The sequence below is a fragment of the Pseudorca crassidens genome, chromosome 4 (assembly GCF_039906515.1).
Source record: "Pseudorca crassidens isolate mPseCra1 chromosome 4, mPseCra1.hap1, whole genome shotgun sequence".
NCBI classification, from domain to species: Eukaryota; Metazoa; Chordata; class Mammalia; order Artiodactyla; family Delphinidae; genus Pseudorca; species Pseudorca crassidens.
In genome coordinates, this window is record NC_090299.1 from 19,068,087 (window position 1) to 19,189,982 (window position 121,896).

A 121,896-nucleotide genomic window follows, 5' to 3' on the forward strand; every position below is an offset into this window, starting at 1 on the left:
ATTCCATCCAAAAACAACAGAATACACATTTTTCTCAAGTGCTCATGGAACATTCTCCAGGATAGATCATATCTTGGGTCACAAATCAAGCCTTGGTAAATTTAAGAAAATTGAAATTGTAACAAGTATCTTTTCTGACCACAACGCTATGAGACTAGATATCAATTACAGGAAAAGATCTGTAAAAAACACAAACACATGGAGGCTAAACAATACACTACTTAATAATGAAGTGATCACTGAAGACATCAAAGAGGAAATACAAAAATACCTAGAAAGAAATGACAATTGAGACATGACAACCCAAAACCTATGGGATGCAGCAAAAGCAGTTCTAAGAAGGAAGTTTATAGCAATACAATCCTACCTTAAGAAACAGGAAACATCTCAAATAAACAACCTAACCTTGCACCTAAAGCAATTAGAGAAAGAAGAACAAAAAAACCTCAAAGTTAGCAGAAGGAAAGAAATCATAAAAATCAGATGAGAAATAAATGAAAAAGAAATGAAGGAAACGATAGCAAAGAACAATAAAACTAAAAGCTGCTTCCTTGAGAAGATAAACAAAATAGATAAACTATTAGCCAGACTCATCAATAAAAAAAGGGAGAAGACTCAAATCAATAGAATTAGAAATGAAAAAGGAGAAGTAACAAGTGACACTGCAGAAATACAAAAGATCATGAGAGATTACTACAAGCAACTCTATGCCAATAAAATGGACAACCTGGAAGAAATGGACAAATTCTTAGAAATGCACAACTGCCAAGACTGCATCAGGAAGAAATAGAAAATACGAACAGACCAATCACAAGCACTTAAATTGAAACTGTGATTAAAAATCTTCCAACAAACAAAAGCCCAGGACCAGATGGCTTCACAGGCGAATTCTATCAAACATTTAGAGAAGAGCTAACACCTATCCTTCTCTTCCAAAATATAGCAGAGGGAGGAACACTCCCAAACTCATTTTATGAGGCCCCATCACCCTTATACCAAAACCAGACAAGGATGTCACAAAGAAAGAAAACTACAGGCCAATATTACTGATGAACATAGATGCAAAAATCCTCAACAAAATACTAGCAAACAGAATCCAACAGCCCATTAAAAGGATCATACACCATGATCAAGTGGGGTTTATTCCAGGAATGCAAGGATTCTTCAAATCAATCAACGTGATACACCATATTAACAAACTGAAGGAGAAAAACCATATGATCATCTCAATAGATGCAGAGAAAGCTTTTCACAAAATTCAATACCCATTTATGATAAAAATCCTGCAGAAAGTAGGCATAGAGGGAACTTTCCTCAACATAATAAAGGCCATATATGACAAACCCACAGCCAACATCGTACTCAATGGTGAAAAACTGAAAACATTTCCACTACAATAAGGAACAAGACAAGGTTGCCCACTCTCACCATTCTTATTCAACATAGTTTTGGAAGTTTTAGCCACAGCAATCAGAGAAGAAAAGGAAATAAAACAAATCCAAATCAGAAAAGAAGAAGTAAAGCTGTCACTGTTTGCAGATGGCATGATACTATACATAGAGAATCCTAAAGATGCTACCAGAAAACTACTAGAGCTAATCAATGAATTTGGTAAAGTAGCAGGATACAAAATTAATGCACAGAAATCTCTGGCATTCCTATACACTAATGATGAAAAATCTGAAAGTGAAATCAAGAAATCACTCCCATTTCCCATTGCAACAAAAAGAATAAAATATCTAGGAATAAACCTATCTAAAGAGACAAAAGACCTGTATGCAGAAAATTATAAGACACTGATGAAAGAAATTAAAGATGATACAAATAGATGGAGAGATATAGCATGTTCTTGGATTGGAAGAATCAACATTGTGAAAATGTCTCTACTACCCAAAGCAATCTACAGATTCAATGCAATCCCTATCAAACTACCAATGGCATTTTCACAGAACTAGAACAAAAAATTTCACAACTTGTATGGAAACACAAAAGACCCCGAATAGCCAAAGCAATCTTGAGAACGAAAAATGGAGCTGGAGGAATCAGGTTCTCTGCCTTGAGAGTATACTACAAAGCTACAGTAATCAAGATAGTATGGTACTGGCACAAAAACAGAAAGATAGATCAATGGAAGAGGATAGAAAGCCCAGAGATAAACCAACACACATATGGTCACCTTATCTTTGATAAAGGAGGCAGGAATGTACAGTGGAGAAAGGACAGCCTCTTCAATAAGTGGTGCTGGGAAAACTGGACAGGTACATGTAAAAGTATAAGATTAGATCACTCCATGACACCATACACAAAGATAAGCTCAAAATGGATTAAAGAGCTAAATGTAAGGCCAGAAACTATCAAACTCTTAGAGGAAAATATAGGCAGAACACTCTATGACATAAATCACAGCAAGATCCTTTTTGACCCACCTCCTAGAGAAATGGAAATAAAAACAAAAATAACTAAATGGGACCTAATGAAACTTCAAAGCTTTTGCACAGAAAAGGACACCATAAACAAGACCAAAAGACAACCCTCAGAATGGGAGAAAATATTTGCAAATGAAGCAACTGACAAAGGATTAATCTCCAAAATTTATAAGCAGCTCATGCAGCTCAATAACAAAAAAACAAACAACCCAATCCAAAAATGGGCAGAATATCTAAATAGACATTTCTCCGAAGAAGATATACAGACTGCCAACACACACATGAAAGAATGCTCAACATCATTAATCATTAGAGAAATGCAAATCAAAACTACAATGAGATATCATCTCACACAGGTCAGAATGGCCATCATCAAAAAATCTAGAAACATTAAGTGCTGGAGAGGGTGTGGAGAAAAGGGGACACTCTTTCACTGCTGGTGCGAATGTGAATTGGTACAGCCACTATGGAGAACAGTATGGAGGTTCCTTAAAAAAGTACAAATAAAACTACCATATGACCCATCAATCCCACTACTGGGCATATACCCTGAGAAAACCATAATTCAAAAAGAGTCATGTACCAAAATGTTCATTGCAGCTCTATTTACAATAGCCCTGAGATGGAAGCAACCTAAGTATCCATCATCGGATGAATGGATAAAGAAGATGTGGCACATATATACAATGGAATATTACTCAGCCATAAAAAGAAACGAAATTGAGCTATTTGTAATGAGGTGGATGGACCCAGAGTCTGTCATACAGAGTGAAGTAAGTCAGAAAGAGAAAGACAAATACCGTATGCTAACACATATATATGGAATTTAAGAAAAAAAAATGTCATGAAGAACCTAGGGGTAAGACAGGAATAAAGACACGGACCTACTAGAGAATGGACTTGAGGATATGGGGAGGGGGAAGGGTAAGCTGGGACAAAGTGAGAGAGTGGCATGGACATATATACACTACCAAACGTAAAACAGACAGCTAGTGGGAAGCAGCCGCATAGCACAGGGAGATCAGCTCGGTGCTTTGTGACCACCTAGAGGGGTGGGATAGGGAGGGTGGGAGGGAGGGAGATGCAAGAGGGAAGAGATATGGGAACATACGTATATGTATAACTGATTCACTTTGTTATAATGCAGAAACTAACACACCATGTAAAGCAATTATACTCCAATAAAGCTGTAAAAAAAAAAAAGCAAAATAACAAACAAACAAAAAAACCCAGTATGATATTGGTATAAAGACAGACATATAAATCAATGGAACAGAATAGAAAGACAAGAAATAAACTCATGCAAATATAATTACTTTTCAGTAAAGGTGCCAATAATACACAATGGAGAAGAATAATCTTGTGAACAAATTATGTACAGAAAACTGAATATCCACATGCAAAAGAATGCGATTGGACCCTTATATTAAACCACATTCAAACAACAACTCAAAATGGATTAAAGACTTAAATGTAAGATCTGAAACTGTAAAACTCCTAGAAGAAAACATAGAGGAAAAGCTTCTTGACACTGATCTTGGCAATGGTTTTTGGATATGACACCAATCGCACAGTCAACAAAAGCAAAAATTGACAAGTGGGACTACACCAAAACTAAAAAGCTTTTGTAGAGCAAAGAACAATCAGCAGAATGAAAGGCAACCTACAGAATGAGAGAAAATACCTGCAAACCATACACCTGATAAGGAGTTAATATCCAAAATATATAAGGAACTCCTACAACTCAATAATAATAAAACAAAACAACGCAATTAAAACACAAGCAAAGGGCTTCCCTGGTGGCGCCGTGGTTGAGAGTCCGCCTGCCGATGCAGGGGACACGGGTTCGTGCCCCGGTCCGGGAAGATCCCACATGCTGCGGAGCGGCTCGGCCCGTGAGCCATGGCCGCTGAGCCTACGCGTCCGGAACCTGTGCTCCGCAACGGGAGAGGCCACAGCAGTGAGAGGCCCGCGTACCGGAAGAAAAAAAAAACAAAAAAACCACAAGCAAAATACTTGAACAGACATTTCTTCAGAGAAGACCATACAAATGGCCAACATATAGATGAAAAGAATCTCAACTAATTATTAAGGAATTGCAAATCAAAATCACAATTAGGTAACATCTCACACCTCTTAGGATGGTTATTATTTTTTTAAAAAGATAATAAATGATGGTTAGAATGTGGAGAAACTGAAACCCTTGTGCACCATTGGTGACAATGTAAAATGGTGTACTTGCTATGGAAAACAGTATGGTGGTTCATCAAAAAATTAAAAATAAACTATCATATGATCCAGCAATTCCACTTCTGGGCACATGCAAAAGAGGTGAAATCAGGATACTGAAGAAATATCTGCATACTCATGTTCACTGCAGCATTATTCACAATAACCAAGATATGGAAAAAATCTAAATATCCATCAACAAATGAATGGATAAAGAAAATGTGGCATATATATATATATATATATATATATATATATATATATATATATATAAAATGGCGTGTTATTCAACCTTAAAAAAGAAGGAAATCCTGCCATATGCAATAACATGGATGAATCTCGAGAACATTATGCTAAGTGAAATAACCCAGTTACAGAGGGATAAATATTGTACTACTCCACTTCTATGAGGCATCTAAAATAGTTAAACTCATAGGAACAGAGTAGAATGGTGGCTGTCAGGGGCTGGAGGGAGGGGGAAATGGGAAGTTGTTCAATGAATATGAAGTTTAATTTGTGTAGGATGGGTAAGCTCTAGAGATCTGCCGTGTAACATAGTGCATACTGTTAACAGTAATACACTGTGTGCTTAAAAATTTGTTAACAGGGTAGATCACGTGTTAAGTGTTATTACAGCAAAACGGGGGGTATAACATATATGTTTATTACCTTGATTGTGGTGATGCTTTCATGGGTATTCCTGTATCCAAACTCATCACACTGTATACACTAAATATGTGCGGGTTTTTTGCATATCAATTATGCCCCAATAAAGTTGTAAAAATATAAGTTAGTAATTCCTGACAGCATTTGTATTCTTCGAAACTGGGTTCAGATATGGTTGAACTATCTCTTTGACATGGTCAACTATAAAATGTAAAATAAATTTTCCAATTTAATAACGTGTTTGCTCATGAAATAATGCCCCTAGTTATGGAAGGTTTTTGCAGACAGAATTAAAATATGATGGCTATTTCTATGAATGTTAACTCATGGAATATCTAAGTCTCTCTTATATGACATGGGTTTGTGGTTTCATCTTTGTTTTTCCATCTTAGATCTCATACTGACTTAAGATTGGGGAGAGTCGCTTTTTTCTTAGAAAGTGAATCTTTCTGAGGATGAACAACTTGAGTAGGTGGAAATGGGTTTACTCCCAAGCTCACTAATGCCGATTTCCCCCCAACCCCAGGCTCTCCTGCTATCTACCTGGAGAAATAGAAGAAATATCATGTTGGATAATTTAGATTGAATAATAAAGTAAATTTTGAGAAAGTGGGAGGTTAACCAATTTCCACTAACTTAATTTAGTAAACTTAATGTCTTACCTACTCTGTGTAGTTACTGACTTATTTACAACTTGGCTAGAAATTTTAAGCCCAGTATATATGGCCAAACAACACTGAAATCCAGTAGAATGGTTAGGAGATGGGTATTTGAAGGAATGTAAAAGATTTTAGAATTTCTTGCTAAAATGCTACAAAGACTGCAGACATTCATGGGTGAAAGTATATAAAAAATTGGTTTGCCTCTGTTTTGATGAAATGGAGACAACATTTCAACCTGGAAACACACTATTACAAAGAAGTGGGAAAGTAGTAAATGAGATTTCTCTCTGAAGCTATCATTCTTGTGTGTTACTGAAAGCACAAACTTTAGTCTATGTAAATTGAGCAATTTGAAAACAGGTCTCTTGGCAATGTTAATACAATCTTCGATTAATAAACATTATTCCCCTTTATCCATGAATCCAGTCTTATCAATCCACTCTGGAATTAGTGTTTTAGGAAATTATCAATAAAAATATTTTCAATATTAAATTTTAAACTTCATGAATTCAAGAAAGAACAGGTATGAAAAAACAAACCCAAGGAGAAAGCTCACAACTGAAATGACTATTTGAGAAGTTTTCCTTTGACTATTATCTGCTCAGCAGGGCAGAAACAAGAGTCTCTCACTCAGCTCTCTGATTTAAGACAACAGCTCTTTTAGTTCTTTTTGGCCAGAAAATTAGCAAGAGGTAGATTAATAGAAAGTACAAAGTTAGGGAATAGACTGTATGTCATACGAAATGGTTATGGTAATTGTGAAATAAAACCTTTATCTACCCCAGTATAAATACACATCACATTTTTTTCTCCAAATATATGGCATAATCACAAAGAGAAAACCATAAAAGCATGCCGTTTTCACCATAAAGAGTAGCATCAGGATGGAAGCGTTCCATGGAAAGCCCAACTTTTCATCATTTCAGATTATAGGTAAATATCAAAAGAAAAACATGGAACACACAGTTGACTATACATAGCGTAAATCAACAAAGGAGGATCTTTGCTTTTATAAGTATTTGACTCTCTCAAAACTCTGTTCAGAGGACAGATTCTTCTGCTCCCTTAGAATTCAGTCACTCATTTATTTGAGACGCAGTAACTCTTTCCATCCAGAATACTACAAAATACCCACTGAAAGGTGTTTTTGGCCTTCATGAGGAAAAAAAGTGAATAATTTCCTTGCTTACCCGTGATAAAATAGTTGTGTCAGCACTTCAGTAATCCACATTTCTCCCCCACTCCAACGTTCCCTACCAAACTTTCAACACTCTTGCTGATTCCACATTATACGATAGCACTGCTTCATTCTGAATCTCTCAGTAACAAATAGCACATGGTAAATTTACATACAAACCTGATGCTGTACCTCATGCTCACAAATTGGCAAATAAAATTCAGATTTTATTTAATTAATCAAGGTATTTCTCAAGGAAATGATATGCTGTCTTCCTAAGCTATGTTCAGGCTCCCCATAGAGTGTTTCTGCAAAATTTTGATATGAGAAAAAAAGTCATTTTTTTTTGGCTTTGCTCCTCCAATTTCTCCTCCGTAATACTACTAGAGGAATCTTTATAAAATGGAAACATAAAATCTATCAATATCTTTCCAATGTACTCAGGAAAAATCCTACTTCCTCAGAATGGCTTACTATAAATATTTATTGAGTGACATCTATGTGTGAGATACTGTTACAGGCCCTAGGGGTAGTTAGTAATAGGCAAAACAACCAAACAAAAATCCCTGCCTTCACAGAGTTTATATTATAGTGGAAGGACACAGACTATATTTAATGAATAAATAAGAAAATAATGCAGTGTTTTGGAAGGTGATAATAAGCTGTAGAAGGGGAAAAAACAGGGAAGGGAGATAGCTAGTTCCTGGGAGGTCAGAATTAATAACATGAACAGAAAAGGTCTTTCTGAGAGGAAGATATATGAGAAAAGAATTGAAGAAGATGAGGGAAGTCAAGAGGATACTGGGGTAGAGAGCATTTCAAGCAGAGGAAACAGCAAACAATGGCCCTGAAGCTGTCGCAGGCTGTTTTGTTCAGGGAATAGAAAGGAGAACAGTGGGACTTGAGGGAAGAGAGAAGAGTGGAAGATGACATTACTGAGGTCAGATGAGGGGGCCTTGTAAGCCAATTAATAACTTTGCCTTTTACTTTCGGTGAGCTGAGAAGCCTCTTGAAGGTTCTGGTCAGCCTGATGTAATCTGATTTAGATTTTAGAAAGATCATGTTGTCTCCCGTGTGAAAAGAGGCTTACAGTATAAGGGGCAAGAACTGGAAGAAGAGGCATCAATTAGGAAAATTACTGAAATATTCAAACAAAAGATAATAATGGCTTAGACTAGAGTGGCTGAGATAGCTGTGGTTTCAGTGGTGGATCAAGGATGAATTCTGAGGAAGAACCAACAAGATTTTTTGACAGACTGAATATGGGAAAACAAAGATGAAAGAAAACAAAGATGATTGCATAGTTTTTTGTTGCTGTTTCGAGCAGTTCATGCTGTATGGAATTCCCATTATCTAGTGAGAGGGAAAGCCACGGAATCACCTTTTCTGGAACTATTGTCACATTTCTATAGTATTGGTTGGTACAGTTATTCATCCTAAAATACATTTTTCAAGCATTCAAATATACTGATGTGTTGGAGGATGCCATTTTCATTTACTACTCAAAGAGAAAGCATTACCACTTCTACAATATTTGGGACTTAATTAGGTTATGATAATTGGCAATAGGAGTAGTGATTGAGTGCCATGTGTTATCTTTTACCATTTAACAATAAAGACAATTTAAAACTTTAACCCATTTCATTTTTCTTAATTGTAATAATATAGTTGTTTTACATTACATTGGTTATATATGTAATTCTTAGAGATAAATATAGTTTCATTTGAAGACACTACTTCAGTTTAGCCACAAACCAAAAACATACTGCATGTTTCAACCACAATTATGAAGCTAGCAAAAAAATTTTAACAGCTTTGAACTATAATTTACATACCATAAGTGTACATTTCATTGGTTTTCATTATATTGACAAAGCTGTGCAACCATCACCACTATCTAATTTTAGAACATTTTCATCACCCCCCCCACAAAAGAAGCCCCATAACCCCTTAGCAGTCACTCCCCATTCTCCCTTATTCCAGCCTCTAGAAACTACTAATCTACTTTCCGACATGATGGGTTTGCTTTTTCTGGACATTTCATATCAATAGAATCATACAATATTTGGCGTTTTGTGGTCAGTTGCTTGAAATAAGCATAATGTTTTCAAGGCTCATCTATGTTGTAGACTGTATCAGTACTTCAGTATTTATTGCCAAATAATGTTCCACTGTGTGGGTACACCACATTTTATTTATCCATTCGTCAGCTGATCGGCATTTAGGTTGCTTCCACTTTTTGGTTATTTTGATTAATGCTGCTATGAACATTTGTGTACAAGTTTTTATGTAGATATATTTCCATTTTTCTTGAGCATATACCTAGGAGTGGAATTGTTGGGTCGTATGGTACTCTAATATTTTGAGGAGCTGCCAAACTGTTTTCCAAAGCAGCTGGACCATTATTTTACATTCCCACCAGCAATGCATCATGGTTCCAATTTCTTCACATCCTTGCAAACACATTGTCTTTTTTCAGTTATACTAATTGGTATGAAGAGGCATCTCACTGTGGTTTTGGTTTGCTTTTCCCTAATGATTAATGATATTCAGTATATTTTCATGGGCTTTTTTGGCCATGTATACATCTTTTTTGAAGAAATTTCAAATCATTTGGCCACTTTTAAATTGGGTTATTTGTCCCTTTATTGTTGAGTTGCAAGAGTTCTTTATACACTCTGGATATAAATCACTTATAAATATATGATTTGCAAATATTTTTTCCCATTCTGTGGATTGTCTTTTCACTTTCTTTATGGTGTTCTTTGAAGCACAGAAGTTTTAAATTTCGATGAAGTATAATTTATTATTTTCTTTTGTTGATTTTACTCTTAGTGACATAGCTAAGAAACCACTGTTTAATTCAAAGTCTAGAATATTTACCCCTAAGTTTTATTCTATGAGTCTTGTAATTTGAGCTCTAAAATTTAGTTTTATGATACATTTTGAGTTAATGTTTGTATATGGTATGAAGCTGGGGTACAACTTCATCCTTTCACATGTAGAAATCCAGTTGTCCCAGCACCAGCTGTTGAAAAGACTATTATTCTTCCTCCATTGAACTGTCTTGGCACCCTTGTCAAAAATCAATTGACTATAAGCAAGAGTATATTCTGGAACTCTCAATTCTAGTCCATTGATCTCTATGTCTATTCTTATGCCAGTAGAAGCTAGCATATATGTTATACTTGGCAAGTAACAACCTACTGGTCCCCTTGCATTTACTGTATTACATTGGAGCATCCCTATATATGTCTGTTTTTCTACTAAAATATAAAATTCTGTAGGCTAGGGATAGCAACCTATTTTTTTACTCTCATAGCCCATGAGATGATGTTCGATAATGTACCTTAAATATTTTGCAGTCAAAAAAAAAACCCCAATAGGATTGTCTAATAAGAACAAGGCCTAATGTACTCATACAGTGCTGTCAGGGGCATATAATGAGAAACCCAAAATAACAGTGACTTAAACAAGATATATTTATTTCTCTCTCACATAAAATAATTCAGCAACTAGGCAATCAGAGTTGATTTGGTAGCTCCATGAAAATATTGGTATCCTAGCTCAGCTCTAACATCCCTAGAGTGTGGTTCCCTATCTTTAGGTCCAGAAGAGTCGCTAGAGTGCCGCCATTATATCTGCATGGCCACACCTCATTGCAAAGGAAAACTAGGGAATGTGGTCTTTACTGGGGAGCGGTACTGTAACCAGCTAAAACTCAGGATTCTTATTCTAAGCAAGAAGGAAGAATAGATATTAGGAGGAAATTAGCATTCTCTACAACAGAAATAACAGGATAACTTTTTAAAATCCGTTTGTGCCTGAAGAAATAAGGTATTTAGGAAGCTCCAAAGTAATTCAGTGTCTCATAGCCGACCCTGTAGGAATGGACTGAGATGCGCCTGGGATGGATGTTGCTTGTTCTTCCTTTTTTCAGGCTCTGATGCTCTAGCCATCTGGGACCCTCATGTGGTCCTACCCTCACCATTGTGGTGTGGCACTTGAATTTATATTCCCTAGGAAATAGTATCATACAATCTAAATTTAAATCATCCCTAAATGCCTAGTCAAATTAAATTTCTTAGTGCTCCATTTCCCCCCAAACGTATTCTAGTGTAGAGAACAATATCTTGAAATCTAGGGGATACTAGGATTTCATTACATTTATTCTTCTAAGTAGTATATGAGCACGTCAAAAGAACTTTCAGTGATATTTCAACCACACAAAAGTATTTCTAATAGTTGGGAGTTTAACCACCACAGCCAGCATAGCCAACCACAGAGGGAACGCTGTATTAAAAGAGTGTATTATCTTGGATTACATAGTCTACCTGTGAGGTATAATACAATTATTTTTTCTCTTCTGTATATTCTACACAGAAAACATAAGTTACCTTTTGCCTCACCTCAAGAATATTCTTTGTACTTTTATGCCACCTCTTACCATGTTCATAGGTAATTCTATGTCAAACAATGATTCTTCACTTATAGAAGAAGTAAAATTCTTAGGCATTATTATGTTACTACTTGCTATATTCAAAACACTTCATCATTACTCTGGTCCATGAAGCAGCCAACCTGCTGCTACTCTTTCTTTTAGGAACTGTACCTGCATCTTACCTGAGCAAGTATTCACCGCTGAGAATTCTTCATGGTTTTGCTTCCCCCCAAACATACCCAAACTCAGAATAATAAAAATTTAAGGATGCCCCTTATACCCACATCTAGGGTGCCTTCCAGATGGTCCATGGGTTGCACCAAGGGTTTACTCCCTCCCCTTAGGAAAGAAGGGATGCTAGAAATAACTAGGTTTTTGGTATACTCCATGTTTTAATATTAGCTCAATGGTTTTGTAAGAACTGCCCTATACTGCTGACTCACAATATGAGATATCTATAAAAAGTGAGAGAGAGGAGGGGGGAATCTCAATTTCTCCAGGTTAATTTGCACAGGAAAAGTGTTATTAATATAAATATTCTCAATGACTGTGCCTTCAGTATAGTTAGAAGCTTCCTCATATTTGTGAGCAAGGGCTAACATAATGATTGTCAACAAACAAGATTTTCCTCCTAGGTTAAAATAACCTCGACTATTGGTGATAATTATGCCTCACAATTTATGAATCAGATTAAAACACCCCAGAGATTTGCCAGTGCCTGTAAGTTCCATAATACATTCTTACCCCATGGATAAAGTTTGCCTGAATTCTTAATAGGAAATAAATACAGATATATGTCTATATGTATACATACATACAAGTACACACACACACACACACACACACACACACACACACACACACACAGAGAAGTCTATGTGGGTTAATCTATAAACAACATTTGGCTTAAGAGGTGAAATGAATTCTACCAGAATCCTAATATCATTTGGTGAGTAGCCCAGAATTATTTGCCTAATATTGTCAAAGATAGAGAATTAAGAATAAATTACATATTCATAAATTTTAGAAAGTTAAATGGGGACTTCCCTGGTGGCAGAGTGGTTAAGGATCCTCCTGCCAATGCAGGGGACACGGGTTCGATCCCTGGTCTGGGAAGATGCCGCAGAGCAACTAAGCCCGTGAGCCACAACTACTGAGCCTGCAACCTAGAGCCTGCGAGCCACAACTCCTGAAGCCCCCGTGGCAAGAGTCCGTGCTCCGCAACAAGAGAAGACACGGCAATGAGAAGCCCGCGCACCACAATGAAGAGCAGCCCCCGCTTGCTGCAACTAGAGAAAGCCTGCGCGCAACGACAAAGACCCAAGGCAGCCAAAAATAAATAAATAATAAAATAAATAAATTTAAAAAATAAAAAATTATATGAGGCAAGCTTGACTCTAAAATCAGCCACCTAAGTAACTACTTCTAGAATCTCTACCAGTATAAAAAGCCAAGTAACCATGAGGTGGTGTGAAAGCTTTCCTTTTGTTCCCTGTAACAGAAGATACAGATGCATCTTATTTACAGAGGCTGGCTCCTCCTTCCATTCTCTATGATTTGCATGAGTGAGGCCTGATACAGTGTTGATTTGTTTGACTCCCTCCTCTTCTCTAGCATTACTGTCTTCTATAATAATTTTTAAAATTTGATCTGCAGACATGTGAAGACATGCTCTCATTTGCTTTTGCTAAAATATCAAATTTGTTTCTATCTTAAACATTTGTAATGGAAATCTTTCCTAAAAATATTACATATACTCTGACTTCCTAAACAAAGCAGATTTTAACAAGGCAAAACATAATTTCAACATTTTTTGAAGAGGCAGGTTATCACTGTGAATATCAGTCATTATATTCTGCTATCATACAGGGTTATTGGGGTGCATGGGGGCTACTGGATCACATACTAAGGTTTCAGAAGGCTGTGCTTTTCTTTGGTCCCCATATTTCCTTCATTTTTAATACTTGTTTTCTGTATTTATAGTTACCTCCTATGCCTCATCCTTTTAAACTGTCAGCGATCATTTCTTCTGTGGGCAGCCTGATTCCCACAATTGTTTCTAATCTAACCTGCTCTTGAAAACAAAAAAGCTGGCTAGAACTGGGCCTAAAGAAAGCATGAGCATGGAGCACAAATGTTAAAAACTTGGCATACAGGCCGTGACTCCACATTCCAGAGCCCACTGCAGACTAAATATCCCTGCGCACTTCTCCACTGAGAACAAATTATTCTCAGTACAGCACTCCAAGCAGACACTGTTAATAATTCAGCACATCAGACGACTTTTGAAAATTAACTTTCAGAGTTTTGGTTGTTTTAGAGGAATGAGGCTGCTTTTCAACTCAGATCAGGATAGGTCAATTTTGATGATGAAGGTAGCAGAATATTTCACCCCAAAATACACCCTTTTGGCCGTAAGAATTATTTTTAATTGATTATTTTGAGAAACTACAGACACAGGAGCATCTCTGAAAACAGAGTAGAAGTTACCCTTTTGTAAGAGAGATCTACAATTATAAAGGAAATTTACTTTAGAGAGGGGTCTGTACCAGGAAGAAAGCTCTTACCAAAGATAACTTTTTTTTGACTGTTCGTTTATCTGTTTTTATTTTTTTTAACCCACTTTATTTCCAAATATAACTTTCTAACTTGAGAGACTTATCTGCATGGCAGGGCAACCTTTGCTTACCAAACATTTCCTCTTTTCACCTTCCCAAGAAACGCCTTCCCCCCTTTGAAGCCCCAGACCCCTATCCGGTTCCTTGGCTCAGGATGGTATCTAAGCCTCAATCATCTGGCTGCCTTCTGAGGCTCAGATCTTTATAGTGCTCCTGTAGGTACATACGTATGTACTTACAATTGCTTATTTTTCTCCTATTAATCTGTCTTTTATTACAGGGTGGGGGGTGTCTCAGCAGAGCACCTAGAAGGATAAAGGAAAAATGTTCCTCCTCTACAATGGACAGAGATCTCTTTAGACGGGACTGATATATTATGGAATAATATCTATGTTATACTTTACCTCTAGTAACCCTACAGAATGATGAAAAAGTATTTGGTTAATTAGATTTTACCTGAGTTTAATCTGGGCTTTGCTGGAACGGTAAAAATTTCTACCTCTTTCTTTTTCAACCTTCATATTAGGCAGATTGATAAACCTGGATGATATCAAAACAGTTTGCAAAGCAAATGCCATCATTTAAAGAAATATCTTACTAGAAAAGGGAGAGGGTGTAGCATACCAGAAACAGGTCATGGGACTACTCATTCATTCAAAGTTATCAGATTAGTGTTGTGTGCTTTCATTTATGATATTTTGTCATTCACTCAAGAGTCCACTTAGGTCCATATTGTCATTTTAGAAATGAAAAAACAGGCTCAGAGAGGATAAGAAATTTGTTCAAGGTCACACAGCCAGTGAGTGATAAAGACGACTGGCACTCAGGTCCACCTGATTCCCAATTCCAAATATGGAACTGAATGTATTAGTATAACCTCCAACTGGCATACATTTCACCATTCCCGCTCCTTTCTCCCTCTTGATCCACCCTTATTTGATAATATGGAAACTATGTAATTGGTACAGAAATATAGGCTTATACCACTGATAAGGAGTGGTAAATTGTTAAGAACTTTCTGAATAAGTATCAAAAGCCTTAAAATATTCATACACTTTGACACAGTAATTCCCATTCTAGGATTTTATCCTAAAAGGAAAATCAGAAATTTGCACAAATATTTACGTACAAAAGAGCTTAGTGAATTACAGCACTATTCATAATTGTGAATGTTTGTAATTAATGTAAATTCCAATAATAAAATAGTCACACAACAGAATAAAAATGTTTTAGAATACTTAATATGCGAGATATTTATAACACATGATTAAGAGAAATAAGCATGTAAAACCATACCACAGAAAAAAGATTAGATGGACATAAATACCAGTATGTGATAACAATAGTTATATCTACCTGGTAAGATTACAGTTGATTTTTAATTTTTTTCAGTTTCCTTTTATTTTCCAAATTTTCTATAATGAATATGTATTATTTTGTAATTAGATCATGTTACAATTTTTAAACAAAAAATCAGGCTATAATCTTTAAAAAATATATTAGTTAGTGTTAAAAACAATACAACAGGCCCAAAATGGAATCGTTTATGCTAAGTCCCACATCACTAAACCAAGACTTAATTACAGTTTTGGCTCTCCCAGATATTCCCATCAGGAATTGCCTAATCAGCATAAATTAGGTAATCTGCCTGATAGACCCCTGCAATCCCCTAAAGGAAAGCAACCTTGCAGTAACTAATCCACTTTTTTGCCTAGTATAACTTCCTTGCTCTCATTCCCTTCTGGCTATTTTCATTTTGTACAGCTCCCCAGAGTTCCCTTCTATCTGCTAGATTGGATGCTGCCTGATTCGAATTGACTTTTGCTCAAACTCTCAAAATTTTTAGTATGCCTAAGTTTATCTTTCAACATTAGGAATGATGGAACAATATACTGTCAATGATACATCCAAAGCTTCTGTAGAAGAGGAAAGAACCAATAGTTAACAGAGAACTTAAATGTAAATGATTTTATTTTTACAATGATTTTAATGAAGGCATTTATCTCCACAGAGGAGAAAGCTAATATTCATTTGTAAGTTGCAAGGTTTAATCTTAATGTACAAAGAAAATAAAGGTCTTCATGAAATACATGCAGCCAGAAAATTTCTTTCCTTAACTATTTTACTGTGAAATGAGATAAATGGATGTGAAAGTCCTTTATGAACTTGAAGTGCTTTACAAATCTATTACTATTACCATCAGAAGACTGTCATGTTCTACCTCTAGTAACTGCTGTGTGACTTGTCATAGGGGTCATATATTTACACAAAAAATTATTTCCAAAGGTTGTGAAGATACCCCCAATTCTCATCACATTTAAGTAATAAGCTGTCTCCTGGTTGACAAATGCAGACAATTGCCTTGTGTGATACCCCCATGTCAGCCTTAGAACACTGCACTCCTAAAAGGACAATGCAGCTTAAATCCACATTGAATACAATCATTTTCTTACTTTAGATATGGGAGAAGTGTCAGGAAACATCAAATGTTCCAGTGCTTTTAAAAGACCCCAGAAAGAGATTAAAAAACATGAGCAAACCCCAGCTTCCATAGCTACTGTATGGATTCAGCTGCTCTAAATTCTTAGAAATCCTAAAGTTGCTCAGACAAGGTGTTGGTTAAGTGAAGGTGGATGGTGGATGATGCCTCACTTGATTCATCAGCTATCACTGAGAGAATGAGTGAGATGGAAAATGGGCACAATTCATCTTTTTCTATGTAGCATAATGGGCCTAGAATTTGGCATCACTATTTAGCACAGGAAATACATAAGATTAGAGACAAGGAAGCCTTGGGTTTTTGCTCTAACTTCACCACTAATTTAAGAATGGGATCTTGGGTAAGTCACTTAAACCTCTAAAAACATCAAATTTCTTATCAGCAAAATGTGACTCAATTAGATAATGAATTTGAAAACACTTTGCAAAATTAAAAGTACCAAGGAAATAATTCTTCCATTCCAAAAGGTTATGAACATCATTAAAATTTACCACACAGAAGAAGGGCACACACAAACGAGACTTAACTGTGATGAACAGACAGATTTACAGAAGCGGTATCACATTAAGGCGGACCACAGGTCTAATAAGGACAAACAATGGGCACCAACCTATGCCTGAGGAAATCTGGATTTTCACAGGAAACACAGAGCTCCTAGTGAAATGTTCTCTAGGTGGTATGGAGATGATCCAACAATATGTCCTAACTTCAAAAGGAGAGAACGGTATCTTGAAAAACCAAGAGGCCTTCAGAGAGACCGACAAGAGATGCATTAATACAGGCATCAAGCTCCAGATCAAATTAAAGTTTTACAGAGCTGTGAAACAGGCTCAGAAAGAAGAAATTCTTGCAGGAGGTGGAGTCCCTGAAAGTTAGCTTTGATGGATGGATGATTAGGCAACTGACTGACCAACCTCCCTGGGAGGCAGCTTTAGCAACTTGGGCTATTCCTGAGTCTAACAGGCAGACTCACAAACAATGCTAAGCAACTAAAAGAGCTTCTAATTGAACAGTAAAGTTTATTTTCAAAGGGGAAGCAGGGGGTGTGACACATGCGGTAGTTAGCAGTCTACTACTGACTCTATAACCACTATAGCCGAAGAAGTCCGCTGATGTGTCAGACGTGTTAAAAAGTGAAAGTTTGCCACAGCATACGATTGCCGTAGCTTTCTTCCCAAGCATTTCAAGAAAGAAGTTATAAGGCCAACTTCCATAATGATGCCTGTTACACAATAAGGACAAGCCAGGGGCCTAGGAATTCAATTTTCCACAGGGTCCCGTCAATGTAGCCATATACTGACCCACTCTCTCATGGAAATAGCCGGAGAAATATAAATATCAAGACTATGAGCACATCACAGGCCTCACTGGAAAAGCCCCACACAGAAAAATGTGTGGGTGTGAATTTTTCCATCCTGGAAGGGTAAAGGCCTGAGCTGATGATGCTGGGATGAGACACTGAAGTCTTTAGAGAAGTGAAACAAGTGTAATAAAGTTGACACACAGATTACCAAATAGCCTTTCCCTTATAACTGATGCTAAATTTGTGGTTTTGATTTGAAAGGTACAGAGAGACATTCTGCATTTTATTAGGGAAAAAAAAAAAAGGAAAAGGTCATCATCATTGGTCTCTAATCTTTTCTAAAAGAAAAAATTATTGTCTCTAACCTGGCTTTTTCTTTACTTTTTTTCCGTTGAGGAACTGTAACTCTTATTTTTAAATTTTAGGAAGATGTTTTATATTCTTCTGAATATTGCCTAATGCATAGATAAAAAGTACTGAAACATTTCTCTCTTTTTTTTTTTTTTTGCGGTACGCAGGCCTCTCACTGCTGTGGCCTCTCCCGTTGCGGAGCACAGGCTCTGGATGCGCAGGCTCAGCGGCCATGGCTCACTGGCCCAGCCGCTCCGCGGCATGTGGGATCTTCCCGGACCAGGGCACGAACCCGTGTCCCCTGCATCGGCAGGCGGACTCTCAACCACTGCGCCACCAGGGAAGCCCTCTCTGTTCTTTTTATATACAATTAAGTGTTCCTTAGAATGTGTAACCTGGACTTCCCTGGCAGTCCAGTGGTTAAGACTCTGTGCTTCCACCGCAGGGGACACGGGTTCAATCCCTGGTCAGGGAATTAAGATCCCGCATGCCTCTCAATGTGACCAAAAGAAAAAAAAAAAAGTAAATTATGCTCAAAGAATGTGTAACCTTTCCTGCCTATCCACCCTCATCTTAATCCTAAATTTACATATCTACATTTTAACCATGTTGTCAAAATTCGGTTTAAAGTCATGTTTCTTCTTCAAAATTCTTCATATTCACTTTTCTTGAGGCAGCAATCACCTATTACCTGGGATTACACCTGTCTGTGTATGACTGCTCTATTACACATCAGGTTGTTTGAGAAAGAACACAAATGGTAAGAGTGTGGGCTTTGGAGTAAGATTATTCTGGTTTCAAATCCTTGTTCTGCCCTAAACTGGTAGTAAAGGCTAAATAACCTAGAACAAATTATTTAACATCTCTGATCTTCAGTTGTCTAATCTACAAAATGGTACCATCACTTCACAGGTAAGGCTTAAACTAGACGGTGCGCCTGCGCATTTCCTTTCTATATGCCTGACAGCATCATAGGTGCTAGATAAATATCTGTTTAAAGAACAGACAAGAAATGAATAAGGTAGTAAGAACGGAGAAGTTACAAGAAATGTCTTTGAAGAAGGATTTCCTCAGTTTAAATTAGCAGTATATATCTGTACCATCATTCAGGCAGTCAGTGCATTACATTGAGGACAAACGAACACAATCCTAAGTATCCTACCTGATATAATGACTACAAAAATACTGATCTGATGTTATTTAATAACTATTATTGTTATACTCATAGTGTCACAGGTGCTTTAGAAGCTAAATCTAAATCTATTAAAGAGTGAAAACATATAAACTAGAAACTTGTGGACTGGTTTATATATGGCACACATAAAGTCTATTATAAAACTGGCATCAATACCCTTGGATGCAAACCCTTTTCTGAGTATTTGTTTGTCACAAGTTTTTTGCAGTACTTAATTTTTTCATAAAGGTGTTCCAAGAATTGTAATGGATACCCCTCCTGGTAACTTCTATTGATTGAGTTCTGGCTTCTGTATTTTAAGAGTCATGTTGGAATAACTGAGCCCAAATACCCCTGCTCTGAGGACTGCTCTCACTCCACAAGACACACACACACACACACACACACACACACACACACACACATGTTCCGTGGCTCACCATGGCCTCCTGGACTGCTTATTACCCTGCCTTTTGCACCCCCAGCCACAATAATTAGGCCAGTATTGGATCACCACGAGCTAGTCACATCATCTTTCTCCTAAAGAGTGAACGAATGGTATCCAGAAATTCCAGTTAGTGAGCTTCCTATAAACAAATAAACTTGGGGATCCCTATTGTTATGCTCATTTTCTGCCTTATATTTAAAGAAATATAAGCAATCTGTTCAACAGAGAGAGAGAAAGAAATGAAATGGACATGAAGAGGGAGAAAGATCTAATAGCTCAGGTGGTCCCTGAGAGACTGAGAGGAAGATAAAGCATCCTTGATTCTGGCAACATTCCAACTCTCACTATATCCCCTTGATGCCCATCAAAAAGAATAAAGGAGCAAAAATAAATCTGTAAAACAAATGACCAAAAACAACCCCCATTAGCATTAGTAGTGTCCTTGTATGCAAACCCTTTTCTGAGCATGTTTGTTAAACAACGTACCACTAAAAAAAAAAAAAAAAAAAAAAAAGTACAACAGACATTAAGAGATTTAAACAGATACAAGAAACATGTTAAAATTAAAACAGCATAAAACAGTGCCTCAAGCTCAGTATTTTATGTATTCTAATTTTAATACCTCTCTAGCTGATTGTATAAGAAGTAATCTAGCATGTTGTATGCATTAGCTCAGTCATCGTGGAGATAAAAAGGTAAAGCCATCCTGAAACAGGAAACCAATATTCTTCCTGTTTAATCAACAAATCTAAAAATTTATTCTTTTCAACTATTTATTCTTGCTCTTGTCCACCACAACATGGTGTTCCACATAGTTTTATGACAAAGAGAAATTTTTCATGAGACTCTTTTGTATCCCCACCCCCTTAAAGAAAGAGGGAGGAAAAACTGTTTCACACAGAAGGCGTTAGTTGTATGAATTAGAACTGCCACCTAAGTGTGGGCTAATGTAACCAAGAGGGATTTCACCTACATCCATTCAGTCAGTTTATGGGGGTTTAAAGAAATTCCAAAGAGTCATCAGAAGAGGAAAAATAAAGGTAATGCTTTTTGCCACACAGGTAGAATCTTTGAAAGTATGTGTAATATGTAAAACATTTTGACACCCCCATCATATTTTTCCAGAATTAACAGTATAAATTCTCTTGTTCAAGAGCTTCCTATCAGCCTCTCTAATCACTACTCACAGTAACCTCAACTCCTGCCACAATGTACAAGATGCAACTCTTGTCTTGCATTGCACTAACTCTTGCACTCGTGGCAAACGGTGCACCTACTTCAAGCTCTACAGAGAACACAAAGAAACAAGTGCAGTCATTGCTGCAGGATTTACATTTGCTTTTGAAGGAAATTAATGTAAGTTTATTCCCTTTCTTACTCAAATTATTACATTTAATTTGTCTAAGTGGAGTTTCTTTTTTTTAATAACAATCTGTTATGCTTTCTCAGAACTATGAGAACCTCAAGCTCTTCAGGATGCTCACATTTAAATTTTACATGCCCAAGAAGGTAAGTACAACTTTCTACATTCATTTACATTTTAATAGAATTGAAAGTAATGTGAAAATTTACAAACTACCTAGATTAACAGCACTTCATCTGAGGAGAAGAATTAGTAACCTCAGCATCTTTTTGAAAAAAACCAAGTTTGCTAATGGGCCTCTGAAAAATGGCTTTGCCAATATTTTCTTTATACGTACTTATGTGTGTTTGGGGGTAGAGGGAATGGGAAGAAAAGAAGAATATTCTCTTTATTGCTCAGACAGTTTTAAAAAAGATTGTGTTGACCTACTGTTTTATTTAAAAATATAAAACTCTAGAGATACTTGATCATATCACTTTACCACTCAAATTAGCAAAACTGATATCAGAGGGCCCACTTTAAAATAAATCCTTTACTGTTTTAGGAAAGAATCTTAAGGATCCATCTTCGAGATGCAGCATAGCAGTAATCCGTAGCACAGATTCTAGGGCAGATTATTTAAACTGAAATCTCAGCTCTGCCATGTCCAATCTTTTGTAACCTTGGGCAAGTTACTCTCTTTGTGATTCAGTTTCTTACTTACTTATGTAAATGATAATTGTATATACTTCATATAGTTTTGTGAGGATTAAGGAGTAAATGTAAAGTACTCAGAACAGTATCTGGCATATGGTAAACACCATATAAGCATTAGCTATTAGAAGTAATAATAAAGACAAAATTCTTCCTGGAGAGTGTAAAGTAAAATTTTGGACTTACACATCTTTCATGTCAATAGACCTAGAGACTTCTGATGCTATATGACTTACATGCCAAGACTAAAAGCTTCATTTGGTCGTTTGGGGATTCAGACAGTTAGCTAAGCATCATCTAAGCTCCTAGAGCTACGCTAGTCATGTAAAATTTCCTAGTCGCCGTAGCAGTCAACAGATAATGGGCAAAATCTGATGCTAAGAAGAGCTTGTCCCTGGGTGAACAGCCCAGAAAAAAAATGGGATTTAAGGGTAATGAATGCAATCACACTGACCCACTTCTTATAAATTTGAGGAAATTATACATCAAACTACCCCTTTAAAAGATAAAAAGGAGATAACTTAGAGATGCTCCTCCAACTTAATCAGAGTCACGTAACTCTTACCTCCAGCAGCGTAAAGACACTAGACTGTTTTTTGAAGGAAAGAGCTCCAATTTGCTCATGCCAAAAACTTAAGCCCTGAACTTGTAGAATTTATAGTAGCAAGTTGAAAGGGCATTAGATGAAAATGTCATAAAATGTATGTGGTGTATTCCTACCTCTCCCTTTAAAAAGTGTTAAAAAGATAACACCAGATTATGTGCATAATTTAGAGGGTGGTAGAATTCTTTGAAATCTAGCAGTTTCTAAATGACAACTGCAAAATCTATTTGAAACTAAAAGTGATGTGATAAACGCCATTCATTTGTTCATTTTACAACCATTCATGTTTGCAAAAGAATTTAGAGAGCTATAAAAACATTTAATTCAAAGGTTGTTATGTTAATGTTATAAAGAAAAAGAACTGAAGTTTAATCCTGGCTCCACCTAGTCATATGGCCTTGGGGAAGACATTGAAATTCTGAGATTTAGTTTCCTTATTTGTAATATGGAGATAACACACTGCATTACCTATCACAAAAGGTGGCTGTGAGACTTGGGCTTCTTCAGGACAAAACACTTTGAAATTATAATGTACCACAGAAGTATGAAATATTATCATTATATACAGAAGTGTGTTGTGTGTGTGTATTTGTATGTGTATATGTCTAAATTAGGAGGCCCATCCAAAAATCCTTCAAATATTGTAAGCTTTTATTTGATTTGGACAAATCATTTTTAAAAATATATCTTAGGGCTTCCCTGGTGGCGCAGTGGTTGAGAGTCCGCCTGCTAATGCAGAGGACACGGGTTCGTGCCCCGGCCCGGGAAGATCCCACATGCCGCGGAGCGGCTGGGCCCGTGAGCCATGGCCGCTGAGCCTGCGCGTCCGGAGCCTGTGCTCCGCAACAGGAGAGGCCACAGCAGTGAGAGGCCCGTGTACCGCAAAAAAAAAAAAAAAAAAAAAATGTATCTTAATGTACTTATTATAGAAAAGTAAAAAATTAAGATGTAGTTATATGTGCCTTGCTATACTGACCCATTACTAAATAACTACAACTAACTAATCCATAAAGTGTTGGAACTGTGACAGATGGCATCCAAGAGCTCCCTCTGTCCCTAACATTCTATGATTCTCAACTCTTAGATTATTAAATATTAGAATCGGAGAATGTGATCCTATACTTCCACATTATGACCACTCTGATTCTAATAATTTCTCTGCAGACTGGAAAAGAATTCAACCTATATTGGTGATTTACATTTGGGTGCAGAAATGTTGACTTTTTTTCAAAGTCAAATTAAGCTGAAATTAATGACTCATTATTTGTTAACTAACAGTTAATGCTAACTATGGGCAGCTGAACTCTCATTTTTCCAGTCTTATAATGTTGGTCCATCTTTATAGCAATGATGAAAACAGAGAATGGTAAAAACTATATACTGCCTCTGTTAATACATTTTGATATTAATTTCTGATTCTGACCTTTAGTCAGGGCAAATTGACCTGATAATTACTTTTATTATTATTCAAGGCTACAGAATTGAAACATCTTCAGTGTCTAGCAGAAGAACTCAAACCTCTGGAGGATGTGCTAAATGTTGCTCAAAGCAAAACCCAGAACTCGATAGATATCAAGGATTTAATGGACAATATCAACAGAATAGTTTTGACACTAAAGGTAAGATATTACCTTACCTTATTTGCTCTCCTGGAAATAAAATAAATGGAAGGGTGTTTTAACATGGTATAACATTTTTGGTGTTTGTGAAGTACTCATGCATTTTAAGTCCACTGTGAACATAACTCATTTTTATATTAGGTGGAGCTGGGAAGTGTAAGCTAGAGGGCTTCCACCTACCATCCATTCAGGGACAAGCCCCCACCGCTGCACTCTGTCACCCCTCACATGAACACAAAATTGGGAGTGGAAGAAGACACTGAATTGAATTTCACAGAAAGCAGACAGGTTTCATTATATATTTTTTAATTCCTTCAGATAATTTTCCAGAATAGCTAATTCTGATTACCTGAAAGACTTTTTAAATGAGATTTTCCTATCATCTGGTGGAAGAACTGAGAGATTTGTCTAAAAAAAAAAAATGGCAACCAGTAAAATGGCCAATGGACCAGATAATTAACTTTTTATTTAGAAGTAATACTCACTTTCAGGACCTCAAGTATTTTTAAATGCATAGGAAGCATGAAACATACAAGGAACTTGGGTGATGTGAGGAATTCATGGCTCTCTTTTCTCATCCATCTGCCAAAGTACAAAATTCATGAATTAATAGATATTCTAAATAAACAGCATAATTTTAATTACAGTAGAACCAACTTTCTAAAAGTATGTAACTCTAGTTGTTTCCAAATAAGAGTCACTTTATTAGTAGACAGTCTCTATTTAATTTAAAAAATACATTGAGATCAATGTCATCTACCCATTGATGGACTCAGTTTACCATCTATGTCAATAATTTTGCTCTAAAATTCTTGACAAACATCAGAAAAACTGATTCTAAATTCTAGATGCAAAATTAATAAAAAATTACATGAAAATCGAAAAAGCAAGATACTTTAAAAAATCTAAGCCCCCAAGAAGTTATAATATTTAAATAACTATATGTAAGAGGGTATATAATACTGCAATAGTTTGTTTAAAGGGAATACTTTATCTCACTTGATTTATGTTTTCAGGATAGGAATTACTTCAAATTTGAAAAAGTCCCCCCTTTCAATCTCACTATATATCAAAATATTTTCTTCTTAGCTTGTCAGCCAGAGGCAGAGTTGAAACAGTTCCTATCAGCAGAGGAGGTTAATTTCTAAAAAGTCAGTCCACAGAATTTCTAATGTTTAGATTTCTAAAAATTGGGAAATTTATCTGCACTGAGGTGGGGTGGGATTCGTTATGAGTATTTTTGAAAACGTTCTTCATACAAATTTCCCCCCAAAGCTTATCCTAACTTACTCTGGGCTGGTTCCATCTTGCTTTGGGGAAAATATGAGGAGATTCACTCAAGCAGACTAATAGGAGATTTAAGGTTTAGAAATGAAGAAAGTATAATGTGCTTATCACTATATACATGTAACCTATATTTAGATACAGATATAATTCGAGAGGAAAGAGGTTTAACAACTTTAATTCTGCATGCAGCACTTAATGAAGTATTTGTCTAAAATTGTTTTAAAATGTTTATTGTACAAAATTCAGGAAAAACATTGTGTTCATTAAGAGTGACAATTAACAAATGAGGAAAATTTCCGTTTTTATGTCACTATCACTGGGTATCATAACATATAACTTTGGCACATCATTTTGATCATTTCAAGAGAATGTGAATGGTTAATATGTTTAACATACTTGAAAATAAAGGCCATAAGTCTATAAGACTTCAACTGAAAATATTATATATAAGGTAAACTACCCTGAACTAAAACAAAATTAAAATGTTTTCTTTTACAGGGATCTGAAACAAGATTCACATGTGAATATGATGATGAGACAGTAACCGCTGTAGAACTTCTGAACAAATGGATTACCTTTTGTCAAAGCATCTACTCAACAATGACTTGATAATTAAGTGCCTCCCATTTTAAATGTATCAGGCTTTCTATTTATTTAAATATTTAAAATGTATATTTATTTTTTGATGTATGCTTTTCTACCTTTTGTAACTATTAGTCTTCAGATGATAAATATGGATCTTTTAAGATTCTTTTTGTAAGCCCTACGGGCTCTAAAAAATTCACTTAATTTATCCTAAAGTATTTATTTTTATGTTGAATTGTTAAAGACAATGTCTATGTAGGTCAGTTAATAAAATTATTTAATAAAAACAAGCCCAGATATTTGTTATTCTGGGAATAGCACAGAGTGAGCACTAAAATATTTCTGAATTACTCATGTAAACTCACAAGACGGTTAAGATGCTTACAAAAGTCACTCTTCCCCTGAAGAGGTATGTGGAATACAGAAATGGGTTTCTTAAAGCTCTTGCTTTCTCCTTTCATAAGTTGATTAGACTCTTAATTCTAATCTGAGACTACCTCATCAAATTATACTATTTTCCTTCTCCAGGTCATGCCTTAAATTTAAATAAGATGCCAAAACAAAAACATTCTTGAAACCCTTTATATGATTGGTGTGTCTTTCTATCCATTCTCCAACATCTTATACCTTGCTCTCTGCCCTCAGGAGGCTCACCTATTTGACCTATATCAAAGCTCTCCCCTGCCCTTTGGCTTTCCATTGGGTCCTGCCACTGGGGAACCCTGGTAGGATGTCTGAGGGACAGAAGAGATTCCCCTGACTTTCCCTATGGAGTAGCCACTGGATGGTTGTGCCTCTCGACCAAAGAACCCAGTTTCTCTCAAGGTGGCTCTCTTGAGATTTTTTCCTTCTGAGTTCTTCTAACCTTTCCCTCCACTCCTCCCTTCCAGCCTAAAGATGGTAGCACTTATACTATTACCAGCTCCAGGGTACTATACTATTCCTTGCAGTTTCCCTGTATGCTGACCATAGCTTGGTAAATTGTCTCTTTATTAGGTTCTCCTTGAATTATTCTGAGTATGCCATCTGTTTTCTGAGTCAGACACAGTAGTTGTACCAGAAATAGTCCTAAGAAATAGATCCTCAAAATAGAATTCTGGGACCAGGTTGTTCATATATTCAGGGAATACAACAAAATAAGGCCATGAGAAATCTATGGGATGTAGCATCCTGATTTTTCAAATTATTATCAGTGGTAGCATAGGATGAAATGCAGTTAGAGAGCAAGATGTGAGATGAAATGACTGTGACATTTAATTGCTACAGCAATAATAGTTATAAAAGTTGTGATTATCACCTGTATTCTTCTGACAGTCTCAGAGAATGAAGGGGAAAAATTAAAGTTATGAACACACAATTAAAGACATTCATGGGCAACCAGAAGTCCTCACTGGCAGCTGTGAAGGAGTTCATCTCTTGTAATCATAGGGTGTATATGGCAGAGAACAAAGCAAAGAGTCTAATGTAAGATCTGCAAAGAGCTAGTGCCACTTAAAAGCTTAAGCCCTCCAGGTCTCCTACAGTAAGGATGGGGAAGGAGTGGGACTCTGAGATATGGGATGTGGATGTTCTGCCAGACACAGAGACTGAGAACCTTAAACATCTGTCTTTCCTGTTGACAGAGGCAACTCCTTTTCTTTAATAGAATCCCTTGTGAGGAAAAACCACTCCTTTACTTAAAAACCTTCCAATGACTCACAAATTGAGGACAATTTTCCTCAGAACACACCTCTACCATCTTTCCTTGCCTCCATGCCTAAAATGGGAGTTAAGATCTCAACATTCTGGGGCAATGAGATACAAAATGTTTAGACCAATGGGGATGAAAAATAAGTCATGTTTGGGCCACTTTAATTGTGATGAATGCAACTCCCTGGGACTCCGAATTTAATGATAACTTGCAAATGGCATTAACAGCTGGTTGAGTAAATGCTGGGACTCTACAGTGGCCTCTTTTAATGATGATGAAATGCCAGAGCTTCTTGGTAGAAGATGGAGTCCAAAGGACCAGGGAACTGGAAATGTTGAAATGGATCCATTAGGTACAGTCTTCTCATCTTGCCCAGGAAGCCTTTAGGAAGTACACTGGTAAGAGGGACACTAGCATCCACCAGAGTTCTGTGGTGGTGTTTTCATTAGGCCAGAAATGACAGACGGTGCTGCAATGGAACTGGTTTCCCGGATCTCATTGGGGAATAACGTAATCCTGGAATGATAAAGGCCAGGTGACAGCACTTAGCCCTCAAAGACAAAATGGAAGCAATCACCACAATAAACCACAGGGCAGAGTGCTAATCAAAGTGTTTTATCCAAAACAGATCTTAAGTGGTGGCTACCTGATTCCAAGATCCCTAAAAATTAGAAGATTCTAATTCTGTTGGGCAGAACTGAATGAAAGTCACCATAATTGGAATTCATGACCTGTTCCAAGTTCCTGGATTTAAGCCACTTCATATACCTGGTATCCTGCCTCAGAAGGGGGATGCAGAATCCCTTTAAGGAAGGATACTGTAATATGGCCACAGATGTATACTGCAAAAATTTCCCCAAGCCATTCTGCAAGAGATATTTACAAAGAGACAATTTGCTGAAGAATGGAAACTATCAAGATATTCTGGGGGCTATTAGATAATGGCCCTGAAGGACCCTATAATTCTGAAACTCCACTGTGAGTCACCAGTTAGAATGGGGACTTAGCCTGATGGAAGATTAGCCCAAGTCCCTCTCAGGAGGGCCCAAAGGGATCACAGACCCTCCTGTAGCACACCCCCATAGTGGCCAAGGAGCTGCACTGTTCAGGACTCCCTTCAACAGAACATATTCTCCAGGGAGCATAGGTGACTGACAGTCTCTAGCTATTGCCATTTGCATTTACATAACATGGGCAATAGAATATGTTAACTGTCTTGTCCCAGGGATATATCAATTTTACTGCTTTCTATCCTAATTAGTCTGGAGAGTACTTGATCATCTTACTATTTCAAAGAGTATCATGTGGGTTGATTACATTGATGCTTTTATGCTAACTGGATTTGTTGAGAAGTAACAAGTAGGAGTAGTGCCTGAGTAAGGCGAATGTGCGTTAGAAGAAGGGTGACAAGTTCAGGGATGTGTCACAAATATGAAGTTTCTAAGGGTCCAGTAGTTTCATGCATGTTAGGAGGTTCCTCTACAGTGGAGGGCAAGATGCTGTGCCTTGAAAGGCCAATTACAAAGAGGTACAAAGCTTGGTGAGCCTCTGGGATTTAAAAGAACGCTACATTTGCTACTCTGACCCGTTTTTGAAGGGTAACTCATAAGGCTGTCAGTTTTCAGTGAGGCCCACAGCAAGAAAGGGCTACCTAGCAGGCCCAGGCCTCAATACAAATTCTTCAGCCACATGAGATTTATGACCCAGCCAACCCAGTGTTATTCAAAGTGTTTGTGATAGAGATGTTAGCAGCCCGTAGAAAGTCCCCAAAAGATAATGACCACACAGTCCTATAGTTTTTAGAAAAGACCACACCCTACACTGCAGATACTCCATTAAAAGCAGCTCTTGGCTTGTTACAAAACCCTGGTAGAGACTAATGTCTGACCATAGGACACCAAAAGATTATGCAACCTGAACTGCCCATCATGAACTAGTTATTAACTGATGTACTGAAACATAATATTGGACAACAGAGCACATTTCACTATAAAATGCAAGTGAGTAGGTATAAACAGGTCCAAGAGGGACAAGTCAACTTTATCAGCAGGCAGTTTAGACTTTCATGGTATGTGGTTTAACCCCGCTCCCTCAGCCTACTCCTTTGGCTTCTTGCAGAGTTCCCTATTATAAGAGAAAATTGAGGGCCTGGTTCACAACTGGATCTGCACCAGATGCTGGTATCAGCCAGAATGGATGATCCCAGAGTAAAAACCCTATGCAGATTTGTACATTTGGTTACCCATTTCATATTGAAGGAGAAATGGACAGAGGTTTGGATCTAGAATAGACTGATTTATGGGAAGTGGCAAATGAGATTGCCAGATGACTGAGGGTATGAGGAAGAAAATGGAAATGGAAAATTGGTGAGAGGGAGGTCTGAAGAAGATGTATGTGAATGGGCAGAGAATCTGAAGATATTAATGTCCCACTGTAAAGAAGGCTCTCATTATTCAGGTGGACAAGATGACCCTTCCTGAGGATGCCAGCCAGCCTCTTTCTTTGGCCAATCCAGTGCTTATTCAATAGGCTCAAGAACAAACTGGCTACGGCAGCAAGTATGGAGATATGCATGAGCCCAACAAAACAGTCTTTCACTCACAAATACTGATCTGGCTACTGCCACTGTTGAGAGCCCAACCTCCCCAAAGCATAAGCCAATGCTGAGCTTTCAATATGGTACCATGTCCCTGAGGAACCAGCTGGGATTGATTATACTGGACCTCTTCCACTGGGGCATGAACAATGTTTTGTCCTCAAAAGGATAGATCCATGTTCTAAACACAGATTTTCCTTCTCTGCCTCAAGTGTTCTGCAGCACCACTGTCATTAGATTTATAGAATGCCTTATCCATCACAACGCTGCCTCCAACCAAAGAATATAGTTTATGGCAAAAGAATCATGAGCATGTGGCAATAGGATCATGAGCATGGATTTCACTTATCTCACTACATGCTCTATCATTCAGAGGCAACTGGCTTGGTAAGACAGTGAAATGGCCTGTTGAAGGTTCAGTTATGAACCTGCTTGGAAACAGTATTATGAGGATCAAGTGCAGAATGCTCTATCTGTGTTAAATCAGCAGCCAAAATATGGTACAGTCTCCCCCAAAGCCAGAGTGCACACGTCTGGGAATCAAGAAGTACAAGTAATGGTAAGCCATCTCATTATTATACTAAATGACTCACTCGAAAATTTTTTTTTACCTCCCATTAATAAAACCTTAGCTTGGTTAATATTAAGGTCCTAGTGCTCAATGAGACACGTGTCTACCAGGAACATTAACTTCTATCAGAAAACTGATTAACTGGGAGCTGAGACTACCTTTTGAGCAACTGGGGGCTTTTCATGCAGCTGAACCAACAGGTACATATTGTACTAGCAGAGTAATTGATTTTGCTGACAAGGGGAAACTGAATTCCTGCTACAGAACAGACGTGACTGCTACACAATAGGTAACACTGTATTTGGAACCCAGGAAACTCAGCATCTTTTAGCTCTCTCTTTCCAATTGTACTGATCAATGGAAAACCGTACCAATCCTCAAAATGCAAGAGCACCAAAGATTCAGATTCCATAGAATTGAGATCTGGAGTCTACCACCAGGCAAAGAATTCCGCCCAGCCAAAGTAATGGCAGAGGATAAAGGGGAACATGCAAAGAGTATTGAAAGAAGGTAGCTATGATTACCAACTTTCATGACTGTGAACTTTCATGACTACCAACTTTCTCGGCTATTGAGCAGAGACCCAGGTAGTTATTTTACTTTTCTTTTTGGGACTTCATATAGTCTCACTTTCTTTATGTGAAAAATACTGGTGGTGTGCCTAATATTTTAAGTTTCAGGAAAGTATCGCTGAACGGACATTACCCCACAATGATACCAAAATTGATGGAATTTCAAGTGTCTCCTTTGCTTGAGATACAAAGTTTTCTCCCAAATGAAGAAAGAGAGTATCTGTTAAGGAACAAAGGAAAGGGGTGAACTGTGCCAGGTATTTCCATTTTCCCCTTGACAAGCTGACATCCTCTCGGCCCTAAGCTGACTTACATACATTAATGTGCTTTCCTCACTTCTGGTTTCTAGTTGAGTTTGGCCAAATCCCTGGTAAGAGTTGGATGAAGGATCACCTCTGGATGGCCTCAGGATGGCTTACCAAAGGTCATACTCCTCTCAATATAGCCCTTTCTTTATGACCCTGACCTTCATTTTTCTAGTAATCTCCTCCTCCCTTCAAGCCTAAGTGTGGTACCAGCTCCCCTGTGTGAGGACAGCAACCAGCGCAGGCAGATATTACAGGTTACATTCCTCATGAGAAAGAATGTGGACAACAGACATCCTGGCTTTTTTGCTGAGGCTATTTTCCAAATTATGGCACAGGGAAATAGAACTCAAGTGGCAGACCTATGAGGAAATAAAAGTAGGAGTTCAGGGTTGTCAAAGTGAATGGGATATGAGAAGCAAAACAGAGGGAACTGTGGAAAAGGACCCCATCCATATATCTACATACAAATTCCCTTCAAGGGCTGATCTGTCACCTGCAAATGCACAGGTTAAGACACCTTCCAACAACCAAAAGAAATGGCAGAGAAAAAGCAGGTATGAGGCAAATGAGCTGTGTGGTGCTGAGGAGACACAGACTGGAGTTTAACCTCTGCCATGGGGGAAGGGTCCAGTAAACACACCAGAATTTAAGATGAGAGAAAAAAAGGGGCAAGGCCCTAGGTAAATGAGCCTTAGAATAAGGCCATCTGAAATAAACCAGCTCTCACAAAGCCTAAAACCAGGATTCAACAGGATGAAACGTATCCACCAGATTCTACTTGCCTTCTCAAGACAACATAATCTGCTTTAAAGATAACATCATCAAATCCACATCCAGAGCCTCTATAATATTTCATCCACATGTAACATCAAAAACTTATGAGGCATGCTAACACACACATACATTCAAAATTATGAGGCCAAAACCAATAAAAATCTTCAACGAAGAATTCAGATATAGTTATAAGTCACAGACTTCAAAATAACTGGTTAATATGTTGAAGAAAATAGGGCATGAGTTCTAAAATACAGATGAAACTACAATGAATTTTGGTAGAAAGCTGAAATATATTTTTAAAAAATCTAATGAACATTCTAGAACTGAGAAATACAGTATCTGAAATTAAGAAATCACTAGATGTGCTTAAAAGCATTACTGAACATAGCAGAAGACTGGAATAGTGATCCAAAGACAGGCCAATAAAAAAAAAACCAAACTGAAGACCAGAGGAAAAAAGGAAGTAGAAACAAAAAGAACGTAAGAAACAAGTGGAACACAGCAAAAAGATCTAACATACAGGTAAATGGAATCATAAAAGGAAAGGGAAAAAAGAGGAATAAGCTATATTTGAAGATATAAAGGCTAATAATTTTCACAAACAATTAAAAGACATTTATCTACAGATTAACGAAGCTCAGTAAAACCCAAGCAGGATAAATACAAAACAACAAAAAACACCCATACAAAACCCTCCAATCCACACCTAGGGAAATCACAGTCAAATTGTTGAAAACCAAAGACAAAAAGCAGCCAGTGGGAAAAAAGGTATTGCCTTCAGCAGAACAATAATAAAATTATTGGCTAATTTTTCAACAACACTTACGGAAGCTGGAAAACAATGGGATGACATACGGGTGATAAAACAAAACACATAATCATCTAGAATTCTTTTCAGAATGTTAGAAATTTAGGTGAAACAGACAGACAAAATTCTGAGAAAACTAGTCAAAAGCAGACCTGAACTATAAGTACTTCTAAAGGAATAACTTCAGGTTCAAGAGAAAAATCCCAGATGGAAGCACACAACTGCAAAAAAAGAAATGAAAAGTACCACACTGGGTAAATAGTAGCTAATTAAGATGACAACATGTCTTGTGGCATTTTAACATATGAATAAGTAAAATATTTGACAGCAAAAGAACTTAGGGCAAAAGATAGTAAGTGGCATTAAAATGTTACATTAAAAACTTGCATTGTTTGGGAAGTGCTAAAAGAATAAAGTTTAAGTAGACTGTAGTAAGTCAAATTTGTGTATTATAATATACAGCAACCTCTAAAAGAATAGTATAACTAAAACGTAATACAGGAGAAAATATAATATTAAAAATACACCTAAAACGATAAGATAAAAAGAATAAAGAGAAGCTATAGGAACAAAGAATGAGACAAACAGAAAACAAATAGCAAGAATAAAGACTTAAACCAAATTCTATCAATAATTTCATTAAATATAAATTAAGAAAAACTCCAATTAAAAAAAGATTGTAAGATACAATAAACGTTAATCCCAATTAATGGATTGGGAGTTTGGGGTTAGCAGATGCAAACTATTAAATATAGAATGGATAAACAATAAGGTCCTACTGTACAGCACAGGGAAGTATATTCAATATCTTGTGATAAACCATAATGGAAAAGAATATAAAAAAGGAATGTAAAAAACAAAGTTGATTCTAATATTTAAATTTAAAAAAATATATAAAAGTAATCATTTTAATAAACATATATCGACTACTTGTTTAAAAAAATACCAACTATACACTGGTGTTTATAAAAAAATACTTTAAAAAGACAAAAAAGGTTAAATGTATAAGGATGAAAAGAAATTACAATGCAAACAGTAATCAAAAACAAACAAAAAATCCCCCAAAATACAGAGGTAGCTTTATTAATTTTAAAAAGGGGACATTAAAGCAAGAGTTATAATCAGAGATAAAGGGAATTTCATAATGATAAAAGAGTTCATTCCACAAGAAGATATAACAGTTCTAAATTTGATTCATCTAATAATTCCATAGCTTCAAAATATATAGAAGACTTCTGCTTCCAGCCTTGACAGTATAACTGGTACCAGACTAACCCTTCTCTTATAAATAACCATTAAAGTGGGGCATTAAAGAACAAGCAGTAGAAAATGTGACACCTAAGGAACTGGCCATAAAAAAAGGTAAGCCCTACACAGAGCAGAGCAACCTCACAGAGCTAAAGAATCAGAGTTTCAAGGTTACTGAAGTAAATGAAATTTGTGGCACAACATACTGGAAATAAGATAGAAGTACAGAGAAGGAGCTACAGAAATATGTAGAGAAAATTCACTCACTCATTCATTCATTCATTATTTTGCTGAATACTAAGCTGTGCCTATTTTAGGGGTGAAGAGTCTACAAGACTAGACAAAGAGCAACTAAACAGGAAAGAAATGTACACTGAAAAACTGTTACCTAAACAATCACTGAAACTATGTATAGGATTAGAAGAAGCTCAAATTCCAACAACCCAGAGTACAGAAACCTTGTTGAAAAGCTTAAAAACCCTAGAAAGTGCCTCAGAAGTTGGACTAATCTAGCCCTAGTGTAAAGGCTACTCTAAACTTGTTCTAATAAAGTTTAAAAGCAAGACTTGAAAGACTCAAGATTATCCACAAATAAATTAATTCCATTCTAGAAAATTCAACACTGTCTAAAATAAGCCAACAAAATGCAGAAACTCAACAATGAAGCATCAATAATATCCAGCAAAAACCAAAACTGACCAGGCATGTGAAAAAGTAGGAAAAGGTGACCTATAACCAAGAGAAAAAATAGCTCAATAGAAACAGAAAAAACATGACAGAGGCAATGGAATTAGCTATTATAAACATGTTTAAGACTTAAAAGACAAGCCAAACACAATGAGGGGACAAATAGGGAATCCAAAAGAGAAATGGAAACTATAAAAATGAAAACTAAAACTGTTAAAAAATAACTATAAAAATGAACCAAAGTCGTAGAACCGAAATTCTATTAACTGAAAAATATATGAAATTAAAAATTCACCAGATGGGATTAACAAGAGATTAGGCACTGAAGATCAATGAACTCAAACATACTATCCTAGAGAAACTACGAAACTAGAGAACAAAGAAAAAAGTAAAACTCAATGATTGTTGGATAATATCAAGTGGTTTAACATATATGTAAATAGGAATACCAGAAAAAGAGGGCAGAAAAAATTTTTAAAGAAATAGTGGTCTAAAATAATGGAAATTGAATCTATAATTTAAAACATTCCCATGGGGGAGAGCTTCAAGATGGCAGAGGAGACGTGGATATCACCTTCCTCCCCACAAATACATCAGAAATACATCTACATGTGGAACAACTCCTGCAGAACACCTACTGAACGCTGGCAGAAGACTTCAGACTTCCCAGAAGTCAAGAAACTCCCCACCTACCTGGGTAGGGCAAAAGAAAAAAGAAAACACAGAGACAAAAGTATAGGGACGGGACCTGCACCAGTGGGAGGGAGCTGTGAAGGAAGAAAAGTTTCCACACACTAGGAAGCCCCTTTGCGGGCGGAGACTGCGGGTGGCGGAGGGGTGGGAGCTCCGTAGCCGTGGAGGACAGCACAGCCACAGGGGTGCGGAGGGAAAAGCGGAGAGATTCCCGCACAGAGGATGGGTGCTGACCAGCACTCACCAGCCCGAGAGGCTTGTCTGCTCACCCATCAGGATGGGTGGGGGCTGAGAGCTAAGGCTCTGGCTTAGGAGGTCAGCTCCTAGGGAGAGGACTGGGGTTAGCCGTGTGAACACAGCCTGAAGGGGGCTAGTGCGCCACAGCTGGCCAGGAGGGAGTCCGGGAAAAAGTCTGGACCTGCCTAAGAGGCAAGGGACCACTGTTTCGGGGTGCATGAGGAGAGGGGATTCAGAGCATCACCTAAAAAGCTCCAGAGACGGGCATGAGCCGTGGCTATCAGCATGGACACCAAAGACGGGCCTGAAATTCTAAGGCTGCTGCTGCAGCCACCAAGAGGCCTGTGTGAAAGGACAAGTCACTATCCACACCTCTCCTCCCGGGAGTCTGTGCAACCCGGCACTGCCAGGGTCCCATGATCTAGAGACAACTTCACCTGGAGAACACACAGCGCAACTCAGGCTGTTGCAACTTCACACTGGCCTCTGCTGCCACAGGCTCACCCCGCTTCCGTACCCCTCCCTCCCCCTAGCCTGAGTGAGCCAGAGCCCGTGAATCAGCTGCTCCTTTAACCCCCTCCTGTCTGAGAGAAGAACAGACGCCCTCAGGCAACCTACACGCAGAGGGTCCAAATCCAAAGCTGAACCCTGGAAGCTGTGCGAACAAAGAAGAGAAAGGGAAATCTCTCCCAGCAGCCTCAGAAGCAGATTAAAGCTCCACAATCAACTTGATGTACCCTGCATCTGTGGAATACCTGAATAGACAACGAATCATCCGAAAATTGAGGCGGTGTACTTTGGCAGCAACGATATATATATATTTTTTCTTTTTCTCTTTGTGTGAGTGTGTACATGTATGCTTCTTTGTGTGATTTTGTCTGTATAGCTTTGCTTTTACCATTTGTCCTAGGGTTCTGTTTTTTTTTTTTTGTATCGTTTTTACCGTTTGTTATCATTGGTGGATTTGCTTTTTGGTTTGGCTGCTCTCTTCTTTCCTTCCTTTTATTAAAATTTAATAATTATTTTTTAATATTTACTTTAGTAACTTTATTTTATATTTCTTTCTTTTTTTTTTCTCTTTTATTCTGAGCCGTGTGGCTGACAGGGTCTTGGTGCTCCAGCCAGGTGTCAGGCCTGTGCCCCTGAGGTGGGAGAGCTGAGTTCAGGACATTGCTCCACCAGAGATCTCCTGGATCCATGTAATATTAAACGGTGAAAGCTCTCCCAGAGATCTCCAACTCAAAGCTAACACCCAGTTCCACTCAACGACCAGCAAGCTACAGTGCTGGAAACCCTATGCCAAACAACTAGCAAGACAGGAACACAACGCCACCCATTAGCAGAGAGGCTGCCTAAAATCATAATAAGTTCACAGACACCCCAAAACACACCACTGGAGGCGATACTGCCCACCAGAAAAACAAGATCCAGCCCCATCCGCCAGAACACAGGCACTAGTCCCCTCCAACAGGAAGCCTACACAACCCACTGAACAAACCTTAGCCACTGGGAGCAGACACCAAAAAAAAGGGAACAAGGAATCTGCAGCCTGTGAAAAGGAGACCCCAAACACAGTAAGTTAAGCAAAATGAGAACACAGAGAGACACAGCAGATGAAGGACCAAGATAAAAACCCACCAGACCTAACAAATGAAGAGGAAACAGGCCGACTACCTGAAAAAGAATTCAGAGTAATGATAGTAAAGATGATCCAAAATCTTGGAAATAGAATGGAGAAAATACAAGAAACATTTAACAAGGACCTAGAAGAACTAAAGAGCAAACAAACAATGATGAAGAACACAATAAATGAAATTTAAAATTCTCTAGAAGGAATCAAGAGCAGAATAACTGAGGCAGAAGAACGAATAAGTGACCTAGAAGACAAAATAGTGGACATAACTACTGCAGAGCAGAATAAAGAAAAAGAATGAAAAGAATTGAGGACAGTCTCAGAGACCTCTGGGACAACATTAAACTCACCAACATTGGAATTAGAGGGCTCCCAGAAGAGAACAGAAAAAGAAGGGACTGAGAAAATATTTGAAGAGATTATAGTTGAAAACTTCCCTAATATGGGAAAGGAAATAGTTAATCAAGTCCAGGAAGCACAGACAATCCCATACAGGACAAATCCAAGGAGAAACATGCCAAGACACATATTATATCAAACTATCAAAAATTAAATACAAAGAAAACATATTAAAAGCAGCAAGGGAAAAACAACAAATAACGTACAAGGGAATCCCCACAAGGTTAACAGCTGACCTTTCAGCAGAAACTCTGCAAACCAGAAGGGAGTGGCAGGACATTAATTAAAGTGATGAAAGGGAAGAACCTACAACCAAGATTACTCTACCCAGCAAGGATCTCATTCAGATTCGACAGAGAAATTAAAACCTTTACAGACAAGCAAAAGCTAAGAGAATTCAGCACCACCAAACCAGTTTTACAACAAAGGCTAAAGGAACTTCTCTAGGCAGGAAACACAAGAGAAAGAAAACACCTACAATAACAAACCCAAAAAAATTAAGAAAATGGGAATAGGAACATACATATTGATAATTACCTTAAACGTGAATGGATTAAATGCTCCAACCAAAAGACACAGAGTGGCTGAATGGATACAAAAACAAGACCCATATATATGCTGTCTACAAGAGACCCACTTCAGAACTAGGGACACATAGAGACTGAAAGTGAGGGGATGGAAAAAGATATTCCATGCAAATGGAAATGAGAACAAAACTGGAGTAGCAATTCTCATATCAGACAAATTGACTTTAAAACAAAGACTATTACAAGAGACAAAGAAGGACACTACATAATGATCAAGAGATCAATCTAAGAAGAAGATATAACAATTGTAAATATTTATGCACCCAACATAGGAGCACCTCAATACATAAGGCAAATACTAACAGTCATAAAAGGGGAAATCGACAGTAACACAATCATAGTTGGGGACTTTAAAATCCCATTTTCACCAATGGACAGATCATCCAAAATGAAAATATTATTAAGGAAACACAAGCTTTAAATGACACACTAAACAACATGGACTTAATTGATATTTATAGGATATTCCATCCAAAAACAAGAGAATACACTTTCTTCTCAAGTGCTCATGGAACATTCTCCAAGACAGATCATATCTTGGGTCACAAATCAAGCCTTGGTAAATTTAAGAAAATTGAAATCATATCAAGTATCTTTTCTGACCACAACGCTATGAGACTAGATATCAATTACAGGAAAAGATCTGTAAAAAATACAAACACATGGAGGCTAAACAATATGGTACTTAAGAACCAAGAAATCCCTGAAGAAATCAAAGAGGAAATCAGAAAATACCTGGAAACAAATGAAAATGAAAACATGATGATCCAAAACCTATGTGATGCAGCAAAAGCACTTCTAAGAGGGAAGTTTAGAGCAATACAATCCTACCTCAAGAAACAGGAAACATCTCAAATAAACAACCTAAACTTACACCTAAAGCAATTAGTGAAACAAGAACAAAAGAACCCCGATGTTAGCAGAAGGAAAGAAATCATAAAGATCAGATCAGAAATAAATGAAAAAGAAATGAAGGAAACAATAGCAAAGATCAATAAAACTAAAAGCTGGTTCTTTGAGAAGATAAACAAAATTGATAAACCATTAGCCAGACTCATCAAGAAAAAAAGGGAGAAGACTCAAATCAATAGAATTAGAGATGAAAAAGGAGAAGTAACAACTGACACTGCGGAAATACAAAGTATCACGAGAGATTACCACAAGCAACTCTATGCCAATAAAATGGACAACCTGGAAGAAATGCACAAATTCTTAGAAAAGCACAATCTTCCAAGATTGAACCAGGAGGAACAGAATAGATAAACAGACCAATCACAAGCACTGAAATTGAGACTGTGATTAAAAATCTTCCAACAAACAAAAGCCCAGGACCAGATGGCTTCACAGGCAAATTCTACCTAACATTTAGAGAAGAGCTAACACCTATCCTTCTCAAACTCTTCCAAAATATAGCAGAGGGAGGAACACTCCCAAACTCATTCTACAAGGCCACCATCACCCTGATACCAAAACCAGACAAAGATGTCACAAAGAAAGAAAACTACAGGCCACTATCACTGATGAACACTGATGCAAAAATCCTCAACAAAATACTAGCAAACAGAATCCAACAGCCCATTAAAAGGATCATATACCATGATCAAGTGGGGTTTATCCCGGGAATACAAGGATTCTTCAGTATATGCAAATCAATCAATGTGATACACCATATTAACAAACTGAAGGATAAAAAACATATGATCATCTCAATAGATGCAGAAAAAGCTTTCAACAAAATTAAACATCGATTTATGATAAAAACCCTCCAGAGAGTAGGCATAGAGGGAACTTACCTCTACATAATAAAGGCTGTATATGACAAACCCACAGCCAAAATCATTCTGAATGGTGAAACACTGAAACCATGTCCTCTAAGATCAGGAACAAGGCAAGGTTGCCCACTCTCACTACTATTATTCAACATAGTTTTGGAAGTTTTAGCCACAGCAATCAGAGAAGAAAAAGAAATAAAAGAATCCAAATCGGAAAAGAAGAAGTAAAACTGTCACTGTTTGCAGATGACATGATACTATACCTAGAGAATCCTAAAAATGCTACCAGAAAACTACTAGAGCTAATCAATGAGTCTGGTAAAGTAGCAGTATACAAAATAAATGCACAGAAATCTCTTGCATTCCTATACATTAATGATGAAAAATCTGAAAGTGAAATTAAGGAAACATTCCCACTTACCACTGCAAGAAAAAGAATAAAATACCTAGGAATAAAGCTACCTAAGGAGACAAAAGACCTGTATGTAGAAAACTATAAGACACTGATGAAAGAAAGTAAAGATGATACAAACAGATGGAGAGATATACCATGTTCTTGGATTGAAAGAATCAACATTGTGAAAATGACTCTACTACCCAAAGCAATCTACAGATTTAATGCAATCCCTATCAAACTACCAATGGAATTTTTCACAGAACTAGAACAAAAAAATTTCCCAATTTGTACGGAAACACAAAAGACCCCAAATAGCCAAAGCAATCTTGAGAAAGAAAAATGGAGCTGGAGGAATCAGGCTCCCAGACTTCAGACTATATTACAAAGCTACAGTAATCAAGACAGTATGGTACTGGCACAAAAACAGAAATATAGATCAATGTAACAGGATAGAAAGCCCAAAGATAAACCCATGCACATATGGTCACCTTATTTTTGATAAAGGAAACAAGAATATACAGTGGAGAAAAGATAGCCTCTTCAATAAGTGGTGCTGGGAAAACTGGACAGCTACATGTAAAAGAATGAAATAAGAACACTCCCTAACAGCACACACAAAAATAAACTCAAAATGGATTACAGACCTAAATGTAAGGCCAGACACCATAAAACTCTTAGAGGAAAACACAGGCAGAACACTCTAGGACATAAATCACAGCAAGATCCTTTTTGACCCACCTCCTAGAGAAATGGAAATAAAAACAAAAATAAACAAATGGGTCCTAATGAAACTTAAAAGCTTTTGCACAGCAAAGGAAACCATAAATAAGACCAAAAGACAACCCTCAGAATGGGAGAAAATATTTGCAAATGAATCAACTGACAAAGGTCTGATCTCCAAAATTTACAAGCAGCTCTTGCAGCTCAATATCAAAAAAACAAACAACCCAATCCAAAAATGGGCAGAAGACCTAAACAGACATTTCTCCAAAGAAGATATACAGATTGCCAACAAACACATGAACGGACGCTCAACATCACTAATCATTAGAGAAATGCAAATCAAATCTACAATGATGTATCACCTCACACCAGTCAGAATGGTCATCATAAAAAATCGACAAGTAATAAATGCTGGAGAGGGTGTGGAGAAAAGGGAACCCTCTTTCACTGTTGGTGGGAATGTAAATTGATACAGCCACTATGGAGAACAACATGGAAGTTCCTTAAAAAACTAAAAACAGAACTACCATATGACCAAGCAATCCCACTACTGGGCATATACCCTGAGAAAACCGTAATTCAAAAAGAATCATGTATCACAATGTTCACTGCAGCTCTATTTACAATAACCAGGACATGGAAACAACCTAAGTGTCCATCGACAGATGAATGGATAAAGAATATGTGGCACATATATACAATGGAATATTACTCAGCCATAAAAGGAAATGAAATTGAGTTATCTGTAGTGAGGTGGATGGACCCAGACTGTTTCATACAGAGTGAAGTAAGTCAGAAAGAGAAAAACAAACACTGTATGTGCTAACACATATATATGGAATCTAAAAAAAAAAAAAAGGTTATGAGGAACCTAGGGGCAGGACAGGAATGATGCAGATATAGAGAACGGACTTGAGGACACGGGGGCGGGGAAGGGCAAGCTGGGACAAAGTGAGAGAGTGGCATGAACTAATATATACGCTATCAATGGCATGGACTAATATATACGCTATCTATGTAAAACAGCTAGCTAGTAGGAAGCAGCCACATAGCACAGGGATATCAGCTCGATGCTTTGTAACCACATAGAGGGGTGGGATAGGGAGGGTGGGAGTGAGACACAAGAAGGAGGAGATATGGGGATATATGTATATGTATAACTGATTCACTTTGTTATAAAGCAGAAACTAACACACCATTGTAAAGCAATTATACTTCAACAAGGATGTTAAAAAAAAAAATCCCCATAAAAATGGTCCAAAATAATGGAACATTAATCTATAATTTAAAACATTCCCATAAAGGAAACTCCTAAAGAAAGGCCTAAATCGCCTTTCTGTTATAGTCTTCCAAATATTAAAATAAGAAATACTAGCAATCTTACATAAGCAATCTGAAAGAGTAGAAAAAGAAGGGACACTTCAAAAATCACTCTTATTAGGCCAGCATAACGTTGACACCAAACTAACATTATAAGAAAGAGGAAATATAGGCCAATAACTCTGATAAACATAAATGCAAAAAACAAAACTTTAGCAAATAAAAACCAATGTTACATATGAAAGGTAATATATGTGACCAAATTGGATTTAGTCCAGGAATGTAAAATGGGCTTGATGTTTTTTAAAAAATGTAATTAATTCATCATATACAGAGAAAAAACCAAATCGATATAGACTACATGAATCAACTCAATTGGTATATAAAAATCAGTTAAGAAACTTAAAAATTAACGGTGCTCAGAAAACTAAGAATAGAAAGGAATTTCCTTAATCTGAGTATCTTTGTCACAAAACCACAGCCAATATGTTAATGATGAAATGTGGGACACCTTTCTCCTAAGTTCGGGACTAAGACAAGGGTGTTCATTACCATTTCTAGTCAATGGTATAGTGGAGGTCCTAACAAATGTAATAAGACAAGGAAAAGAAGTAAAAGATTAGAAAGGAAGAAGTAAAATTACTTTTCACAGATGTGATTGTACAAATAGAATGTCGAAAAGGATCTGCAACTACAAACTATTAGAATTAATGGGTGAACATAGTAAGATTAATAAAAAGATTAATATACAAAAATGTCAAATGTGTTTTTATATGTCAGAATCAAACAGAATATTTTAAAACAATACCATTTGCAATAGCACCAAAATACATCAAATAACTGGGAATAAATGTCATGAAATATATATACCTCTATCTTGAAAAGAAACATTACTGAGAGAAATTAAGATCTAGATAAACGAAAGGATCTACCATGTTTGTGAATTTAAGACTCAGTATAAGATGTTAATTCTCCCTAATTTGATCTACAGAGTTAACTCAATCTATTCAAAATTCCGGAAGATTTTAAACGTATATATGTTTGTGGTGGAGGGGTGGTATGAAACCAAAAAAGTGAAGCTTAAATTTATACGGAAATACAAAGAATGTAAACTAGCCAAGACATTCCTGAAGAAAAACAAAGCTGCAGGGCTCCTATTACCAACTATCAAGACTTAGTAAAAAGCTCATAATAAATAAGCATGGTTGACATAAGGACAGAGCAGAGGAAAAGAAAAAGTCTGACATATATAAGGTTACATCAAATGTACAACTTAATTCAGTGGGGAAAGAACAGTCTTCCCAATAAATGCTTCCAGGTTAACTAGATAGATTAAAAAAAAAAAACCCTTGAGCATTATGTCTGAATAAAGGTAAAATAAGTGTTGATAGCATGAGGAGAAACTGATACCTCTGTGCACTGCTTGCGGGAATGCAGACTGAGACAGCCATACTGGAAAGTATGGTAGTTCCTCAAAAAATTAAACACAGAATTACCATATGATCTAACAATTCCACTTCTAGGTATTTGTCCAGAAGAATTGAAAGCAGGGACTCAAACGTACTTGTACTCTCATGTTCAGAGCAGCATGAAATACAATAGCTCAAAGGTAGAAATAAGCCAAATATCTATCAACAGATGAGAGGATAAACAACAACAACAACAAAATGCAGTATACCCATACAATGGAATAATATTCAGCCTAAAAAGGTAACTCTGAATGAACTTGAAAACACTATGCTGGACAAAACAGTACAAATATTTATGATTCCACTTATATGAGGTACCTAGAATAGGCAAAATCATACAGACAGAAAATAGATGCGTGCTTACCTGGGAGTTGGGGGAAGGAGGGAATGGGGAGTTACTGTTTAATGGGTATAGAGTTTCTGTTTAGAATGATACAAAAGTTCTGGAAATAGATAATGGTGATGGCGGCAAAACACTGTGAATGTACTTAATACCACTGAATTGTACACTTAAAGTTGGTTAAAACAGCAAATTTTGTTATATATTTTACCGCAATAAAAAATGCATTAATGTTCTCTGAATTTGTAATAGCCAAAATTGGAAACAACCCAAATGGATTCACCTTAATGGGTGAAGGGATAAACAAACTATGGTAATATATAAAGTGAAATATTATTCAGCAATAAAAAAAGAACTATTGATACCCACAACAACTTGGACTGATCTCAAGGTCACTCTAATGAGTGAAAAAAGCCATTTTCCAAATATTATACTATATGATTTCATTAATATAACATTTCAAAATGACAAAATTATATACAGAGAGAGAACAGATTGCCAGATGTTGGAGGAGAAGGTTTGACTATAAAGCCTGAGGGAATTCCTTTGTGGTGGTAGTTATATTAATGTATACATGTGAAAATATTTCATAAAACTGTACACATCAAAAAGGAGTACATATAAAAACGGGAGAAATCTGAGGAAGTTCTGTGGTCTAGTTAATTATATTGTGCCTATGTGCCTGGTTTTCATAATGTTCTATAATTATGTAAATGTACCACTGAAGGATGGTGGGTGATGGGTACAAAGGACCCTCTCTGTACTGTTTCTGCAACTTCTTATGAGCATATAATTATTTCGAAAAAGTTTTTTAAAATTCTGAGAGAAAATAATTCCTTTTAAGTGTTTTTAGTAAAAAAAAAAGAACAACACGTTAAACTTGGTGCTGTATACCTTCTTAATTCAGAAAGTCCTTGGCTTTTAAAAGTAGAAGTCATCTTAGTAAGTGCAGTTATACAGGAAGTGCAGTCATTAAAATTCTAGCAGTAAATGATCAAATAAGATAATTCATCTACAACAACATACATCTAAGGGACTCAGAGATGCCTCCAGTTTCTGAAGTAGTAAATTTAGTTGTCTCTAGATATGTCTACACATATCTGCATCTTTCATTCTTGGGAAAAAAATATAAAAACTTAGTAAGTTTTCAATAAGTAAATATTTATTAACTAATTACTTAAAGTCACTGCCCAGGAGGCTATAGGAAAAAAATGAACAAATTTACAATTTAGTAACAGTGATAAGAAGTAAAAATAAATGTGTTAAGAGAGGGATGGATATATGGGAGTTCAGAAATAGGAAGGATATTTAAAACTAGGAAGTTTCAGAGCAAATTTAATGGAAAAGTTACATTGGAGCTGTCCTTAAAGTAGGAAGAATTTGGATAAAGATGGAGAAGAGAGGCTCCAATTCAAGACGGCAATGTAGGAAGTTCCTGAACTCACCTCCTCCCATGGACACACCTAACCTACAGCTATATATGGAATAATTTCCTCTGGAAACAAAACTAAAAACCAGCAAAACCAGTTTGCCCCTTCACATTGGGCAAATGAGAGGGATATCACATCAAAGTGGATAGGAAAGGCTAAGACACAATCTCACCATAAATCCCATCTACTGTGAGGTGACCCACAACCAGGAGGGAACTCAAAACCTGGAGCTTCTCACTAAGCAGCAGAGGGCTCATAATACCGCACATTGGACACTCCAACTTTTAAGGTCAGCACCTGAAACAGTCCTCCAAACACCTGGCTTTGAAGACCAATGAGGCTTGCACCCATGACACTTGGAGAGCTGTGGCAAACTGAGGGCTTGTATACAGACTCACCTGCCCCAGGGCCCAATGTAGAAGCAGTCCTTTGAAAAGTGCCCAGACTTTATGTAAAGGAGATTCATTTCCTAATTTTAAAGCACTGGTCTGAGGGGCAGGGGCCTGTTGGTATACTCTCCAGGAACAGAGGCTGGTGGGCACCATCTTCCTGCTTTCATTCTGCTTTGCTAAAGCCAGAGGGCACCATCTTCCCACTCACACTCTCCCTCTGTCCTGCTTCAGAACACCAGTATCTCCTGGAGGGGAGATTCTACACACACCTGCTGCCCTGGCTTTTTTTTTTTTTTTAAACCTCTTTATTGGAGTATAATTGCTTTACAATGGTGTGTTAGTTTCTGCTTTATAACACAGTTAATCAGCTATACATATACATATATCCCCATATCTCCTCCCTCTTGCGTCTCCCTCCCACCCTCCCTATCCCACCCCTCTAGGTGGTCACAAAACAGAGTTGATCTCCCTGTGCTATGCAGCTGCTTCCCACTAGCTATCTATTTTACACTGGGTAGTGTATATTAGTCCATGCCACTTTCTCACTTTGTTCACCCTGTTTTTTTTTATATCTGGTGACCCAGTTTTTGTGGCTGCCACCCAGGGGATACCCCTTGATCACCTGTCTCTAGAGACCAGGGGCCTGTATTTCTGTGTCTTACAGGACTGTAACAATCAGAGAGAGTTCTTGGAAGTCTATCACTCCCAGGGCACTGCACATGTAGCCGACTGAAGCACACCCCCAGTCTTTCTGAGAAAGAGGTCTATTTCCTTGTCCATGAGCTTTAGTCTGAGGGTCAGGCTTCTGGTTTGACACACTTATAGGGACCTATAGAGGTGCTCTCAGAGAACGCCAGTGGATGCAATCTTCGTGCTCTCCCTCTACCTCACTTCAGCTCACTGGTATCTTATAGAAAGGAGCTTATAGCCTTCTCTGACGTTCTGGTTTTGTAACTGCTGCCCTGGACTGCCTGGTTCTGGTGGCCAGGGGGGCTTGCATTCCTGGGTACCACAGGACTGTAACACTGGAGAGACAGTTCTTGGCAGCCTCCCCCTCAGGGCACTACACAGATAGCAGACTGAAATACACACCCAGACTTTCTGTGAAAGAGGGACTTGCTAATCGTGGACCTTTGGCCTTAGGGGCAGGCTTCAAGTCTGGCACACATCTAGAGGATACGAAGGTGCTCTCAGGGAACACAGGCCCGGAAAAATCTTTGCACTCTCCCTCTGCCTTGCCACCGTTCAACGGTACCTCCCAGAAAGAAGCTTATACACTTGTCTAAAGCCCTGATTTTTGTGAATGCTACCCAGGGGATACCTCCAGATTGTCTGGCTCAGGGGGACCAGTGGGGCTTATCCTTGTGGTCCCATAGGACTATATATATTTGCATACTTTAACAGCTGCTGCCTGAGGGTCTGGCTTCCAATCAACCTAGATTCTAGATGCTGAATTCTTCCCGTTTGGGACACTAACTGGTCTTGGCACACCCTCAACTACTGGGAGCTATTAAAAATAAAATATGCTACTTGGACAATCAAGATCAAAACTCTTAACAAACATAACATATTAATATATGTAGAACAATTTAAACTACAACTCTCAAAATAATTCATTTAAAGATTTTAAATGGTAATACCAATCTTCCAGGAGTAGTATACCTTTTTAACCTCTACCATCATGTAACAATAAAAACTATAGCTTCTAAAAGAATAATCCAGATTTAAAATATCACAAAGAAAGGGAATTCAGGCTCAGCAGACTTTTTAACAACAGAAACATGTATGTTATTTCCAGGAACAAATAATGTTTTGGTAGTCAGGATGCTCCTTTGATACTACTAAAACTATTACACTAAACAAAAATACTTTTGCCATCTATTATAACACAAGAAGTGACAGAGTAGAAAGTTGTATTTTAACTCAACTTAATTTATAGTATGGTACCAGGATCAAAAGATTTCTAAAGAGGAAATTCGCATGCTTCCTGTTTACTTAACAATATTCTTTCTCCTTTCTCACATCAAAGAAAAGTTATCTTTATCTTGGAACCATCAATTTCAGCTCATTCTCAAAGAAAATAAACTTGCATTTGAAAGTCACAGTGATCCTTCATTAACTGTTATTATGAAGCTTGACAACACTCATATCCACTCCGCAACCAACAATATTTTTAAAGTATCTGTACCTATTTCATGTACATATTATCCTTAAATTATTTTTCACAAGTTTCATCTAAGCCTTCCTTAAAATAATGCTCAGTCATGTCACCACCTCATGTGCAAAATGAAATATTATCTAAAAATACCTCCCAACTAAAAAATTGTAAGTTCCTATAACAGATATAATTAAATGGCTATTCTACCTCAATAGGCAATGACTTAACACATGATCAACACCACCACATTTTTTATTAAAAAGTTTGGAATACTGCTTTCTAACCTTTTTCATACATGGCACAGATAAGAAACTGGCATTACTGGACATGGGGGCAAATAACAGCTGCCTAAGGACACAGTTGACTGTCCAGGCTTCAGCTGTCTCCGGGCCTGGGCTCAACTCCTTTCACAAGTACACCCAAATCACAACTATTTACACAACAACCATCAGTGAAAAAGACTGGAACCTACCAGAAAAGATGTTCTACAACTTAAGATGTAAAGAAGAAACCACAACAAGATGGGTAGGAGGGGCAGATTCACGATATAGTCAGGTCACATGCCTGGGTGGGCAACCACTGTGGCAGAGGTTCTCCCACATGTGTGAGAGGTCCAAGCCCCATGTCAAACACCCCAACCCAGGAGTCCTGCACCAGGAAGATGAGTCCCCAAAGTACTTGGCTTTGAAAGGCAGTGGGACTTAATTTCAGGAGTCCCAGAGGACTGAGGGAAATAGAGATCTCACTTAAGGAGCACACACAAAATCTCACACACTCCAGGACCCAGGACAAAAGCAGTAATTTGATAGGAGCCTGGGTAAGACCTACCTGCTGCTCTTGGAGAGTCTCCTGAAGATGCAGGAGGCAAGTATGGCTCACCCTGGTGACACAGATGCTAGCAGCAGCCATGCTTGGGAGCGCCTTCTACCAAGTGACACTGGTGCTGGTGGGTGCCACTGTGGAATCATCCCTCTAGCTTATCAGCCCCAGGACCCAGCCCTGCCCTGGCCCAACAGCTGGTAGGTGCCAGTGCTGGAATGCTCTAGGCCAAGCAGCTAAGTGGGCAGGGACACACCCTACCCATCACCATATAGGCTGCCTTAAGACCCACTGAGTCAACAGTTGCGTCTGGTCACAGCCCTGCACAGCAGAGGGCCCAGGAACCAGCTCCATCTACCAGTGGGCAAGCACCAGCCCCAGAATCCCCTGGGCCCTGGCCATGCCCCCAGGAAGTCAGCTCTAGCCTCTGGATTAGTCTCACCTACCACGGGGTAAACACCAGATGCAAGAAAACCACAATCCTACAGCCTGTGGACCCAGCCTGCCATCAGCAGGCCAGATCCTGTCATGGGACCAGCTGGGCAACAGCCTTACCCATTAGTAGGCCAGCACAAGCTTCAGGACACCCCAGACCCCTTACCAAACTGTGTCAGGAACCAGTCTCCCCCAACAGCCATCTGACACCAGCACTGGGACCCCTAGGCCCTGCAAGCAGACTCCAGGTCCTGGCTCTGCCTGCCAGTAGTCTGGCTCTAACCCAAGGACCTGGTTTCACCCACTAGTGGGCAGGCAACAGCCTTAGAGCCTTCTGGACCCTGCCTCTGCCCACCAGTAAGGCAGCACTAGTCCTGAGGTTCCCTGTGGCTCTGCAGTCAGCCACCTCCTTGTGACCCAGCCCTACCAACCAGCAGCCGGCAGCCTGTGCACAAGGCAAGACCTGGCAACCAACTGGACTGGGGACCAACAAAGCGTAAAAGACTGCCCACATAGTCAGGCCCTTCACAACAGAAGGACCCTGTAGCCCTCATAAAGGGAACCCCTAGAGATATAGTTCGGATGATGAGAGGGGAGTGTGTTGCTGGGATGCATAGGATGCCTCATACAAAGGGAACTTCTCCAAAGTCAGAAAACATAACTAATCTACCAGATACATAAAAATACAAATAGCAACTTAGGCAAACTGAGGTGACAGAGGACCATGTCCCAGATGAAGGAACAAGGTAAAACCCCAGAAGAAGAACTAAGTGAAGTGGAGTTAGGTAACCTACCCGAAAAAGAGTTGAGGGTAGGGATCATAAAGATGATCAAACAACTTGGGAGAAGAATGGACGCATAGAGCGAGAAGTTCGAAGTTTTTAAAAAAGAGTTAGAAAATATAAAGAACCACCAAAAAGAGAAGAAAAATACAATAACTGAAATGAAAAATACATCAGAAGACTAAATGATACAGAGGAATGGATCAGTGAGCCAGAAGACAGAGTAGTTAAAAATCACTGATACTGAATAGAAAAAAGAAAAAAGGCTGAAAATAAGGACAGCTTAAGAGACCTCTGGGACATCATCAAGCATACTAATATTTGCATTATAGGGGGTCCCAAAAGAAGAAGAGAGTGAATGAAGCTGAGAATATACTTAAAGACATAATAGCTAAAAACTTCCCTAATCTGGGAAAGGAAACAGACATCCAAGTCCATAAAGCACAGAGAATCCCACACAGGATTAACCCAAAGAGGAAGACACCAAGACACACTGTAATTAAAATAGCAAAAATTAAAGATAAAGAGAGAATATTAAAAGCAGCAAGGGAAACCAACAAATAACATATAAGGGAACTCCGATAAGGCTATCAGTTGACTTTTTAGCGGAAACTCTGAAAGCTAGAAGGGAGTGGCACAATATATTTAAAGTGATAAAAGGAAAGAACCTACAACCAAAAATACTCTACCTGGCAAGGCTCTCACTCAGATATGATGGGCAGATCAAAAGTTTTACAGGGCTTCCCTGGTGGCACAGTGGTTGAGAGTCTGCCTGCCGATGCAGGGGACACAGGTTTGTGTCCCGGTCCGGGAAGATCCCACATGCCGTGGAGTGGCTAGGCCCGTGAGCCATGGCCGCTGAGCCTGCGCGTCCGGAGCCTGTGCTCCGCAAAGGGAGAGGCTACAACAGTGAGAGGCCCGCATACCGCAAAAAAGAAAAAAAAAAAAGTTTTACAGATAAGAAAAAGGTAGAAGAATTCAGTACCACCAAACCAGCTTCACAAAAATTGTTAAAGGAACTTCTTTAAGAATGTTCCTGGAAACAGGAACATTAAGAAATGAAAACGCTCATCAGTTAAGGGAAACATACAGTAAACGTAAGAAATGATCCACACACAAAGCTAGCAGACAGGTTAAAAGTAGTAGTAAAATCATCTATATCCACAATAAGCAGTTAATGGATACACAAAACAATTAGATGTAAAATATGATATAAAAGGCAGTAATCATGATGGGAGGTGAGAACAAATGCAAAGTTATTAATATGCATTTGAAATTAAGAGACCAGCAACTTAACTTTGTTATAAAGCAGAAACTAACACACCATTGTAAAGCAATTATACTCCAATAAAGATGTTAAAAAGAAGAGACCAGCAACTTAAACCCATCATGTATATATATAGATTGCTATATAAAAACTGCATGATAATCACAAACCAAAAATCTGTAATAGATACACATGCAAGAAAAGAAAAAGGAATTCAAATGTAACACTAAAGATAGTCATCAAATCACGAGAGAGCAAAAGAAATAACAGCAATAACCAATAACAGCAACAAAATGAGACTGTGGGAAACTTTGCAAACAAAGAACCCAGTTTTTTCAAGAACTAAATTAAAAGAAAAAAATGAGAGGGCATCTATAGATTGAGATACTTAACAAAAATTTGAATTTCAATACATGGATGTAATTTTGATCTTGATTCCAACAATATATACAACATTTATGAGATGAGAGAATTACTATTAATTCTTATGGTATACTAATTGAATTGTGGTTATACACACACAGGTGTGTGTGTGTGTGTGTGTGTGTGTGCGTGCGTGCGTGTGTGTACTAAAGAGTCCTCATATTTTACAGATACATATCAAAGTATTTCCAGATGAAATAACATGTCTGATATTTGCTCTAACATAATCTACTTTAGGGAGGTATATATGAAACAAGATTGTTTTAATAATCATGCCATGATTTATAATACATGTGTGATGGGTACTACTCTCTCTACTTCTGTATGTCTGAAAATTTCCATAAAAAGTAAACAAAGAAAATGTTGTGAAATGCTGTTTTACTGTAGGTCACTTCCCTACACAAAATCTTTCAAGGACTCCCTTCTGCCTACCAAACTGAGAACATCTGCTAGACTCATTTCTCAAATCTTCCATCCAGTGTTCTATGTTGGCCTCAAACACTGTAACATTTCCCCTCTAATCTTTGCTTCATAATTTCCAAGTGGAATGCATTCTCTCTCTCATTTCAACCTTCTAAATTTTACCCATCTTTCAGTGCTTGCTTCAGGTAACATAACATAACGTTGGAGCTAAAAGGGGACTTTAAACTAGTTTCATGGGTTTTTGAACAACTTTAGAAGTAGAGGTTTAGAAGTCTAAATTTAGAAGTTTGCTTTTCCCAACAGAACTTTAAAAATAAATGGAACTTTGAATAAAATGTTTTTCCTGTATTGAAAAATAGCTTACCCCTAAACCTTCTATATAAAAGTATTTCATAATTATCTAACTTTCTTATAAAAATCTTTGAAAAATATCTGCCACTAATAACGTATTTATCATGCTTACAAATATTGTGCTCAGCATGCTTACAAATTAAACATTACATATGATTTATATTAAAAAGTTTGCTTTTCTTAAAGCAAAATATTTTGTACAACCCCAATATATTATATATAGAAGAGATAATAAGCATTTCTACTTTTGATGAAGGGCAGCCTGAAGTCCTTTCTATTAAGCTTCCAACACTGAACAAAGAATAACAACCACAAGTACCAATTTCATCCTTGCAAAGATAAAAAATTGAGCTAAGAGAAATTAAATAATTTACAATTGTCAAGAGTCATAACAGCCAATGTTGGGTTTCACATCTATATCCTGCCCCTTCTGCTAAATGACTGCCTTCTACTAAATGCCATCTCCTTTACCCTTTATATAGCTTATCCCTCTCTAGAATATAATCTTTCTCTAAATCACAACACCATATGTAAGTTAAGTAGACATAATACATACACAGAGACACTCAGTGACCACTTGTTGAATAAATAAGTGGCACTTACTAGATTCTGTCTATAAAACAGCTGGGTATATTTGTTTTATCTTACCCTTAAAATTAAAAATTTCTTGAGGAAATAAATTGTCTAACATATGACCTTTCACTAGTTAGGTAAAACTTTCAGAAGCAAATATTAACCACTTGGTGCTTTTCCTTATTTTGTGTCAATCAAAAGCAGAATACCCACAAATGTGAAGAGCCAAGAGAAGATGAAAGGTGTTGTATTTTTAGAGGCAATTTACTATCAAACAGAGGTAAAGTAATAGACATAAAGGCTGGAAATTAGCTGTAGATGGAAATCAACCCAGATAAGAGACTAAAATGATTTTAGAAGGAAATGCCAATTTAGAGAAATAAGCACTAGATATCATCTAATTGATGGAAATGGAACTTATTAATAACAGTATATTTATGTTGATCCACATGAAACTGCCCATATTTGACCATTTTTGACCTACTTCCCCCCCATAAAAATGGCAATTTCACATGGTTCAACCTACTGATAAGTATAAAATCTAGTCTACTGAAAGACATGTAAGTATGTCTTTCCAGAATGACTTCAGTGTTCATCAGCTAAACTCTACCATACTTTTAGAACAGACAAAAAACAAATCCAAAAACCAAAACCACAAAAACCCTACATTAACCTTATCAGAGATTATAATAGTTCATATGGGTTGGAGTTGGAGTGAGACAAATTTAATAAAGATCCAAGCTAAAAGGAACAAAGTCTGAGAGCCAATGCTTAATTCATCTGTGATTTAAACTAAGGAAGAGATTGAAGAGGCTAAAGTATGGAACAAACTCCCAACTTCAATAAAGATATATATCCTAACCCAAGAGTAACTAAACTTTCTCTTTCATCTAACTGTATAAACAAAGACAAATATAAAGCTAAATAATCTTTTATTGATTATTAGAAGTCCCTACTAATCTAAATTATAAAGAATAACATTTGGATGAATCTTACAGAATACCTGAAAATAGGCAATCTTAAAGCATTTACAATAATCCTCTATTAATTAGAATAACTAATGTATCAAATTATTCCCTAACATGGTTAACATTTTTCTGCATTTACATGTTCAGTTTGCATTCAAGAGCTTCTCTGACATGAGAAATGATGTTTTAGTTACTGTTTCTTACTATGGTTATTGGCAAATATTAGACATTCAAATGTCTGTTGATTTAATCAACCAATGAGTAAGAATTATTATTTATATTCTTGAATTCCAATTTTTAATTAAGAAAAAATGAGTGAGATATCAGGACACAATGCTGAATATCTCTGCTGAACAAATAACTTTAAAGCAAAAACTTAAAAGAAAATGAATATTCTTTTAAATTACAAAAGGGTAATGGCTTTATAATGTCTATAAAAATAAATACAAAATAGCTATATAATGAAGCAGGTAATTATTTTTCAAAAACTAAAAAACATTTAAAACCCTAATGTTTCAACATAAATTGACACGAATATTTACAAAATTTCAGCAATCTCTGAACACTGCTGTTGCATGACTCTGATTTTAAAAGCTGAAAACCACCAACATTTAAAAAAAAATTTTAGTAGTCAAAACACATGAAAAAAAATGATTTTTAACATGACAATGGATTAATTCACATACTAAATTGCTCTATACAGGGAGATTTCACAATCCAGGAGCCATAGCCATGCTGCTGTAAGTAGGATTTCAACAAAGTTTTAGCTTCTTGATAGGATCCAGACATATGCTACAGAAAGAAAAAAATATTGAATTATAGAATATAGGCAGAATTAGGCTTATGAAAAGTAAGTAGCCCTAATCTTCTTTCTTTAGTTTGACATTTTAAAAATTAAGAAAGATCTTTTTAATTTCCCATTTTCCTCAGTATTGTTTTTGAAACTAAAAATTTTCCTTCCCAACACTCCTAAAAGACAATTTTTCTTAATTTTTAATTAGAAGAGTAATCATACTCATTACAGAAAACTTGAAAATAGAGAAAACAGAAGTAAATAAAAATCACCTGTGCTGGATCACATGGTAAGTATATGTTTGTCTCCATAACAAACTGCCAAACTGTCTTCCAAAGTGCTTTATACCATTTTAACATTCCAGTCAGCAGTGCGACAGGTTTCTAGTTTCTCCGCAAAAACACACAGTGTAGTCAGTCTTTTGGATTTTAGTAGGTGTGCAGTGGTATCTCATTGTGGTTTGATTTTGCATCTCCCTAATGAGTAATCAGGCTGAGTATCTTTTATATGTGTATTAGCCATTTGTATATATTATTTGCCACTTTGAAAAACTGGGTTGTTTGCCCACTTAATAATGAGTTATAAGAGTTCTTTATCTATTCTAGATCTAAGACCTTTGTCAAGTGTATGATTTGCAAGTATTTTCTTCCATTCTGTGGCTTGTATCTTCATTTTCTTAATCCAAGTTTTAAATTCTGGAGTCCATCAATTTTTTCTTTTATGGATTGTGCTTTTGGTGTCATATCTAAGAAAAATTTGCCTAAGCTAGGAAGACAAATGTTTCCTCACATTTTCTTTGGAAGTTTTTATAGTTTTTACCTCTTTTAGTTCTATGATCCATTTTGAAGTTTTTGTATGACTGATATAAGTCTAAGTTAATTTTCTGGCTTGCCCACAGATACCCAACTGTTCCAGCACCATTTGTTGAAAAGATTTTTCTTTCTCCCATTAAATTACTTTGTACCTTTGTACAAAATCAATTGATCGTAAGTGTGTGGGTGTATTTCTGGTCTCTTATTCTGTTCCATTGATCTATATGTCTATCATTACATCAATACATTGTCTTGATTACTGTGGCTTTATGGTAAGTTGTTGAAACTAGGTAGGGTACTCTACCAATTTTGTTCTTTTAAAAAATTGTTTTGGTTCTTCTATGTCCTTTGGATTTTACGTAACAATTTTAGAAACAGCTTGTCAATTTCTACACAAAAGCTTACTGGGATTTTGATAGAACTTGCACTGAATCCATAGATTATTTAGGAGAGAAGTGACATTCTAAAAACACTGAGTTTTCCAATCTATTAATTGGTACATCTCTCCACTTACTTAGGTCTTTTTAAATTTCTCTCAGCAATGTTTCATCATTTTTGGTGTACAGGTCTTACCTTCTTTTATTAAATTTATTCCTAAGTTTATTTTTATGCTCCTGTGGATGAAATTTTTTTCTCAAGTGTAATTCTGGGGTGTTCAGTCCTAGTATATAAATATACAATTTATTTTTCTATATTGTTCTTACACTGTGTGCTAAATTCACATATAATACAGTTGTTTTTGGTAGATTCCAGAGGATATTTTACATACAATATCATTTAGAAATAAGGACAGTTTTTCTACTTCCTTTCCAGTCTGGATGCCTTTTATTCCTTTTCCTTGCCTTGCTGCTCTACCTAGGACCTACAGATCATGCTGACTAGAAGTGGTGAGAGCAATCTTTGGGGGAAGGGGAAACAGTATTCAGCTTTTCAGCATTGTCAGGTAAACTGTAGTTTTTCAGTGATGCCCTTTACCTGGTTGAGGAAGTTCACTTCTATTTCTTATTTATTCAGTGTTTTTATTGTGAATAGGTGTTGGATTTTGTCAAATGCATTATGTACATCTACTGAGATAAGTATGTGGGTTTTGAACTTGAATATATTCACATAATACATCAAATGATTTTCTGATGTTAAATCACCCTTGCATCCTGGAATAAACCTCCTTGGTCATGGTGTATAATCCTTTTTATATGTTGCTGGATTTGGTTTGTAAATATCTTATGAATAATTTTTGCATTTATGTTCCTAAGAGATACTGATTTGTAGTTTTCACTTCCTGTGATGTTTCTGACCACTTTTGGTATCAGGGTTATTATACTGGCCTCATAAAATGAGTTGGGAAGCATTCTCTCCTCCTTTATTTTATTAAACAGTTTTTGTAGGATTTATGTTAATTTTTGCTGTTATGTTTGGTAGAATTCACCAGCGAACCTATAACTGCACTTGTGCTTTTCTTTAAGAATTTTAACTAATAATTCAATTTTTTTTTTACTTTAGTTCAATTCAGATGTTCTGTTTAGTCAAGTTTTGTAATTTGTCTTTCTAGGAATGCATCCGTTTCATTTAACTTGTCTAATTTGTTGACAAAAGGTTGTTTATAGTATTTCCTTATAATTATTTTAGCTTTGGAGTCTTCAGTGATGACTCTTCTTTCATCAAGATTTTGATCACTTGCGTTGTCTCTTATTTCTCAGTTATTTCTTAGTTCTTTAGTCTAGCTAAAGTATTATGAATTTTTTTGATTTTTTTCAATGAACCAGCTTTTGATTTCATTGATTTTTCTATTGATTTTCCTGTCTTTTATCTCATTAATTTCCAACCCATCCTATATTATTCTCTCATTTTTTGTTTTAAATTTGCTCTTCTAACTTCTTGAGGTGGAAGGTTAAATAACTGATTTTATGGTTCTCTTCCTTTCTAATATAAGCATTTAAAGCTATGCATTTCTAAGCACTTCTTTGATTATATTCTCTAAATTTTAATATGCTGTATTTTCATTTTCATTCAATTTGAGATATTTCTTAATTTCCTTTGTATTTCTTCTTTGACTTGTGGATTAGAAGTTGTTTAATTTCCAAATGTATAATTATTTCTAGATTTCATTCTGTTGTTTTCTAATTTAATTCCATAGTAGTTAGAACATACTTTGTATGATTTTAATCCTTTAAACTTATTGAGACTTGCTTTATGGCCTATATGGCCTATAGTGGAGAATGCCTCATGTGTATTTGAAAAGAATGTATATTCTGCTGTTGTGTATAGTGTTTAGTCTGGTTGGTTTGTAGTGTTATTCAAGCCTTCTATATTCTTACTGATTTTCTGTCTAGTTGAACTATCAATTACTGAGGGAGGAACATTAAAACCTCCAACTATAATTGTAGAATTCTCCATTTCACCTTTAAATGCTGTCATTTTTTGCTTATGTATTTTGGGGTTCTGCTGTTATACCCATATACTTATATAATTGTTGTATGTTCCTAATGTATTAACCGTTTACCACTATAACACGTTACCCTTTGTCTCCAGTAATATTGCTCATCTTGATGTGTACTTGTTTGATTTTAATGTAAACACTCCAGCTCTCTTACTGCTATTGTTTGCCTGGTATGTCTTTTTTTTCATCCTTTTACTTTCAATCTATTTGTGTCTTTGAATTTAATGTGTCTCTTACAGATAGTATACAGTTGGATCTTGCTTTTTAGCCCAATCTGAAAAATCTCTGTCTTTTTTCTGGAGCATTTAGAATATTCAAATTTAATGTAATTATTGATATAGTGGATTTATGTCTGCCATTTCACTTTATTTTCCAAGTCCTGCGTCCTTTATTTCTCTGCTTGTTTATTGCCTTCTAGCCCTTTTAAAAATGCATTCTTAGTACACCATTTTAATTCCTCTGTTGATGCTTTAGCTGTAGTTTTCCAGCTGTTCTCTTCATGGCTACTTTAGGAATTACAATATGCCTCTTTCTCTTACCATAGTCTGCTTCAGATTCATACTGACTTAATCCTGCTAATATATAGCAACTTTGTTCCAATATTGATCCACTTCTTTCTCTGTCCTTTATTATTGCCATTTATACTCCACTTACATACATTATAAAATTCAATAATACAGTGCTAAAATAATTTTAAACAACTTTGGTTTTTTAAAGAAAATAAGAAAAAAATATACACATCTTTTATATCTACCCACATAATTACTGTTTATAGTATTCTTTATTCCTTCCTGTAGACTTGTTATCATCTGGTATAATTTCTTCTAAGCCTCAAGGACTTCCTTTGGAATTCCTTCTAGAGAAGTTCTGCTAACAACAAATTTTCTTAATTTTTGTCTACCTGGCAATGTTTTTATTTTGCTTTTGTTTTTAAAGGAATCCTGACCCATTAGCAGTCACTCCTCATTCTCTCCTCCCCACAGCCCCTGGAAATCAGTAATCTACTTTCTGTTTCTATGAATTTGCCTATTATAGACATTTCATATAAATGGAATCATACATGCAACCTTTTGTGGCTGGCTTTTTTCACTTAACATTTTCAAGGTTGACCCACACTGTAGAATGTATCAGTACTTCAGAGTTCCTTTTATGGATGAATGGTAGTCCATAGTATGGACATGCCACATTTTGTTTATCCATTCATCCGTGGATGAACATTTGGATTGTTTCTACCTTTTCTGTATTATGAATACTGTTACAGACATTTATGTATAAGTTTTGGTGTGGATAAGTGTTTTCAATTTTTTTATGCATATACCTAGGAGTGAAATTCCTGGGTTACATGATAACTCATATTTAACTTTTTGAGGAACTGTTAAATTGTTTTCCAAAGTAGATGTACCATTTTATATTCCTATCAGCAATGCATGATAGTTCCAATTTCTTCACATTCTTGACACTTGTTAATGTCACTCTTTATTACAGCTATGTCCTAATGTGTGTAAAGCAGTATATCACTGTGGTCTTCATTCGCATTTTCCTAATGACTATGTTGAACATCATATGCTTATTGGCCATTTTAAAATTTTCTTTGTAGAAATGTCTGTTCAAATCCTTTGCTCATTCAAAAAATTTGGTCATCTGTCTTTTTATTATTGAGTTGCAAAAGTTTTTTGTGTATTCTGGATACAAGTCCCTTATTAAATATATGATTTGCAAATTTCCTAATGATAATTTTTGAAATGCAAAAGTTTTACTTTTAATGAAGTTTAAAATACTATTTTTTTCCTCTTTTGGATTGTGTTTTTGTTATCAGATCTAAGAAGCCTTTTTTCTTACTTAGGAATACAAATATTTTCTCCTATGTTTTTCTCTGAGTTTTATAGTTTTAGCTCTTACGTAGGTCTATCCATTTTGAGTTCATTTTTGTATATAGTATGAGGTAGAAGTCCAAGTTCATTCTCTTCCATGGGGATATTCAGTTATCCTAGGACTACTTACTGAAAAGACTATTTTTTCCCACTGAATGATCTTGGCACTCTTGTTAAAAATCACTTGACCATAATAATTGCCAGGGTTTATTTCTGGAATGTCAATTATATTCCATTGATCTATATGTTTATACTAATACCAGTATTATACTATCTTGATTATTATGGCTTTGTAGTATGCTTTGAAATCAAGAAGTGTGAATCCTCCAACTTTGTTCTTTTCCAAGATTGCTTTGGCTCTTCTGGGTTTGCTTCCATTACTGCTAATGAGAAATCAGCCTTAAATGTATTGGTCTATGGTTGATAACTATTTTCTCTCTTGCTGCTTTCAAGATTTTCTCTGTCTCGGTCTTAAGCAGTTTGACTATGATGTATCTAGGTATGAATCTTTATATCTTTCTTTCTTGGGGTTTCTTGAGCTTCTTGGATCTGTTAATATTCTTCCTCAAATATGGGGTTATTTTTAGTAATTTCTTCAAGTGTTTTTCCTGATCCCTTTTCTCTCTCCTTTTCTTCTAGGACTCCTAGCATTGGGTTGGTCAAAAGGTTCATTTGGTTTTTTTCCGTAAGATGGCTCTAGTATCACTTAGTTGTCTTCAACTTCATTCAAAACAATTTTGTTAGATTGTATGTGACAGCTGTCATATCATCATGCATTTAAAAAAAGACTTATCAAAATTGGTGAATTTTTGTGTAGCCATTTTAATACTGAAGATGGAAGAAAAAAGCAACATTTTCAGCATATTATGCTTTATTATTTCAAGAAAGGTAAAACGCAGCTGAAATGCACAAAAAGATTTGTGCAGTGTACGGAGAAGGTCCTGTGACTGATCAAACGTGTCAAAAGTGGTTTTTGAAGTGTGGTGCTGGAGATTTCTCGCTGGAGGATGCTCCACGGTCAGGTAGTCCAGTTGAAGTTGACAGCAATCAAATCAAGACATTCACTGAGAACAATCAAAGTTATACCATGTGGGAGACAGTCAACATACTCAAAATATCCAAATCAAGTGCTGAAAATCATTTGCACCAGCTTGGTTATGTTAATCACTTTGATATTTGGGCTCCACATAAGTTAAGCCAAAAAAAACCTTCTTGACCGTATTTCCACATGCGATTCTCTATTTAAATGTAATGAAAATATTCCGTTTTTAAAACAAATTGTGATGGGCAATGAAAAGTGGATACTGTACAATAATGTGGAACGGAAGAGATCATGGGGCAAGTGAAATGAACCACCACCAACCACACCAAACGCTGGTCTTCATCCAAAGAAGTTGATGTTGTGTATATGCTGGGATTGGAAGGGAGTCCTCCATTATGAGCTCCTTTCAGAAAACCAAATGATTAATTCCAACAAGTACTGCTCCCAATTAGACCAACTGAAAGCGGCACTAGATGAAAAGCATCCAGAATTAGGCAACAGAAAATGCATAATCTTCCATCAGGATAACGCAAGACAGCATGTTTCTTTGATGACCAGGCAAAAGCTGTTACACCTTGGCTGGGAAGTTCTGATTCATCTGCTATATTTACCAGACATTGTACCTTTGGATTTTCATTTATTTCGCTCTTTACAAAATTCTCTTAATGGAAAAAATTTCAATTCCCTGGAAGACTGTAAAAGGTACACAGAGCAGTTCTCTACTCGAAAAGAAAGTTTTGGGAAGATGGAATTATGAAGTTGCCCGAAAAATGGCAGAAGGTAGTGGAACAAAAGGGTGAATATGTTGTTCAATCAAGTTCTTGGTGAAAATGAAAAATGTGTCTTTTATTTTTACTTAAAAAACGGAGGCAACCCAACATAAGTTGGTACACTTAATACTGTTCCACAAATCTTTGAAGTTCTGTTCATTTTTCTTTAACCTGTTTCATTCTGTCCTTTAAAATAATTTCTTTTGATCTATCTTCAAAGTCCACTGATATTTTTCCTGCAATCTCAAATGTACTGTTGGACCCATCTAGAGAATTATATTCATTTCAGTTATTATATATTGTTTCAATCCTAGAATATTCATTTGGGGTTTTTCTTTTTGTAGTTTCTATTTCTCTACTGAGATTACCTACTTACTGAAACATTGTTGTATTTTCCTTTAATTACTTGAACATATTTATAATAGCTGCTTTGAAACCTTTGCTATATTCAATATTGGGATCCACTCAGAACCAGTTTCTATTGAATGTTATTTTTCCTGAGTATAGGTTTTACTTTCCTGTTTTTTACATATCCCATAATTTTTGGTTGAAACAGACTTTTTAGATAATATATTGTAGCAACTCTGGATTCTGTTTTATTTTTTTTAAGTTTGCTGCAATTGTGAGATCTGTTTTCCCCATGGTGTGTACTGTCTCTTTCCAGTTTTGTTATGTTTTAGCCTGGCTTCCTAGGGGTTACCCTGTATCTGCAAAGCTTAGTGATAAACAAATAGCTTAGTGATAAGGAAAAGATTTCAGCAGACATTATGCTCAAACACCTTAAACCTAAAAGGCTTCTACCTTTTTCTGATCAATTCATTTGGGGAGGGGTGGGTGGTACAGTGTATTTAATGTTGCAGGCAGTTCTATTTCACACTTTCACTCTTTACTAGGTTCTCTTGAGTCTGCATTGCACATGAGTGTAATTTCTCAGTCAGCCAAGGATATATAGAGAATTTCTCTCAACCCTTCCATGGCTCTTTCACTTCCAAGATCTACCTGTTAAGTTACTAACTGGTATACCACTTGCCCCAAGGACTGCAACCTTGGGCCAGCGAAGTTACTGATTTTCTCCATTATTTTCCTCTACCAGGTTTGGCACATTTAGTTGAAAAAGTCACAAATTTTCACCCTCTGCCACAAATCAAGTTCATCCCCTCTAGCAGAAAATCTACTTTTGGTGGCATTCTCAATCTGATAAAACTACAGTTCTTGCCGTTCAGACTAGCAGAGAGGAAGGAGAGAGAACAGGAACAGCTTTGGGCAAAGGTGCCACAAATTCCTGCTGTTCTTACCCAAAGTTCTAAGAGTTTTACAAGAGTATACACTTTTCATTGTGTTTTCTGCCTTTAGTTAATTTCCAGAGTTGTGAGAAGGGGTTTTTTCCCCTGATAATTTTGTCCAGTTTTATATTTTTTTACAGAGATGACTTGCAACCTCTTTATGCCCAAACCCGAAATTGTCTAGGTAAGCTTTTATACTTAAAAATGTTTGTATATACAAACAAACCTACAGTTAATATTAATTGCTTTACAGGATGGAATTATACAGTTTGAGTATTAAGATATTGGTGAAATTAAGAGACTTTCACATAATACTATATTACTGAAACTGAAATTAGGTTATTAAAAACAATTTGTATTTAATAATTTGATAACATGGATATAACATATTATGAAATGGCTCAGGTCTTAGTATGTTGAATGAAAAAATCAGATTAACAAGCATATATAATATAAGCTTAATATTTTAAAATATATGCATACACAAAAATATAAATACATGATAAGAAATTGAAATAACATGCTTACATTACAAGATTAGAGTATTATATTTGAGTAGTAGGTGGATTTACAAGTAATATTTTCCTTCTGTACTTAAAAATAAAATTCCAAATTCTCTACTCAACATAAATTATGTTCGTAATACTAAAAAAAAGAATATATATATTTAAAGATAGAAAAAGACTACCTACATCACTTAAGCCCAAATCACAAACTCAAATTAAAGGTGTTTCACAATTTTAAGATAGGCAAATTAATTTATATGAATATACTAATATATCATTTTAGAATACTTAAATACTATCGTTAACATAGCTAATATCATATACATAAGAAATTTTATTACCATTTTGTTCCTCTGGGTATGACAGTAGGTTTTGATCAATATTGTCAAAGTAGGTACACACCATACTGAGGTAGCTACTTTCAGGGGCAACACTTATTTACATATCCAATTTCCAGCATGTTCACTTAAAAATTAATTTTACCACTACATGGTAACCTCTTATTTTCAGGAACTATTTACTCAACTTTTGCTATGTATCATCATCATTATAAAATTACCACATTATTATTGTCTTAAATTTTTATTTCGGTGATTAGCTTCATTCCTTTTAAGACTTACCTTAGCTGCATGATATGTACTAGCTTCAAGTAAATCTTCTTTTTCAGCTTCTTTGGCAAGCAGGTTAAATCGACTTAACATTGCAGCCTTACAAAGCCGACTTGCCATTGACACACCACTTTTAAATGGGGAACTGAAATAGAAAAGAATGAAACATTCACTAATCATTATTCAGTATTTATGTTGGCATTTGTAGGGATTAAAATCAACACAGAATCTACAAATATTTATCTCAATTATGTACAGTGCATATAGTGAAATTTTTTTACATAAAATTATTCTGAATATTTAACTTTCTGAAGCTAATTTCTTTTATGAAATTATAGTTTAAGTTATCAGAGTACTGCATTAAAAATTAAAGCAGAGGATGGATATTTGGAACATTTCTTTTGTTTGAAGCAAAATTAATCTATGGTGATCCAAATTAAAACAGTGGTTCTACCAAGGATTGACTAGAAGAGGGCAAAAAAGTATTTTCTGAAATGAAGAAAATGTCCTGTATTCTGACTGGGGTAATGGTTACACAGGCATGTATATAAATAAATAAATATATAAATATATAAATATATATAAATATAAAAACTCATGAAATTGTACATTTCACTCTTTGTAAATTTTGACTCACTAAAAAAGTAAATTATACACACTCACCTCACCACCCTCCATATATATGTATGTATGCACATATAGATATGTATTTTTCTATGTTTCTAATAGAAGTGGGTCCACAGATCATGAGCTTTCTTGCTATTGTAACTCCTTCCCTTCATTATATCTTCTCATTAGTTGTTCTCCTGATAGATTACAAAAATTGCCAAAATCCTTTATTCCTTCCTGTCTCCATGCTCTTTACAATGTAACTTTTCAGATTCTCCCATCACTAACTATGGCTGATTGCTCCTCCCCATGAATTTGGGCTGGCCTTGTGACTTGTTTTGGTGAATAAAATAGACTATGTGCCAGTTCCAAGCCTGGGCCTCAAGAGGCTTTGTGTTTTCATTCTCTGGGGACCCCTTCTTCTGCCATGTGAGCCTCCTAAGACTGGTCTACTAGAAGGTGAGAGAACACATGGACCAGAGCCCAGCTGTCCCTCTAAGATCAGCCAAGATGCCCTACAGCTGACCTAGAGTGGACCCCAGACACATGGGAGAGCCCGACCAAATCTAGCTCAGTTGACCTAAGGACTTGAACAGCAATAAATGGTTGTTGTTTTAAGCCACTAAATTTTGAGATAGTTTATATGCAGTAATAGTTAACATAAATGCCTATTAATGAAATGTACTAATCTCTATATATTAATTTTCCACCATCATACCTTTTTTTGGTGGTGGATTTTTAGATGATTCTCTTGGGCTTTTCAGGTATAAAATGATACCATATGCAAAAAGTCGTAATTTTACCTCCTCCTTTCCAATATTTTATATCTCTCATTTCTTTCTTTTGTTCAAATGCATTAAATAACATGTTAAATAACAGCAATAACAGTAAACAATCATGTCTTGTTTCAGATGTTAGTAGAAATGACTCTGAGATTTCATCATTAATCATGATGGCACTTTTGGACTAATAAAGATATATTTTACCCTTAACAAAAATATCTATTCCTTTTTTATTGAGTATCTTTATCTAGAGTAGTTGTAGAGCTGTATTACATGTCTTCTTAGAATTTATAAAAATGAATATATGGTGTTTTTCCCTAGATCAATTAATATGACAAATTATATTAATACGAGTTTCTAATTTGGTATTATTTTTATTATTTTATTCTCACATTTCTAGAAAAAATTCCACTTGGTATTATTGTATAAAATATATTATTTTAAGGTTCTGCTTCCTAATATTTTATTTAGCAATTATGCTTGAATATAAAAGTGAGCTTGGTCTGTAACTTTTGTGGTAGGGGGACAGCAATCTTCTATTAGGTTTAAGTATCAATGATACACTTGCTTCATAAAAATATTTGAATGTTTTCTATCTTTTTAGATAGCACTGGAAGTTCCTGCTATTTAAAGGTTTATAAAATTAATCCGAACCACCTCAGAATGGTGTTTTCTTTGAAAAAGAGGTAGGGCGCCTTCTTGGTAACTTTCTCAAGAAAATAATGTTAGATATTTTTCCCTCTTCTGTACCAATTTCAGAAAAATATTTTCCTAGAAATATATGCATTGCACCCAGATTTTCAAATATATTTGCATGGTAGGGCAAAGAAGTTTCTTATGACTTCTTTTAATTTCCTCTGTAATTACTCCTTTATCATTAGTATATATGAGATTAGCTACTGATTTTTTTCACAGAATCAGTTTTTTTATGATCATTTCTAACTTCTTCAGTTCTCTAGATCTTTAATTTACATTTCTAGTTTTATGAACTTCTTCATTCTGTTTATTTTCATTATTTGTTGCTATAAGCATCTAAAGAATTGGCTTTTCCATTCATTTTGCTTTAGCTATATATCCTACAAGTTCTGAAATGCAATGCACTATATATCCGTGTTTTCTAAATATTCTAAATATTCTGTGATTTCATTTTATATTTCCTCTTTGAGCCAAAAGTTGGAGAACTTCTTTTTCCCAATGAAAGTGGTTTCTAAATATTCTGATTTTGTTATTTACAGTTTGATTGCATCACAATCAGAGAACACTGCCTACATCACTTTTACTTCTTAGAATTTCAGATTTTTTTTGTGGCCTAACATATGGTCAATTTTTGTTAATGTTCTGCAGGTTCTTGAAAAGCAGGTATATTTTATATTTTATGGTACAGAGTTTTAAAGAAATTAATCAAATCTACCTTATTGTTATTTAAGACTGTTATATTCTTGCTTACTGTTTTGTTTACTCAATCTACTAGGAACTGAAAGAGGTGAATTATTGCCTCAACTAATAGTGTATTCTATTTATCCTTTTATTTTCTGTAATTTCTGCTTTATGAAGGTTGATACTATGTTATTTGCTGCAGTTACTCAGAACTGTTCTTCTTCGTGGATTATATTGCTAAAGTGTCCTTTGCCTTATGTAATGCTTTGGGGATGAATAATCAGATCATATCTGCTTTCTTTGCAATCACCTGGCAAGCACTTAGCCATAATAAATGAGTTAAGCTCATTTTACATTAATTTCATCTTTGTTATACTATTATGTTTTCAGTAAACAGTTTTTTTATTATTATTTTTTGGCCTTGCCATGAGGCATATGGGGTATATTAGTTCCCTGACCAGGGATCAAACCCATGCCCCCCACATTGGAAGCATGGAGTCTTAACCACTGGAGCACCAGGAAGTCCCTCAGTAAATAGTTTTTTAATGTCTTCCACAGAAGACCTGTTTTGTTTGTATGTGTGTAGTCTGTTATTAACAGAAATACACTTCTTAATGCTGACTCAATGCATAAGTAGTATAATTCATCCTAGTTGAAATAATCAATAGTATGCTTGACTGAGTTCATACCAAGAAACATTTGTATGTGATCTTAATTTAAATCTGTCTTTCATAAAGAAAGCAAATTTAGGCACTTAAACTTTTAACATTATTCATTACCACATTATAAATGTATTTTCACACTAAAAGGAGGATTTTAGTTTTACTTGATAATCAATGACAGGGATATTACAAAGAAATGCCTAAAAGGCATAATGTATTATGGCTAAGAACAAAGGCTTTGGAAATAAAACGCCCAGATCAGAATCCTACTTGTGTCACTTAATAGTTGGGTGACTTTAAGCAAGATATTTAAACTAGCTTGAATCTCAGTTTCTTTACCTGTAAAAAAAACAATATCACCTAACCCACAAGGTTTTTATAAGAAAGCAGTATAACATAGTACAATAGTTCTCACACTCAAGTGTACATAAATAATATTTGGGAAAGTTGTCAAAAATACAGATTCCGGAGCCCTAAATCCAGACATTCAGATTCAGTAGGAAAAACTGAATTTTTAAAACAAATACATTATTTGCTAATGATCACTGGAGAAACAAAGGATCTGGAGACTGATTTTGAATGCTGGCTCTACCATTTACTATGTAACTTTGGTAAATTATATAACTTCTCCAGGCCTGTGTTCTCATAAGGAAAAAAAGTTTTTTAATTAGTACAATGCCTGCAACATAGTCACACTTGATAACTATTATTATTATTAATCACAATTTAAAAAATTGTATTCAAAAAACAAGATAGTTTTTAAAAATCGTATTAAAATGTATTGTTTTGCTTAATATGTGATTTTTGAAGAAATTAGTGACGCTAACCTTTCGGTGGTCTTCCCAGTTAGGCCATCCACAATCTCCAAAGAAATGTCCCCTTGTGCCCAATTCAGACTCAGGAATTTATATTCCAAGTTTGTTTGACATGGATATGCAGAAGGTACTAAACTAATATGAGGTCTGTTGACCAAGTAAAACATTGGAAGTTTTGAAGTGAGTGCATCATCAACACGTTGCTTTATAGCAATTTCTAAGCCTCTAGTATCACTGCAATTCCCATCACCTAGAAAGCAAAAACAAAGTAAATACTCAGAAGTTCAATAGGAAAAGACTATACTGAAAAAAAAGGATATAAATAAAAGTTTAATTGTAAATAGTTCACTTCTTTATCCTGTATCTTGCAACCTTCTCTTTCCGACTTCTACTCTCTTAGTAGCTACTTCTATACTCTTTACCAGAATCAAGACAAGGTAATAACAGTCAGAATTTCCATTCAAAAAAGAATCTTCTACAGAAAATAATGAATTGACATTCCAGTGAATAAAAGCAAAAAGCCAGACCTGACCAGAAACAAATCAGTACTTTTACAGGGTTCTGCCAGAAAGAACTGGCTCATTCTGTCTTGATTTCTAAGATTACAGCATGAAACCAGCACATAATGTAGCAGATATATGTAGCTGAGAAATAGTTGGTTAAAGTGTGTTATTTTTCCACATCTGAGAGCCACAGCTTGCAACTGTTCCAGTACCACATGGCTTAGTTTCACAACATGAAGTACTTTAAAGAATGACCATTTCTGATTATAACTGTGGCCAATGCCAAAAGCTTTGAGTTCTCAGTTAAAATTACTGTTGAAGAAGAAAGCTCAAAAAGATGATTAGTATAAGAAAATGGGCTGCATCAAACTTAAAATAGAAGTTAGGGAACAGTCATTCCTATTTAAAAATTAATAATTCCAAAGCAGATCTCTTTCCTCCTTAGAGGGTCTGAAGTTCTCACAACAAGAGAATCTTTATATACCACTAGACATATTTCACAGATAAAGTTTTGTTTTCACATCACTGGAACTGTTGAGATGGCTACTGGGCTTACACTCACTATGATTATTTGGGAACTAGAAAATGATGTAAAAAGAACATGAGTTGCTTCTGACACTCTTTTTCTAAGCACTCCTTTCAATGTTCCAAATCAAGAGATACTGACTAATGCAGGCTAGTTAAGTTAAAGATATACTTAGACATAGGAAAAAAGAAGAAATAAGGTCTGTAGAATAGTCATTGTATCTATAATGAACAGAAAACATGGGTTAAAAAAAATGTTACGTATTACACACTGTACTACAGACTAAATGTGTCCCCACAAAATTCATATACTGAAACCTGATCCCCAATGTGATGGTATTTCGAGGTGAGGCCTTTGCAAGGCGATTAAGTTATGAGGGTCAGAGCTCTCATGAATGGAATTGGTGCCCTTATGATAAAAGAGACCCTAACCCCTCCCACCATAGGAGGACATACTGAGAAGACAGTCATCTATGAAGCAGAAAGCAGGTCCTCAACAGATAATGAATCTCTCAGCCCTTTGATCTTGGACTTCCCAGCCCCCAGAACCGTGAGAAATAAATGTTTATTGTTTAATCCACGCAGTCTATGGTATTTTTTTGTTTTTTGGTAGCAGCCCAAACAGACTAAGACATACTGTAATAAGATAATGACATTGGTTGTGCCTAAAACAGCAAGATAACATTTGGAAAAAGAAAAATAAAAACCTACCAGTAACTCCACGTTAAGATTCTCTAAACATCAAATTGTTTCACCTAGATGTTTTAACGTGGTGGTATAAAATTTAATAGAAAAAATCAAGTATATTAATATTTTATTAGAAATTTTACTTTCTCCATTTATATATGTATGCTTTAATTATTAGCTATACCTGAGGTATGATTTTAATTATATCTTGAGGCTAAATCTTGTTCCTGGGAAAATATATCTCTAAAATTATATCACATAATTTCGATTTGATTCATCTAAAATGATTTGAAATAATAACGTAAAACTCAAAGATTAAAGGCAAAGGTTAAATCTTAGCAAAGACTATAGCAAACCTGACCTGAGAACTTTTCTGCATGAAAAGGTCTCAGATGGGATTGATATATATACACTAAATATGTATAAAATGGATAACTAATAAGAACCTGCTGTATAAAAAAATAAATAAAATTAAATTAGAAAAAAAGTTCTCAGGACCTTAGTCTACCATAAGTTAATATAAGTGAACAGAAACAGCTGCTGAAACAGGTAATGAAGGCATACCTCAATTTATTGCACTTTGCTATACTGCACTTTGCAGATATTATGATTTTTACAAATTGAAGGTTTCTGGCAACCTTGTGTTGTCAGATGATGTTTAGCCTTTTTCAGCAATAAAGTACTTTTAAATTAAGGTAAGTTCGTTGCTTTGTTTTAGACATAACGCTGTTGCACACTTAACAGACTATAGTATAGTGTAAACATAACTTTTATGTGCACTGGGAAACCAAAAACTTCGTGTGACTCACTTTATTGTGATATTGACTTTATTATGGTGGTCTGGAACTGAACCCACAATATCTTTGAGGTGTGCCCATACAAACTGAAGCTGCATTAATAAAAATACAGTGTCTAAGTCAATGAATTCAGCATTATTATAGAACTATGCACTGCTCACATCATATCTGAAACATCATATTTAGTCTGAGGCATTACATTTTAATACCGCCACCCACAAATTACAGAACATCTGGAGAAAACAAATCATGCTCCTGTGAAACACAAATGATGTCTAAATAGGAGAAGACATGAAGGCAGAAGCATCTTATCTTTGTATTCCTAATTCTCATTCTATATTTTATGTGAATGGTGCCCCTGAGAGTTATTTAACAGTGCACAGCACCTAGCATATAGTAGGTGGCTCAATAAACACCTGATGAAAAAGGAACATAAAAGATTAGATTATCAGAGAGCAGTAATCATCAATTCTGGATACACATTAGAATCAGTAAGGATGGGGATATTAATACTAATGCCATTCCCATATTATTTTAAAAGCTATCCAGGTGAACCTGAAGTGCAACAAGAGTAAAGAATAATAGTTAAAATTTATTTTTCAAGTGTTCCAGGCAAAAGAATTGGTATTAAGAAGAAAAATAAAAGCATTTTAAAAAATAAAACATGCTGACTCAAAGCATTTATCCATGAAACATTTATTGACCTCCTGGTACAAACCAGACCAAGATGAGTGTTGCAAAGCACCTGCCTTTCAAGAGTGTCAAGTTTAGCAGACACAATAGTGGGATTCTAGTCACTGGCTAGGCTCAGACAAAGCTGTCAGAGCTCAATTTAATACAAAAGGCAGAAGCATGAAAAGTTATGAAAACTGAGTATGAGTCCAGGCTCTGCCAGTAGGCAAACTGAATGATTTTGGGCACGTATTTTTATTAACATTCTAAACCTCTTATTACTGACCTGAAAACAAAAAAAAGAAAGAAATGAACAACAGAATCTCTAAGGTTATCACATGCTTCTTAAAAGTTCATGAACTATGTTGAAAATAGATTCCTTCACTAAGAGGGAATCAGAATTTAGTATTCCCTATAACGGAATTGTACAATTCAAATTAGCGTATTGAAAAGGACTCCTGAATGGAAACACCTCTGGATAAACATTCTTGAGGTATTTATTCAGAAAACTTTATATTAACAGCATAACAAATTTGCAAATACACCTTAAAAGGCTTGAAAACGAATATAAATCCAGCTCTTTTAATAGCTAAGCAAAATGAATTTTTTTCCAATTACTCTGGATTATTTTCTATACAAATAATAGTGCCTTTTTATAGTGCAAGCTTAAGACATTTTTCTTAAAAAAGAAAGACTATCACCATAAAATGACAAAATGAATTATCTGAGAACATCTACAGTATAAAATTAGTTTCCAAAAACTTCCCGTTGTGGAGCACAGGCTCTGGATGCGCAGGCTCAGCGGCCATGGCTCACGGGCCCAGCAGCTCCGCGGCATGTGGGATCTTCCCAGACCAGGGCACGAACCCGTGTCCCCTGCATCGGCAGGCTGACTCTCAACCACTGCGCCACCAGGGAAGCCCTCCAAAAAGTTTTTGAAAAGTTAAATGAAGTCTTATAATAATCTCTCCATTTTTAATTGATCTATTAAAATATCTTAGGTTTTTCAAGCATCAAAATAAAGAATTGCAAAAGATTTCATAAGACTTAAGAGAAAAGGGGACAAGGTCATTATCATCAAATAATTAGATTTAATCTGCATTGTCATTTAGTTCAGAATTAAAGGGAAACAAATTTCAATTCTAAAGAGTAATTTTTAAAAACAATTGGAGCTATCAATTAATGGAATAGATTGTCTTTAAATCTTATACTCCACATTACTGGATCCTTTTAAGGTAGGGTTAGATGATCCTCTATCAGAGATGGCATAAAAAGAGTTTGTGAAGACATACAGATGGCCAAGAGGCACATGAAAAGATGTTCAACATCGCTAATTACTAGAGAAATGCAAACCAAAACTACAATGAGATATCACCTCACACCAGTCAAAATGGCTATCATAAAAAAATCCACAAACAATAAATGCTGGAGAGGGTGTGGAGAGAAGGGAACCCTCCTACACTGTTGGTGGGAATGTAAATTGGTACAGCCACTACGGAGAACAGTATAGAAGTTCCTTAAAAAACTAAAAATAGGGAGTTCCCTAGTGGTCCAGTGGCTGAGATTCTGCACTCCCAATGCAGGGGGCCCAGGTTTGATCCCTGGTCAGGGAACTAGATCCCACATGCTGCAACTAAGACCCGACACAGCTAATAAATAAATAAATAATTTTAAAAAACAAAACTAAACTAAACTAAAAATAGAGCTACCATATGATCTGTAATCCCACTCCTGGGCATATATCTGGAGAAGAACATGGTCTGAAAGGATACATGCACCCCAATGTTCACTGCAGCACTGTTTACAATAGCCAAGACATGGAAGCAACCTAAATGTCCATGGACAGAGGAATGGAAAAAGAAGATGTCGTACATACATACGATGGAATATTACTCAGCCATTAAAAAGAATGAAATAATGCCATTTGCAGCAACATGGACAGACCTAGAGATTGTCATACTGAGTGAAGTAAGTTTGACAGAGAAAGAGAAATATCACATTATATCACTTATATGCGAAATCTGAAAAGGAATGATACAAATGAACTTATTTACAAAACAGAAACAGACTCACAGACTTAGAGAACAAACTTATGATTACCAGGGGGGAAGGGTGGGGGAAAGGGATAGTTAGGGAGTTTGGGATTGACATGTACACACTGCTGTATTTAAAATGGATAACCAACAAGGACCTACTGTATAGCAAAGGGGACTCTGCTCAATATTATGTAACAACCTAAACAGGAAAATGTGTAACTGAATCACTTTGCTGTACAATGGAAACTATCACAACATTGTTAATCCACTATACTCCAATGTGAAATAAAAAGTAAGAGTTTGTATAATAAGTGAGAAGCTGTACTACACGACTAGTTCAATAAACTCTTAAGATTCTTTTAGCTGTACATATCACACTTTTAAGTACACAGACACTCTGAGTATTTCTCAATGTGAGCCATTCAAATCATCTGTATCAGAATCACCTGGTGGTGCTCTTTTAAAACATATATTCCTGGGGCTATCCCCCAGACATACAGTACAGATCTTAAGAGGCTGAGAAATCTGCATTTTTAACAAACATTAAAATCTGTTTAGGTTATGCCAGACAGAACACCAATTAATTAACTTTAGATATGTTCCATAAAGATGCAAAGAAAGAGATCAGAAGCAATTTTACCAAGTTTTATAGTATTTTTATTGCTACCTGGTATTCTTACTGCTATGTGCAAGATGACAGGCAAAATGATGAGATCTAATTTTTAAGCCCCTGTCCAAACCACTAAATACTAAATAATTCTAAAAGAATCTAAGATTCTACCCTTTTAAGAAACTAAATATAGTACGGAGTTATGTCATACAAAAGGCAAACTGTAAAATATCTTTCTTCACAAAAGTCAAAGAAAGCCTTGCATGCCAAACTGTGACTCTAGAGAATGCACAGACATTTATTAGACATTTTGTAGACATTTATCAAGAACAAAAATTGCCTTTCCTAAAGAAGATTGAGAAAAGTTTGAAATGTCTGAGAGAGTATCTGAACTGACTAAAAGAAAACATCATAAAGCATAATTTTTGTATCCAAGTTAAATCTAAGAAATAAATCATCTATAAGAATAAATATTTGGAAAAAGAGTTAGAAACAACCACTTTTTAGGGTGTGAGCAAACAGGCACTCTCAAATATTGCTAGTGAGAATATGATTTGGAGGGTAACTTGGTAATAGTTTTCAAAATTGCAAATGCATACCTCTTTGGCCTGCAACTCTACTTCTAGGAATTCATTTTATATAGATATATTTTACATGTGTCAATATCAAATGTAATAAGGTCATGATTCACGATAGCATTTGGTAGCTGGAAAAGATTAAAAACAATCTAAAGTTCCATTAACCCACAACTGGTTAAATAAATTATAATACGTTTGTACAAAGAAATACCATACAGAGAGTTATGAATTATAATAATAAAAATTCTTCATATACTCATATGGAAAAATTTCCAAGACACCTTGTTAAATGAAAAGAGCAAGGTGCAGAAAAGTATGATCCCACTGATGTAAAATACAAAAAAGTATGCATATACTTTTATAAGCATAAACTACCTTTGGAAAGAAAAACAAACTAGTAACAATGGATGCCACAGAGGTAAAATGGGTTCCTAGGGCCCTAGGATAGAAGGAAGACTTGACTGAATACCCTTTTGAATCTTTTGAATTGTGAACCAAGTAATAGGTTTCCTAAACAAAGAAAATAAGCTTAATATTAGAAAAATAAATAATTACTATTTCCTTTTTATCATTTATTAAAGCCAAACCAAACAAAAATGGGAAGAAAATAAAATATTTTGTATATACATGGAACTGAAAAAATACTGTCTATAGGAGAAATTCCTAAAGAAATGGGTATAAAATATATAGAACAACAACAACAAAAAACCACAAGAATAAAAGAAACAGCCCTTTCTAAAAGTAAAACTACTTCTCATGCGAGGATCCAAAGCTTGCATATGGGCCATCATTACGAAAAATTAGCAGTAAACAAAGAACAGCCAAGTAATGGTAGTATTTAAATTGTTTCCCAAGGGTAACTGAAGCTTTGAAACTCTTAGGGCTTTATGAAAACTATAGAATTGAGTGCCCAAAATGTCTGTCAATGGGATAATATCTGGAAAACCATTCAAATATAAATACATCATTCTATAATAGCCCCTACCAAAGAAAGAAATAAATTACTAGTTCACATTATTTGTGTTCTAGTTACTTCCCACTCACTTCACAAATCAAAAGGATCCAAATCATAACCAAATGTATAAAAAAAGCATAAAAGTAAGAAAGAACCAAAATGGGCATTTAATATTTTTTATTTCAGGAATAACTAAATATAAGCTTTTAAATTTGATAAGTTCAAAGAAGCATCTTCTTCCAAAAGAAAGAGAAAAATTGAATACTGTACAAACAAAAGTATACATTCAAGACAGAATACATGTAATTGCCTAACATAAAATATTGATTCTTATTAGCCTCCTGATAAGATGGCAAAAGTCATATTATACTAAATGTGATGACCAGTTACCATGAAATGAAAACCTCAACAAAACAGTGGATCTGAATTTTACCTTAAGTAAAGCTTCATGCATGCAAATTGTGATTTTACACTGGTAAATAAAATATAGCGAAATGACTTAGTGAAAGAGGCCAAGAGGTACTGTAATCCAACTCACCAACAAGTATATTGCTGATATAAACTGGCTGTATAAACTGACTCAGCAATGCTCCCTGTACACCAAGCACTCCCCATCTCATCAGTTTGTCACTTGAGGCCATGCTGCTTATTCTATTAACAACATCTGCAGGGCAGTAGACAGTCAGATGAATTTTGCCTTCAACAGCCACATGGAGACTCAGCTCTTCATGGGCTTCAAATGCAGACACAGAACATGGATTAAGACGCCTAGAGAAAGAAAAGAAAGTTTCTTCCTTTAAAAACCAAAGCCCTGAGCTGATCTCCCTGTGCTATGCGGCCAGCTAGAGGGGTGGGATAGGTAGGGTGGGAGGGAGGGAGAGGCAAGAGGGAAGAGGTATGGGGACATAGGTATATGTATAACTGATTCACTTTGTTATGAAGCAGAAACTAACACATCATTGTAAAGCAATTATACTCCAATAAAGATGTTAAAAAAAACACCAAAACCCAAAGCCGACAAAGTAAAATCTGCATGTACCTAAGAACTGTTCTCAAACATATTTAACTTGCCAGTGTACATTTAATTCCAGTAACAGAAATAGATGCAAACCCAAAGCAAGGTAGGATGGAGTGACTTCGTTCCACAAAATTAAAACCAAACAGAAATTAACCATATTTAGAGCTTCCAGCAAGGATAAATTTCATATTATTGCCATTCTTTATGTCCCTTAAAATCAAATGAAAACCCAATTTTTGTCCCTGCCATAGTTTGTGAGTTATTTCCTTTCTCCATATTAAAAGTTTTAAACACTACAAAATTAGAGAATGAAAAAAAGAAAACTGACAATTTATATTCAAGATTCACCTCCAACAAAATATGTTAAAACGGTAAAATCTAAAATTATTTTTCTTGAGGTTTCTCTCAAGAGAAACACTCACCCTTGTTTTCAAAGGTGTTACTGGAAGGCTTTTAAACAAACTATAAACCGCAGTTATCTCTAGATGGTTGGATTGAAGTGAATTTTACTTTCTTTTTTGTGCTTGCCTGTGTTGTTCAAACTTCATGCTAACTGATGCTACCCATTCATCAAGGTAATGAAGTTTTGGCCACAGACGGACCAGAAGAACAGACTGCATTCCTTAACTCCTGTGTTAGTATGTGAAGAGTGTATAAATCCATACTTCCTAAAGTTTATGAAGTATTACAACTAGAAAGGAATAGAAGATTTTCAACAGCATCAAAAAGAGAGCAGTGAAGTACATGGAATACTTAAGTAGTAGTAATGGACCAGACTGAGTGGAGGGAAGGAGAAAGAATTTATGGTCTTTCAGCCTTCAGGCTCTTGCAGCCTACAAATAACACCTCAAGGCTGGAGGAAGAATATGGATAGATATGAATTTACTTGTTCTTTTGCTGTATGGATTCAGAATGCATGATATGGCCATCCTAGATTCCTTCAAAAACAGCTTCCATAATACTTACAATTGTGACTTAATCTGGGCTGATCCTTTAGGCAACTGGTTCATATAGAGATAAATGTTGATATTCTGCTTGAGAGTGAGTAGATTAGAAGCTGGTTCTGTACAAAATATTGATTTTTCCAACACAGCAGGATTTTTGCTATAGAAGAGTAGAAGTTGTCTATAAAAGTACCTAAAATTAATGAGATAGAGCTTCATCAAGTAAGAAAATTTAAAAATGAAGTACCTTAAACAAACATTATATTCATGTTATGCACAATGTCCCTATATGTCAAAAGTTTTGATATTGATAGGAACTTGTAAAATAATCTTAGCCTTACTTAATGAAGAATTAAGTCCCTTGATAAGTCTTCAGTTAGAGCCCAGTCTGCCCGGTGACCTGCCTTAAAGCATCATTCCTCGACTACCACTCCACTCTCATTTCACATTAAAGTACTCAACTATCATTTTCTGCAAAAGACCCATTTCTCTACTGATTCCTCCCTTCTTTCTTAGACAGCTCTGCTCCCAGCCTCCTAGGTGAAGTATCAATTTTCTGCTTTACTTCTATTTTCCCTTCCATGCCAAAACAGGCAGACAACGACTGTGGTTCCCACTGCTTAGTGGTTCTGAAGACAAAAACACAAGAGCATAGGAATAACATAACAAAGCCTGTAAGTTAAATTAAGAAGTGAAATAGATTTCCTGAAACTACTAATCAAATCAGAGGACAAATACTATTTTGCTTATTTAAAAAGCCATGATTTTAATCCTATCATCAGAAATATATAATAAAATATTAAGCACCAGTATAAATGACAGTGCCAAGCATGACAAGAAATAAACACAAAGAGGTAGTTTTAAAGGGGGTCAAATAATTCACTAAGCACCAAGGGGGATGGGAGGACAATTAGTTGCATTACCTTCATGGACTTCCCAAAATCTTTCCTTTTAAGATTATAGGATTCTTTCCTTATTATTACAGATATATACTTAAGTTTTTCCGATAAAATAATACGTGTAAATTTGTTTTAAAACACTCCAGTAAAGAAACACCACCAACAAAAAGTGAGGGTGCATAAATTAAATAAGATCAACAGAATCCTAATAACTGGATATGCTAATAATTGGATATGATCATTGGGTATTGGTATCAGAATGCTGACAACTGAATGATGGAATTAATTATCTGATTCTCACTTTTGTTTGAAAAATTCGATTAAAAATGTTTTATAAAAAGTAAACTTAGTGACTTAAGAGAACAAAAGCTGGTAACTACTGCAGGAGGTAATGCTCATGTCCCACTTTTCATGTTTTTACAGAAAAGGAATTCCAAAGAGTAACATTCTTGGTTTATTTCTCTACTATCTGCTAATTATGCCTCTTACAAGGAGCAGAGTGACTGATAAGTTTGGAAAAAGAAACTAGGCATCCTCACTTTAGCCCCTTTCTCTCTTTCTCTCTGAGATCTGCCAGCCTAAAAAATACTTTATCGACACTCTGCTATATCGTAAACTTTGTACAGACCTCATGAGTGGAAACTCATTGATTTCTGCCTTTGGATAAGTATGACTAATTCAGGGGTGAAATATTACCAAGCCTACTTGGTCCAGATCTAAAGCTATACTCTCCAATTACTTTTATCATTAATAAAGACAGTATTTTTATCTTAAAAAAAAGGTTGTATGACTCTTAAAACTGAGTTCATAAGCTCTTGATAATAGAAGCCACTAAAATTCATAGGCTAGACACTGAAATTACTATAAGGTTTCCAAAAGTGACATGAAAATATCAGATGGCTTGGATAAGTAAGAGACTTGGCTCAATGATGAGTAAAATTCCATTTGTAAATAAAGACATATATATGTGATTGCTTTAGGCTAAGAGCATTAATATTTGATGGCATTAAATATATCTGTTAAATATTAACAGATATATTTATATATATTTAATATATTTAATTAAATATATTTGTTACCTTACCTAAGGAGAGATCTCCTTGCCGTAACAACAGCATGAGTATCGTGCAACACTCTTCCATTTGGCTTAATGCACTGACTATAATTGTATTCACCTGTGCCTATAGCTACAACTTCACGCTGTCCAGCTGAAAGAAAAGGTTAACAGTAGCAGGTTATTTTTACCTTCCTCTTCCCTATGTTCAACCTCTACCTCTTTCTTACCACTTTTTTCCCATTTTTATTCAACAAACTTTTATTTGAGCATCTAGTAAATGCCTGGTGTAAAAAGAGAGTAGGTTAAATGAATTAATTACACCGGTAGTTCAATGAAAAAGTCTACCTTACCATTTTAAAGTTAGTAAAATATATTGACCAAAAAGTTGGAAAAATAATTCCACAATTTCAAGTAAGAGTTTGAGAGTCTTCTAGGAAGCAAAATTTAAAAAATACTTCAATAATATCACAATTTAAAAGGCAGATGTTTTATATTATACTTTATCTACATTTCTACTACAATCAATAGAATCATTGTTTGCTGTACTCCATTTGAGGTTTGAGATTTCTTAGAAACTCTATGCTCAGAAGATAGTTTTTTTCCTTTCACCTCCTACCTATGTGGCCTTTCTATATCCTAGTTGCTAGATCATTGTTCTTTTTTCTGTTCTTTTTTCTCATGAGATAGGTACTCATGCTATGGTTTACCTCTGTGTTGATGATTTCAGAAAATCTCTAGTATTAGTCTTTCAAAGTTCAGTTCCACATCTGCAACTACCTAAGAAAGGACTTCCATTAATTCCACAAAAATTTTTGCGGTCCTACCAAATACTAGGCAGTGAAATAGATGCTAGGAATCAAACGCTGATTAAGACAGGCCCTCATGAAGCTTCTAATAGGAGAGAAGAAAAAAAGACTAAAACCACAAATTGTAATAAAAGTTTTGAAGGAAACAGATACACGGCTAATTTAAAGAATATTAGCAGGAAAGATTACCTCATGAAGACCAGTTGCAGAATCCCTCCTTATGAAACTGAAATTTAAGTTTCATTATGAGTGAGCAGCAAAAGGAGTGGGGTAAAGGATTCCAGTAAGGTCCAAGAAGCTGAATTAGGGGCTCTGTTACAGTATTCCAGGTCAGAGATAATGACTTAAGACTCAAATGATGGAGGTTAAATGAAAAAAAAGGAAGATCAGACCTGAGATAGAGTTTGAGGATATAATAAACAGGACTTGAAGATAAATTGTAAGATGTTAGGGGAAGGGATAAATAATGGATGACTTAGATTTTTAGCAGCTGGATGGATGCCATTTACTAAGATAAAGGTAGCTGGAGGAGTAGGATTAGATGAGAAAAGTAAAAATGTTCTATTATCTCTAATGTATTGGGTTGGCCAAAAAGTTCTAGTATGGGTGTGGGGGATGGGGTGATATAAGGGAATTGTATAGTGTCAGTGTAAGTTCTGGAATGGTGATCTATGTTCTGAGTTATAATGGGCAGCAGTGTAGCCAAGAGCTCAGCTTCTTTCTCTGTAACTCAAACTGCAATGTTTCAGGGAGATACTAGAGTTTGATAATGTAGGAAAAAGAGGGAATAACCAAAAGAAGAAATTCACCAAGATGTAAGAGGAAATGGCAGGCAAGCCTGCCCTGTCCTCCACTGGCCTCACAGCCACCACACAGGGTCTGGTCTTATAGCCAACTGGGTCAGGGGCCAGGCCTGCCTACCCACATGCCCAGAGTAGTAGGCCCCACCACAACAGAAGGGCACACACATTCTAAATAGAGGGCACCCCTAGAGTATACAGCCCTGGTGACCAGAGAAGAATGTGTTGCTGGGCCCCATAGGATGTCTCCTACAAAAGGCTACTTCTCCAAGAGGGGGAAATGTAACTGAACTACCTAACACACAGAAATAAACACACAGAGAATTGGGCAATACAAAGAGACAGAGAATTATGTTCCAAATGAAGGAATAAGACATAACCTCACTAAAAGAACTAAATGAAGTGGAGATAAGCAATCTACCTGATTAAAGAGTTCAAGATAATGATCATAAAGATGGTCACTGAAGACAGGAGAAGAATGGATGAACACAGAGGTAGAAAATATAAAGAACCACCAAACAGAGCTGAGGAATACAATAACTAAAATAAAAAATACACTAAAAAAATCAACAGTAGATTAGCTAGTACAGAGGAACGAATCAGCAATCTGGAAGACTAAGTGGTGGAAGTCACCTAAGCTAAAGAGAAAAAAAAGAACTTAAAAAATGAGGATAGTTTAAGACACCTCTGAAACAATACCAAGCATACTAACATGTGCATTATAGGGGTCCCAGAAGGAGAAGAGAGACAGAAAGGGGCAGAGAACTTATTTGAAGAAATAGTAGCTAAAAACTTCTCTAACCTGGGGAAGAAAATAGAAATCCAGGTCCAGGAGTCACACAGTCTCAAAAAGGTGAACTGAAAGAGGTTCAAACCAAGACACATTATAATTAATAAGGAAAATATTAAAGATAAAGCAAGAGAATAGCAGAAAGAGAAGGGCAACTAGTTACATACAAGGGAACTCCTATAAGACTTTTAGCTGACTTTTCAGCAGAAACTTTGTAGGCCAGAAGGGAGTGGCACAATATATTCAAAGCAATGAAAGGAAAAGAACCTACATGAAAGGAAAAAACCTATGGTAGAGGATACTCTACCTGACCAGGTTATCATTTAGATTTGAAGGAAAGACAAACATTTTACAGATAAGCAAAAACTAAAAGAGTTCAGCACCAAAAAATCAGCTTTACAAGAAATGTTAAAGGGACTGCTCTAAACAGAAAAGATCACAATTAGAAATATGAAAATTACGAAAGGAAAAATTTCACTGGTAAAGGCAAACATACAGTAAAGTTGATAGATCAGCCACTTATAAAATTAGTAGGAAGGTTAAAAAACAAAAGCAGTAAAATCATCTATAGCCACAACAAGTAGTTAAGGGATACACATGCCAAAAAGATGTAAAATACATTAACCTTTGGGGGGAGTAAAAATACAGGGTGATTAGAATGCATCTGAACTTCAGAGATCATCAACTGAAAATACTCACCCAAATATATATATATATATATATATATATACACACATACATATATATAAAAAACCCGATAATACAGATACACACACAAAAAAGGGAAAGGAATCCAAACACAACCACTAAAGACAGTCATCAAATCACAAGGGAAGAGAGCAAAAGAAGGGACAAATAAGAACTACAAAAATAATCTGAAAACAAGTTAACAAAATGGTAATAAGTATATATCTATCAATAATTACTTTAAATGTAAATGAACTAAAAGCTCCAATCAAAAGACATAAAGTGTCTGAATAAGAAAACAAGATCCGGGCTTCCCTGGTGGCGCAGTGGTTGAGAGTCTGCCTGCCGATGCTAGGGAACACGGGTTCATGCCCCGGTCCGGGAAGATCCCACATGCCGCGGAGCGGCTGGGCCTGTGAGCCATGGCCACTAAGCCTGCAAGTCCGGAGCCTGTGCTCTGCAACGGGAGAGGCCACAACAGTGAGATGCCCATGTACCGCAAAAAAAAAAACCAAAACACAGAAGAAAACAAGATCCACATATATACTACCTACAAGAGACTCACTTCAGATCTAAAGACACACAGATTGAAAGTGAAGGGGACAAAGGTATTCCATGAAAACAGAATGAAAAGAAAGCCGGAGTAGCAATACTTATTATCAGACAAAACAGACTTTAAAACAAAGACAGTAAAAAGACAAAAGAGCACACTACACAATGATAAAGGGATCGATCCTAAAAGTATATATAACATTTGTAAATGTAAAGCACTCAACATAGGAGCACCTAGATATATAAAGCAAATATTAATAAATGTAACAGGAGAAACTGACAATAATACAGTAATAGTAGGGGACTACACCCCACTTACATCAATGGCCAGACCATCCAGACACAAAATCAATTAGAAAACGCCGGTTTTGGATGACACATCAGACCAGATGGAATTAAACATATATGGAACATTTCATCCAAAACAGCAGAATACACATTCTTTTCAAGGGCACGTGGAACATTCTCCAGGACAGGTCACATCCTATGCCATAAAATAAGTCTCAATAAATTTAAGAATACTGAAATCATATAAGGCATCTTTTCCGACCACAACCCTATGAAAGTGGAAATCAATCACAAGAAACAAAAGCACAAAAAAGCACAAACAGGTGGAGTCTAAACAACATGTTACTAAACAATCAATGGATCACTGAAGAAATCAAAAAGGAAATAAAAAAATACCTGGACACAAATGAAACTGCAAGCACAATGACCCCAAACCTATGGGATGTAGCAAAAGCAGATGTAAGAAGGAAATTAAAACAAGTCTACTTCAGGGCTTCCCTGGTGGTGCAGTGGTTGAGAATCTGCCTGCCAATGCAGGGGACACTGGTTTGAGCCCTGGTCTGGGAAGATCCCACATGCCATACAGCAACTAAGCCTGTGTGCCACAACTACTGAGCCTGAACTCTAGAGCCCGTGAGCCAGAACCACTGAGCCCACATGCCACAACTACTGACGCCCGCACACCTAAAGTCCAGGCTCCGCAATAAGAGAAGCCACTGCAATGAGAAGCCCACACACCACAATGAAGAGTAGCCCCCACTCGACGCAACTAGAGAGGGCTGGCATGCAGCAACAAAGACCCAATGCAGCAATCAATCAATTAATAAATAAAATAAACTATAAAACTTCTAAAAAAATTAGAAAAAAACAAGTCTACTTCAGGAAACAAGAAAAATCTCAAATCAATCATCTAATCTTACACCTCAAAGAACAAGAAAAATAGATATAGCCAAAACCTAAAGTTAGAAGAAAAGAAATCAGAAAGATCAGAGCAGAAATAAATGAAATAGAGAATAAAAAAAAACAATAGAAAAGATCAATGAAACTAAGTTTGTTCTCCGAAAAGAAACAAAATTGATAAACCTTTAGCCAGATACATCAAGAAAAAGAGAGAAGGCCCACGTAAATAAAATTGGAAATGAAAAAAGGGAAGTTACAACTGACACCACAGAAATACCAAGAATCATAAGAGATTACTCTGAACAATTATATGCCAATAAAATTAACAACCTATAAGAAACAGATAAATTCCTAGAAACATACAATCTCCCAAGACTGAACCAGGAAGAAACAGAAAATATGAACAGACCAATTACTAGTAATGAAATTGAATCAGTAATTAAAAAACTCCCAACATACAAAAGTCCAGGACCAGATGGCTTCACAGGTGACTTCCACCAAACATTTAGAGAAGAGTTAATACCTATTCTTCTCAAACTATTCCAAAAATTGAAGAGGAGGGGTCACTTCCAAACTCATTCTATAAGGCCAGCGTTACCCTGACACCAAAACCAGACAAAGATACCACAAAAAAAGAAAATTACAGACAAATATGCCTAAACACAGATGCAAAAAAATCTTCAGCAAAGTATTAGCAAACCAAATTCAACAATACATTAAAAGAAGGATCATACACCATAATCAAGTGGGATTTATTCCGGGGATGCTAGGATGGTTTAATATCCACAAATCAATCAATGTGACACACCACATTAACAAACTGAAAATTAAAAAGCATATGATCATCTCAATAGATGCAGAAAAAGCTTTCAGCAAAATTCAACATCCATTTATGATTAAAAAAAAACTCTCAACAAAGTGGGTAGCAACAGAACATACCTCAACATCAAAGGCCATAAGTGACAAACCCACAGCCAACATCATACTCAATGGTGAAAAGCTGAAAGCATTTCTTCTTATATCAGAGGAATAAGATAAGGATACCCACCCTCCCTACTTTTATTCAACATAGTATTGGAAGCCCTAGCCACAGTAATCAGACAAGAAAAAGAAATAAAAGGAAAACAAATTGGATCAGAAGAAGTAAAACTGTCACTGTTTGCAGATGACATGCTATATACAGAAATCCTTAAAGACTCCACCAAAAAACTATTACAACTAATAAGTGAATTCAGTAAAGTTGCATGATACAAAATTAATGTATAGAAATCTGTTGCATTTCTATACACTAATAATGAACTATCAAAAACACAAATTAAAAAAGCAATCCCATTTAAAATAGCATCAGAAAGAATAAAATACATAGGAATAAATCTAACCAAGGAGGTAAAAGACATACTTAGAAAACTGTAAGACGTTAATGAAGGAACTGAAGTTGACAACAAATAAATGGAAAGATATACCATGCTCAAGGACTGGAAGAAGTAATATTCTTAAAATGACCATACTACCCAAGGCAATCCACAGACTCAATGCAATCCTTATCAAAGTATCAACATTTTTCACAGAACTGGAACAAATAATTGTACAATTTGTATGGAAACACAAAAACACCCAAATAGCCAAAGTGATCTTGAGACAGAATGATAAAGCATGGAGGTATCATGCTCCATGATTTCAAACTAAAGTTGACCCTTGAAAAATCATATATATCTTCTCCCCACCTAGGTCACAAAAAATCCTTAAGAATAAGAACCAAATATCAAATTGTTTTTGTATCATCTATAATATTCAGAGATGAATATAAAATTCAAATGTTTAATTAATGATCAATCTAGAACATTACAGGATAAATAAAAGATAAAATGTAATTGGAATCACATCAAAATATTCACAGGAAAAAACACAGATTCATGATTTTTCACTTTAATCTTTTATTATTTGAAAGTGAAGAAAATGTTAATTTTTATAGAGTCTCTCTCAATATTTGTTATAATGGGGTTAGATTTCAAGATGGTAGTGACTCCAACACAGTTACTGATTAAAATATTAGGTTATTTTACCATTCTGCAGTTCTCTATTGGTTCCTATTCAGTATACTTTATCTCTATCTTTGAGAATCTTTGTGTTTAATGACCCACACCTACTAGAAAGGGCCACTTCAAATCAATGCAGCACCACTGTCAACAGGGGCAAAGATAGTTAATTAAAATATTACCATAGCGTAGTTCAGATCATTAAGTTACTTAATAGCTTTTGTACAAATGAACACATCCCAAGTACTTGCACTTACCTCTTTCAATTATAAAAGCAGCTAATGAGTTGCTACATTTCAGATACTCTGAATGATTAGAAATTAGTTGATAAAATGTTCCTTTAACGATCTGTGAAATCTTTGCAAACTGAATATGTCTCCCTTCTAGAAAAAAAAAATCAAATGCAATATGAATTTGAAGAACACTGTGCTTTCTCCCAGAGGTCTCTATTATTCCTCTTATAACCTTTCAATTGAATGAATTAATTTATAGAGATATGTAAGCAAATTTATAATTTATGTCATGATTGATTTTAAAGTATTCCATTCTAAAAGAACACAAGCTATTGAGCTTTTTGGATTCTTGTAAAAAGATGTATAAGTATTACATATTAGAGGATTACTAATTTATAATTGATAAAACATTCAAAAGTCATACAGGACACAAGACAATTCTCTGTTGTATGGGATTGTCCCACATTGCCTGACAAGCAACATCTCAATGAATGCCAGCAGTCTTCCCCAATCACTGTGACAATCAAAATATACTCCTAAGTATTTGTCCCACTGACAACCACTGCAAAGCACTAAACACTTAGACTCTTGATATAGTTCCACGTTCGCACTAAAAAAAAAAGTCCCAAACTTTGAAAGGAGATAGTCTGAAGTAATCAGGATTACCATAGAACAGTTATAACCAAGAACAGACATCAAAAGTCACCCATGGACCTTTTTAAAAAAATGAAAGACTTGAGGTTCTGAGATAGGGCCCTGGCCATCTGTTGCTTTGTGTATGTATGCTTGTATATCCCCAGGGAAGAATCATTATTCTAGAGAATGAGAGGTTGCAGAATCACTTAATATAGTATTTCTCAAAGTTTAGTTGTTTACTAAACACTGATAGTTCTTGTTAGTTGCATGATAGTTGCTAAGTAGTCTATCAAGTGGTTCGCAGTCCACTATATCCTCAGAGGAAAAAAGTAAATGAAACAATTTTGCTCTCATACCTTGCATATATATGAACTGTATAACTATATTTTTCACAGAAATTCTTTTTACCTGCTTAATAATTAAAAAGGCACATAAATGATAAAAATTTAATATTAGTAGTCTCAGCTAAGACAGCTCATTTCAGTAAGGCCATTTACAAGTTTTTACTTATATTTGTTAAACTTGAATTTTTCTTTGTTAATATTGTTAATGCTCTCTTAGCAAAAACATGTAAAGTCACATCAAAAAGAGTTAAAGAACATCATAAACACAATCAGAAGAATGAACTACTTGCTATATTCTTTTATCTAACCACAAAGCATACAATGAGAAGGTGCAAATTATTATAATTGCATGCTAGCATATATTTCATTTAAATTAGTAAAACCATCATGTGGTGTAAAAATTAGCTTTTCGTGTTTATGCAGTAAAACTATGACTGAGAAGTACTCAACAACTTGGCTCAGCTTATTACCAAAAGCTTATGATACAGGAGAAGCATATTCATTTGATGATAGTATAAAGTTAAACGTTTTTTTCCCACTGAAACAGCAATATAAGAGATGTACATTCATAAGTCTCCCTCTCCAAATGCAACCACTATTACCAGTATGGATATTTTGATAAACAAAATATACATCTAAACATACACTAATTAAAAAATAAAAACTGGGGCATGCTAAAATCCACTTTGCATTTACAGTAAGTTCTCTACATAAGAACCTTCAAGTTGTGAACTTTCAAAGATGCAAAGGTACGTTCATATGTCCAATCATGTAAGTTAGTTCATGTGTCTGTCATTACACTGTCACGTGTGTGCATCCTCTACAAGTGGTTGCGCTTTTGTGTACTTTACTGTACAATACTGTATACAGTAGTACAGTATATTTATTTCAAGCCTAGGATGTCTGGAAGCAAGTGTAAAAGCAGCGGTGATGTAGCTGATACTACTGTACTTTTCAAGGTACTGTACTGTAAGATTAAAAGTGTTGGGGCTTCCCTGGTGGCACTCTGGTTGAGAGTCCGCCTGCCGATGCTGGGGACGTGGGTTCGTGCCCCGGTCCGGGAGGATCCCACATGCCGCGGAGCGGCTGGGCCCATGAGCCATGGCTGCTGAGCCTGAGCGTCCAGAGCCTGTGCTCCGCAACGGGAGAGGCCACAACAGTGAGAGGCCTGCGTACCGAGAAAAAAAAAAAAAAAAAATTATTTTTTGTGTTTGTTTTTTATGTATTATTTGTGTGAAAAGTATTATAAACCTATTACAGTACAGTACTATATAGCCGATTGTGTTATTTGGCTACCTAGGCTAACTTTGTTGGACTTATGAACAAACTGGACTTACAAACACGCTCTCAGAATGGAACTCGTTTGTATGTAAGGGACTTACTGCACTTGGTCTTGGGCATCATTCAGAGGTAGTGCTACCCTCCTTCTTCTTAATGGTTCCATACAATGAATGCACTGTAATTTATTTAATCATGTCCTATACAGTTAACAATTATTTTGTGCAATGATATAGAATAGAAAAATACACTGCAATCAGTACTGACAGATCAAGAATTATGTGTGTGGCAAGAGAATATTTTGCTGCATATTAAAAACGTTGCACCTGAATATCATAAAGGATGTTTGGAAGCTAACAACGTACTGATATAGCTCTTGATCTTAACTGGTGTTGAAGGAAATAACAAATGTCGTGAATATAATCAAATCTTAGTTACTAAATGTATCTCTTACTAGCATGCATATGAAGGAATAAGGAGCAAGTGCAATACTATTTTTCCTATACATGTGCGCTGGTTGCTGAGGAAATAAAATGTTCTCACAAACTATTGGAAGTGAAGGATGACACAAAAACATGACATACATGATGCTAATTAACACCGGTTCTTTGATTTCCAGTTGCTAATTTCAAGTGATCTTTAGTATCATAAGTAACCTGAACCTATCTTCAGAGCCAAAATATCACTATATTAAATGAAGATACACTCCAGTAAAAATATGGCGAAGTAGACAGGCTGTGAAATGGTGATACCCTCCATAACTAGCCCAGCAGGACCTGTTCAGGAGATTTTTATGTATCCCAAATCTTTTTTTCTTCAAAAGTGATAACATTCAACACCCGTGTTTACCTATAAGCCTGATAATGATGTCTGTTCTCCATTTCCCAACTAAAAGAAACCTGTCAAGTTTTAACTTTTTAACTCCTTACCTGAGCCTACCAAACCTGACTCTACTCATGTATTTCTTTAAACATACCGTTAACCACATACTCTTTCTTCCCCATAGATTGATGTGTTTTCTCAGGGTAACAGTAGTTTATATTATTTGCCAACCCGGGATTCTTTTTAACTATTCATTAAAAATGTCCACAGAGGCTGAAAAGAAAGACTAGAGTCCCTTCTCATATTAAGAAATCATTGCTGTTGGACTGACCACTCACTGTCCTTCTGTTCATCATTCCTATGACCATTAGGGTAAATGACTATCTCTGACTGACTATATTTAACTATTGGTAGACTTTGCCTTTTGAATGTGCCTATTTTCCCTGGTCTGGTCGTTTTACTCCAAACAAGCACACAAATGCAGCTTTTTTTCTGTCTCAGAAAGACAATGGAAAACCAAACCTGAAAAGGCATAAATCCTAATCCTCAGACCTGGAAAAGACAAAGAAAGAAACGCTGTTCTTCACTTTAGTTGCACAAACACTCTAAAGTCTGAAGTGTTACTATTATGTAGGCAATGTAGAAATTAAGGATAATTTCCTGCCTTTCAGGGGATTCACAATCTAATGGGAAAAGTATACAATAATCTACATAATGTTGAATATAATAAAATGTTAAAATAATGGTAGTTACTATTTAGTGAGCACCTACTGTGTGCCAGGCACTGATCAAGTTTTTTTTAAAATGCATAAATTAATTTAATCCTCACAATAACCCTATGAGGTAATTATTGTTGTAGCTATTTTATAGACAGAGAAATTAAGGTGTACAGAGAAGTAACTGGTCCTAGGTCACATAACTAGTAATTTCAATTGCAGTTATAGTTTTCTTTGGGCTTGAGTGACAAATAACTAACATTAAAAGAAAGTGAATAGATTACTTGAAATGAATACCCCAACCATCAAGCACCAGAAAGCCACTGGATTTCATTAATGACCGGCCCACCGAAGCAAAGAGTTCTCAAAAAAGCAGTTATATGATATTGATAAGCCGTCTCTTTATAGGAAAAAAACCACTTCTTCAATAGTTCCTCTCCAATTTTATTATCTCTCTAATTTTTAGCAGAGTATGGAAGGAAATACTCATCTTTGTTGAAGTGTGACAGGTTTGAATAATAAAATTCTAATGTACATTTTCATACCTATGCATATTTTAATTATATGCTGTTATAATTTTTAATTGGGTTAATCTTCTTTAAAAATTATCATAGGGGCTTCCCTGGTGGCACAGTGGTTGAGAATCTGCCTGCTAATGCAGGGGACACGGGTTCGAGCCCTGGTCTGGGAGGATCCCACATGCCGCGGAGCAACTAGGCCTGTGAGCCACAACTACTGAGCCTGCACGTCTGGAGCCTGTGCTCCCCAACAAGAGAGGCCGCAACAGTGAGAGGCCCACGCGCCACGATGAAGAGTGGCCCCCGCTTGCCACAACTAGAGAAAGCCCTCGCACAGAAACGAAGACCCAACACAGCAAAAATAAATTAATTAATAAATTCCTACCCTCAAATATCTTCTTAAAAAAAAAAAAATTATCATAAAGGACTTTCCTTCCATAATGTACTTTTGAAACATATACTGGTTCAGGTGAAACAATAGGTTCTGCAGGGATAGGAGGGGGACCTGTAAATAAAACAAAAACATAAGGAAAAATGAAACATCAAATGTTCCAAAGAGCAGGTATCATACTACTCTGTAATAAAACAGCAATCCAAGAATGATTATCTTTTCTGTATACTTCTGCCAACTCTAGGCCATCTACTATCCATTAGCTCAGCCTTGCTAAATGTCTTTCCTATATTGAAATCAATTCTACAAACACCAAATACCTTTCTGGGTGCCCTATTCTTATGCTACTACATAGCTTGCTTTGTAATAGATTGAACATTCTGAAAACCGGTAAAAATGAAACCCTGTTCTAAATGCTTATGAACAATTTTATATTTACAATAATACTAGGTAAAACATTTAAACTTAATATTCTACCAAAAAGTTAGTAAGTAAAAAATTACCATTTTAATACTATTTTATCAGAGTAGTTTGTAGGGGAATACTTCATTCAAAGTTTTCTAAGCTTTTAGTCCCATTCTTTGCAATAGCTTTCCAATTTGGTTCCCAAGTTGGGAAATCCAGGAAGAACAAGAAAAGAACATGACACTAAACTAAAGGGATAAAAGATCAGGAAAGCTTAAATGAGAAGGGTCCAGGAGCAAAGGTTCAACTAAAGTACTCAATCTCTCTCAAGAAATCATTCATAAAGACAAAGGAAGAAAATAGAACTGCTACTCTGGACCTCATTTTGAGTAAAAATGAGAAACTGGTTGTAACACAGAAATTAGCAAAGAAAGACTGACAATGTCATCTTGGGGTTCACATTAATTAAGTAAATGTTGACTATAGTTAGATATATACACTCTGGACTTTAAATAAGCAGAACTTTAAAAACTCAGAGAAAGATGGATTTTTTCCATCTACTCAGTGAGGATCAAGTGAAATGAAAACTAAAGATATTAAATCCTGTTTATCAAGCACAAATGCTTTCAATAAATAAGAGAATGTGACTGTACAAGTTGGTCTGCATTTTGAAACACCATATACAGAGTAATCTTGAAAAAGATGAACAAAGTTGGAGGACTCACACTTCCTGAATTCAAAACTTAATTTACAAAAGTTACATTAATCAAAACAGTGTGGCAATGGCATAAAGACAGACACTTATAGACCTATGAAATAGAATAGAAAGTGCAGAAATAAATCCTTACAAAGGTGGTCAAATGATTCTCAACAAAGGTGTCAATACCATTCAATAGGGGAAAGGACAGTCTTTTCTACAGATTATGCTGGAAAAACATGATATCCACATGCAAAAGAATGAAGTTGGACCCTCAGATAACCCTATATACAAAAATTAACACAATATGGATCAAAGACCCAAACGTAAGAGCTAAAACTATAAAACCTTTAGAAGAAAACATGGGCAGAAAGCTTCATGACATTGGACTTGGCAATGATTTCTTGAATCTGATGAAAGGCACAGGAAACAAAAAAAATAGGCAAACTGGACTTTTTCAAAATTGAAAACTTCTGTGACTCAAAGGCCACTATTAACAGAGTAAAAATGCAAATCACAAAAGAGGGGCAAATATTTGCAAATCACATATCTGATAAGGGATTGTTATCTGGAATATACAGAGGACTCCTAAAACTCAAAAGAAAACCAAACAACCCAATTCAAAAATGGGCAAAGGACATGAGTATGACATTTCTCTAAAGAAGATATACAAGTGGGCAATAAGCACATGAAAAAAATGCTCAACATCACTGATAATTAGGGAAAGCAAATCAAAATCACAAAGAGACATGATATCACACCCATTAGGATGGCTACTATCAAAAAAATGAAGATAGCAAGTGTTGACAAGGATGTCGAAAAATTGGAACCCTTGTGCACTGTGGGTGGAATGTAAAAGGGTGCAGCCATTATGGTAAACAATACAGCAGTTCTTCAAAAAAATTAAATACAAAATTACCATATGATCCAGCAATTCCACTGCTGGGTATAAAACCTGAACAATTGAAAGCAGGGTGTCAAAGAGATATTTGTACACCCATGTTCATAGCAGCATTATTTACAATAGTCAAAAGCAGAAGCAACCCAAATGCCCATCAACAGAAGAACGGATAAACAATATGTGGTATACACATATAATAGAATTATTATTCAGCCTTAAAAAGGAAGGAAATTCTGACACATGCCACAACATGGATAAACTGGCTAACTGAAATAATCCAGTCACAAAAGAGACGCATACTGTATGATTCTACTTAAATGAGGTACCTAGAGAAGTCAAATTAATATAGACAGAAAGTAGAATGGTAACTGCCATGGGCTTGGTGGAGGGGGGAATGCGAGTAACTGTTTAATGAGTATAGAATTTCAGTTTTGCAAGATGAACAGTTATGGATATTGGATGCACAAAAAAGTGAATGTACTTAACACTACTGAACTGTACATTTAAAATGGTTAACTTGGTCATTTTTATGTTTTAAATACATGCATTACAAAAAGTTTACGTTACTTTTACATTATTAAATGATTTTTTAAGGGGTATTGAACTAAAATAAACACAGAGCCAGATTCTTAAATCACTGTGTCAAAAAGTGTTAGATTTTTAACACCTAGCATAATATCATTAAGCATACTGCTCTTGAAAAGAGTCAGAGCAAAAAAGTATTTATATGGTTAACAAAAAACTAAGAATATACTTTTAAAAACACCATGTACAATATATGAAAGAAGATATACATGAAAGATAATTCTGATGAGTTCAGAATTTTGAAAAAATTAGTTTTTAAAATTTTACATTATAAATAGGGAGGAGACTAGAAAAACAAATATAACATTAACAGCAAAGAAAAGAAATAAATACTCAATACTTATCTTCCATATCTCTTCACAAGAAAAAATAAATAGTTAAGCTCAGTTGTCTAGGACAAACATTTTAAAGAAGAAAATGTAGTTCATTATAAGGGAAAAGATGACCTAATTGAATTATTTCCAGGCTCTATGCCAAGAGAAAACCTTTTATTAAAGAACTCTTAGTCATCATTAAGGAACTATTGGCACTTTTTGAGAAAACAATGGTGAATATAAAAGTGGCATCAGTGCAGATGGGAAAATGCTACTTTAATTTTCACAAAAAAGGGAAAAGATAAATGTTTAGAAACTAAAAATTGTGGCCCACAGGGCAAAAGATTTGCTAGCCCTAGATAAACATTTTGAAAACCCTCAGGGGAAATGCATTTTTCATGAGAAGCCAATCATAAATATCATTTTCTGATAATTAAATTAGATGCGTGGGAAATTCTGTAGATATATTTTAACTTGATTTCAACAAAGTATTTTAGTTCCTTGAGGGTACAGAATGGGTCTTACTTGATTCTAGACTCCTAGTATTTACCACAGTCCCTGGAAGTTATCACAGTCCTAGTATTTACCATAGTACATCCTCAAAACATAGATTTATTGATTTGAATGCATGTGACGGTTGGAAAGAAACGGGGAAAATATTGCTGGGGACATACCTAGGTGGGTTGATAGCTTATAAAATAATCACATATAAAGAATTTCCATTGATAAACTGCCAGCATGGATAAGACACCAAAATTATCATACCCAGCCCTAAAAAATTAATTAATAAATCTAAAAAATAGTGAACAGAAATATGAAAATTAACAAAATACTTTCCTAAGTACTTATTTAATCCAAACTATCAGTATTTTGAAAACAATGAGAAAGACTACACATCAAAACAATAATGGTTTTAATTAAACAACAGAAAAATTAAAATATATAGAATAAGAACTGAACTTAGAGAAAGAACAAAATGACCTTAAGGAAAGTATTACAAAAGAAATATTAAAATTAATAGGCTATAAACAAACAAAAAAAGCCCAGTCATAAGGTGATTTGAATTTAACTAGAATTTATTGTCACTGTTTAAATCAAATTTAAATGTTTTTATTTACTAAAGTTGCCTCATTTACAGCTAAACCAAAATATAATCTAACATGAATGAAATATTGACAAAAACTGGTTACTATGCTAACATATATATTCCTCAAATTGATTAATGTTTAATAAGAACCACTGTCATTTGGTTATGTTACTGTTCACCAGGCACTGGTTATAAGCTTTGCATCCATTATTTACTGAATCCTAATGACAGCCATAGTAGGTATCTATCCTTGTCTCCATTTTTCAAATGATGAAACTTAGGTTTAGGAAGCAAACAACTTGTCTTGTCCAGGGTCAATACTCAATCCTGAGCAATCTAATTCTGGACTTTACACTCTCAACCTATTTGCTATGCTACCTTAGGCCCTTATTTTCTCAAGTAACCCTACCATTACTGAATTTAACATAGGCAAACTTCACAAAAATTGCATTAATAACCTCTACATATTAAGTGCACAGTGTTAAGTTCATAATAAGAATCCAATAAATTACAGAGAAAGCTAAGTTTCAGGACTCAAACCCATCTACAATCTGACAAGTTATCAGACAGTTCAGCAACATGTTTACATCTTTGGTGTTGAAATATACAAGAGCATTTTAACTACTATTAAATAAGTCAGCAATCAGCAACAGAAGAAAAGTATTCAAATCCTGCTACTTCTATCTTGTAGTTGCCAAGTAACTCTTCATTAACATAAATCTTTCAGGTGACACTTTCTGGAAAATGATACACTTTATAAACACTACTTTATAATCAAGAATATGTACCTGATGTTTCTGAAATTCTTGGTTCAGTTTCATCCAATTGTAGAAGCTCATCAAGAGCTAATTTTGCTGCATTGGATCTAGACTCCTTTTTATTTTGTCCCAGTCCAGTCTTGTATTGAATACCATCCACCACAGCACAAAAAGCAAAATATGGTCCCATAACATTACCTTGAAAAATAACTCAGAATGAATGCTGTAATACTTCACAGTATGATCTTGCAAAAGATGTCTGTTACATAGAAAAACATCCCAGTACAACTGTAGAAAACTATCTCAGCCTACCAGTTATTCTGCAGAGCCAATACAGGTTAAAAGTAAAGTGGAGTGGGCCCCTGAACTAGTTCTGAGGAATCCTTCAAGCAGCCAGTTTGGCTCCAGATTCAGCATGAACAATAGGGCCAGCTTAGAGTACACATCACACACAGAGTGACAGTGCCTTGTATAATTCCTGGCAATGGTAAGCATCCCAATATCTATCTAATGATCAATGAGAGGGAAGATGTGGAGCCTCTGGCAACATGTCTCTTCTTTCGAACTTCAATACCAATGAAGTTGAACAACTCCTACACTCCGAGTGCCCTGATACTCTTATAAGCTCCGGAACAGAAGGAATCCCTTTGAAGAAATCTTATGTTTCTATCAGGGAGTCACAATAAGCAATCCAACCCATCACAGCCTTACGGTGTGTGTGGGGGATTTACAAGGAAAACCAAACCGTAAATAATAATAAGAAAAGATATGCTAAAGAACTGAACTGTCCAGTCACCCAAAATTCCCGGAAAAATTACCTTTACACAGTTACATTTACCTAGTTCATATTTGCCTGATGAAAAATGAAATGGAACCATCTTCTAAATTTACAAGCCAAAGATTTTTCTGGTTCAAGTTTTACTTGGTATTCAGACTATAGGAGGCCTTTAAGAAACTTAAGTCTCCACTCTGGTTACAAATGGCTACATACAGTGTCACTCCACATAAGCCTCATTATTATTGTATTATCTTGTCTTCTTACATATTCCATTAACTTCTGGGTTTTTCTTTAAGATGTACATCAAGAATTTAGAAGCAACTCCAGACTGCATCAGGGTAAACTGTTTTCCTCCTAACATCTATGACCTCAGTTTCCCAAATTCCTTCCTTCATGATCACCTGGGTTCCAATCCAAATTTAGTAAACCTGAGCCTATTTTATATTTTTAACAAGTGGCCCAGATGATTCTTATTTGTGAGATATTATGTGTCAAATTTGTTAATAAGTACTCTGTGTCAGAGTGCTGAGGCTTTAAGCTTCATCCTGTTTCTACCCCAGGTTCTCAAACTTGATCATCATCTAAATCCATACTAAAGAGCTTGTTAAAAAATATTGACACTCTGGTTTTTCTACCAAATCTACTGAATTAGATTATTCAGCTAGTACTATGCACATAAAATGAACACCATTAACAATCACTGGATTGTGTTTTTGAGTTTTTGCTTTGTTCAACGAAGAGTTGCCCTGATAAGTTTTCTTCGTACTGTGACCAATAGTTTACATTTTCCAAGGGCAGTCTGAGAAGAATGGCAGAAAGCTAATTACACAGAAATTCAGTCCATAGTATTGATCATATGAAGTTATCCAACCTACAGTGATAGAACCTAGGAAAACTTCACTTCATTATTAAGACCCTATTTTTGTCACCTGTTAATTTTCCTAATCACTAGTCATAAGGTTAAGAAATCACAAACTTCTTTACATCTTTTACTAATCTGTACTCCTGTAGCCTTCCACAGGCCCAATATGCTAACAGATTCTTCTGGCAGGGGACAGTTTAAGAGAGAATGGAGATATTTAGTCAAAGACAAGTCTGCAGACAGAGAATCAATCAGGTAACTGCTATTTTCCCTTATACTTTATAAAAATTAGGTTCTGAAATATAAATTTCAGAAGCCAAATTTGACTATAATTTTCATTAGGCATCATCATCACAGAATACCCATAAAATCATCAGAGTCCAAATATTCAACATCCCTACAGAAGTATATTTATGCTATAAGAAGTACTTACAATTGAAAATAATCTACAAGGCTGATGAGATTTAAACTAGCCATACACAAAAAATTAAAATTTAGTATTTTAGAACTTTTGTATGAGTAAATTTAGAGGCTCAAAAGGCTAAAGAAGTATGAACATAAAAATTTCTGAAGTACCCTTGTGAAGACATACTAGCAATTATCTAACCCCGACATTAGGCAAATAAATAAGATAATCAAATTTTGTACCACTTATATACTGTTTTCAATAGGAAAATATTTTCTAGTACTGGAACAACCAGATACAACTTCACACTTGCCTGTTGTTACTGTTTCCTTAAGGTCAAACTGAACCCGCTGCATTTGCGCAAACTGGTGCAAGGCTGATACCGGATTTATCTCTCCATGCTTGTATTTCATTATAAATTCCTTAGGTATTTTTTTTGGAGGAAGGAGAGGATTTGAAATAGGTGAAAGACCTTTGGAGAGCGATGGTTCTGGAAAATTACCTAAAAATAAATGTTTACGCTTGTCAACTTGGTTAAATTAAAAAGAATAATAAGACAAGCAAAAGCACCAAACCCTTTCCTAAAATGGAAGGTGTTCCAGACACATTTAGTCACATGTGTTTTTCATTAACAATGAGTTTCTACTACTAAAGAAGTGTAACCTGTTACTGTATATATCTTTTAGAGTACTATTTTGCAAAGTACTATCATTGTCATATAATTAAGTGATATCAAAGAATCCTAGAATTTCAGCGATGTCAAGGTCTTCAGAGGCTCCCTAAGCCAGTTTTATCCATGATGTCATTAAGGCCTAAAATGTATTAAGACAGATTTGGGACTAGAACCTAGTTTCTACTTCCCATTCACTATTTCATATTACCTTTCACGTTGAATTCAATCAAATTTTTAGTGTGTCTGTCCCTGCTTTACACTTAACACTCTACTGAGTGATACGTGGAATAGAAACCAGTATAAATCCAGTCCTCTCTCCTGAAGGGGATGACACAGCCTCACCTCAAAAAGGCAAGACACACTGGAAGTGGTTGTACACCCAAGTGGTAAAGAACAATTAAGTCAGTAGCCAAGGGAAGGACTTCTACTGTGCTGGGAGTCAAATCCAAGTTTCAGCCGGGACATGGCCACAGGTAAATGGATATATATCCAGGAAACATTTAAACCGGGGGCTCAACAAAACTAACTGGCCATCTCAGAATCTTAAAGAACGCTGGCGTTAGTACAAATGTAAAAGAGTTTGTACCCGTCACTTGAGTAACCCTGGATGTCATGTTCGACAGGCTGTAACTTTCCGAGGAACATCCTGTGGGTGTGGTTACCGTCTGGGCTGATGGCTGAACTGCCAAGTTCTTTTTCAGCATCTGGGCAAAGCTAGGGACCCGAGAACCCTGAAACCAGTCATCGTGGCCAGACATTTTCTCACCTACAAATTGTAAGAAAGTTGGCAGAAGACAAAAAAAAAAAGTATTACGTAAACTAAAAATACTCTGAAATAAAAACCAACCACATTCCCATAAGCGGCCTTTACACACACATGACAAGCGCTAAACCTCTAACTGATGTCACGGCTGCTCTGTGCCTACAGTTTTACGGGTGACAAAACTCTCTCTCCTAAATCCCTCCCCCAAAGCACTACTACAAAAAGGAAAGAAGGGACGAAGTGGTCCGTGGTGAAAAGCCCTTCCTCGGGTGTCAGGAAAAACAACAACAACAAAAAGAATACATTTGAGACCCGCATCGGCCCTCCCGTTGGCGGCCTCCCGAGTCCCAGCCTAACATCCACTCACCAAAATTGTCCTTCTTGCCCTGCTGGCCAGACCCTGCCGGCGGGCAGCTCTGACGGAGCCGCAGGCCGGGTGCTCGCCGGCCGGCTGCCGCCGACGCCGTGGCTTCTTCCTCCCTGCCTCAACCTCTCACTTCAAACCGCTTGGCCTGACAACCACACGGCCAGGGTTGCGTCTTTCTAATGGCTGCCTCACGGCGTCCCTGCAGGCCAGGGACTGACGCCCCCGCGCTCTGCCTCAACCAGTCACCAACCGTCTCCTAGGCTCAAGCTACCGCCCCCCGCGCCTGCGCCTACGCGTGCCCGCCGCGCTCCACGGCTTGCGTCGCCAAGCGTCGGGATGCCGCAGAACGTCGCGCACGTTTAAGGCCGCGGGTTGTGTTCCCAGCTTTCCGAGGGTGGGTATCCAGGCCTCTTGGCCGCCTTGACTGCTGGAGCACGCCGGTAACGTTGAGCAGTTCGGCCCCTTCGCTCCCCTGCTCGACACCCTCTACGCACACCTGTCCCCTACTCACTCGATCCTGACAGAGCACTGGAATGGGGTCTCCTTATCTAGGGTCCTTGGAGGCAGCCCTGTGTGTGTGTGTGTGTGTGTGTGGGTAGTTTCAAGGAAAGCCTTCGCTTTGTCCCCAGTTATACTCTGAGAAGGTCCCTGTGGACAGGGTTTGGCCTCACGGTGTCTTTATTGTTTACAGGAAAAAAAAACACCCTGGATTCTTGCAGAAGCTTCACATGGGGCCAAGCCAGGAACAGTCCTGAAAACAGGTATGGCAAACCCAGTGTGCCTGTCCTCAGTTCTTGGCTCTTGTGAAAATTGAAGGAGGCTCTGATAGAGGTGTTGCTGAGAGACCGTTGAAAATATTTTAACTAGTATTTTACTAAACAAGATTTGGCATGTAACTCATGGAATTGAGTGAGATTGTTATAAAAAAATTTAAATGACCCTCTACTTCTTTACGTGGGAAAGGCTTCTCAAGGGTTAAATCACTTTTAAAAAATAGAAAAAATAACAGAATTGATGGTGTGCTACCTCATTATAGCAAGAAGTAATATCCGTCCACAAATACATGGGTTAATTGGGAGAAAAAACAACATCATTTCTCTCATTAAGTAGTGCATTTTCAATAAAAGCAGCATATTCTTTAGTGGTTATCAGAATGTGTTGATTATGACGTTTTGATCAAGTGCTCGTTGATAACTGTAATGATAACTCAGTCTAGGTTTTTTTTCCTTTAATATTTAGAAACTTTTGCTTACAGGAGATTAAAAAGTTCAAATGTTGCCAAGAAGTGTGGTAAAGATGGTGAATAAAACTTCTAAGTACAAAATTATATAATTACATTAGGATCAGTTTGAGTAGGGACACGGAATGGAAATAGAAGCTAAAGAAGTAAAAGGAATGGTTAAAAATTACTCTTAAAGATAAAGCATATGTATATAATGTTTTATTTTGTAATAATTTTAGATTTACAGAACACTTGTAAAGATAGAGTTCCTCTATACTCTTCCATTCTTCCATCCAGTTTCCCCTAGTGTTAACATCTTACATAGCATAGTACATTTATCAAAACTAAGCAATTCACATTGGTACAAAACTACTAACTGTACTATATACTTTATTCGGATTTCACCAGGTTTTTAATTAATGTCCAGATTCAACCCAGGATACCCCATTGCACTTAGCAGTCATGTCTCTTTCGTCTTCTGTGGTTTAAATGGTAGTTTCTCAGTCTTTCCTTTTTATGACTTTGATCCTTTTGAAGAGTACCAGTTGGATATTCTGTAGAATGGCCCTCAATTTACATTTGCCTAATGTTTTCTCATGCTTAAACAAGAGTTAAGGATATTTGGTAAGACTACTGTGGAGGTAAAGTGCGCATCTTGTGGCATATCAAGGAGTACATGATATCAGCAACTATTAGTGGTGATGTTAACCTTGATGACTTGTTAAGGTTGTGTCTGTCAGGTTTCTCCACTCTGAAGTTACTATTTTCCCTTTTCTATACTCTGTTAGAAGGAAGTCCAGCATACACACAAGGGGAGGGAAATAGAGATACATCTCCTGGAGAGAAGAGTATCACAGTTTATAGACATATGTTAAAACCACCATGTTAATAAATATTTTGAGGGAGATAATTTGAGGCTATGTAAATATCCTGTTTCACCCTGGAGTTTGACTAATTTTCATTTTGCCTAAAGCAGTTATTACTGTGGTATTCTTATTTTTTTAAATAAGTTTTCTCAGTTAAATTTCTTCTTTTTTATTAAAATATAATTGACACATAACATTATATTAGTTTCAGTTGTAAAACATGTGATTTAGGGCTTCCCTGGTGACACAGTGGTTAAGAATCCGCCTGCCAATGCAGGGGACACGGGTTCAAGCCCTGGTCCAGGAAGATCCCACATGCCATGGAGCAACTAAGCCCGTGTGCCACAACTACTGAGCCTGCTCTCTAGAGCCCGTGTGCCAGAACTCCTGAGCCTGCAAGCCATAACTACTGAAGCCTGTGCGCATAGAACCTGTGCTCAGCAACAAGAGAAGCCACCGCAATGAGAAGCCTGTGCACTGCAATGAAGACCCAACACAGCCAAAAATAAATAAATTTATTTAAAAAAAAACATGATTTAGTGTATGTATATATTGCAGGTTGATCACCACAACAAGTGTAGTTAACATCACCACATACAGTTATAAATATTTTGTTTGTGATAAGAACTTTTAAGATCTACTATCTTAGCAAATATTGTGCATAACATCCCCAGGACTTATAACTGGAAGTTTGTACCTTTGACATCCCCACTCGTTGCCTCTGGCAACCACCCATCTGTACTCTGAATCTATGACTTCATTTTTTTTTTTTTGCGGTACGCGGGCCTCTCACTGTTGTGGCCTCTCCCGTTGCGGGGCACAGGCTCCGGACGCGCAGGCCTTGCGGCCATGGCTCACGGGCCTAGCTGCTCTGCGGAATGTGAGATCTTCCCGGACCGAGGCACGAACCCGTGTCCCCTGCATCGGCAGGCGGACTCTCAACCACTGCGCCACCAGGGAAGCCCTATGACTTCATTTTTTAAAAATTCGATATGTAAGTGAGATCATACAGTATCTGTATTTCTCTGTCTTATTTCCCTTAGCATAATGCCCTCAAGGTCGATCCATGTTGTTGCAAATGGCAAGATTTCCTTCTTTCTATGGGTGAATAATATTCAGTTGTGTGTATATATACATATATGTGTGTGTGTATATATATATATATATCATCTTTATCCATTTCACCATTGATGGACAGTTAGGTTGTTTCATGTCTTGGCTATTGTAAATAATGCTGCAGTGAACATGGGGGTGCAGATATCTTTTCCAGTTACTTTTTTCATTTCCTTAAGATAAATACCCAGTGGTGGAAATGCTGGATCGTATGGTAGTTCTATGTTTAATTTTTTGTGGAACCGCTATACTGTTTTCCATTACCAGTGAAGGAATTTACATTCCCACTAACAGTGTATGGGAGTTCCCTTTTTCTCCACATCCTCACCTGGTATTTCTTTCTTTCTTTCTTTTTTTTTTTTATTGGGGTATTGTGGTCTTACAATGTTGTGTTAGTTTCTACTGTACAGTGAAGTGGAGTTCCCTGTGCTATACAGCAGGTTCTCATTAGTTATCTATTCTCTATATATTAGTGTATATATGTTAATCCCAATCTCCCAATTCATCCAACCCCCCATCCCCCCTTGGTGTCCATACGTTTGTTCTCTATATCTATTCACCTGTTATTTCTTGTCTTTTAAATAATAGCTGTTATCAGATGTGAAGTAGTACCTCATTGTGGTTTTGATTTGTATTTCCTTGATGATTAGTGATGTTGAGCATTTTTTCATGTACCTGTTGGCCATCTGTATACATTCTTTGGGGAAAATGTGTATTCAAATCTTCTTCCCATTTTAAAAATCAGATTGTATGGGGTTTTTATATTGAGCTTTATGATCTCTTTATATATTTTGATATTAACCCCTTATCAGATATACTATTTGCAATTTTTTCCCCTTTCCATAGGTTGCTTTTTCATTTTGTTAATGGTTTCCTTTCCTGTGCAGAAACTTTTTAGTTGAATATAGTCTCACTTGTTTATTTTTGCTTTTGTTGCCTTTGCTTTTGGTGTCAAATTCAAAAAATCATTGCCAAGACCAAAGTCAAGGAGCTCACCACCTATGTTTTCTACTAGGAGTTTTGTGGTTTCCAGTCTTATGTTCAAGTCTTTAATCCTTTTTGAGTTTATTTTTGTGAATGGTGTGAGATAGTGGTCTAGCTTTATTTTTTTGCATGTGGCTGTCCAGTTTTATTGGAGAGACTAACCATTGTATATTCTTGGCTTTTTTATCATAAATTAATTGACCATACATGCGTGGGTTTATTTGTGGGCTCCCTGCTCTATTCTATTGATCTGTGTGTCTGTTTTGTGCCAGTACCATACTGTTTTGACTACTGTAGTTTATTGTGTAGTTTGAAATCAAGAAGCATGATGCCTCTGACTTTGTTCTTTCTCAAGATTGCTTTGGGTATTTGGGATCTTTTGTTGTTCCATACAAATTTTAGTATTGTTTGTCTATTTCTTTGAAAAAAATGCCATTGGAAATTTGAGAGGGATTGCACTGAATCTGTAGATTGCTTTGGGTAGTATGGACATATAAACAATATTAATTTTTCCAATCCATGAGAATGGAATGTTTTTCCATTTATTTGTGTCATCTTCAGTTTCTTTCATCAGCGTCTTATAGTTTTCACCATACAGGTTTTTCAGCTTCTTGGATAATTTCTTCCTAGGTATTTTATTCTTTTTTGATACAATTGTAAATGGGATTATTTTCTTAATTTCCCTTTCTGATAGTTCTTTTTTTTAAAATTTATTTTATTTTTATTTTTGGCTGTGTTGTGACTTTGTTGCTGCACACAGGCTTTTCTCTAGTTGTGGCGAGCAGGGGCTACTCTTCGTTGCAGTGCGCGGGCTTCTCATTGTGGTGGCTTCTCTTGTTGTGGAGCATGGGCTCTAGGCATGTGGGCTTCAGTAGTTGCAGAACACAGGCTCAGTAGTTGTGGCTCGTGGGCTCTAGAGCACAGGCTTAGTAGTTGTGACGCGTGGGCTTAGTTGCTCTGCGGCATGTGGGATCTTCCCAGACCAGGGCTTGAACCCGTGTCCCCTGCATTGGCAGGCAGATTCTTAACCACTGTGCCATCAGGGAAGCCCCAATAGTTCTTTATTAGTGTATATAAATGCACCAGATTTTTGTATGCTGATTTTGTATCCTGCAACTTTACTGAATTTGTAAATTAGATCTAAGTCTTTAGGGTTTTCTATTTGTAATATGTCATTTGCAAATAGAGATAGTTTTAATTCTTTCATTCCAATTTGGATGCCTTTCATTTATTTTTCTTGCCTCTAGCTAGGACCTCCAATACTATGTTTAATAAAAGTGGTAAGAGTGGGCATCCTTGTCTTGTTCTTCATCTTAGAGGAAAACCTTTGAGCTTTTCACCGTTGAGTATCATGTTACCTGTGGGCTTATCATAAATGGCTTTCGTTATCTTGAGGTATGTTCCCTCTATACCCAATTTGTTGAGAGTTTTTTATCATAAGTGGATGTTGAATTCTGCATATATTGAGACAATTATATTTATTCTTCTTTTTGTTAACTTGATATATCACGTTGATTGATTTGCAGGTGTTGAACCATCCTTGCATCCCTGTAATAAATCCTATCTGATCATGGTGCATGATCCTTCTTTTAATGTATTGTTGAATTCAGTTTGCTAATATTTTGTAGATGGTTTTTACTTCTGTGCTGATCAGGAATATTGACCTATTATTTTCTTTTCTTGTGCTGTCCTTGTCTGGTTTTGGTGTCAGGGTAGTGCTGGCTTCATAAAATGAGTTTTGGGATATTCCTTCCTCTTGCATTTTTGGCAAGAGATTGAGAAGGATTGGTATTAATTCTTTTTAAACGTTTGGTAGAATTCCCCAGTGAAGGTATCTGGTCCTGGACTTTTGTCTGTTGGGAGGTTTTTGATTATTGATTCAGTCTCCTTACTAGTAATTGGTCTGTTCATATTTTCTACTTCTTCCTGATTCAGTCTTGGTAGGTTGTGTGTTTCCAGGAATTTATTTCTCCTAGGTTGTTCAATTTGTTGGTGTATAATTGTTCATAGTAGTATCTTAGGATCATTTGTATTTCTGTAGTATCAGTTGTAATGTATCTTCTTTCATTTATGATTTTATTTATTTGAGCCTTCTCTTTCTTTCTTGTTGACTCTAGCTAAAGGTTTTTCGATTTTGTTTATCTTTTCAGAGAGCCAGCTCTTAGTTTCACTGATCCTTTCTATTGTCTTTTTTCCTCTTCCAGTTTTATTGAGATATAGTTGACATCCAGCACTGTATGAATTTAAGGTGTACAGCATAATGATTTGACTTATATACATCATGAAATGATTATCACTATAGGTTTAGTGAACATCCATCATCTCATATAGATATGAAATTAAAGAAAGAGAAAAAAATGTTTTCCTGTGATGAGAACTCAGAATTTACTCTCTTAACAACTTTCATACATAACATACAGCAGTGTTAATTATATTTATCATGTTGTACTTTACCTCCCCAGTACTTACTTATCTTATAACTGGAGGTTTCTACCTTTTGACTGCCTTCGTCCAATTGCTCCTCCTCCTAATCCCTGCTTCTGGTAACTATGAGTCTGGTCTCCTTTTCTATGAGTTTATTTGTTTTTGAAGTATAATTGACCAACAACATTGTGTTAGTTCCTGTTACAGAACATAGTGATTTGATCTTTCTACACAGTTCAAAATAATCACCACAGTAAATATAGTTACGATCTGTTACCATAAAAAGATACTACAGAGTTACAGACTGTATTCCCCACGCTATACATTTCATACCTGTGACTCATTTATTTTACAACTGGAAGTTTGTACCTCTTAATCTCTCTCATTTATTTCTTTCCACCCCCTCCAGCCCCTCTCCCATCTAGCAACCACCTGTTTGTTCTCTATATCTGTAACTAGGTTGAGCTGCATTCCACAGGCCTGCAAGTTTTGTAATTGCCTAGCCTCAAGACTGAAGAAAAAGCCCATAGACAGCGATATCGGTGGTTTATTGGATAGAGGATCTTACACATCTGAAGCAAGGAGTTCCTGGAGCAGCACTCCACCATGTATGGCGGACAGCAGGCAGGACACAGCAGCTGTCGTTGCTACTAGGGGAAGAGGGAGGTTACTAGTTGTAGGTGGAATTGACATCAGGTTGGCTTATTGGTTACCAGGGAAACCAGCAAAGGGGCATGTCCATCATAACCCCTTTGATAAACTAGGAGGGCGGAGCCTTTCTGATCTAAAGATTATAACAATCACTATCTGATGCTGGGGGCAACCATGTAGGCAGTTACTGATTAGGCTCTATGAATGAGAGAGAAGGTTAGTCATTTGAGTAGCATGTAGATAAAGCATGTACTGGTTGAGCAAGGGATGTACAGAGAGCAAGAGAATCTCCATCTTGAGTGGCCTGATGGTATATTCTGTTTCTGTTTTGTTATGTTTATTCATTTGTGTTTTTTTATATTTTACATATAAGTGAAATAATACAGTATTTTCTTTCTCTACATGACTTATTTCACCTAGCATAATACCTTCTTGGTCCATTCATGTTGTCGTGTCAGGCAAGTTTTCATTCTTTTTTTCTGGCTGAGTAATATTCCTCTGTGTGTGTGTATGTATATATACATATATGTGTATGTATAGGTACCACATCTTTGTCCATTCATCTTTGGTGGGTACTTAGGTGGCTTCCATATCTTAGCTATTGTAAATAATGCTGCTATTAACATATATTTTTTCTAATTAATGTTTTTGTTTTCTTTGGATAAATACCCAAGAGTGGAATTGCTGGATCATATGGTAGTTCTATTTTTAATTTTTTAAGGAATCTCTATACTGTTTTCATAGTGACTGCACCAATTTACATTCCCACCAACAGTGTATGAATGTTCCCTTTTCCACATCCTTGCCAGTATTTGTTATTTGTTGTCTTTTTCACGATAGTCATTCTGACAAGTGTGAGGTGGTATCTCATTGTGGTTTTGATTTGCATTTCTTTGATGGTTAGTGATGTTGAGCAGCTTTTCAATTGCCTTTTGGCCATCTGTATGTCTTCTTTGGAAAAATGTCTGTTCAGATCCTCTGTCCATTTTTAATAGGGTTGTTTTATTGATCTTGCGTTGTATGAGTTTTTTTATATTTTGGATCTTAACCCCTTATCAAATGTGTCATTTGCAAATATCTTTCTGCCATTCAGTAGGTGGCCTCTCATTTTGTTGATAGTTTCCTTTGCTCTGCAAAAGTTTTTTAGTTTGATGTAGTCCCGTTTGTTTATTGTTGCTTTCGTTCCCTTGCTTGAGGAGACATATCCAAAAGAATATTACTAAGGCTGATGTCAAAGAGCTTACTGGGTGTGTTTACTTTTAGAAGTTTTATGGTATCTAATCTTATATTTAAGTATTTAATCCATTTTGAATTTATTTTTGTGCATAGTGTGAGAGAGTAGTCCAGTTTGATTATTTGGCATGTAGCTGTCTAATTTTCCCAAGACCATTTGTTGAAAAAGCTGTCTTTTCCCCACTGTATATTCTTGCCTCCTTTGTGGTTGATTAATTGCCCATATAAGTGTGGGTTTATTTCTGGGTTCTCTAGTCTGTTCCATTGATCTATGTGTCTCTTTATGTGCCAATACCAGACAGTTTTAATGACTGTATCTTTGTAGTATAATTTGAAATCAGGGAACATGATACCTCCAGCTTTGTTCTTCTTAAGATTTTTCTTTGGCTATTCAGGGTTTTTTTGTGTTTCCATACAAATTTTAGAATTATTTGTTCTAGTTCTGTGAAAAATGCCATTGATATCTCAAACTCTTGTGGTTGTCTAAGTAGTCTACTTTGTTCTTAGTGCCTCTCTGTAGTTGAGCATGTGCCAAAATCTTTCATTGTCCCAAAAGGGAGGACTTCAGTCATTACCTAGATGCAGACTGATTGGAAGCTGGACCCTCAGGGATCAGCTTTTAAAGTATGAAGACTTTTGGGGGAAGACTCAGCAGTAGGCTTTTCTGTTTCATGGGAAGACTCAGCAATGGGCTTTGCAGTTTGCTCCCTCTGCATTGAGTTCTGGGGTGACAGCTAATTAAGAACTTTTCTTTGTTTGCTTCCATCCCATTTAACCCACAAACCCAACCCTACTAGCCACCAGAGCCAGGCTATCAAGAGCTGTGTCCTCTGGGTGGCAGCTACAAAAGCTGTGGTACCAGGCATGTGCACAAGCTCCTTTCTCAGAGAGACACTGGTGACCTGACTTGGGGCAGAGGGAAAACATGAAGATGGCACCCACCAGCCTCTCTGGTCTCTGGAGAGGTTTTCAATGGTCCCTTATATACTTGTTTTAGTTGAAGCCTGCCCCTCAGGCCACAGGTAGGAAGATAAATTAATAAGCTGCTTTCACAGAAAGACTGGGCATGTCAGTCTGCTGCTTCTCCACCATGCCCTGGGGGAATAGCCAGTTAAGAACTCTGTTTTTTACAGTCCTGTGGGACTTACGAATATAAGCCTTTCTGTCCACCAGAGCCAGCAGTCAAGGGGTGACTCTTGGGTGATATGCACAAAAACTAGGGCACCAGATATGTGCACTAACCCCTTTCTGGGAGATACCATGACCTGGAGTTATGCAGAGGGAGAGCACAGGGCTTCCCTGGTGGCGCAGTGGTTGAGAGTCTGCCTACCGATGCAGGGGACACGGGTTCGTGCCCCGGTCCGGGAAGATCCCACATGCCGCAGAGCGGCTGGGCCCATGAGCCATGGCCGCTAAGCCTGCGCGTCTGGAGCCTTTGCTCCGCAATGGGAGAGTCCATAGCAGTGAGAGGCCCGCGTACCGGAAAAAAAAAAAAAAAAAAAGAGGGAGAGTACAAAGGTGTCCTCTGTTATCTTTGGAGAATATTTCAGTAGGGGCCTAATGTGTGTTACATTAGATGCCTGCCCCTTAGACCAAAGCTTTAAGATAAGCAAATAGACCTCTTTTACAGAAAGACTGGGTGTTTCAGTCAGCTTCCTCACCGCTTGGCCCAGGATGTCCTCAGAACTGTTTCTCAGTTCACTATAGCCTTCTGTGTTTTGTGGATGCAAGTCCTGTGTTGCTAGATGTTTTGGGGGCTCATCTCTCAGGTGCAGGTCTTAAAAGTTGCCAGGTGTGGGGTTCAGACCCTTTGTTCCTCAGGGAGAAGCTTGGAGTTGTGAGTTTCCTACTGATTGTGGGTCACCACACTAGGGGTGGGGTTTTCAGCAAGATTGTGTCTCAGCCTCTCCTGCCTGTTCCGATGTGGGGTTTTTTGGTCGCCCATTGCGTAGGAGTTTTTCAGCTAGTTTTGTGGTTTCTTTCAGAGGAAATTGTTTTATATGTAGCTGTATATTCGGTGTGTCTGTGGGAGGAGGTGAGTTCGGGATCTTACTACTTCACCATCTTGAACCATAACTTCTACTGTGGTGTTCTAATGGTGATTTTCTCTTTCTTTCATTCCTCTTACATTTGTTATTTGGAATTCTTTTTAAGAAACGTTTGTCCCCTTCCCTTACATACCAGTGTGGAGTCACTGATATTTATTTTATTATTTGGGTATAATCCATTACTGTCATTATTTTGTCGTTCAGATTATTCCAACATTGGGAGCTCTTTCATTGTTGCCTCCTGTGCCCTTTTGACATGTTCCCATTTTAAAGAAAGTATTTCCTTACTTTCTGGAACTATAAGATGTGCGTGTATTTTCCACGCCCCACACCTACTCCAGGAAGCCCTGGTTATTTTTACTGGATAATGATAATGAGAAACTAAGATCTTGGAGCTAGTTGTACTTGTTGCTTTAGAAGTGTCATTGCTTCTATGCTTGCACAGAAAACAGAACTAGTAAATATATTTAAGTATGCTAACTCATATATGCAGACACATTTGTATTTTGGTATCTGTACATGATGATGAGTTTATACCTTTGTCTGTAATCCAACACCACAACATTCATTCTAGCCTTCCCCCTCGCCTGTGTGTCTCTTCTTACTCTGACAATGAGAAATGTGGCTGTGTCTACAGTTTATCTGTTGAGCACGTAAAGTAGTCGCAGATTTGTTAACCAGTATGAGAAACATATTTACCAACTAAAGCACAGTGCTTAGTTCTTTTTTTATTCTTTAGTCTTACATTATCTGGTCAGAACACTGTTTTCCAGAGTTACTTAGGTCAGTTGTTTTTCCATCCCCTTCAGTGAGATCATGTCATGGTTTTATAACACAGTTATATTCATTTGTCACAGTCTGCACTTCATCCTGGCATCCCTCTTGGTCTTTTAAACTTGCATACAGTTAAGCTTACTTTCGTCAAGTGCAGTTCTGTGGGTCTTGACAGATACATGGGGTCATATATTGACCATCTCAGTTCCATGCAGAATGGTTCCATTACCCTAACATTTCCATATGTGACCCACCCCTGTTCCTTCCCTTTACTCTTGGAAATCACTGGTCTGTTTTCAGTATAGCTTTTTTTTTCCTTTTCTATAATGTCATACAAATAGTATCATACAATATGTAACCTTTTAGATCTGGCTTCTTTCATTTAGAAAAACACATTTAAGATTCAGCCAAGTTGTTAGGTGAATAAATAGCTTATTCATTTTTGTCGCAGAGTAGTATTCCATTGTATGCATATAACACTGTTTATCTGTTCACCTGTTGAAGGACATTTTGATTGTTACCACTTTTTGGTAATTATGAATACAGCTACTTATCTTAAGTAGGATTGCTGGGTTATACAGTAAGTGTCCTAGTCTGTTTGGCTGCTATAACAAAAATACCATAGACTGGGTGGCTTAAATAGCAAATATTTCTCATAGTTCTGGAGGGTTGCAAGTCCAGATTGCTGGCAGATTCCATGTCTGATGAAAGATGCCGCTTCCTGGTTCATAGATGGCCATCTTCTTGCTGTGTCTTCACATGGCAGAAGGGACAAGAGAGCAATCTGGAGTCCCTTTTATAAGGGCACTAATCCCATTCATAAGGGCTCATGATCTAATCACCACTCAGAGGTCCCACCTCCACTTACCGTCACATTGGGAATTAGGTGTCAAGATATGAATTTTAGGGAGGCCCCAACATTTGGTCCATAGCAGTAAACGTATACTTAAATTTAGAAAAAACTGCCAGAATTTTCCAGAGTGACTATAACATTTTTGCAATCCCACCAACAATAAATAATTCCTATTGCTGTGCACTCTTACCAGCATTTGGTATTGTTAGTTTTTTTAACTATTATTTTAGCCATTATAGTAAGTATGTAGTGGTATCTAATTGTTGTTTTAATACGCACTTCCCTAATGACTAATGATGTTGAGTATCTTTTCATATATCTTTGCCATTCTTTAGTTAAGTGTCTGTTCAAGTCTTTTGCCCATTTTCTAATTGGAAATTTTCTTATTAAGTTTGAAGAGTATTTGTATATTCTTTATACAGATCCTTCATTGGATATGTGGTTTGCAGATATGTTCTCCCAGTTAGTGGCTTGAGTATTTATTCTCTTAACAGTGTCTTTGTAGATCAGAAGTTTTTAATTTTGATCAAGTCCAATTTACAGGCATACCTTGGAGATATAGTATGTTCAGTTCCAGACCACTGAAATAAAGTGAGTATCACAGTAAAGCGAGTTAACACGAAGTTTTTTGTTTCCCAGTGCATATGAAAAATATGTTTACACTATACTGAAGCTTATTAAGTGTGAAATAGCATTATATCTAAAAAAACAATGCACATACCTTAATTTAAAAATACTTAATTGGTGAAAAATTCTAACCAGCATCTGATGATACAGGCTTGCCAAACATTCAATTTGTAAAAAAAAAAAAAAAAAAAAAAATGCAGTATCTGCGAAGCACAATAAAGCAAAGCTCAGTAAAACGAGGTATGCCTATGTCAGTGTTTTCTTTTATGGATCATGCTGTTGATACTGTCTCTAAAAACTCATTGCCAAACCCCAAGGTCACACATTTCCCCTATGTTTACTTCTAGACAGTTTTATAATTTTAAGTTAGGTATATGATATATTTTTCCACTTGGAGTTAATGTTTTGTATAAGGTAGTAGGATTATGTTGAGCTTCTTTTTTATGCCTATGGACATCCAGTTATTCCAACACCATTTGAGAAAACTATTTTTTTTCTATTGAGTTTCTTTTGCACCTTTGTCAAAAAACAATTTGGCATATTTATGTGAAGGCTACTTTTTCTTAAAACACTGGTTAGAACTTCCAGTATGGTATTATATATCATAGCAGTGAAACATTGCTTTGTTCTGGATTTTAAAGGGAAAGAATTCATTCTCTCACCATTAACTATGCTGTTAGCTATAGGTTTTTCACAGATGTCCTTTATTAAGCTTAGGAAATTCTCTTCTGTTCCTAATTTGATGAAGATTTTTTTTTTATTGTTAATGGATGTTGAATTTTCTTGAATGCTTTTTTGTATCTTTTGAGATCTTTTTCTTTTTTTTCTGTTCAGGAAGCATTTTATTGTTGCTCCAAGTTTAAGAATTTTCACTGACAGAAAATCAACTTTTAGAAACTCTCCCACATTGCTCTGCTCAGCTTCTGAATCTTGGGATTTGCAGACATTCAACATATTTCTCTCCAGTATGGACAATCATTTTACCCATGATTGATGGATCAGTCTTAACTTCCAAGTTCAATACTTGGCCTTTACTTAGGAAGCTCTTCAGGACCGTTTTTTAATTCAGTAAGAGTGGCTTCATCTAAAGAAGTTGCAGTGGTAACTCTGCAAGGTGCTTCTCTATGGTGGACACTCATTGTAGAAAAGGCAGAAATAACTCCAGCGATATTGTTCAAGTGACCATTTTCAGCAAGCAAATTGAGCAGGTTGGACATGAGGGGAGAAAACCTCTCTTTTGTTGTCATGTCATTTAAGCTTTTCACTTTAATGGAACGCTTTGCATAGGGATTCATAATAGAAGCAGCCGTTTTGGGTTCCTTCAAGATTTGTACTATTCCTTTTCTACTTGCTTCAGTTTATCCTGTTTAAATGCAGTAGAATAAAGAGCATATCAGAAAACGCTTTTGCGTACCTCGTGCAGTCAGATCTCATGTTTTTCAAACTTTACTAATGAAAAACCCGAGAGGCAGATAAATTCGTTAGCTTTCCCGACATCACAACAGCAGGTGAGGGTGAGCCAAGGGCTCTCCCTCCTGTACCACAGCCTCCACGGTGCCCTGGGGTCCTTTGTACATCTCACAAGCTCCGTCACTGTGCTGACTGCCAGGGAGTGCAAGATGGTGAGAACAGTCGCTGCTCTTGGAGACACAAAGAGCAAGCTGGGAGGACAGATTTGTGGGCAAATAATTGTGGCAGTGTGATAAGTGTCTGCTGAAGTATGGACAAGGAGTCCGAAGGGGAGATTCCTTGACTCTGCCTGGAGGTATTGGGGGAGGCATCCAGGAGGACATGCCCTGTGAGCTGACCTTGGAAGGGTGGGGCTGGATCGTGACCAAAGCACAGCCGTGAGTGGATGTTAGGCTGGGGGAAAGTGATGAAGAGGGGCGTTGTCTCATTCCTCTCATGGTCTTCAGGAAGTATCTTGTCCCTGCCATGGTAGCATTTACTAATTGTTAAGCGAGGGGCTGCAGAGTTCTTGCCAACATTGATTTCCTCATTCTCCCCTGCTCCCTGCTTTTTAAATTGCAAAAGCACTATAGGCTAATGGTAAAAATCGCAAGCAATACAAAAAACAAAATAGCAGTTAAAAAAAAAAAAAAAAAAGGGAAAGGTCTGTCTTATTCCTTCCTTAATCTCCTTACTTGAGACAGTCGCTATGAATATGTAGTTTGGTGGGTATTCTTCCAGTATTTTTCTATAGATATGCAGACATACAAACTATTTAGTTTGTTTTGCAGCAGTGAAGTTATATATATTGCTCTGCAGTTGCCTTTGTGGTAGTATGTGGGCAAATTGCCATTGTTTTTTTTAACAGCTGTAAGTTGTGTCCAGTGTTTTTGCAAGTACAAATACCTAACGTTGCAGTAAATATTCTCGTACATATAAAAAAAAACAAAAACATACCATATATCTGAACAGGTGGCCTCATCACAAGCTTGGCAAATGGCCTGACCACAGATGTGCTGAAGCATCACACCTGCAGGGAGAGCCCAGACACTGCTGGGGTGGCCATCTTCTTCTGGGTGGCTGTAGGTCAGAGGTCTTTCTTTTAAAATTTAGTTTGTTAATACAGTGAATTACATTGATTGATTTTCAAATGTTGAACCATCCTTGAATTTCTGGGGTGAACTTCACTTGTGTGTTATGTATTATCCTTTCAATATATTGCTGTGTTCAATTAGCTACTATTTTGTTGAGGATTTTTGCATCTGTGTTCATGAGGAATATTGGGCTATAAGTGTTTCTTTCTTGTAATGTCATTGGTTTTAACATTAGGATAATTTGGCCTCATAGAATCAGTTGGGAAGTATTCAGTATTCTACTTTCTGACAAAGATTAGGTAGAATTATTATTTCTTCTTTGAATGTTGTATTTTACAGTAAATTTTTCAGAATTTTTTCAGTAAAACCATCTGGGGCAGGAGTTTTCTTTTTTTTCAGGGCAGGGAGAAGGTTTTAACTTACAAATTCAATTTCTTTAATCAATATAGAAATATTTATGTTATCTATTTCTTAGGTGAGTTTTGGTATTTTGCACCTTTTAAGGGATTAGCATATTACATCTAAGTTTTGTGTAATTGTGCCAAATACATGGCCATATAATTTTTTATTATTATCTTAATGTCTGTGAGATAAGTAGTGATATCCCCTCTTTTATTCCTAATATTGGTAACTTGTGTCTTCTTCAGCCAGACTAGAGGTTGATCAATTTTATTGATGTTTTCAAAGAAGCAGATTTTGGCTTTATTGATTTTTTCCTGTTATTTTTCTGTTTAAATTTTATTTATCTCTGCTCTCATCTTTATTATGCCCTTCCTTCTTCTTGCTTTGGATTTGTTATTCTTGCTGTCTAATTTCTTTATTCAAGCATAGTTTACTGATCTCAGGTCTTCTTTTCTAATATGAATGTTTAATTCTATAAATTTCCCTCGAAGCACTGCTGTAGCTGCATCCCACAAATTTTGATACATTTTCATTTTCATTTAGTTTAAAATATTCTAAAATTTCCCTTGGGACTTCCTCCTTGACTCTTGGCTTACTTAGAAGTGTGTTGTTTAATTTCCAGATATTTCAGGATTTTTTTCAGATATCTTGTTTAATTCTGTTATGGTTTAAGACATACTATCTTTGTATGATTTCTATTTTATACTTGTTAAGGTTTGTCTTAGGGTTGAGTATGGTCTGTTTTGGGAATGTTCTGTTTGAACTTGGGAAGAATCTATATTCTGCTGTTGTTGGGTAGAGTGTTTTATAAATACCAGCTAAGTCGAGTTGACTTTTAGTGTTGTCCAGGTCATCTATATTTCTACTGATTTTCCTCCTACTTGTTCTATCAGTGACTAAGAGAGGCATCTTGATATCTCCAGCTATAATTGTGAATATGTCTATCTTTTCATTCCTATCTGTTTTTAGTTTTTACCTCACATATTTTAAAGTGTAGATGTATACACATATAGGATTATTATGTCATCCTGGATGACTGATCACTTTATGTCACATCACTGTTTGGTCTGATAATATAATATTCCTTGTTGTGTAGTTTATTTTTTATGAAGTTAATATATCTCCTCCAGCTTTCTTTTAGTGTTTTCATGATATGTATCCTTTCGTTTTAAACCTATCTGTATCTTTATATATAAAGTGAATTTATTGTGGTTAGTGTATGGTTAGGTTTTGTTTTTTTATCCAATCCAATATATATATATATATATATATATTTACTGGTATGTTAGGCAATTCACATTTAAAATGATTATTAATGTGGTTGGATTAAAATCTTTAATCTTAAGGCTAGATGTTTTCTGTTCCATTATTTTTTGCTGACTTCTCTGGGTTTAATTGTACATTTTTTTATGATTCCATTTTATCTCCTCTGTTGACTTAATATTTAGATGTCATTTAAGAACGTTTTTAGTGGTTGCTCTGGAATTTACAGTAATATTTTAAAATAATCTGAGTCAACCTTCAAACAATATTATACCACTTAACATCTGTATATTAATCTTATAACAGTGTATTCCCAGTTATTGCCTTATATGCTGTAAACACAATATATTGTTACAGCTTTTTTGCTTTATATAGTTAATTATCTTTTACAGCAATTAAAAACAAAGACATTTTTGTTATCCTCATTTACTTTCAACACTCTACATGTCTTCATATAGATCCAAGTTTCTGACTATATCATTTTCATTCAGAAGTGTTCCTGCCCCTTTTTCAGATGTAATATTGGGGCTAGTTCTCCCAGCGGTAGAACTTTTTTTCCTTTTTATTCTTCTCCAGCTTCAGTGGGTTTCCACCAGTTGCCTCAGGCAACAATTTTGTTGCCCTTCCCTCTGCAGATTAGACTTGTATTCCTTAGGAGATATAGAGGACATGGGTCTGGGCAGGGTTTCAGTGGTGGCTGTTCTTCCCAGTATCTAGCCAGTATCATGGGGGAAGCTTTTTCAGGATTCATCTTGATTTATCCTATGAGCATCTTGTGGGATTCCTGGAGAGAAAGCTTACAGGAAGGCACAACAGCCCCTAAGTCTGGCTCCCAGGGTCATCACAGTCTTATTCTAGCCTATGCTTAGCCTATCTGATTAGTTAAAAATTACTGGCTGATTCTTCTTATTAGCTTGTATGGCATTTGTGAGCATTTGGCCCAAATAAGCAAATGCGCAGGTCCTGTTTGTGCTTATGCCTGTCTCTTCAGATTTTCTGTTAGTTGTTCACACTATGACCTCAGTTTTCTGATGGGTTCAAGAAAAATTGTTAATTTACAGTGTGTCCAGCTATTTTTTCCTAAGGGTAGCACAGTGCTTTTTTCCAGTTCTCTACCTCTCCAAGGTGAAACCTCAAGTTCTCTGATTATGTATTTTTATTTTTTTATTTAATTAATTATTTATAATTTATTTTTTTTTTTGCAGTACGTGGGCCTCTCACTGTTGTGGCCTCTCCCATTGCGGAGCACAGGCTCCGGACGCGCAGGCCCAGCGGCCATGGCTCACGGGCCCAGCCGCTCCGCGGCATGTGGGATCTTCCCGGACTGGGGCACGAACCCGCGTCCCCTGCATAGGCAGGCGGACTCTCAACCACTGTGCCACCAGGGAAGCCCAGAAGGTATACATTTTGAAGGTGCTTGTTAGGTATAATAGTGAAAGGAGATAACTTTATCTTTCAACTCTCAGTTATTGAACCTATGTATTTTGTTTATCAGAGATACAGGATGAGATACTGACCACTAGTTTTTTTTTTAATTTTTTTTTTAGTTCATTTAGGTTGTAATATTTTCACAGCACTTTTTAAAAAAATCATTTGTAATATTCTGTAGATCACATTTAAACATTGTTTTAAAGACATGAAATAATATAGTATTTTTTTAAAGTAAAACCACCATTATAAAGTAGAGGAACTTAAGAAGACAAAGATCAAATCTGCGTCATATACAGGATGGGGCAGTTTAATACACAGTACAACATTAGTCCTTTCAAACAAGTTTGCTAAGAAACAGCTCCCATGTTTAGTGTTAAAAATAAAATAATCTTCTTATTTAGAAACATCAAGATATCATTTGATTAATACAGCCCATTCTTCCCCCAATTTTATACTTGCTTGTCTTCATTTAGAAATTATAAATTCATGAGAAAAGAACAAATTTTCTTATGGTATAAAAATTTTAGTCGGGAACAACAAATTACAAATATTTAATTTTTTTAAACAAACAATACTGTTTTCCTTCCCAAAATGTAAACATCTAGTAAATAAAACATATGTAACATTCCAGGTATAGAAACACTAGTAATTCACTTAATGAAAGAGGTGTAGTTTGGTATATTTGGTGGTAAGGGTTTTTTATTTAGCTTTTTTTTTTTACATCTTTATTAGGGTATAATTGCTTTACAATGGTGTATTAGTTTCTGCTTTATAACAAAGTGAATCAGTTATACATATACATATGTTCCCATACCTCCTCCCTCTTGCGTCTCCCTCCCACCCTCCCTATCCCACCCCTCTAGGTGGTCACAAAACACACAGCTGATCTCCCTGTGCTATGCGGCTGCTTCCCACTAGCTATCTATTTTACGTTTGGTAGTGTATATATGTCCATGCCACTCTGTCACTTTGTCACAGCTTACCCTTCCCCCGCCCCATATCCTCAAGTCCATTCTCTAGTAGGTCTGTGTCTTTATTCCTGTCTTACCCCTAGATACTTCATGATATTTTTTTTCTTAGGTTCCATATATATGTGTTAGCATACGGTATTTGCCTTTCTCGTTCTGACTTACTTCACTCTATATGACAGACACTACGTCCATCCACCTCACTACAAATAACTCAATTTCGTTTCTTTTTATGGCTGAGTAATATTCCATTGTATATATGTGCCACATCTTCTTTATCCATTCATCCGATGATGGACACTTAGGTTGTTTCCATCTCCTGGATATTGTAAGTAGAGCTGCAATGAACATTTTGGTCCATGACTCTTTTTGAATTATGGTTGTCTCAGGGTATATGCCCAGTAGTGGGATTGCTGGGTCATATGGTAGTTCTATTTGTAGTTTTTTAAGGAACCTCTATACTGTTCTCCATAGTGGCTGTACCAATTCACATTTGCACCAGCAGTGCAAGAGTCTTCCCTTTTCTCCACACCCTCTCCAGCATTTATTGTTTCTACATTTTTTGATGATGGCCATTCTGACTGGTGTGAGATGATATCTCATTGTAGTTTTGATTTGCATTTCTCTAATGATTAATGATGTTGAGCATTCTTTCATGTGTTTGTTGGCAATCTGTATGTCTTCTTTGGAGAAATGTCTATTTAGGTCTTCTGCCCATTTTTGGATTGGGTTGTGTGTTTTTTTGTTATTGAGCTGCAAGAGCTGCTTGTAAATTTTGGAGATTAATCCTTAGTCAGTTGCTTCATTTGAAAATATTTTCTCCCATTCTGAGGGTTGTCTTTTGGTCTTGTTTATGGTTTCCTTTGCTGTGCAAAAGCTTTTAAGTTTCATTAGGTCCCATTTGTTTATTTTTGTTTTTATTTCCATTACTGTAGGAGGTGGGTCAAAAAGGATCTTGCTGTGATTTATGTCCTAGAGTGTTCTGCCTATGTTTTCCTCTAAGAGTTTGATAGTTTCTGGCCTTACATTTAGGTCTTTAATCCATTTTGAGCTTATTTTTGTGTATGGTGTTAGGGAGTGTTCTAATGTCATACTTTTACATGTACCTGTCCAGTTTTCCCAGCACCACTTATTGAAGAGGCTGTCCTTTCTCCATTGTACATTCCTGCCTCCTTTATCAAAGATAAGTGACCATATGTACGTGGGTTTATCTCTGGGCTTTCTATCCTGTTCCATTGATCTATCTTTCTGTTTTTGTGCCAGTACCATACTGTCTTCACTACTGTAGCTTTGTAGTATAGTCTGAAGTCAGGGAGCCTGATTCCTCCAGCTCCGTTTTTCGTTCTCAAGATTGCTTTGGCTATTCGGAGTCTTTTGTGTTTCCATACAAATTGTGAAATTTTTTGTTCTAGTTCTGAGAAAAATGCCACTGGTAGTTTGATAGGGATTGCATTGAATC

The 121,896-nt window shown here is 36.3% G+C and overlaps 2 protein-coding genes and 1 pseudogene across 3 annotated transcripts; 1 reads left to right on the plus strand and 2 right to left on the minus strand.

Annotated features, from left to right (window-relative positions):
• Positions 1–21,204: 21,204 nt before the first annotated feature.
• Positions 21,205–26,170, plus strand: IL2 (interleukin 2). The gene is made up of 4 exons (XM_067734664.1): positions 21,205–21,351; positions 21,445–21,504; positions 24,128–24,274; positions 26,060–26,170. The coding sequence occupies exons 1-4, from the start codon at positions 21,205–21,207 to the stop codon at positions 26,168–26,170; spliced, it is 465 nt and encodes a 154-aa protein (XP_067590765.1).
• Positions 26,171–55,672: 29,502 nt separating this feature from the next.
• ADAD1 (adenosine deaminase domain containing 1) lies at positions 55,673–100,663 on the minus strand. 2 transcript variants are annotated; one of them, XM_067734666.1, is made up of 11 exons: positions 100,492–100,663; positions 99,546–99,734; positions 97,217–97,384; positions 92,486–92,553; positions 87,759–87,885; positions 80,670–80,793; positions 78,709–78,846; positions 77,263–77,492; positions 69,374–69,611; positions 65,129–65,261; positions 55,673–55,786 (listed from the first exon to the last, which is right to left on the minus strand). In XM_067734666.1, the coding sequence occupies exons 1-11, from the start codon at positions 100,661–100,663 to the stop codon at positions 55,673–55,675; spliced, it is 1,701 nt and encodes a 566-aa protein (XP_067590767.1). The 2 variants fall into 2 exon arrangements, with proteins under 2 accessions (XP_067590767.1, XP_067590766.1); XM_067734665.1 differs by having other exon boundaries at positions 78,709–78,879.
• A 14,057-nt stretch (positions 100,664–114,720) lies between these two features.
• Positions 114,721–116,345, minus strand: LOC137223086 (ATP synthase subunit O, mitochondrial-like; annotated as a pseudogene).
• Between the last annotated feature and the right edge of the window lie 5,551 nt (positions 116,346–121,896).

What these genes read in the sequence shown, in the direction of transcription:
- IL2 (XM_067734664.1), top strand. Translation starts at nt 21,205, where the DNA reads ATGTACAAGATGCAACTCTTGTCTTGCATTGCACTAACTCTTGCACTC. An exon ending in AATTTTACATGCCCAAGAAG is followed by an intron (nt 21,505 to 24,127) that starts GTAAGTACAACT and finishes TTATTATTCAAG; the next exon opens with GCTACAGAATTGAAACATCT. An exon ending in GAATAGTTTTGACACTAAAG is followed by an intron (nt 24,275 to 26,059) that starts GTAAGATATTAC and finishes TTTCTTTTACAG; the next exon opens with GGATCTGAAACAAGATTCAC.
- ADAD1 (XM_067734665.1), bottom strand. Translation starts at nt 100,663, where the DNA reads ATGTCTGGCCACGATGACTGGTTTCAGGGTTCTCGGGTCCCTAGCTTT. An exon ending in TGCTTTTATAATTGAAAGAG is followed by an intron (nt 80,794 to 87,758) that starts GTAAGTGCAAGT and finishes CTTTTCTTTCAG; the next exon opens with CTGGACAGCGTGAAGTTGTA. An exon ending in GCCCAGATTAAGTCACAATT is followed by an intron (nt 77,493 to 78,708) that starts GTAAGTATTATG and finishes TTCTTTCTCTAG; the next exon opens with GCGTCTTAATCCATGTTCTG.